Source organism: Humulus lupulus, chromosome 4 (genome assembly GCF_963169125.1).
Source record: "Humulus lupulus chromosome 4, drHumLupu1.1, whole genome shotgun sequence".
NCBI lineage: Eukaryota > Viridiplantae > Streptophyta > Magnoliopsida > Rosales > Cannabaceae > Humulus > Humulus lupulus.
Window position 1 is genome coordinate 7,098,675 of NC_084796.1, and position 137,929 is coordinate 7,236,603.

At 32.4% G+C, this 137,929-nt stretch overlaps 14 protein-coding genes and 2 pseudogenes across 17 annotated transcripts; 7 read left to right on the forward strand and 9 right to left on the reverse strand.

Annotated features, from left to right (window-relative positions):
• Positions 1–8,482: 8,482 nt before the first annotated feature.
• LOC133831818 (1-aminocyclopropane-1-carboxylate oxidase homolog 3-like) lies at positions 8,483–9,657 on the reverse strand. Its single transcript, XM_062262231.1, has 2 exons — positions 9,310–9,657; positions 8,483–8,794 (listed from the first exon to the last, which is right to left on the reverse strand). The coding sequence occupies exons 1-2, from the start codon at positions 9,655–9,657 to the stop codon at positions 8,534–8,536; spliced, it is 609 nt and encodes a 202-aa protein (XP_062118215.1). The 3' UTR covers positions 8,483–8,533.
• Positions 9,658–18,263: 8,606 nt separating this feature from the next.
• On the forward strand, positions 18,264–19,354 carry LOC133831819 (uncharacterized). The gene is made up of 2 exons (XM_062262232.1): positions 18,264–18,350; positions 18,434–19,354. The coding sequence occupies exons 1-2, from the start codon at positions 18,264–18,266 to the stop codon at positions 19,352–19,354; spliced, it is 1,008 nt and encodes a 335-aa protein (XP_062118216.1).
• An 11,931-nt stretch (positions 19,355–31,285) lies between these two features.
• On the forward strand, positions 31,286–34,651 carry LOC133829825 (receptor-like protein 43; annotated as a pseudogene).
• Positions 34,652–39,774: 5,123 nt separating this feature from the next.
• LOC133831820 (uncharacterized) lies at positions 39,775–40,182 on the forward strand. Its single transcript, XM_062262233.1, has one exon. The coding sequence runs from the start codon at positions 39,775–39,777 to the stop codon at positions 40,180–40,182; it is 408 nt and encodes a 135-aa protein (XP_062118217.1).
• A 676-nt stretch (positions 40,183–40,858) lies between these two features.
• Positions 40,859–42,587, forward strand: LOC133829826 (MDIS1-interacting receptor like kinase 2-like). 2 transcript variants are annotated; one of them, XM_062259636.1, is made up of 2 exons: positions 40,861–41,185; positions 41,287–42,587. In XM_062259636.1, exons 1-2 carry the CDS (start codon positions 40,979–40,981, stop codon positions 42,346–42,348), a joined length of 1,269 nt encoding a protein of 422 aa, XP_062115620.1. In that variant the 5' UTR covers positions 40,861–40,978; the 3' UTR covers positions 42,349–42,587. The 2 variants fall into 2 exon arrangements, with proteins under 2 accessions (XP_062115619.1, XP_062115620.1); XM_062259635.1 differs by having other exon boundaries at positions 40,859–42,587.
• Positions 42,588–47,853: 5,266 nt separating this feature from the next.
• Positions 47,854–49,644, forward strand: LOC133829827 (MDIS1-interacting receptor like kinase 2-like). Its single transcript, XM_062259637.1, has one exon. It carries the CDS (start codon positions 48,028–48,030, stop codon positions 49,459–49,461), a length of 1,434 nt encoding a protein of 477 aa, XP_062115621.1. The 5' UTR covers positions 47,854–48,027; the 3' UTR covers positions 49,462–49,644.
• Positions 49,645–54,987: 5,343 nt separating this feature from the next.
• LOC133831821 (uncharacterized) lies at positions 54,988–55,542 on the reverse strand. Its single transcript, XM_062262234.1, has 2 exons — positions 55,285–55,542; positions 54,988–55,164 (listed from the first exon to the last, which is right to left on the reverse strand). The coding sequence occupies exons 1-2, from the start codon at positions 55,540–55,542 to the stop codon at positions 54,988–54,990; spliced, it is 435 nt and encodes a 144-aa protein (XP_062118218.1).
• A 9,084-nt stretch (positions 55,543–64,626) lies between these two features.
• On the reverse strand, positions 64,627–67,040 carry LOC133829828 (protein EIN6 ENHANCER). The gene is made up of 4 exons (XM_062259638.1): positions 66,684–67,040; positions 66,313–66,530; positions 65,682–65,749; positions 64,627–65,042 (listed from the first exon to the last, which is right to left on the reverse strand). The coding sequence occupies exons 2-4, from the start codon at positions 66,485–66,487 to the stop codon at positions 64,911–64,913; spliced, it is 375 nt and encodes a 124-aa protein (XP_062115622.1). The 5' UTR covers positions 66,488–66,530; positions 66,684–67,040; the 3' UTR covers positions 64,627–64,910.
• A 1,617-nt stretch (positions 67,041–68,657) lies between these two features.
• LOC133829830 (ubiquitin carboxyl-terminal hydrolase 24) lies at positions 68,658–72,640 on the forward strand. Its single transcript, XM_062259639.1, has 8 exons — positions 68,658–68,814; positions 68,913–69,057; positions 69,253–69,912; positions 70,063–70,247; positions 70,968–71,209; positions 71,443–71,588; positions 71,925–72,104; positions 72,228–72,640. Exons 2-8 carry the CDS (start codon positions 69,043–69,045, stop codon positions 72,414–72,416), a joined length of 1,617 nt encoding a protein of 538 aa, XP_062115623.1. The 5' UTR covers positions 68,658–68,814; positions 68,913–69,042; the 3' UTR covers positions 72,417–72,640.
• A 4,687-nt stretch (positions 72,641–77,327) lies between these two features.
• Positions 77,328–79,354, reverse strand: LOC133829831 (protein JINGUBANG). Its single transcript, XM_062259640.1, has one exon. It carries the CDS (start codon positions 79,006–79,008, stop codon positions 77,731–77,733), a length of 1,278 nt encoding a protein of 425 aa, XP_062115624.1. The 5' UTR covers positions 79,009–79,354; the 3' UTR covers positions 77,328–77,730.
• A 6,340-nt stretch (positions 79,355–85,694) lies between these two features.
• On the reverse strand, positions 85,695–87,506 carry LOC133829832 (protein EARLY RESPONSIVE TO DEHYDRATION 15-like). Of its 3 annotated transcripts, none has more exons than XM_062259641.1 (3): positions 87,350–87,506; positions 86,359–86,776; positions 85,695–86,180 (listed from the first exon to the last, which is right to left on the reverse strand). In XM_062259641.1, the coding sequence occupies exons 2-3, from the start codon at positions 86,711–86,713 to the stop codon at positions 86,035–86,037; spliced, it is 501 nt and encodes a 166-aa protein (XP_062115625.1). In that variant the 5' UTR covers positions 86,714–86,776; positions 87,350–87,506; the 3' UTR covers positions 85,695–86,034. The 3 variants fall into 3 exon arrangements, with proteins under 3 accessions (XP_062115625.1, XP_062115626.1, XP_062115627.1); XM_062259642.1 differs by having other exon boundaries at positions 86,359–86,784; positions 87,350–87,501; XM_062259643.1 differs by having other exon boundaries at positions 87,345–87,479.
• A 4,223-nt stretch (positions 87,507–91,729) lies between these two features.
• Positions 91,730–92,337, reverse strand: LOC133828800 (uncharacterized). The gene is made up of 2 exons (XM_062258899.1): positions 91,978–92,337; positions 91,730–91,875 (listed from the first exon to the last, which is right to left on the reverse strand). Exons 1-2 carry the CDS (start codon positions 92,288–92,290, stop codon positions 91,859–91,861), a joined length of 330 nt encoding a protein of 109 aa, XP_062114883.1. The 5' UTR covers positions 92,291–92,337; the 3' UTR covers positions 91,730–91,858.
• A 2,303-nt stretch (positions 92,338–94,640) lies between these two features.
• LOC133828801 (uncharacterized) lies at positions 94,641–95,584 on the reverse strand. Its single transcript, XM_062258900.1, has 2 exons — positions 95,255–95,584; positions 94,641–94,864 (listed from the first exon to the last, which is right to left on the reverse strand). The coding sequence occupies exons 1-2, from the start codon at positions 95,565–95,567 to the stop codon at positions 94,848–94,850; spliced, it is 330 nt and encodes a 109-aa protein (XP_062114884.1). The 5' UTR covers positions 95,568–95,584; the 3' UTR covers positions 94,641–94,847.
• Positions 95,585–106,339: 10,755 nt separating this feature from the next.
• Positions 106,340–111,919, forward strand: LOC133829833 (crossover junction endonuclease MUS81). The gene is made up of 15 exons (XM_062259644.1): positions 106,340–106,669; positions 107,046–107,134; positions 107,227–107,305; positions 107,395–107,481; positions 107,586–107,711; positions 107,839–108,070; positions 108,352–108,553; positions 108,648–108,748; positions 109,152–109,300; positions 109,862–109,919; positions 110,065–110,223; positions 110,707–110,786; positions 110,930–111,167; positions 111,474–111,560; positions 111,673–111,919. The coding sequence occupies exons 1-15, from the start codon at positions 106,470–106,472 to the stop codon at positions 111,775–111,777; spliced, it is 1,992 nt and encodes a 663-aa protein (XP_062115628.1). The 5' UTR covers positions 106,340–106,469; the 3' UTR covers positions 111,778–111,919.
• A 150-nt stretch (positions 111,920–112,069) lies between these two features.
• LOC133831822 (probable inactive purple acid phosphatase 27) lies at positions 112,070–118,878 on the reverse strand (annotated as a pseudogene).
• Positions 118,879–119,551: 673 nt separating this feature from the next.
• LOC133829834 (probable inactive purple acid phosphatase 27) lies at positions 119,552–125,597 on the reverse strand. Its single transcript, XM_062259645.1, has 13 exons — positions 125,095–125,597; positions 124,897–124,984; positions 122,495–122,764; positions 122,303–122,411; positions 122,086–122,203; positions 121,877–122,009; positions 121,584–121,771; positions 121,305–121,491; positions 121,136–121,203; positions 120,960–121,050; positions 120,668–120,856; positions 120,173–120,253; positions 119,552–119,896 (listed from the first exon to the last, which is right to left on the reverse strand). The coding sequence occupies exons 1-13, from the start codon at positions 125,454–125,456 to the stop codon at positions 119,801–119,803; spliced, it is 1,980 nt and encodes a 659-aa protein (XP_062115629.1). The 5' UTR covers positions 125,457–125,597; the 3' UTR covers positions 119,552–119,800.
• Between the last annotated feature and the right edge of the window lie 12,332 nt (positions 125,598–137,929).

The window sequence follows — 137,929 nt, forward strand, 5'->3', positions numbered from 1 at the left end:
AATTATTTAAATTAGACTAAAGTATCATTTTGTTTAATTTTGCAAAAGCCATGATACAAATTTTCATTTAACGCAACAAATGTTCGATCACTAATTTTTCCACAACATAAGGTCAAAAATGATATATAATCATGAATAAGTAACGAATCCATTTGATCAAAATAGTAATAATAATAAATAACAAATTCTTAACATGATAATTTTTTTTAATTTGGTTGTTAAGTGATTCTTCTTTTCTTGTATTCATGATGAAGGGTTGGATGATATTGTCTTCTTTAGAACTTGAGTTACAATTGTTAGATTTTATTTTATTTTTTAAATAATGGATCTTTTCCAAAACTAAGTAATAACGGGTTTGTGTTAGGCATTTGTGGTCCTCTTTTAAGATGTTAACATCTTCAATTAATATCTCCCATGATCTTTTTGTGAAGTCAACTTCTATTGTTGCCATAGCTTTCGCCAATGGTAGTTGATTTACTAAAATGCCACAATTAATAATCTTTCTTAAAGTTATATATAAACCTCACCTCACTGCTGCACCGTCCAACATGCATTATCTTAACTACATTTTCTAATCCATTTTGTGTGTCACTCATCAGGAAACCACTTCTATGAATCTATGTTTTATTTTTCAACAATTGCATAAGCCTCAAAAAACCAACCATCTACACCTATTGAATTTGAAGGAATGTAGTAGTCTTTATTAAACTTTTCATTGCGTTGCAAGAAACCAACCATCTATACCTATTGACTTTAATATATTAAATCAATTTAAATAAATTAGTTGTAACAAATTGATTTTATAAATCATATAAATAAATATTCTAACATCGATCAAGCCTTAGAAACATTCAAAACATGGAAAAGGATCACTGAAAATCAGATGGGAAGGAAGATTAAGAAGTTGAGAACTGATAATGGTCTCGAATACTGCTCTAAAGAGTTCGATCAATTCTGTAACAGTGAAGGAATAGCCACGCACCGTACAGTTTGAAATACTCCTCAACAGAATGGCTTGGCAGAAGGAATGAATAGGACATTCTTGGAAAGAGTAAGGTGTATGCTAAAAGGTGCTGGACTTGAAAAACATTTCTGGGGTGAAGTTGTAACAACAGCAGGATATTTGATTAAAAGGTGTCCCTCAACTGCTCTTGATTTTAAGACTCCCCAAGAAATTTGGACAGGAAAGAAGTCAAGTTTTGAGCATTTAAAGGAGTTTGGGTGTACTGCATTTGCACATATTAATCAGAATAAACTTGAGCTTAGAGCAATAAATTGCATGTTTATTGGATATTCAAATGGTGTTAAAGGTTACAAACTTTGGTGTTTGGAACAAGGGTTTAAAAGATGTATCATTAGCAGAGATGTTACATTTAGAGAAGATGAAATGCCACTAAAAAGAGGTCAGGAACCTGTTCAGTATTTAAGCAGCAACAAGGCCAGTTTTGAGGTGGAAAATGATACCAGGGATCCAACTTTCGAGTCACAAACAAGGCAGGAAGAAACAGAGGAAGTGACAAATACTTAATCAGATTTAGCTTCTTATTAGCTGGCTAGAGATAGGGAAAGGAGAGAATCAAAAGCACTAGATAGATTTGGCTATGCTGATTTCATAGCATTTGCTTTAGCAGCTGCAGAAGAAATTGAAAGTGAAGAACCAACTTCTTACAAAGAAACAATGGAAAGTAAAGATAGTAACCATTGGAAATTTTCCATGGAAGAAGAAATGAAATCATTGGCTAAGAATAATACTTGGATTCTAGTTGACAAATCTGAGAAACAAAAGATAGTTGGATGTAAGTGGATTTTTAAGAAAAAGGAAGGGATACCAGGGATTGAGAAAGAAAGGCACAAAGCAAGGTTAGTTGCAAAGGGATTTACATAAAGGGAGGGTGTTGATTACAATGACATCTTCTCACCTGTGGTGAAACAGACCTCAATCCGAGTGTCTCAAAAGAATTAGTTTTTGCCACGAAAATCAGCAGAAGAAAATCCAGCTGATATGTTGACTAAAAGTGTCCCTTCTGTCAAGTTTAGACACTGTCTCAACTTGATTAACTTTGGCAACTGACTGAGAGATGGCTCTGATCTGAATAGCTAGAACTTGTGAAACCTCTTAAGTGACTCAATCAAGGTGGATATTTGGTTGTTAGAGTTATTATTTGAGGGTATTTTAGTCTTTTCTTAATTATTGTTATTTTATATCTTTTGCCTTATATAAAAGGCTTGGCTTATAAGTTTTGTAACCTAGAATACATTCTCTCTATTTTTTTGCAATACACTCTAGCCTCCCTTTTCTCTCTTCATCTTTTTGCTATCTCTTATTTGGGTTTTATGGATTGTGTCTTTGCATAATTATCATGGTATCAGAGCAGGGTTTATGGAATTGAATTTCTTAAGCGTAACCATAGTTTAAGGGTTTATGGAATTTTTTTTTGGCTTGGGTCTCCTTCGTATTGCAGCAAATTGGGTCGAAGCATCTTTGCAGTAACTCGGTATGTGATTTTCGTGTTCATTCTGAAATTTTAGGGTTTCGTCATATTGCAGAATTTGGGAACTTTTGTCTGAGATAGCATTTGGAAATTTGTTTCTGAAATGGAAAGTAATAGAGATGATTCCCTTCAATCCATTAGTGTGAGGTTAGATGGAAAGAATTATTCTTATTGGAACTATGTGATGAAAAAAATTTTGAAAGGGAAAAAGATGTCGGGTTATGTTTCTGGAACTTTGGTTAAACCAACAAATGACAAAGCGGATTATGCAACTTTGCTAGAAAATTGGGAAGTGGATAATTCAAAAATTATTACTTGGATAAACAACTCTGTAGAACACTCCATAGGTACCCAACTAGCCAAGTATGAAACAGCGAAGGAAGTTTGGGACCATCTTGCAAGGCTGTATACTCAGTCTAACTTTGCAAAGCAATATCAATTAGAATCAGATATTAGAGCTCTTGAACAGAAAGATATGAGTATTCAAGAGTTCTATTCAGTTATGACAGATCTATGGGATCAATTGGCCCTTACTGAATCTGCAGAATTACGAGCTTTTGCACCATATATTGCTCGTAGGGAGGAACAACGATTGGTTCAGTTTTTGATGGCACTTCGTGATGACTTTGAGGGACTCCGTGGCTCTATTTTGCATCGTTCTCCACTTCCTTCGGTTGATTCAGTAGTTAGTGAACTATTGGCAGATGAAATTCGTCTTAAGTCTCAAGCAGGAAAAGGCATCCTCCCAGCACCCAGTCCCTCTGTTTTGGTAGTTCCTCCTCGACACTTTACTCACCATGAGAATAAACCTCACACAAAGGTTGGAGTTGATGAATGCAGCTTTTGCAAACAAAAAGGTCACTGGAAGGCTCAGTGTCTTAAATTAGTAAATCGTGCACCTCAGCAACAAAGACATCAACTCAGACCTCCTCAATTCGGTAATCAACCGCCTCATTATGGTAGCCAACCACAGTTTGGCAACCACTCACAACCTCGACCATACCGTCCTCCGCAATTTAATGCCGCTGCTACTGTACCTCCATCTGACTCGTATGATTTTGGGGCCTCATCTTCCAATCCTGCTCTTGCTGCCCTCTCAGAACAGTTTCAGAAGTTTCTTACCATGCAGCCACATGCCATGTCCGCCTCTTCTTCGGTAGGTCAGTCCCCTACTAGCTCTTCAGGTATGACATCCTCTACATGGATTTTAGATTCTGGAGCCTCGCACCATATGTCTCCACATTCGACATCTTTTGTTTCCTTGTGTCCTGCATCATCTGTGCCTGTCATGACTGCTGATGGTACTCCTATGCCATTAGCAGGTGTTGGTTCTGTTGTCAGTCATCATTTATCGCTTCCTAATGTTTACCATATTCCTAAGCTTTCACTAAACCTTGTATCTGTTGGTCAATTGTGTGATTCTGGTTACTCAGTGTCTTTTTCTTCTACTTCTTGTCATGTGCAGGATCCGCAGTCTCAGAAGCTGATTGGGACCGGCCGTAGGCGGGGGGGTTTATATGTTTTGGATGAGCTGAAATTACCAGTATTTGCAGCTCCTAGTGTTGATCTGTCTTCCTTTCGATTGTCTCCATCATCGTCTAGTTTTTATTTATGGCACTCTCGCCTTGGTCATGTTTCAGCTTCCCGTTTAAGATTCTTAGCTTCTACAGGAACCTTAGGAGATTTGCAAGTTCATGATATTTCTGATTGTAGTGGTTGTAAACTTGCAAAATTTTCTGCTTTACCTTTCAGTAAAAGTACTTCATGTTCTGTTGCACCTTTTGACTTAGTTCATTCTGATGTGTGGGGACCCTCTCCTATTGCTACAAAAGGAGGGTCTAGATATTATGTCTCTTTTGTTGATGATCACACTCGATTTTGTTGGGTTTTTCTAATGAAATGTCGTTCTGATTTCTATGATATTTATGATCGTTTTCGAGCTTATGTAAAAACTCAACATGCTTCTGTTATTAAATGTTTTAGATGTGATCAAGGTGGTGAATATACTTCAAATAAATTCTGTAATTTGCTTGCTTTAGATGGAACTGCGTATCAAACTTCTTGTACAGATACCCCTGAACAAAATGGTGTTGCTGAAAGAAAGCATAGACACATTATTGAAACTGCTCGTTCTCTTTTGTTGTCCTCATCTGTGCCTAGTCAGTTTTGGGGAGAAGCAGTTCTCACTGCAGTCAATCTTATTAATAAGATTCCATCTTCAATCACTTCAGGTTTGTCCCCTTTTGAAAAACTATATGGACATATTCCTGATTATTCTTCTTTGAGAGTCTTTGGTTCTACTTGCTTTGTTCTTCGTCCTAGTGTAGAGCGTACAAAACTGTCATCACGCTCTGCACTTTGTGTGTTCCTTGGTTATGGTGATGGCCAAAAAGGATATCGTTGTTTTGATCCAACTTCTCAAAAATTATATGTATCTCGCCATGTTGTTTTTCTTGAGCATATACCCTTCTTTTCTATTCCTGGCACTACTCACAACTTGACCAAATCAGATCTTATTCATATTGATCCTTTTTGTGAGCATACAAGTACCTCTTCTCCTCAAGTTCCTCAAATTGTAGAGTCTGAATCTTCTCCTGCTCCTATAGTCCCTTTTCCACGTCATTACTCTCGCAGGTCTCGAGCTATTGATACTGGTATTTCGCAGGTTGACATTTCTGAAACACATCCGCCTACAGCTGTTCTAGATCCTTATGATACTGTAGATCCTCCTCGCTATCCTCAGCGCACTCGTAAGTCTACTAAACTACCACATTTTGTTTATTCGTCTTATTCTATCCCTTTCACTTCGTTTTTAGCGTCTATTCATTGTCTCTCTGAGCCTTTATCTTATAAAGAAGCAGTTACTGACCCTCTTTGGCAGCATGCTATGAATGAGGAACTTTCAGCTTTGCACAAGACAGATACTTGGGATTTGGTATCTTTACCTCCTGGTAAACATACAATTGGTTCTCGTTGGGTTTATAAAATCAAGACCAAGTCTGATGGGTCTGTTGAACGCTACAAAGCTAGATTGGTAGCTAAGGGATTTTCTCAACAGTATGGTATGGATTTTGAGGAAACTTTTGCTCCTGTTGCAAAAATGACTACTGTCCGTGCTCTTATAGCAGTTGCATCTGCTCGTCAGTGGAATATATCTCAGTTGGATGTTAAGAATGCTTTCTTGAATGGCGATTTACATGAAGAGGTCTACATGGTTCCTCCTCCTGGGGTCCCTCACAATCATGGAGAAGTTTGTAAGCTTAAGAAAGCTCTGTATGGTCTCAAACAGGCTCCTCGAGCATGGTTTGAGAAGTTCTCCAATGTTGTTACTTCTCTTGGGTTTCTCTCAAGTAATCATGACTCAGCACTATTTGTTAAGTGTACCAATGCAGGTCGTATTCTCCTTTCCTTATATGTTGATGATATGATCATTACTGGTGATGATTTAGATAGAATTGCAGTGTTAAAGTCTCAATTAGCTTCTCAGTTTGAGATGAAGGATTTGGGGCCTCTTCGGTATTTTCTGGGTATTGAAGTTGCCTTCTCCCCAAAAGGCTATCTTCTTTCTCAGTCAAAATACACTTCCGACATTATTGACCGTGCTCGTCTTACAGATACAAAAGTAGTTGCCACTCCTTTTGAGCTCAATGTTCAGTATTCTCCTTCTGATGGCACTCCCTTGCATGATCCTACTTTGTATCGCACTATTGTTGGCAGTTTGGTTTATCTCACTATCACTCGCCCCGATATTGCATATGCTGTTCACATTGTTAGTCAATTTGTTGCCTCTCCTACTACTGTTCACTGGGCAGCTGTTCTTCGCATTTTGAGGTATCTTCGGGGTACTATCTTTCAAAGCCTTTTGTTTCCCTCCACTTCTTCCTTGGAGCTGCGTGCATACTCTGATGCTGATCATGGTCGTGATCCCACGGATCGGAAGTCTGTTACTGGTTTCTGTATCTTTTTGGGTGATTCTCTTATTTCTTAGAAAAGTAAGAAACAAACTGTTGTCTCCCAATCTTCCACTGAAGCAGAGTACCGCGCTATGTCATCTACTACCAAAGAAATTGTTTGGTTAAGATGGCTGCTTGTAGATATGGGTGTATGTCATTCTCAACCCACTCCTATGTATTGTGACAATCAGAGTGCCATCTAGATTGCTCACAACTCAGTTTTTCATGAACGCACCAAGCACATTGAGATTGATTGTCACTTCACTCGTCACCACCTGAAGCTTGGCACTATCACTTTGCCTTTTGTTCCTTCTTCTTTACAGATTGCTGACTTTTTTACTAAGTCTCATTCTATTTCTCGTTTTCAATTTCTAGTTGGCAAACTCTCGATGCTTATTGTTGCTGCATCGTGAGTTTGAGGGGGGGTGTTAGAGTTATTATTTGAGGGTATTTTAGTCTTTTCTTAATTATTGTTATTTTATATCTTTTGCCTTATATAAAAGGCTTGGCTTATAAGTTTTGTAACCTAGAATACATTCTCTCTATTTTTTTGCAATACACTCTAGCCTCCCTTTTCTCTCTTCATCTTTTTGCTATCTCTTATTTGGGTTTTATGGATTGTGTCTTTGCATAATTATCATTGGTAACTTGTGAAACCTCTTAAGTGACTCAATCACCAAAAAGTTTGTTTATCTGTTTCATACTTCAGCTGCTAACTGGAGGGACTCCTTTTTCAGCTATATGGCTCCTAATCCTCCAAAGCCAGAAGATTTGCCTGAGGCATGCTGATGCTGGTACACACACAGATATATCTATCTATATATTTTTATTTATATAGATCTTATTCATTAATTCAAGTTCCATTTGTATGATTCAATTCATTGATATTCTTTTAGGAATGAGACGATATTGTACACAAAAGAAACTACAGTGCTATTGTTACCTTGCCACACATGGCATCGATAGCCCACTTCAATGTTTTAGGCTTTAAGCTTGGATATGCTGCTTTGATATGCTGCTTTGATGAAGCTTCTCCACTTCAACAATTTTAGCTGCAACTAATAATTTGGCCATGTTTTGGAGGATAATAAATGGACTTTTCTTGTTGTTCAGTGCTGCAAACACTCTAGCTAACACCATTTTCAGCATTATGCAAGATGGATTTTAGTGTGGGAAAGTTTGTAGACTGAACAAATTGCTGTTATTACTTGTTACAACCATATACAAGTGAATGATAGTTAGGATGGTCTAATGTAATGGTGATTTAGATCTTTCCATTCACGTATTTAAAAGACTAGTAGAATCTAAGTCTACAACTTTGATCTGTTTTTTATAGTTATAAAATGCATAAATGAAGCATATATATTTATGCATACAATTATAGCCAATTTAGATAGTAGCCTCAACTATTATCTTTACTTATTTCTGGACCTTGAACTATTGGTATTTATCTGTAATGGGCAGATACAATCTTGGCCACAATTGCTACCAAGCTAGCCTTTTCTTTCTTCATTTTTTTTTATGGAGAAAGGCAGCCACATGGAGAATTTTCTGATTGGTTGCATTCAAATATAAAAACAAATAAATAGATATATTCTACTACTAATTCAGACATGCATTTTCAATAATAAAATTTGGTTTTGTGGACCAAGGTTTTGAATAGTGAAACATCAAAGCAAAGGACCATTTAATTGTGTATCATAACTACTACTACTGACATCATTTTCATGACAGTTCAACTCATTTATTCTCTCAAATCCAAAACTAATTTGGAAAATATATAGGAGTGCCAAACTCTAAGGGTTCTATGTATCACAGACCATCCCAACTCTAAGGGTTCTATGTATCACAACCAAGTTAGTCTGCCACGTCACTGTGTGTAATGTTTAGGTGCATATTTGAGTGCACATATCATTACTCTATGTTTATTTATAAAAGTGATAGCGGTTATGACAGGGCATATCATCATCAAAGTACACAATAATTTCATCAAAAATAAGACAGCACAATTCAGGACATAATCATATCATTGATTATTCGATTTTTTTTAGTCTAGAAGCCATTTGTAACACTAAGTCTCAACCTTCATCATTCTGTTTTGGTGAGCTTGAAGTGATCCAAGAGCCTAGTCCCATCAAGGCCTTTTGTACCAAAATAAGCAATATAGTCCTTCACAATAGTTTCTCTGTACTTTGGGGGGTTATTTTCTGATAACTCTTTAATGGGTCCATACAGTTTTGAGGTTGGAATTACACCTGTGCAAAAAAAGCTTGCAATAGATATTCTGGGACCCAAATGGCTCGCCAAAACTCGATGCTCAACACTTTTGAATCTATCATTCGTTATAAGCTGAACAAAATGAAAAACAAATCAAAAAACTGATTTGAGAACACATCGGTAAAGAAAGAAACTTTTGCATTAAAAACTCTTTTGTGAGAGTGCTAAATAGATATCTGATTCATTGATATGCAAACTTGTAGGAATTGGTTCAGTCAGCTATGCTGACCTGTTCATTTCAGTTACTAACAGCTTAACTGTTTTACTCTTCTTAGTAATGTTAGTTAAGTATAGCTGTCTATAAATAGACATTACATTGCACAAGTTATTTTTAATGTCAATTTACATTGTATTAGCTCTGTAATCTTGTAAACAAACTGACATAGAAGGCTTTCAAGATTGTAATGTGGATTGATATTCAGCAATAAAGAAAGTGGCTATTTCATTAAAATTCTCTTCTTCTTCGTCTTCTCACCTCTGTTCTTTAATTTTCTCTGTCTAAAGTTCTATCAGATTGATCTTAAGCTATTTGATTAAGGATTTACAACAAAACTACTATGCTATAACAGATAATTAAGAGTAGTTACCTGAAGAAGATCTCCAATATTTACCACCAGAGCTCCAGGTTGATGGGGAACATCAATCCATTTATTGTCAATGAGAACTTGTAGACCACCAATGTCATCTTGAAGCAGCACAGTAAGGAAGTCCATACCAGCATGCTTGGTTGCTCCCATAGTTAGTTCTGGCTGCGGGCATGGTGGATAGTAATGGCAAAAGAATAGTTGACCTTCTGCGCAATCTATGTCGTTCAAGTGATTTGGATTCAGCCCGAGAGCCTCAGAGATCAACTCGAACAGAAAAAATCCTACTTTCATTACTTGCTTCGAGTACTCCACAAGTATGTCTCTACAAAGCCACCACAGTGAGTACATTTTATTTAAATTTCTAAATAAATTATAAATTTTAAAAAACTAATATTCACATTAAAACTAATATATTTAAATAAATTTTAAGTGCTAGGGCATATGTGCAACTAGAAGATGATACTGGAAAGCTTGATGCTGTTATGTTCGGAGAAGTAGTAGAAAAGATATTTGGTAGTTCTGCAGTCCAGTTGATGGAAAATTCTATACAGGTAAGAATAAATATTACTACATTTCAAAATAATACATATAAAAAATACCATAATTTATATAAATTAACTCTAAATTGTTCTTGTAGGAAATTCCTCAACACATTGAAATTGTTGAAAATAAATTAGCAACAAAAAAATGGACAATCAAATTGTCCGGAGATGAAAAAATGAATAATGTGAAATACAAACATTTCATTATTCTCTCAATTGAAGCCAAACAAGATAACAACGAGGATGAATCATCATCCTAAACTACAAAGACAAATTAATCTCTTTCTTCATTTTTTTTAATTATTTATTTATTCAGACAAAATCACATTCTTTATTAAACTATATGCAATTTTATTTTTATTTTTTTATCTACAATGTTATTATTTGAATTCCAACAATATTTTTAGTAATATTTTTATGTCATACATTATATTAAATATTGTCTTTTAAAATATATGACACTAATTATAGGAAATTTATTCACTTGGAATCCGTATTTTTACAAAATATCATTTTGGTACATTTTTTTAATAATCAATCATATGGTACTATTTATTTCAAAATCATAGATATTTAGTATTTAAACTCAAATTTCATAAATACAATTTTTATCAATTTGACCAAACTGTCATCAATTATATGTAATTAAGTAATTAAATTTATATTTGGAACTCATATAATTGAGAGAAGTTTTATTAAATTGGTAAAATTATATCAATGAAATACATAGTACCAAATGACTATTAATGTAAATATAGGGTAGCAAAACGACACTTCACAAAAATATACCGTACCAAATGCTTACCTACCCTTGATTAAATAATAAAATTTAATACGAAAGCTATAAAATAAAACTAAATTCACACATTTTTTTAATATAACTAAGCAAATGTGCATTGCACGTTGCTTTCTGCTAGTATTATATATAAAGATATACGATCGGTGAATATTAAGATTTTTTTTCTTAAAAAACTCTTTAGTTAGTAACACTTTCAAACTTGTTTTTAAATGAGAAATATATATAGTAATGATTATAATGCATCACTTTTTTTTTACAACACTAATACATTTTTTTTATTTTTATAACTAGATAGATATAATTTCAAAAAAAATTATAAGACAGTCTACGTTGTAGTTATCTAAAACATCTTATACATTTTTAAGAAATTTCGAATAAATTATGGTACTGAAAACATGGTTTAAATAGCATCTTGCACTCGTGCTTATTTTTTTTTGTATACGCGTGTAAAAGTCAATTATTTAAAACTTGTTTTCGGCTGTGTAAATTATTTGGAATTTCTTGAAAATTTACAAAATATCTTAAATAATAACAATGTACACTGTCAAATAAAAAAAATTAACGAAATGTAAAAAACACAAATTAATTGCACCGATATTATCAAATTACTGAAAGCTTGTTGGAAAAAATATACAATCACAATTAGACTGTATTGAATTTGAAAAATTAGATACTAGTTGGATAGAATCAACCTAGATATTAATTGGATTTATGAAAATTAGATTAGTACAACTAGTTATTATTGTTGTTATTATTGTTTTTGTTTTAATGTTATATTAGCACTTTAGGTATGTTACTGTTACACACTTTGTGTCATTTGGATATAAATTTTTAATCATTATTATTAATATACAAAGATACTATTTTCAAGCTTTGAAATACTATTTATAGGTTGATTGCAAAGAGTAGAAACTTATATGGGACAAGAAATTCTACTTCATTATCTGGTATGGTATGGGCTTAAAGTGTATGGATTTCAAAACATGCTCTCACTGTGTATAACAAATTATATATATATATATATATATAGAGAGAGGAGAATTTTTTTATAAGGATTTCATTTTAAGCCTTATCGGTAGGACTCTCAGTGTTTACAACCCGTGAACAGTTTTTGGCGCGATTTTTTTTATAACCGTGTATATTGTAGCTATTTAGAGCATCCTGCAAATTTTCAGAAAATTCCGAATAGTTTACAGTACCAAAAACTAGGTTCAAACAAGTTGTTGTGCGCGTGACTAATTTTTTTTATGCGCGTGGAAAACAACATATCTGAACCTAGTTTTCGGTACTATAAACTATTCGAAAATTTCTGAAAATTTGCAGGATGCTCTAAATAGCGACAATATACACGGTCATAAAAAAAAGTCACGCCGAAAACTGTTCACGGGTCAAGAAATACTGAAAGCCCTACCGGTAGGGCTTAAAGTGAAGCCCCTATAGAAGAATTGTCCTATATATATACTAAATAAAAATAACGTGTAATGCATATTTGTTTAGTTTTAAAGTTATAAATATGGTTATTCAAATATGTATTTATTTTTATTATTTTTTAATTATCATATAAATTTTAAATAAATAAACAATATCATAAAAATAAATAAAATATGTTTAATATAGGTTCTCTTTGGTAAAAAATTTGGTAGCGTTCGGTAACATTTAATAAAACAGTTTTCTATTTATTTGATTAAAAATATGAAAACCAAATCCAAAATCATGTTCGGTAATATTAATTGCATTTTCTATTTTTTAAAATTTTAATTAAAATTTATTAAATTTTGAAAATATAATTTTTTTTACTTTCAAATTTTTTTTAAACAGTTTTTCAATTTTTCCTTTCTTTTTTTTCTTCTCTTCTTCAAATCAACACTTCATATTGTTAAACAAAAAATAAAAATAAAAGTTATCAAACGAGTTTATTATTTTTTGTTTTTAAAAACAAAAAACAAAAATAGTTACCAAACATATTTTTATTTTTTAAAAATAAAAAATAAAAATAAAATAATATTTCTATTTTTGTATTTAAAAAATTCAAAAACAAAAATTTTACCAAACAAACTCTTTGTTTTTGAATTTTTTAAATACAAAAATGGAAATATTATTTTATTTTGTTTCTTTATTTTTAAAGAATAAAAATATGTTTGGTAACTATTTTTGTTTTTTTTTTAAAACAAAAAATAATAAACGCGTTTGATAATTTTTATTTTTATTTTTTGTTTAACAATATGAGGTGTTGATTTGAAGAAGAGAAGAAAAAAAAGTCGAAAACGGTTTAAAAAAAATTTGAAATTGAAAAAATTTTATTTTCAAAATTTAATAAATTTTAATTAAAATTTAAAAAAATAATAAATAAATATAGAGTTATCGAATATATTTTATGTTAAATTGTCAAATTTTTAATTAATTAAATAAAAAATTATTTTTTTAAGTGTTAACAAATAACACCATAATGTATGACATAAATGTATTAAAAAATTAGGGCAAAATATTGTCTAAATTTTAATAAAAATCGATTCACTTTTTTAGTATATATAAATATTTATATCAATAATCTCTACATATATGACATCTAAACACAACATTAACATAAATATATATATATGTTTATATGGCTACATGACATATATATAAATTAGAACAATATTTAAAAATAAATTAATAATAGAAAAAGTCATAGTGTAGAGTAGTATACATGCATCAATTATTTTTAGTTTAGAATGTAACTCGCATGTCTTTTGGTGAATTTGATGAAAAAAAAGAGCTGCAATCACTTGATAAAAAATAAATTATCATATAAATTTATAAGATAAAAAAAATAATATGTATAACTTTATTATTTTTAAATATAGATTTAATTATTTAACTTATCATAAAATATCCTAACAATATCCTATTTTAATTAATTAATTAATTAATTTTTCTTGAAGTTTATTTATTCTAGTTTTTTAATTTGACAGTGAAAACAAGAGATTATATATTATATAAGTTCAATATAATATTAATATTATACATGGATTTTAAATTTAAGTTTATCGCTGGTTTTTTTAAAAAAAAAAAAGAAGTTTGATTCTAGTTGATAGTAGAATATTCTAGTACGTGAGTTTAAGTTTAAGTTTAATTAAATTTTATTTAAGTTATAAAACGTATGGTTTTATTATTTTTAAATAATTGTCATTGTAAAATGATCTATTAAAATTTAGCACGCAAGTATACGCGGGCCAATCAAGTAATATATGATAAGTAAAGTGTCGAACCCACGAAGACTGATATTAATTACCAATAATTAACATCTAATTCTAATTGATTTAAATAATAATTTCAGAATTATAAATAAAATAATTATTACTAAAAATTAAGAAACTATTAAGCACTAGAGAAATGCAGAGATAAAACAAAATTTGATTTAATTCAATGGATGTAAAAGTTAGGGTTTAGTTTCATCAACCATCCACTTATGATTTCTAACCAATTCTCAATATTTCTTAATTCTATTGTGATAGCAGATTACAATTATATATTATAGTCTTGCTAGGATCTATAATTCTCTACAATATATTATTTCCTATATCTCTGTGGTAAATCAATATATTGCAGGCTTTAAACACATAATCCTTAAACTACACAATTCATAGAAGTACTTTCGTCTAATATAAAATTATGATTATTTACCTATAGCATAATTAGCCTTCTCTTTTTAGAGCATAGGTTAAAATCATATAAACATGTAAATGATGATCAAACATTCACAAGCATTAAACATAAGATAAATAATCCACAGCAGAAGAAAAAAATTCAGGAAAATTTCATTAAGAAATCAAAAGTTTCAAGAATAATCCACTAATACCTTAATAACAAGATTAGTTCAAAGCAAATATAATGGAATCAATCAAATTAAATATAAACATAAACATAAACACCAGAAAAGAGAAATACAGAAGAAATCAAGAAGTCAAACTCTCAGGTCTTCAATATTCTTCCAAGTCTCTAATAATTTCTCCACACATCAAAAATATCAATCAATACCCTAATTAACTCTTAAAAACGTATTTAAATAGAAACCCTAAAAATGTTTAACAATTTTTCCCTTCTGATAGCCACACACACACACACGCCACGGCCTTGGCATTCAAGCGCCGCGGCGCGCCTCTTTGAATTTGCGCAACCCGCTTTCTATTTTCAGCAAGCGCTGCGGCCCTTCTCCCATGCAGCGCGGCCCTTCGAAACTCCAGAAAATGGCCCTATCTGCTTTTTCCTTGCGTTGCAGCTCTTCATTCAAGCGCCACAGCCCTTCGTAATGACCCCAAAAACTTGTTCCAAAACTCCAAAACGAACATTTATCTCTGCAAATGAATCCTCGACTTTCTTCTCGTCAACTTTTAGCATAAATTTCCAAAATTAAGCTGATTTTCCAGTCATTTTCCAAACTTCACGTTTCCTTCTCCTATTTCCTGCAAACATACCAAAACAAGCATAATACCGCATAACACTCCACCAAAATGACTCAAACTTACCCTAAACACATGTTAAAAACTATGCTAAAAACAAACTCATCATAAAATATCTCAAAAATATCATATTTTAATCTGTTTAATTATTTATTTATTTAATTTGATTTAAATTTAAAATGTATGTGTTGACCCTCGATTTAGTCAATGACATAGAGTCAAGTAAAACGATAGAAATGAGATATAATCAAGACAAAAAGATAAGTGACATAAAAGATTTATAGTGGTTCAGCCCCAGCAGATGGTAATAACCTACGTCCACTTAGTGTTCTTATTCATGTAGAATCCCAAGAGTGTGATCAATGAACTAGGGTTCACGAGTTTCACAAGCCTCAGGATGAGTACAAATATGGTGATAAAAACACTATATTTCTCTCTTAGAATTCCGAAGTTCAAAAGTCCAAAAAAAAAGTCCCATCTCTTGAGCCATTTGATTCTTATTTATAGGATCAAGGAGTTCTACATGGGCCGATGGACCTTAATTACATTTAATACAAGTGTATCTAAATAATAATAGAAATTGCAATTATTACATAAATGCAAAATTATATATTTAAAGGAAATATATGAAATGATGCGACTGGACTGGTCGCCCATAAATATGATGTGTGACGAGTGAATTCTCTTCTGATAGATGGTCGAACAGATCATACTCACTTAAATAGTCACGTGTATCTCACGTATAGGCTAATTCTGTTGCGTCATCAGGTTGTCATTTTTTTGGTAAATAGTATGATTTTATTATTTTTAAATGATTGTTATAGTAAAATGTCTCAAAAATATCTTATTTTAATTTGTTTATTTATTTATTTTGATTTAATTTTAAATCATGTTTACAATCTACTATTAAATATAATAATATTTTGTTATATATAAAAATATTTCGTTAAAGTTAACGAAAAAAATAAAAAACCGTTAAAACCAAGAATTTCTGTTATCTACACACTTATTATATAGAAGAGATATATTATATTCCATAGAAATAAAGAAAATAAAATACAACTCTAAGCAAAATAATACAAAAGACAATATGATAGATAAACAAGTGTTACAACGTTATTGCTCAAAATACAAGTAAATAAAAAGATGTAGAAGAAAAATATCACAAACTCAAAACAATAATAATACAAGTAAATAAGAACAAGAAGAACAAAATAATGAAAAGAACAATAATAAGAACACAAACTCTCACACAACTAAAGTATAGAGTAGTGGGGATCACCAGCTTGAACAACGTTCAAAACCTTTATCCAAAAGTTTATTTCCCTTATTCTCTAAGCACTAAGGGGTCTCTCAAAGAAATAATTCTCTGGAATTATCAAGCCTCTATGGTGTATGTTATCCCTGTTTCCTGCCGTGGGCCCAGGACCGCGTTACAGGCCCACTAACTGCCCCAATTGAGGTTGGGCCCAGTCCGGGCCCGTTTGGCAAGGAGCAGAATGGATATCGACAGCCCAATTCTGGGCGAGGCCTGGAAGGCGTCCAGGAAATATTGTCCGGGGCGGTCATCCGGGAGACGGTTCAGCTGGCTGGGGACAACAGTCGGGATTGGTACGAACGGTCCCGAAGCCTAGTAAACGATCCGGACTCCTGGTGGATGATCTAGGCGTATGGTAAACGGAGAGGGACAGAGGTAAACGGACCCGGGTCGAGTCCCCAAGGTTGGCAGGATAAAGCATCCATGACCCTGACTCCGCCTTATGAAGCGTGGGAGTTGTCCCCACGTTTCACCTATGGCAAATGCCACATCGGGATTGTACGCCGTTGGTTCAGACCTGTACCGCCACTGCTCTGACCGATCTTGTCCCCTGAATCTGTCTAGTAATTCGAGATGCCCAAACCAAAAGCTCCAATTTTTCGGATGATAGTTACAGTTTGGGCTGGCCCAATGGGCCCAAGTTAGCATTTTTCTTTGATGTTTTAATTCTTCTGTATTGGGCTTCCGATAGAGAAGCCAGCAATATTTATACCTTTGTTGGGCCCGGGTCAGCCCGACCCACACCCAGTGCTCCTGTGAACCTATAAATACATGTAACAGAGCACTGGAGAAGGGACTCTTAGGAGCATGCATACTGTTACTCTGCTAAAACTAAGAGAAAACTCCATTGTTGTAGACTCTCTAAGTTTTAATACAACTGTCTCGTGGACTAAGGCTCGTTAACGCCCCAACCCCCATGGTTGTTACCAATGTTTAATTGGATGTTTATGGAATTAAAATGGAGTTTTGGGAGTTACTTAGGATGTTAAAACCGTTCAAATTGGAAAAAACTAGAAAGTGGTATCGGCTATTAGTCTCACTAGCCGCGACCAGGAGTATTAGTGGCTGCAGCCACTGGTCTATGGCCGCGACTAGCATCTGTTCCCCAAGCCGCGGCCACAGGCCATTTTCAGTTTTTCCAAAACATCACAAACATTTTCCCACATGATTTTGTAACCTCCATACACCTAATGGGGGTTAAAAACATGTCTCCAACAGCCATATTTTATTATGATTTTGTGAAATCCAAACTCAAATGTGTAACACACAATCTACACATTATTGGGTAATATTTGAGAGTTACAAATTTGTAGCTGATTTTGTAACTCCAAAATATGTCACATTTGGACACACACATGTGTCCAATTTTGTGACTCTCAATAATATGTTACAAGGTATGACAAATCATATTTGTGTGACAAATCACATTATTTAATCTAACATTATATTATTTAAAATATTATAACATAATTCATTGTCCAAGAATGACTTAGAGAGTTTTAAAGTGAGTAAATTATTTAGTTTTATAGGCACCAAAAAGGTTAAGCTAACCTACTCTAAAGAGCAAAAAACAAAACTATTTTGAAGCCTCTCCTTTGCTTCGCTCGCGAGAAAAACTTGTTCTTACAAGCACGCATGGTGAGAATATGCAAGAACAAATGATATGATACCATAAGCATAAGAATGAGGATGATAATGGTGAGTGCTAAGTAAACTCTCTTTATTCAAAAAAAAAAAATTGAAAGTTTTTTCTTCCCTTCTTCTCTCTCGGTGACTCTCGCCGGAGCTATGGTAAGAGTAATGGCAAGAAGCGAGGACCATCTTCTTCGGATAGAACCATTAAAACGCGGTCTATGGATGCAATTCTGGGGATACAAGAGTTGGAAATTATCGAGGATGCAGATATAGAGTCTACGAAGTTGAACACGGATCTGTCACAAGTAATGCCTGATTCCACTCCACAACAGACTGCAATTCGCACGGATCTTGGGAGTTGGCTGACTGCATTGAGCAAGCTATGCAGGATGTGTTGTTTGGTAAGCATGCTTCTACTCCAATTTTGAGATCTCCTATAATTGAACAACCTATTGTACGATCTAGTGGAGAATCGCCAAAAGGAGTAAATCCTAATTTGAACCAGGGGAGGAAAGTTGGTGTCAAGATTGAACCTGAGGATATCGCTGAGGAGATTAACTTTTGGCAGCCTTCTATTGTTTGCTATGTTGTGGGAGCTAATCCTCTGGTTAGTATTTTGGATGGATTTGTAAGGAGGCTTTGGAAGGAAAATGTGGACAAAGTAGGAGTACTCTCACGAGGTGTTTTCATCATTCGATTCCACAATTTGGACTTCCGTGATCGAGTTCTTAATGGTGGGTATTTGTTTCTTGGCAAGAAGCCACTAGTAATGAAGCCATGGAACTCGGTTGATGATTTTACAAAGGAGGATATTACTGTAGTTCCTACTTGGATTCAACTGGGAGGATTGAACATTAAGTATTGGGGTGAGAAATCTATTTTCAAGATTGTGGGGCAAGTAGGGCGGCCAATTCAAGTAGATAACATCACCAAATATAGAGATAGACTCTATTATCCTCGCATTCTTATTGAGATCAGTATGGATCAACAATTTCCAGCAATAATCAGTTTCTTGAATGAGTTTGACCAGGAAATTGATTTGCAAGTAGAGTATGAATGGATTCCAATTATCTGTAAGAGCTGTTCTGGGATTGGGCATGAGGCTCAAGTATGTAGAAGGAGGAATCAAGGGAAACAAGTATATGTTCCTAAACAATTGAAGTCTGATCCGAATTTGGTGCAGCCAGTAGTAGACGAGGAAGGTTTTCAGCGAGCAAACAAGGGAGTCAGGGTGCCAGTTGTTTCTGCACCAGCAACGGTTATGACAAACCAGTATGCTATCCTGACAGAGGAACAAGAGGAAGAATGAGTAAGCAGGTTGAATACTGGAGAGGGGAGAGATCCCTCTGCAGGACATGGATAAGATTTTATGTTGGAATGTAAGAGGGATTAACAGCCAACTTAAGCATCGAGAGATTAAGCAATTAATCATTTCCAAGAAAGTTGGGCTGGTTAGTCTTCTTGAAACAAAGGTTAAGAATAAAAATATGGGCGAGATTAGTAGGCCGGGAGGGCCATACTTGCTTAATTACGCCATTAATCGATAATATGCATGTATATGTGAATTATATTATGATATGATGTTATATACGTGCATGTGGGTCCACATTTGAATATTATGATATTTTGGTAATTTGGCCGTTGAGGGCATATGTGTGTATTCTGGGTGCATGATTGTGATTAATTAATATAGCCACATTATATGGTGGATTAGTTCGAGCTATTCGGCATGAGACGATCTTGAGTATAAACTAGCGATTTAGCCATAACAGGTTTAAGTTCGGGGCTCGGGATGAGTCTCGGGGTGATTTTAATGATTGGAGCGTTACCGGGAATAAAATGGTAACGGGATGTGAATTATTGGTGTTTGATAGTTTTGAGAATAACGGGAATTGGAGAGCGTTAATTATGATTAACGAGATAGGTGGAAGATACCAATTTTGCCCTTGGGAGCCCTTAGAAAGCTTTATTTGACCTAGGGGTATTTTGGCCTTTTCACCCCTAGGATAGATATAAGCCATTTTAGGTTGTGAAAGAAAGGGGAAAACAAAGTATACTTTAAGCTTCTCCCGTACTATCTTTTCCTTCCTTTTCCTTTGTGATTTTTGAACCATTCTTGAGGATTCAAGCTTGGGAAGTAAGCCTTGTGAGCTTAGGGGTGTGTTTCATCATTGAAGAGCATCACAAGCTGAGCTTTGGGTAAGTTTTTAGCCATGGAATCCCTTGGTTTGCCCTGTTTTAGTTCTGTTTTATAGTTTTGATTTCTAAGTTGAAACTTTGGTTTTGTTGGGAATTTTGGCTAGGGTTATGTTTGTTGTGATGTTTGGGGAATGTTAGGATGGTTTTTGGGTTCATTCGGCACCAAAAATGGGATTTGGAAGCATTGGAAACAGGCTAGAATCGAAGGAGATGAAGAAGGCGGTTTCAGGGGGTTGCTGGTCTGGGGGTAGCACTGTAGCGCCCACCCTAGGGCGCTACAGCGCTACCCAGAGGGCATTTGGGCGTGTAGGAGGTTCTGAGAATAGCGCTGGGGCGCTAGGGAATAGTGTTGTAGCGCTGCTCTGTTTCATCAAAGTCCCGTTTTGAGTATTTTTAAGGGTTTTTGGCTCGGGGTTTCAATCCTTAAGGCTCGGGATCGAATCTACTCACCATTTGAGTACCATTCGAGGTCCCGAGAGTGTGGTCTAGGTCAAGACCCTTTCATTGTTGATTTTCATTAATGGAGGTTATATTGGTTATGGTTAGGTAATCACTAAGGTATCAAAAGGGTCGATCGTTCTCACGAGTCGTTCTCGTTTTATTCTCGCTCGAACTTGAGGTAAGAAAACGGAGTAAGAATACAACTGCACCCTCTGTATATATATGACATGCGTGATTTTTATTGAGGCATGTTGCTTGATTAATGTGGACATTGATTGCATATTATATGCTAGTGAATACTGTGTACTTGTATATGGCACTGACTAGTCAGGGATACTGACCTAAGAGTCAGAACCGGCATAAGCGTCCTGAATGCAGGACTGTATGAACATTGAATCTAATCGATATCAGCATTGAATGGCTCTATGGCGTTAATGCTGGACCGACCCTAAGGTCGATGAAACTTATAAGCGCTTGGCTAGTCTAAGACTAGTTACTGAAAGCCAGGGCTTAAAGCCCAGGGGACTATTTGTCACGTGGCTAGGGAACGATGTTCCAGGGTTATGACTCTATGGTCATGAGGAAGGTTATGTTGATGACTATTCATTATGCACCTATCATGTTTAAGCTAGTGAAAGGTTCACTTATCCATTAAGCCCGAGTGACCCTATCGTCACATGGCTAGAGGAAGATGTACCCACTTTAGTGACTTTTGCAACTGTCACCTATCAGTTTTGGACTGAAAGTCCTGAATGATTATTATGATCATTGTTGATATTATATCATGCTATATTGTGTTTTCTTGCTAGGCTTTGGCTCATGGGTGCTATGTGGTGCAGGTAAAGGGAAAGAAAAGCTCACCCAGCCCTGAGTGGAGAGCTTAGGTGGTGATGTGTACATATGCGGCCACTTGACCACCACGGCCAAGGAGTTCTCAGAGGAACTAGGGGGTTTACCCTATTTTTCCGCTTAGGTCGGCGGGATTGTAAATTTGAAACAGTAATGACCATTTTGTACTGAGAACAACTTGTAAATGTTTTGATTAGCTCTGCAGAGCAGTTTATAATGAAAAATATCCTTTCCTTTTATTGATTTTCCACCTTAACCTATTAATCACATTTAGAACATGTTTTTAACTAAAGGACTCGAGTAGCGGGTCAAATTTCCGGTTCACCGATCACCGTAGCGGTTCCGGGGTAACCGGGGCGTTACATTAGCTTCGGCTATCATGACATTCAAAAGGTTGAAGCTCAAGCCAAGCATTTTCTGCTGGAAATTCAAGAAAGCTTGCACCAAGATCCTCTCAATGAGTCTTTAATCCAACATGAGATATTGGCTAGGGAAGAATTCACTCGATTAAATAGAGCATATCTGTTGTTTTTAGCACAGAAAGCAAAAGCAAGCTGGGTGATGAATGGTGATGAAAATACTGCTATTTTCATGCTTCATTGAAAGCTAGAAGGATTCAGAATCGCATTTTCTCTATACACACTGAAGATGGTACCTGAGTGGATATAGTGGAAGGTGTACAAAGAGCTTTTTTAGAATACTATCAAAATTTATTGGGGACTCAATTGCATAGTAGGAGGAAGGTTTCACAGGTTGTTGTTGACTTAGGTCAGGTCATTTTTGAGGTGCATTCTAGGCTGCTATTAGAAGCTTTTACAGCCCAGGAAGTTAAAGATGCCCTCTTCTCCATTCCAGGTCTGAAGGCCCCTGGTCCTGATGGCTATAGTAGTTTTTTTTATCAAGATAATTGGAATTTAGTAGGTGCTGAGGTTTGTTCAGCTGTCTTAAACTTCCTATCCATGGGGAAACTTCTTAAAGAGATTAATCTACAACCATCACCCTCATTCCTAAAACCAAATGTCTGATCAAAGTAAGTGATTTCCGTCCCATCTCCTGTTGTAATGTGCTATATAAAATTGCATCCAAAATGATCTGTGCACGGTTGAGAAGGGTTCTTCCTGATTTGATTGCAGAGAACCAGGGGGGTTTTGTTCATGGGAGGTACATAGCACACAATATCATGATTTGTCAAGACTTAGTTCAGCATTATGGAAGGAAACACTGTAAGCTGAGTTGTATGATTAAGGTTGATTTGCAGAAGGCATATGACACAATAGAATGAGATTTCATAGAGGAAATGCTAACTGCTTTTAATTTTCCGAGGAAGATTATTCAGTTAATTATGATCTGTGTTAGATTACCTAAATTCTCCTTATTGCTCAATGGCTCTATGCATGGTTTCTTTGCAGCTAAAAGGGGATTAAGGCAAGGGGATCCAATGTCTCCATTATTGTTTGTGTTAGGTATGGAGTATCTGTTTAGAATCATGATTAAAGTGGGATATCTATCTGATTATAAGTATCATGCTAAATGCAACTCCCTTAGATTAAATCACTTGTGCTTTGCGCGATGACTTATTATTATTTTGTCATGGAGATTTTATCTCTATTCTATGGATGCTTAGAAGACTCAAACTGTTTTCGGGGACATCAGGTTTGGTACCAAATCAGAACAAATCTGCTCTATTTTGTAGTGGTATGGTAGAGGCTAAGGTAAATAGAGTGCTGGAAGCTTCAGGATTTGCTCGAAGCTATTTACCTTTCCGATATCTTGGTATTCCAATATGTTCTAAGAAAATTTCTTCGGTAGAATGTGGAATTATTTTAGAGAAAATGGTGCATAGAATCAGGCAATGGAGCTCTCGAAATTTATCTTATATGGGAAGAGTTACATTAGTTAATGCAATACTTATTTCCATACATTCTTATTGGGCCCAAATCATGATATTGCCGAAGAAGATACTGAAGGAAATTGATGCCATTTGTAGAGCCTTTCTTTGGAGAGGAATGAGTGATCACTCAGGGCCTGGTCTTGTTGCTTGGCATACCATTTGTAACTCTAAGACAGCTGGAGGATTGGGTTTTAAGAGGGTTGTGGACTGGAATGTTGCAGCTATAGGGAAATATATATGGGCTATTGCTTCCAAAAAAGATAATTTGTGGGTTAAATGGATTCACAGTATATATTTGAAGCAATTGGATTGGTGGGAATACAAAGCTCCCTCGGCTTGCAGCTGGTATTGGAGGAAAATTGTAACGACCCGAATTTACTAATAGGACTTAGGGCCTTGATTAGTGTGCCTGGAGGGCAATAAATGGATTATTATGTTAATATATGAATTAATGTGAATACATGATAATGATGCATGTTTAGTTGAGTTAAATGTGCATGTGGGCCCTGATTGGATATTAGGGGCATAAATGTGACAGATGTGATAAATGCTATATATATATGTGATATGTCTGTGCAGCACGATCCGAGACAGTCCTGGGGAGCGGTTAGCCAGAAAGTCACAACGGGGTTGAGAATCTGACTCGGGGCGAGTCGAGGGGTAATTTGGGTATTGGATATATTATTGTAATGCCCTGGATAGCTAAGACCGCTACACTGTGTACTTATAAAGGTGCAGGACTCGCTAGTCAAGTCATTGATTTGAAAACGTGTCACTAGACATGTAAGATCTATGGTTAAAAAGGTTTCGGTCTCAAAAGACTCATTTCATATATTTAAACTGTAATAAACAAGGGATCCCGTAAACACAAAGTTAAAATAAGTTTACAGACTTCCAAAAAGTACATAAGTATCCACTAGCCATACTAAGGCAAAACAGACAGTCTTTAGGTTCCATGTCCTTGCCTAGATCTCAACCGTGGCAGCCGAGCACCTGGCTATGTACATTCCGCTCGCCGAGCTCTCCAGTCAGGGCTGATCTAACTTGCCCTTGCCTTTACCTGCACCACGTAGCACCCGTGAGCCAAGGCCCAGCAAGAAAACATCACAGATAACTCAAACAATAATAACAGACAAATAGCTCAATATGCATGTATACTCACTAGATAGTCCACAACAGATAATCAGTATATACAATCCAATATAAGATACATTCTACCACATATACTGCTCATATCACATAATGATCAGGGTCGACGACTTAGGCTGCGCCCTATGTTTTACCCACTGACTCTGGCCCGCTTAAACCAAGCTCAGTGCATAATAAGTTGTCCTCGGCTACCAGTGGCCGAGCCGCGCCCTGTTCGCTAGTGAGACCCTTGGCACCCTTAGGCCGTTGGTTCACTAAATGGCTTGCATGGCATAATACCATCCTTTCAAGCTTTTACAATAGGGTAGTCCCGTCTCATATAATCAACCAGGTGCAGTTTTCTTACCTTTAGCTTTCAGATGGGTTAGTTACGGGTGATACTCCTTGAGCGCGATCCGATCCTCGAGCCCTAGCTTAACACCTAGTCACAACCATGAAGAAAGACACCATTAACAACCTTAAATGAGCTTCCAAGCCAAGTTCTAGTACTCGGAACATTGAACTTCACCAAATATGGTAAAAGACTCAACCCCGAGCACCCTAGGTTAAATTCCCAAGCCTAAAATCTTAAAATCCCAAAATCCCTTAAGCGCCGCGGCATAGGCCACCCATGCCGCGGCATGGCCCCCAAACAGAGCCATCCAAGGCACAAAAACAGGTAAGGGCCACGGCATTGCTTGGACCATGCCGCGGCCCGCCCTCCTTCCTCAGCATGCAACAACCTTGAAGGGCCGCGGCTCACCAAGAACCATGCCGCGACCCGACCCTTTGAACCCAGAAAAAACCACCATTTTCAATCTCTAAACCTCACCTTAAGATATCCCAACGCCCCCAACTCAAAACCAATTAACTCCCAACTTCTTTAACATGATCTAAGCAACATAATTCCCAAGAAAACACAGTCTATCACACTCTAATCCTCTCCTTTCCATTTCTGAAACTCAAGTGCTACAAACACCCAAACCAGCCACTCAAACACAATCTAGAACCTCTAAACTTGGAGTTAGAACTCACCTTTGCTGTAGAATCACTTCACCAAGCTGTGGCCAAGCTAGGTCCCCAAGTTCCCTTCTTAATTCTGCCTTAGAACATCACAACTAAACTTGCTTCAGCACTTAACTAAAACCCAGCTAAAACTCATAATTCAACCACAGAATACAGAGTTAGATGCTTACCTTAAATCTTGCTCCAGTTCCTTGATTAAACCCCTGAGCTAGACTCCCAAATCTACTCTACAAATCTTAGAATTCCAACTTGCTTCTCCCTTAAATTTTCTGTGTTTTTCTCTCCTTGGTTTCCTTTGAGCGTGTAAGTGAGCTGAGAGAAAATGCTTGGTCGGTTTGTGTTTTTCTTCTAAAGGCTTCCTTAAGTCTAACTTATCCATTAAGTTAATCCCGAGGCTCGAGGTACCGGAACCGTCCCCGAGGCCAAAATGATAAAATCCCCCAATATTCCCGCCTAGACACCCTAACCTCAAATATATCTCCAATTATTTATTTTCATCACCCGATAGTCTAAATCACTACCTGATACCTAAAATACCCCTGACTTGCCCAAAGTCAATTATAATACCCCGTTGTGACTTTTCCCGCTATCTAGCCCTAGGATCGCCTCGAGTCGCCGGCTGCAGATTTATCCACATCATAATATGGTTCTCGCATATATCACATATCATATTACCACATAATATAATAAATTATCATATAAGCATCATTAAACATATAATTACTTATTAAATCACAATTATTCCAGTAATGCCCTCCTGACACACTAATCAAGACCCTTAAGCCTTATTAGTGAATTTGGGTCGTTACAATTATGGGGTTATCGGGTTGTGAAAATAAATATTTGGATATATATTTGAGGATAGAATGTATATGAGAGAATATTGGGGAAATTTACCATTTTGCCCTCGGTGACGTTTTGGTACCCCGAGCCTTGAGGTAACCACATAGATTAAGTTAAATAAAACAAAAAAGGAAGAACCATTTAGGGGCTTGTAGAAACCGACACCTATTCTTTCCTTCCAGCTGAAGATAGGTTCCTCTTCTTTTCTCTCTTCACTCTCTAAGGAAAACTCAAGGAAAACTTTGGGGAAACCAACTTAAAGCTAAGGGATTGCAGCTGGGGATTTAAGGGAGCTTGAAGCTTGAAGATTGGAGCATAGGGAACTAGTTCTGAAGTTTAATCCAGCAAGGGTAAGCCTTAATTATAAAGATTATGTTTAGATTTGCTGCTGGTTTGTTAGAGTTTTTATGTTGGTTAAGTTTGATCTATCTTGAGTGTTTTAGTTGAGCTTTGGAGCAGGATTCAATGGGGTTTTGATGTTGATATTGAGCTGGAATGTTTGTGTTAATTATCTGGGATTGTTAGCTAAGTTTTAGGGTGAATTGGCTTGAGGAAAATATAGAAAGTTGGTGAGGAATTCTGGGTTTGGAGGTGAGGGCCACGGCCCTAGGAAGGTTACCCCAGAACAATTACGGTGAACCGGAAATTTGACCCGCTACCCGAGTCCTTTGGTTAAAAACGTGTTCTAAGTGTTATTAACAGGCTAAGGTGAAAATCAATAAAAAGAGAAATGATATATTTCATTAAGTACATAAAACTGTTCATGAGCTCATCAAAACGTTTACAAGTTATTTACAACTCAAAATGGTCATTACAGTTTCAAAAGTATAAACCCGCCGACCTAAGCGGCAAAAATAAGGTAAACCCCCTAGTTCCTCTAAGAACTCCTTGGCCGTAGTGGTCAAGCGGCCGCATATGTACACATCACCACCTAAGCTCTCCACTTAAGGCTGGGTGAGCTTTTCTTTCCCTTTACCTGCACCACATAGCATCCATAAGCCAAGGCCCAGCAAGAAAACACAATAAAGCATGATATAATATCAACAATGATCATAATAATCATTCAGGACTATCAGTCCAAAACAGATAGGTGACAGTAGCAAAAGTCACAAAAGTGGGTACAGCTCCCTCTAGCCATGTGACGATAGGGTCACCAGGACTTAATTGATAAGTGATTCTTTCATAAGTTTTGCAAGGATAAGTGAAAGGTGAATAGTCACTAACATAACCTTCCTCATGACCATAGAGTCATAACCCTGGAACATCGTTCCTTAGCCATGTGACAACAGTCACCGGGGCCTTATGCCCTGGCTCTGAGTACTAGTCTTAGACTAGTCAAGCGCTTATAAGTTCATCGACCTTAGGGTCGGTCCAGCATCAATGCCATGGGATCATTCAATGCTGATATCGATTAGATCTAATCTTCATTTGGCTCGACATTCATGACGCTCTGCCATTTCTGACTCTTAGGTCAGTGTCCCTGACTAGTCAATGCCATATACAGATAAACAATATTTGCTAGCATTCAATATGCAATCCATGTCCACGTTTATCAATCAACATGCATCAATACAAACACGCATGTCACATATACTCAGGGTGCAGTTTTCTTACCTCTGATTCGAGCTAGAATGAACAAAAGAACGACCCTTGAGAACGATCAACCTTTAGATTCCTTAGCGGTTACCTAATCATAACCAATTATAATCCATTAATAAAGTAAGTTAATAAATGGTTCACAATCTAAAACCACACTCCCGGGATCAATCCCCCACTCTCGGGAATCTTAATATACTCAAACGGGGCAAAGGAACCAAACCCCGAGCCTTAAAGATCATTCCAAGCCCTAAAATAGGTTTGCTGAAAAATGGACCAGCGCTGCAGCCCTATTAAATGGCGCTGCTGCGCCATTTCCAAGTCAGAGAGCCCTGCTCTCTGCCCTGCCTAGCGCTGCTGCGCCCTAAATGGCGCTGCTGAACCAATTACAAACCAGAAACTTTCTGGTTCTTCTTCCTTGCGATTTCTCTTAAAACCAACCCTCCAAATCAATCCCAAACATCACCTAAACATCCAATTCAACCCCTAAACTTCATCTACATCACACCCTCATCAAAACCCAATCCATTTTATACAAAAACATCCCTTAATTCCCAACTATCCACATCAAAACTATAAGCTGAAAACTATAAAGAAAAACAGAGTATGACTTGTTTTCATGGATGAATTCTTACCTCAAATGGGATTTAAGTCCTTTTCAATGGATGAACCAAGTCTACAACTTCTAAGCTTTGATTTCCTAGCTTGATACTTTAATTTGGGACCAAAAACCTCAAAGAAAGATAGGGAGGAAATGATGTACGGGAAGGAGAAGCTTGCTCTGTTTTTGTTCTATAACCTTCTACAGCCACTTAAAACATATATAACCCAAGCCAAATGACCTTAATGCCCCTAGGTCATTTGAAGCTTCTAAAGTCATCCCAAGGGTAAAATCATCATCCTTCACCTATTTCGTTAATCATAATTAACGCTCCCCAATTCCCGTTATTCTCAAAATTCCCAAACACCAATAATTCATATCCCGTTACCCTATAATGCCCGGTAACGCTCTAATCATTAAAATCACCTCGAGACTCACCCCGAGCCCCGAGCTTAAGATTGTTGTGACCAAACCGATAATTTATATTAAAAGATCGTCTCATACCGAATAACTCGTAACAATCCACATTATAATGTGGCCTCACAATATATCATTAACATGCAAGCAAATATACAGTTATGCCCTCAACGGGCCAAATTACCAAAATACCCCTGTAAATAAATGTGGACCCACGTGTATGCAATTAACATCATATTATAATATAATTCTCATAAACATGCATACATTCATTTAATGGCATAATTAAACAAGTATGGCCCTCCCGGCCTACTATTCCCGCCATTAAGCACATCAGAGAATTCAGGGTATTACAGATCCATTCTGTCTATTCTGTGGAGAACATAATGAAGATATTCATCATCTCTTTTTTCAGTGTAAATATAGCAAGACATGTCTATTACAAGTGAAGAAGTGGCTGGGTTGGAAAGTAAAAACAGAGGATTATGAGAACTTGCTGCAATGGATTTTCAAAACAAGGAGATGGAGTAGATTTCGAAAAAGTATCTTGACAGCTATTGTTGCTTCCTTGGTTTATCACATTTGGAGAGTGAGGAATGATATACTATGGTCCCAAAAGGTTTGGTCAACAACTCATACGGTGCAAGCAATACAAAGAGATATTAGCTTGCAGATATACACTATAATACCAAACAAAACAAATCATTTAGATAAAGATTGGTTTCATTCTATTTGTAAAAATATCTAGCTGATGTATAGAAGATAGGTATATTGGCGATTTATAGAGTTAGAATCATATATGGAAAATGTACATGAATTGGTTTTGAGCAATACAATGATCTTATTCACACAAAAAAAACTCTCTTTATTGTACTATCTTTTACAATCTTTTTCATCTATGCACGACATGTGAATATTATTTAATTTTTTATATTTTAATATTTTTTCAAATCATTAGTGGAATCCACGTGTCAATTATTAATTTAAGAGAGGAAAAAAAAAGTGTAATATAGAGTGTATTTAGCATTTCTCTAAACATAAATGTGATCGATATCGATGTGCTTAGTGAGGATTATGCTTAATTGATTAAAAAAAAAACTCCTTGTTACCTGTAGTTGTACCAAATTAAGAGATTGATAGATATCATTAATTCATTCACTTGGTTTACGTACATCCAACGATAATATTCATTATTAATGAAAACCAGGAAAGTAAGAAAGAAAAAAGTAAAAGTAACAATCATTAAAAATAAGTTTATGTTCACAATCACAAGGGACAAGAACAATGTATATATATATAGAGAGAGATCAGACTCAGACTTGCTTAATCGAGTAAGTTCTAACTACTAATCAACAACTAACTTTCTTTTAAAGGAAAGTGCTCTTGATCTGTCTTTCTTGATTCAGTTCTTCTAACCCTCTTGATTGAAACTTGTAATCCATTATTACCCCACCACTATTGGCAAGTAAGATCAGAAACCATTTTTTCTCTTCTTTCTGCTATAGTGATCTATGTCCACATACAAATCTAATCACTTCTAAAAGAAAAAAAGCAGCAAATTAGAAAAGTCTAAACATGTCAAGTAAACAAGACACTAAACATTAACAAATGTAAATTCTTTGCTCTATACTTAGATTTGTAGTTCTGCTTTTTGCCAAGTAGACTTAACTATACTTTTCTTAACCTCTGGAAGTAGGGTTGAGCATAAAATCCGAAAAACTGAGTACATTGACTTTTTGAACACCGAAAAAACTAAAACTAATTAAACCGAACACCGAAAAAATCGTTAACGACGTAAACCGCCACTATTCGGTCGGTTTGAAAAATTCGTATGGATCGACCAGTTTGAACCGAAACCGACCAAAATTATAAATATATGTAGGTTATGTTATGCTAATGGACTTTTAATTAGGTTTTTAAACTTTTAAGTTTGTGAATGTATTTATGTTCTATATATTTATGTTTTAAAAAAGCACAAAAATGAATTCCAACAATCTAATTTTTAAAATTTTTTAACTAAATCTTTCTAAAAAATTATGAAAATTATTTATTTTTTTTAAAATGAACTTCGATTTAGTCGGTTTTAACCGATCAAACCGCGGTCCAAAACAATCAATTTTTTCTTCGATTTTTAGATTGCACTAATTCAACCAAAAACTAAATTTAATAATATGAAAAAATCGCTCGAACACACCGATGTTAGGCATGATGTTAGGCATGGAAGACCAAGCATACGGCTTTAGAATGAAAATTAAGAAAAGACTATTAACATTGGTATTCCACAGCAGCCAATGAATTTGGGAACAAATTTGAGAACCAAAAGTTTTCATTTTTCTGATACCTGAGCTCAGTACTAAATTTCAAGGACTAGTGAAAACAAGAAAAGATACCTGATAGAGAGGAAAAGTACTAAACCGGCTGTCGGAGAAGAGTTGGCCGTAGGACCCAACTGAAGCGGCGGCGCAGAAGAAAGGCTTGGTGCGAATTTGTTCGAAGACTAAACTCATGGACAACGATCCGCCACCTCCAAAATCTCTCGACGTGATCATTTATTTTGGTCCCAACATAATCAATATCCACTCACCTACTCACATCCCACTTGAACAACACACTCAACATCTTCAATAAAATCTATCTTCGAAGACTTCAAATCACATCATCACTTTTCTTTATCCAAAACCCAAAAATGAACAAGCTTTATCTCGTCTTCCTCTTCATCACTATTCTCACCCTCCGGTGTGTCAAAGATGCCTCGGCCGCCTGCCACGTGGTGTTGACTATATTTTAATACACGCAAGTGCACGTATCATACAAGTAGTACTCACACAGGTGAGGTCGAACCCAAGGGAATTGTAGCTAAGTACTAACAAAATTGGATCTATATTTCTATTTGGCTACAATAAAATTTGGTGTTTAAATAATAATGCAGAAACAAAATAAGCAAAATCAACAATTAAGAAATTAAGGGTTTAACAATGGATGCGAAGATAGGGATATGATTTCAATTGCTTCGATTACCCAATTGTTAACGCTAGTTGACTATTCTTCTTCTTTCACTGAAATGACAGATTATAAAATTACCTAAACTCTTTTCAGATCATTTAGGTTCTAAATTGCATTGTCAACTATTGCATTTATGAGATAGCACAACAATCAATTAGCTTTAAGTAATAATCTATAAGTCACATAAGCTATGCAAATACTTTCGTTTCGCATCAAAACCTATGTTCATTCACTTAGAGCATTCCTAATATTCACTTTTCAGATTTCACATTAGGATCATGAATCATGCTCGAGGTGATCAATCTCAAACATACATTAAGCATAAATATGAACAAATTTCATAGACAAGCGAGAAGAAATAATCAAATAGCATTAACCATGGGATAATTTCAGTCAATATCCATCAAATCCCTAATAAGAGTTTAGTTCATCATCTCACAATTCAAATCCATAATCAAACTAAACAATAGCATAGGAAAATCAAAGAAAAAGAGGATGAAACTAGATGGGGAGTTGTCGGCGATTGCCCACGCTTGCTCCAAAACCCGTCTTCTCTTGTCTTTTCTCTCCTCTTTGTCTGTTTTTTCCGTCAAAAATCGCGATCCCCTTTTCAGAATGAAGACCTCATTCTATATTCTCCCCATAATGACGAAATTGCCCTTAAAATTCTGAAGTGTACGGCCGATAGCGCCGCGGCGCCAATTCCTGCGCCGCGGCCCTACCAGGCAAAGGCAGAATCTCGAGTCTCTGGAAAGGGGCTCGCCGCGGCTCTAATACGCACGAGCGCCGCGGCGCCAATTCCTGCGCCGCGGCCCTAAATGAAATTTCAGCATAATCCATTCCAAATGCCTGATTTCTACACAATCCACTCCAAATGTCCAAAACATAAGCTTAACCTGAAATCAAGCAAAAACAAGCATAATTCCGCTCCAAAAACACAAGAACCATTCAAAAGACACTGATAAAGACACTTGAAAAGATAGGCTAAAATTAGCCTAACACGTGGACGACGAATCAGGTCTGCTGGGCTTCAAGTCCGCCATCACTGCTGACCCTTCCGGCAAGCTCAGCTCTTGGAAAAAGGGTACGGACTGCTGCGCTTGGCAGGGCATCGAGTGTCAGGACGGCAACCGGGTCACTAGGCATTGGGTTTCCGGTGATCCCGATCAACCCAACAGCTTCTTATCTGGTACAATCTCACCATCTCTCGCAAAGCTCAAATTTTTAAGTGGTCTTTACCTCCAAGATCTCCGAAACCTCACGGGTCCCTTTCCGGGTCTACTTTTTCAGCTACCCAACATCGTCATCGTCTACATTGACAACAACCGGCTATCGGGTCGGATACCCGAGAACGTTGGGGAGCTATCTCGTTTAATTGTGCTTAGCTTATCTGGGAATCGATTCACTGGGTCGATTCCGAGTTCCATTTCAAAGTTGACTCAGTTAAGTGACCTCAAACTCGGTGGGAATCTTCTCACTGGGTACTTCCCAACTGCGATCCAAAACCTCAAGAATCTCACTTTTCTGAGTTTGGATCAAAACCAGTTGTCCGGTCCTTTACCAGAGATTTTTGGGTCGTTTTCTGATCTTATAATACTTAATCTTTCTCACAACAAGTTTTCTGGGAAAATCCCAGATTCAATCTCGACCTTGGCTCCAAATCTACGCTACCTGGAGTTAAACCATAACCTTTTCACCGGGAAAATCCCAGATTTTCTAGGAAAATTCAAGGCACTGGACACTCTTTCTCTCGGGCACAACAGATTATCGGGCACTGTTCCAAAAAGCTTTAGCAATCTCACAAAGATATTCAACCTCGACCTGTCTCACAATAATCTCACCGACCCATTTCCTGAATTGAAAGTTAAAGGCATCGAGTCTCTAGATTTGTCGTACAACAACTTCCATTTGAAGACGATTCCCAAATGGGTCACCTCTTCGCCGATCATATATTCTCTGAAGCTTTCCAAGTGTGGAATCAAGATGAGGCTCGATGATTGGAAGCCAGCGGGGACGTATTTCTACGACTTCATCGATCTTTCGGAGAACGAGATATTGGGTAGTCCAATTGGGCTGTTGAACAGGACCGAATTATTGGTGGGTTTTTGGGCATCGGGGAACAAGCTGAAGTTCAATTTGGAGAGCTTGAAGATAGTGAAGACATTGAAGCATTTGGATTTGTCAAAAAATTTGGTTTTTGGGAAAGTTTCTAAGGCTGTTTCGGGGCTAGTGAAACTGAATTTGAGTCATAACCATTTGTGCGGAGCTCTTCCGGCGACTAAGTTCCCGGCGAGTGCGTTTTTGGGGAATGACTGTCTCTGTGGTGCTCCATTGTCGCCATGTAAAGCCTAATCGAGCTTCTTTAATATTGAAAGTTTCTCTCTGTTTAGTTAAATAGATGTTCTGGGAGATTCTGCTGTCTTTTCCTAGTCTAATAAATAGTTATTTAATTCATTAGCAAACAAATTTTGTCTTTTTATTATCTTCTCATGTCCAAAACATTCTTATTCATGGCCATGGAAATTTTTATTTGAAAAGGATGGTCATGGAATTCTAATAGAGTTATAAATTATTATTATTATTTTCAATATAGTTTGGGTGTCATGTTTTGATATGATGTGCATTTTTTAGTTGTGAAAAAGATATTTATTAACAAGCAGACCAAAAAAATTGGTGTATTTTAAATGAAAGAAGAAGAAAGTAATGATAAGGCAGATGAAAAATAAATAGATAAAGAAATTCAATTTAACAAAATATGAGCTCCAAATGAATAATCAAATAAAACAAAAGGGTTAAAGTGGTATTTTTCTCATTGTATAGATTAAAAGAAAGGGAATTTACTTATTTGGTACCTTAGGTTTTTGCAAAGTATTATTTTGGTACCATCTGTTTTCAATAATACTTATATGGTGCTTTGTATTTTAAAATTATACATATTTGATACCCTAGACTCAGATTTGATAGATAAAATGTTGTCAATATGATCAAACTGTCATCAGTTATATGTAATTAAGTAATTAAATTTAAATTTTGAACTTATATAATTGACAACAGTTTGATTAAATTGGTAAAATTTTATAATTAAATTTGAGTTTAGGGTACCAAATATGTACAATTTTAAAATACAGGGTACCATATGAGCATTATTGAAAATAGAGGGTACCAAAATAATACTTTGCAAAAATACAGGGTACCAAATAGTTACCTACCCTTAAAAAAAATCTCAAATGGGGATGGAGATGGACGAGGATGTCACCCTAGTTTCCACTCAGTCTCCATATTAGAGTTGGGAAATAAATTTCGTCTCCACCCTATTTACATTTATTGACGATTTTTTTTCAGTAAGAGTAAATTAAGAAATTTGAAATAGAGAATTAGGTTTTTTATGAAACTGTAAATAAATAATGAGTCTATGTTATTTTGTTTGGAAAAAAAATTGTTGAGTTTTTGCATACAAAATTCTATCACTTTTTTATTTTATTCTCACTCTATTTATAGGGGTTCAATAGATAATTTCAGGTAATATTTAATATTTGGAAACTTACGATAATAGGTAAGTTCCCAAATATAAATAAATTCCTTAAATACATTGATTGTCTTGATATTGCAAAAGCAAAGATTACAACACATTAATTCTGGATATAAAGTTTTGATTCTGTTGACATTCGCTCTTATGCGCTTTATGAGACTACTGCGAGCTGAATGCATTCCTCGAATTGGAAGTTGTAAGTTATGGCAGTCTGACCCGAGAGAGATGTTCGCAGCCCGATGAATGTGATCTAGGAATGATGTCATTCGACCTCTGTTACACCTATTTGACGCAATCTCTAGGGAACCTCTTGATAGCTAACCTCAGTCCCGAGCTATTCAGTTTGGAGCTAATATAACGTCCCCAAGATTCAACAACCTTCGTTAATTTTTTGCTAGTTGTACCTCGAATAAGACGATTGAACTCGTATTTTTTAGGTACAACACCATCCTTGTGTAGAAAGATTACTGTTGTATGTATTTTTAACAAGTTTAGAATACAGGCTCTATGAGCAGTACAAAGACGACTAGGGTTCAACCAGGGAAAGTGCTCGAGCATGTGTTGTCATCGAACATGATCACAAAATAAAAATTGAAGGGTATTGATTAGCAATTAATTGAGAGATAATTTTATGGTCAATATTATATATTATATAATGTTACATAAATTATATTTTTTAAAATTAAAAAGTATCAATAAATTAATAATATAATATTTTTAAGTTTGAAAGATGTATCCTATATTTTTAATTTATTAAATTTGATTATTTAAAAACAAAACAAAAACATTAAAAGAGCTAACCCAACCAAATTGCCAAAATTATGGAACGGGTTAAACTTCTTTTTTTTTCTTATTTGACCCAGCTACAATTTTGCAACCAATATATACTTACCATAACTTGGCTAAACCAACCAATTTACACCCCTACTAATAACATTATTTTTTAGTTTCAAAATATTATATATAAAATTGATTGCAGAGAGTAGGGACTTATATATGCTGTATGGGGCAGGAAATTCTTCATAATTTTATGTTATGGTATGGGCTTATATGTATGGATTTCAAAACATGTGACTATGAGTATAATTCATCACCCAAGGGTGGCTTAGAGAGTTTTGAAGCCAGTAAATTAATTAGTGTTAAAGGCACCAAAATGGTTAGCCTAACTTACTCTCAAGAGCACAAAAACAAAGCCATTTTGAAGGCTAACTCATCTCAGAAATTTGTCCTTGCTTAAGCATAAGCACAAACTCTTCTCAAAAAAAAAAATAATAAAAAGAAAAGAAAAGAATTCATAAGCAGAAACTATCTTCATTTAATTTTCTGCTGTGGCATAGACATTAAACCTGGTTTCATCTTTTCTTAATTGTTTTCAATTTTGTATTTTTTTGGCTACTTAAGTAATATGGCAGTACATATTAATCAATTTTCATATCAGAGTGAGATCAGACTTACCTAGTCCAGTAACTCCTAACTACTAACTAACAACTAACTTTGTTTAAAAGGAGATCAATTTTCAGTTGATTGAAGCTTGTGATCCAATATCACCCCAACACCAGTATTGCCAAGTCTTCTCTTTTTACAACATGAGAAACCTTCTTCTGCTCTCTCTTGCTTAACTTAACTTAACCTTTCTAATTCTAAGTATCTCATATGAATACTCAAATCTATCAAAGACTAATAATAAGCATCCAAAGTGATGTCCTTTACTGTCATATAGATCATCTGTATAAAGCCAAATTAATAATAAGAAAAAGAATTAAGCACCTTGTATGCCCTAATTCTCCATGGGCTATTAGCAGGCTGAGGTATGACATAATTGTGTATCAGCCACGTGGATGGCATGTACCCGGAGCTGCTACTCTCAGGTCCCACCTCTTTAGCTCGAGGTAACCACAGGTTCATTGAGGTTACTAAGGAGTCGGGTCAGAGGTATGGACACCGCGGACTAAGAAGACATCCAGCTCGAGGTACGAGCTTGAGTTGGCGTCTGTGAACCCTTATAAAGTCAACCACGCAATGTAAACGTATATATATCAGACATCAAATGTTTGATATATCCCTGAATTCTCGGACACGCAGCCTAAACGTGCGTGTTCAGGCGCCCACGACTGGGTTGGGCCGTGCAGTCCATTATCCCCCTTACCTATTGATTAGACCACACTTCATTTGTCAGGTTTTAGGAATTAATCATGAATGTCACAGAGATGACATGATGGGTAAGGAGGTCACGGGATGACCCCCCTTGCCAACCCCCAGGTGCCCTCTCCTATAAATATGGAGACCCTGGGAGTTGCAAGGGGTTGGACTCTATTATGTAAAGAAATACCCTGTAAAGAATACCAGAAAACTAACAATAATATTGGCTGGTGGAGTAGAAGGATTTTAACATTTGAACCACCTAAAAAAAGTATTCATATCACCATTTTATTTTAAGATCATTCATTTGTTACAGTTCATTACTTAGCACTAATCTCACTCTCTTATTCTATTAATTACCTGTTGGCGAAGAACCGCATCAACAAACCCTTTTTCAGAACAAGAAAAAACACAAGTATCCTCTTACCTTAACTATAATTTTCTTAACCTCTAAACTTTAAAATGAAAATTAAGAAAAATATTATTAACTTTGCTGGGTGCAGAGCTATGAAGGCTCTTTACATTACAATATACATATATAAATTTGCAAACAAGAAAATAAAAATCAAATCTTGGAAGCAAATATCAACTTGTTCTACAGCAGCCAATGAATTGTGAGCAAATTGAATTGATAATGTTTTCTCATTCCTTTGGGAAATGAACTTTACCAAATTTCACTAACAATGATCTAAGGCCATCTCCAACCACAACACCATATTTGTCCTTGCACCATCACCAAATATAATAAAATTTCAACATCTTATTTTTTCACATTCCAACCACAACACCAAAAGTTACACCAAAAAATATATTATTCATTATTATATTATTATTCTTTTACATAATTGAATACTTTTTATTATTATATTATTTTACTAAAACTATCACAATTATTATATCAAACTAATTATTTTAATAAGATGAAATTATTAATAATTTGATAAGAATATTTAAATTATTTAAACTCCACTAATTTAAAAAAAAATCATATTAAATTTACTGAAATACATATTACATTACTAGAGGTAAGAAAAAAACTGTTACATTTAATTAACCGTTGCATTTGAAGATATGATATCTTATCTTATCTTATCTCTTGGCAGTGTGTTGTCAAATCAGATTTTAAAATTTAAAGATAAGAATCTTGACGAATTGATTTGGACCGTGGATTACTTTGACTATGATCTCAACCGTTGCATTCGAAGATATGATATCTTATCTTATCTTATCTCTTGGTAGTGTGTTGTCAAATAAGATCTTTATCCAATTTTTACATCCCTATATAAGTGCATATTACTCTTTGAAGAAGACCACACACCTTCAACATATTTCTGAAACACTTATATTTTGCTCCAAAATGACTTCAATTCGTACTGCGTCATACTCGATTGAGGAAGATATGAATTTATGCCATGTGTATCTTGACGTGTCTCAAGATCCTGTCATAGGCAGATACCAATCAAAAGAGAAGTTTTGGTCAAGAGTTGAAGCGGAGTATCACTCGTCTGAAAAGTTTCTTCTTCGACCTAGACCTGTAAGATCTTTGCAAACTCGAATGACTACCATTCTTACCGCGGTTGGAAAATTAAAAGGGATGCGTTAACCAAATTCAAAATAAAAATCTCAGTGGTGCTTCACAAGAAGATATTGTGAGTATATATTAGTATACTTTATTTATAGTCACTAACTTTTTTTCAATTTTTATTCACTTCATTCTCTTATTTATATTTGAACAGATAAATCAAGCGAAGATGTTACTAGCACAAGATCCAAAATACAACAGAGGATTCAAATTTGATCATGTGTGGCCGATCCTTAAAGATATTGAGAAATTTACAAATGACAACACTAGTGCACCAATTAGAATCCAATAAGAAGATCGTAATTTTACTTCGCCCCAATCATATTCTCATGGTGTCCAGTCATCGGCATCAGCATCCACTGGTATGAATTCATTTGATCTTAATGTGAATGACGATGAAATTACTACTAATTTAAGTAAACGACCTATCGGTGTGAAAAAGGCAAAAAAAAAAACAAAAAAGTGATGATCAATTTAAAAAATTAATGGAGCAAAATCAAAAGTTTGTCGAAGTTATAGAAAATAGTAACTCAGAAAGGAATGAAATTCGACGACAGAAGGTTGAATTGGCTAAAATGAAAGAAGAGAATAAAATACTATTTACGGATTTGAATTCTATATCCGATCCAGAATTTCGCCAGTTTATTCAAAATGAAAAGAGACAAATTTACAAAAGAAGAGCACAAACATCTAAATATGGTGAACAAAGAGAAGGTTCTCAATCTCAAGGATCCCAATATCGAGCATCTCAGAATGAAGGATCTCGATTTAATGAAGCTCATGGTGAAGGAGCTACAGATGAAGGCCAAGGATCTGAGACGAACCTCCCAGGAAATTTTAGTCAATACTTTGATTATCTTGACGGAACGAAAAATGATTTCCCAAATTATTAAATTATTATCGTAGTTTCTTTTTTTTTTTAAGATCTATGTCATTACTTCCGATTTATGTTTGGTGTATTTTATTTTACCTATGTTTTTTTTAATGAATGTATGTTTAAATTTGTAATGTTTTAATTGTATTTTGTTAAGTATTTCTTTAATTATATGTCAATGTTAATTATTATTTTTTATGAGTGTATTATAAAAATTAATTAAAATTGTGTAAAAAATATATATAATTATGATATATCTAAATTGTAATTAAAACTTTAAAAAAAATTAAAAAAATAATTAATCTGAACATTTATAATTTAACTTAATCAAAATAAATTAATTTTAAATTTAAATAATATATATAAGATTATTAAAAAGAAAAACATATGCTTTAACTACAATACTTGGCATATATGCTGAGGTACTATAATTCAGCATATACAACTGCCATTGCCGTGAGTTGGAGGAGTAAATTGCCGTGGGTTGGAGAAGTAAAAAACAGCAAGGATGCTGTAGTATATACCGTGGGTTGGACTTGCCCAAGGGAACTCAGCATTTAGTACACAAAGGGTTGGTGTGAATTGAAGGCAATTAGGTAATGCCCTCCAAAATTGACTCACCGACATACACAACCCCACTTGACCACACTAAAAATCTAATCTTTAACAAGATCTCCTCACATAACATCATTTCATCTAAAATGTTAATACTTTCTCTACTTGGGTCATCTTAGTCTTCTCCCAAAACCCGAAAATGAACAAGCTTTATCTCATCTTCCTCTTCACCACCATCCTCACCCTCCGGTGTCTCAAAGATGCCTCAGCCGCCTGCCACGCGGACGACGAATCAGCTCTGCTGGGCTTCAAGTCCACCATCACAGCTGACCCCTCCGGCATACTCAGCGATTGGAAAAAGGGTACGGACTGCTGCGCTTGGCATGGCATTGAGTGTCAGGGCAGCAACCGGGTCACTACGCTTTGGGTTTCCGGTGATCCCGATCAACCCAACAGCTTCTTATCTGGTACAATCTCACCATCTCTCGCAAAGCTCAAATTTTTAATTGGTCTTTATCTGCTAAACCTCCGAAACCTCACGGGTCCCTTTCCGGCTCTGCTTTTTCAGCTGCCCAACATCGACTACGTATACATTGAGAACAGCAGGCTTTCGGGTCGGATACCCGAAAACATTGGGAAGTTGAGTCGTTTAGGTGCGCTTAGCTTATCTGGGAATCGTTTCACTGGAACGATTCCGAGTTCCATTTCAAAGCTGACTCAATTATTTCAGCTCAAACTCGGTGGGAATCTGCTCACTGGGTACTTCCCAACTGCGATCCAAAACCTCAAGAACCTCACTTTTCTGAGTTTGGATCAAAACCGGTTCTCCGGTCCTTTACCAGAGATTTTTGGTTCGTTTTCTAATATTCGGATACTTAATCTTTCTCACAACAAGTTTTCCGGGAAAATCCCAGGTTCAATCTCGACCTTGGCTCCAAAACTAGCCTACCTGGAGCTAAATCATAACCTTCTCACCGGGAAAATCCCCGATTTTCTAGGAAAATTCAAGGCACTGGACACTCTTTCTCTCGGGCACAACAGATTATCGGGCACTGTTCCAAAAAGCTTTAGCAATCTCACAAAGATATTCAACCTCGACCTGTCACACAACAATCTCACCGACCCATTTCCAGAAATGAAAGTTAAAGGCATCGAGTCTCTAGATTTATCGCATAACAACTTCCATTTGATGACGATTCCCAAATGGGTCACCTCTTCGCCGATCATATATTCCCTGAAGCTTGCCAAGTGTGGAATCAAGATGAGGCTCGATGATTGGAAGCCAGTGGAGACGTATTTCTACGACTTCATCGATCTTTCGGAGAACGAGATATCGGGTAGTCCAATTGGGCTGTTGAACAGGACCGAATTATTGGTGGGTTTTTGGGCATCGGCGAACAAGCTGAAGTTCAATTTGGAGAGCTTGAAGATAGTGAAGACATTGAAGTATTTGGATTTGTCAAAGAATTTGGTTTTTGGGAAAGTTCCTAAGGCTGTTTCGGGGCTTGTGAAACTGAATTTGAGTCATAACCATTTGTGCGGAGCTCTTCCGGCGACTAAGTTCCCGGCGAGTGCTTTTTTGGGGAATGACTGCCTCTGTGGTGCTCCATTGTCGCCATGTAAAGCCTAATCGAGCTTCTTTAATATTGAAAGTGAATCTCTCTTGGGAGATTCGGTTGTCTTTTTCTAATCTAATAAATAGTTATTTAATTATTAGCAAACAAATTTTGTCTTTTTTAATTGGCGTTTACATTATCTTGTGAAATATTGTCCAAAACGTTTCTATTTATGGTAATAGAAATTTTTTATTTGAAAAGGATGGTCATGGATTTCTCTATGTATATTATTAAGAAATGGTTGAAAATAACTTTTTTTTTTAATTAATTTTGAATTTGACTTATTTTTAATAATTTTTTTTAAATGTCATTAGTCTAAAATTTGACTAATATAAATTTTTGCGCGACAGTTTGAATTATTCTACTTCCCGTTAAATTTTTTTACTAATTATTTAAATTATGAGTTATTATTTTATAAATAATTATTAAAATTATGTTAGAGTACAAAATAACTTTACAAAATATGTCAATTTACCAAAAAAAATCTTTACTATTATTATTAATTGTTGGGTTTATATATTTTTTATCATTCTTATTAATTGTTTATTTTGAAAAATTAATTTTTTAATATGTATTTTATAAAATAGTTCAAACCGATCTCTAATTTTAATTTTGGTCCAATTTTTTGAATTAAAATAAAAAATAATTTATAAAATTAATAATTTATAACAAAAATATAATCATTTTGTCTAATAACAGTGATGTCATGTTCAAATTTTTTTCGTTAAAATTGGGTTTAGGGATTTATTTGAATTTTTTTTACAAAATATAAACTCTAAAAAATAATTTATCAAAACACATAGTTTAAATAAGTAATTTTACAAAATCTAGGGTAAAAAAAATATAAATCCTTATTTATTTTTATTAGTTTGGGTGTCATGTTTTCATATGATGGGCCTTTTTTAGTTGGAAAAAAGATATTTATTAACAAGGGGAAATTTTTTTTTGGTGTTTTTTAAGTGAAAGATGAAGAAAATGATGAAAAGGCATTTAAAATAAAGGAGGATTCTAAAAGGGGCACACCGGTGTACTTTTGGTGTTTTTGGCTCAAAAAGTATTTTCGGTGAATTTTTTTTTATGATCGTATACATTGTAGTTATTTAGAGCATCCTGCAAATTTTTCAGAAAATTCCGAATAATTTACAGTGCCGAAAATAAGATTCAAACATGTTATATTCCATGCCCATAAAAAAGCAGTCACGCGTGCAACAAACTATTTGAACTTTGTATTCTACATTGTAAATTATTAAGAATTTCCCAAAAAATTTCAGGATGCTCTAAATAGCTACAATATACACGACCATAAAAAACATTTGCGCAGAAAATACTTCTTGAGTCCAAAACTAGAGGGTGCTACACCGGAGAACTACCCAAAAATAAATTAGTGTTGTGTCCAAAAATTGACCTGCCTTGGTGGTGTTGCGTTGCCACCTTGAAGGTGTTACATTGCCTAAAACCTTAGGGTTTAGGCGATGCCCAACAGGCTATGCATCGTCTGACGTGTCTATACACACATGGTTTTAAGCCCCAAATATTGTGCTTAAAATCTCTAATCTTATTGATTGGACTTAATGACGGTGTTTACACTATAAAAGGGTTCTCTAAGAGTTTTGATAGACTTGATCACTCTCTCAAATCTCTCTCTAGCTCTAAAGATCATAAGTTTTCTCCGATAAATTCCTAAAGAAAGTGTCTGTCTTTGTGAATTTTAAGGCTTGTTCAATATTCAATCCCAATTTTCATTTCCATCTAGAGAAAGCCCCAAGCATCTATTAGTGGCTATAGAATAGAGAATTTGGACATTGATATACTCCTCGTGTATAAGTATTGATTTTGATTCTCATCAAAGAAGAAAAAGTTTCAAGTAGTGTTCTAACAAGAGTTTGAAGAACCAAGAGCATGATTGTAGGGTTTGCATTATCTATCTCATTCTTTTATTAGTCTATGACAAGAATAATTGTGTAAATTCTTATTATTGTGGTAGTGTAATCTTACTATTTCCCCACATTATGTTGGTTGCAAATCCTATTCTACAAGCTCGAACTAAGCATATAAAACTTGATCTTTACTTTGTGCGAGAGAAAATTCTGAATAGCACACTTGAGATACGACTGTTAGATTGTAGACATAATGTAAGCATCATTTAACACTCAAAACAGATTTCACAATCAATTAATGTTTACAACCAATTCAAGAACACATTTTATTTAGAGCATTGATTGTGAATATAGAGAGCATACCTCCCATATTGCCAATCCCTTCTCTTGAGCCATTTCCTCCCTTAGCAATCTTCCAATTCACCTACAAAAACAAGTGCAAAATACAAGAGGGACCTAATGGATAGCAAACTCTTACCACAATACCACACTACCCTCAACACCCACCCATACAACATATATATTATGCTCTTATACCTTAAGAAGTATTAGTGAGCTAATTGGAGCTCATTATATTATGAAGTGGTGAACTATAGTTTAATAGGCCAATACATAGTCATTAAGGTGCCACCATGTGCCTCTAATGCAATTAGTAAGTAGGAACCATCCCATTATGGTTATTGGTAATTAGTAGGCACTTTAGTTAATGGTTGTGATTATAGAATAATGTCTATGTTTATATTAGTCCATAACAATAATTCTAACAACGACATGAACAAATTGCAAATTGTCTCACTAAAGCTAATTCCACCACCAGATTTCCTGTGCTACGAGACAAACTAAGAGTTCAAAGTCTTTCTACTCTGAGTTTGGTGGCTGTTGAAGCAGTTACTTAGTTCTGTTCTATTCTGTATTTCTGTTTTGGGTTAATTGTACAGTTAGTCAGTTAGTTGTTTTGTTCTGAATCAGTTAGGCTCTTCTTTCAGTTCTGCATATATATTAGCTCTGTACACTTCTCATATACAATTCAATACACAAAAAAAGCTTTCGTACCTTTTTCTCTCTCGTTCTAGTTCGTTGACAATACGTATGGATTTCGAAACATGTTGTGACTATGAGTATAATTCATTGCCTTAGGATGGCTCAGAGAGTTTTGAAGACAGTAGATTAATTAGATTTAAAGGCACCAAAAAGGTTAAGCTAACTTACTCTCAAGAGCAAAAACAAAAGTATTTTGAAGGTGTTAGCAAGTTACCAGGTGGACAATGATGGTTTCTTTGATAACAAAGTGAACCAGATGCCTAGAGTTTACTTCGTTTGACATTATTGTATTAGCACATTTTATATAATAAAAGTCAGTATTTTCATTTGCTGCTTAAAACGATTCAAGAAAAAGATGAAGTAAGGTCTTTGAAACTTATTTGTTATGTCATCACTCATCTCAGAACAAACTCTACTAAAAAAAAATATGCCATTTGACTAGACAAAAATGTGTAGATATTAAGGTCTAATGATATTCTAAGAATAAATATTTGGATTCTCAAAGCTAATATTTGTATTTGTATATTTAGTGTCAATAAACTCAATATTTGTGATTTTACCTACATCATCAAAATTGTCTAAAATGAATGTAATGTTTGCAATGATTACTATTATTTACCCTTTAATGAATTAGTAAAAACATGTAAATAATAAGACAAGAAAACTAGTAAAAACATGTCAAGATCTAGGCAAGAAAGAAGATATCTATTAGACATGAAAAATAGTGAACCACAGAAATGTCAAAAAGGTTAGGTGTGAATTTTTTTTTTTGGTCGGGAAGGCTTGGTGTGTGTTGATTGATTTTTTTTTTATCAACTACAAATAAAATAAGAATCTTAAAGAAAATAAATATTAAATACAAGATTTTATGTGGTTCAAATTATTAATTAGTCATAGTTCACAAGTTAATTGTATTGAGAATAAAGAACTTGTAAAGTTCAAGTTGTCTATATATTTAGGCAACATTTTTGCATGCACTAAAGTCGAAATCCTTATACAAGTGATACTCCAGCCCTATTTTTAGGCGTTTGATGAGACTAAGCTCATTAATGAGAACTTATTCCAATAATAAGGTTCCTATAATGATATTAGTTATACATAAATGATGATTTGCTTCCCATAAAATAGGCATGTGAGTCTTATTAGTTATTTAGCAGGCCTAATACGAGGATGTCAAGGTCACTGCTTTATTGTGAAAGGTGATTTATGATATTTGTCAATGTGGTAGCTACATGCATTTCCATGTCAGACAGCGTCTTGGGACATACCCTTTGCCACTTGTACGAAACCAACAACACGATCTTTGCAACCACTAGATGTGTTGCTTAGGTGTATGTGGTCCCGAGTACCTCTTTGATTGACACTTTGCAATAACAGGCCCGACTCAAGGGTGGGGCGAGCGGGGCATAGGCTTAAGGACCCTCGATTTGAGAAGGCCCCCAAAATTTTAAAAAATAGTATATATATGCACAAAAAAATATATATAATATATATAAATGTAGTAAATAACATGTCACATAACTAGATTAGCACAATTGGTGAGAGACAAATTGTATTTTGCAGAGGTCAGGTATTCGATCATTCTTCATGTCACTTAATTTGGGCAATACTGTTCTCCTTTCCCGAGGAAAGGTTCATGGGGTTTAATAAGTTGAACATGGCTCGAGGAGCTCTAGAAGGCCACTCCCTGCCTAGGTTTTCAAGGGTGACTCTTATTGATTACCAGCCAAGCATGTTCTTCAGTAGTAAGAGGAACGACACCCACAAATTAGGTTCTAACTTCCAAGGAGGGTTAAACGACATAATCTATTTAGGCCATACTGTCGTATGCAGAAAATAAGGACAATTGTGTGAATTGAAGACTATTAAGTAATAACTTCTAATTGTTATTTAGAGGAATTTTGCGATGTATCCTTTTTATATTAATTTTTTTAAGATAGTATATATTATAATTATTTATAATATTTTGTAAATTTTCAAAAACATTTAAATAATTTAAAGCATGGAAAATAAAGGTAAAAAAAATTTGTTGCACATCTCATTGTCATAGTTAAAAAAGTAGCCTATTTATTTTTAATTAAAAATATGTAAAATTTAATATTGATTTGCACACTCAAACAACAATGCTTTTCCTAAAAAAATAAAGAATAAATAACTATTTTGTACTATGTAGTTTATTAAAACATAAACTTAGTACCATATATTTTTAATAATTTTTATTTAATAATTTATAATTTAAAATTGTATATATTTAGTATTATAGACTCAAATTTAATAAATATATTATATCAAAATAATTAAATTACTCTAAATTATATGTAATTAAGTAAGAAATTTGAATTTGAAATATATAATTAGGGACAAAATTATTATATTAATTAAATTTGAGTCTAAATTATTCGATTTCAAATTATAGATTAGCGGATTTCAAATTATAGATTCAGAGATAAGCATTATTATATACATAAACTACTAACTCTATATATCGATAAAACACACTACAAAATAATTATTTAGCCAAAAATAAATAAAATAATAATAATAATAATATCTTCCAATTATTATTTACAATAAACAATTGGATAACGATCCGCCGCCTCCACTATATCTTTCTGTGATCATTTATTTTGGTCCCCACTCTGCTCCCCAATCCCACAAACACACAACATTTTCAATAAAATCTGCTCACATCACATCATTTCATTTAAATATAACGACTTTCTCTACTTGGGTCACCTTAGTCTTCTCCCAAACCCAAAACCCAAAACCCAAAAAATGAACAACCTTTGTTTTCTACCTCTCCTCTTCATCACTATCCTCACCCTCCGGTGTCTCAAAGATGCCTCTGCCGCCTGCCACGCGGACGACGAATCAGCTCTGCTGGGCTTCAAGTCCGCCATCACTGCTGACCCCTCCGGCATACTCAGCGATTGGAAAAAGGGTACGGACTGCTGCGCTTGGCCGAGCGTTAACTGTCGGATCAACAACCGGGTCACGGAGCTTTCGCTATACGGTCAAACCGACAAACCCAACAGCTTCTTATCTGGTACTATCTCACCATCTCTCGCAAAGCTCAAATTTTTAAGTGGTCTTTATCTCCAAGATCTCCGAAACCTCACGGGTCCCTTTCCGGCTCTGCTTTTTCAGCTGCCCAACATCGACTTCGTATACATTGAGAACAGCAGGCTTTCGGGTCGGATACCCGAAAACATTGGGAGGTTGAGTCGTTTAGGTGCGCTTAGCTTATCTGGGAATCGTTTCACTGGAACGATTCCGAGTTCCATTTCAGAGCTGACTCAATTATCTCAGCTCAAACTCGGTGGGAATCTCCTCACTGGGTACTTCCCAACTGCGATCCAAAACCTCAAGAACCTGACTTATCTGAGTTTGGATCAAAACCGGTTCTCCGGTCCTTTGCCAGAGATTTTTGGTTCGTTTTCTAATATTCGGATACTTAATCTTTCTCACAACAAGTTTTCCGGGGAAATCCCAGGTTCAATCTCGACCTTGGCTCCAAAACTAGCCTACCTGGAGCTAAACCATAACCTTTTCACCGGGAAAATCCCAGATTTTCTAGGAAAATTCAAGGCACTGGACACTCTTTCTCTTGGGCACAACAGATTATCGGGCACTGTTCCAAAAAGCTTTAGCAATCTCACCAAGATATTCAACCTCGACCTTTCACACAATTATCTCACCGACCCATTTCCTGAATTGAAAGTTAAAGGCATCGAGTCTCTAGATTTGTCGTACAACAACTTCCATTTGAAGACGATTCCCAAATGGGTCACCTCTTCGCCGATCATATATTCTCTGAAGCTTGCCAAGTGTGGAATCAAGATGAGGCTCGATGATTGGAAGCCAGCGGAGACGTATTTCTACGACTTCATCGATCTTTCGGAGAACGAGATATCGGGTAGTCCAATTGGGCTGTTGAACAGGACCGAATTGTTGGTGGGTTTTTGGGCATCAATGAACAAGCTGAAGTTCAATTTGGAGAGCTTGAAGATAGTGAAGACATTAAAGTATTTGGATTTGTCAAAGAATTTGGTTTTTGGGAAAGTTCCTAAGGCTGTTTCGGGGCTTGTGAAACTGAATTTGAGTCATAACCATTTGTGCGGAGCTCTTCCGGCGACTAAGTTCCCGGCGAGTGCGTCTTTGGGGAATGACTGTCTCTGTGGACCTCCATTGTCGCCATGTAAAGCCTAATCGAGCTTTTGAAAGTTAAATCAGTGTTTACTGTTTAAATAAGAGCCACTGGTTTTGTTCTTTTTGTCTTTTTCTAATATAATAAATAGTCAAATAAATTTTGGCCCTTTTTCGGTGTGTTTTATTATGTTGTCAAAGGCTTCTATTTGTGGTGATTGAATTCTAATTATTTGTTTTTCTTTTTTCTTATGTGCCTTTTTTGGTTGTAAAAAAAATATTTTTTAACGGGTAAATAAAAAAAAATGGTGTCTTATTAGTGAAAGAAGAATATGATGACAAGGAATATAAAATATTAAACCTAATGATTTATGATAAATTATTAATAATTCTTAATTTCAAAGTCCAATAAATGACAAAAATCAATAATAAGTTAGTGATATGTTTTTTTTCTTTTCTATATAAGGTAATTTGTAGTAAATTCATAATTCTCAGATTTTGATATTTAAACAATTGTGTACTAAATTGTCATTTAAATAGACTCAACCATTAATTTTGTTCTTTATAGATAGAATTACTTCTAACTTGATTTCTGCAATGGTGATAAATTGTAGAGCATCATCTTGGTCAGCTTAAAGCAAAGATTGCAAAACTGAGGACTCAATCACTACAACTAGACCCCCAAAAGTATGCGACTCCTCCATCGCCTTGCTATAATTGCACACTAAAATATATATATATATATATATGATATTTTTGTGTGTGTCAGTGTGTGTGAGAGAATTAAGGTTCAAATCCTTGCAAAATGTAGCCTATTACTTGCAATTGTTTAGTAGTGTGGAAAAGTCAGCAATTCTCAGAGTGTAGTGGCATTATATGCACTACAATTATACAAAGAAAAAGTTCAAAATCTTCCTGGAATCATTATTGAAGATGGTTTTTAAGATGAAGGAGAAGAAGATCTAGGTAAACTAAACTTAAGGGGAAGAAGAACTTGGCAATTGCTTCTTTTTTTTTTTGCTACTAAGGGCATCTTCATTGTAAGAGTATTTTGTTGTATTTGGTGCGGAGATCTCTCCAATGTAGCATTATTATCCACTGTATTTTGCTGTGTTTGTTACAGTACACAGCATATATGTCGTGTAATGTAGCACACGGTATTTTTTTATTTATTTATTTATATATAATTATTATGATATATATTTATATTATTATATATATAATTTAGAATTTAGTTGATTATGTGGAGATTAAATTGTATATATCACAAATTATTATTTTTTAATTATAATTTAAATCAAACATTATTAAATATTTGTATTTTTTTTAATATTACACAATACAAATATTACAAATTTAAAGACACATTAAAAAAATTAAAATTGAACACATTAAACATCACATTCTCATTATAATCAATAGTACACATTCTCAACATTCACAATCACATTACAATTTTTTTTAATATTAATCATAGTAATGCATACGAAACATACTCAAAATTATACAATAAAACATTATAAACTTAAATCATAGTCAATGTTACACAATAAAAACATTACAAACTTAAACATACATTGAAAAATTAAAATTAAACACGCCAAAATCAAACGGAAAGCAATAACATAGAAATGAACCTTGTGAGATACAAAGACAACATTTCAATAATGTGGAAAATTATTCCCTGTTCCGCCAACTATTATTCTTGAAGTTGTAGCTGACTATGATCTCTGGATATGACATGCATATTTTGGTAAACCGGTATCTAATAATGACATTAATGTGCTAGAGTCATCCCATCTTTTTGCTAATCTTGCTGAAGGTATTGCTCCACCTGCTAATTATGTTATTAAAGGAAAAGAGTATAATATGGGTTATTATTTAGCTGATGATATACATCCAAAATGGTCTACTCTTGTTCAAAGTATTCATGATCCACGTGGTCCAAAAAAGAAATTATTTGCAATGAAACAAGAAGCATGTAGAAAAGATGTGGAACGTGCATTTGGAGTATTGCAGTCTAGATTTGCAATTATTGCTGAACTGACACGTCTTTGGAATAAAAAAGTATTACATGATATAATGACTTCATGTATTATTATGCATAATATGATAATTGAAGATGAACGTGATATTAATGCATCAATTGAAGAGGAGTCGAAGTGTCAAGTTCAGAAGTTCAGATGGTAGAAGATGATAATACTCGGTTTCAAGAATTTCTTACTAGACATAGAAAAATCAAGGATAAGGAAGCTCACATTGAGCTTTGAAATGCATTAATTGAGCACTTGTGGGACGAATATGGTAACTCACAAAATTAAAATATATATTTTCAAGTGTGTCTTTTAGGTTTAATTTAATCTAATGTAATGTAATATTTTTTTTTTCCATGAATGTAATATTTTTTCTTTAGTGATGTAATCTTTATGTTACTACATGCAATATGATCTTTTAATTTATCGAGTTTTAATTATTTATATAGTATTATTGTCATGTAATTAATGAGTAGTTTTATTTAAAGCATTAATTAGATATAATAATTGTGATGATTTTGATAAATTAATATAATAATAAAAAGAATATTCAATTTATTTTAAACAATAATATAATAATAAAAAATATTTTTTTTGTGTAGTTTTTAATGTTGTGGTTGGAGTGAAAATAGTTTTTGACACCAAATTTAATGTTAGTGTGACACCAAATTTGGTGTCAAGATTGGAGATGCTCTAATAGTGGTGCTTCTGCTTCATCCGTGGCTTTTTCTACTGCTTCTTTTTCAACTTTTGTTGCCGCTCCTTCTACTTCATCCAATGCTCTTCGAGCATCCACAATAGGAGCAACTATAATAGTGGCTTAAGTGGCGCCATTATAATTTTTTAATAAATCTAATTAATAAAATATATATATATATGAAAGAAACGTTGTCTTTGCTGGACAACGTTGCCAATCTTCTTCTAATAAAACCTCCTCCAACTGACAAGTCACTCTCCAAGCAACTTCCATCGGAGTTGCTCTTATTGCTGATTCTACTGCTGCTATGGCTTTTTCTGCTGCCTTTGCAGCTGCTTCTGCTTCCTTCTTTTTATTCTAAGAATTACAACATTAAAACAAAAGGAGTAACAACAATATTAAGGTGATCAATAAAACAGGAAATCAAATCACGATCGTAGCTAAAAATTGCAATAATTCACTAACTCTAGCAAGACCAGAATCGATCTTCCTCACTTGGCATCGAGTTCAGAATGTCTACGCAGCTGCTCATCAAAAGTTTTCTAGCCTTGTCATCCTTGAGTATGTCATATGAAGAGACTTGAGTCTCATTGGCTTTTGGATCATCTTGATCTTTGTATGGGTGCAACAACAGAGCCTTTGCTTTAACGCAGGTCCGGAATAATTTTGGGCCTCAAGAAAAATTGGAGATTAGTGGTCTTTTCCTAAAAAACTTTCTAAAATTCTATGTTATATTTTTAAAAAAATAAAATAAAATGGGCCCTTGGCTAAGGGAGCCCTAGGCGTAGTCAAGCCCGCCTTAGCCTAGAGCCGACCCTGTCTGTAAACTTGGCACCATCCTTGCCAGTTGGTAACCCAAACACCCATATCTAATTATTCTTGCTCTACAAGTGAAAATGCACCAAATTATTAGAATGTTCAAACATAGACACCAGAAATAAAAACTTATAATAAGCAAGAATAATGATATATTAACATATATTACAGTGAAAGGGGCTCATCAATTTAGGTTTTTTTTTCAAGATCAGTAAGTTGCTGTTTTGGTTTAAAAACAATCTTATTAGTTGGGGATCTTATAGATATTATATGTAGTTGTATTCCTAAACTAGTCATTATATTCAGACTTTTATATATTCAGTAGTATTTTTTTGTTTAATATATATTCATACATAGTTTTAAAAATAAAAAATAAAAAAGTTTGAGAAAATCAGCATAACGAATACAAAGAAAGAAAATAAATCACTAATCAATAATTTAATTCACTAATAACAGCTATATAGGAAGTTAAAAAATAATTAACTTTTTCCAGCTCTAGTTTATCGAAAATATATTATAGAACTAAATAATAGGTCATTTATATTATCTGCATAAAAGAAAAATGAACTAAGTGTAAAATTCTGTTAACCTATTAATTGATATGATTAAATCTAATTGGCTCCATCCCAATGTTGTCTTAAAGTGAAAATTAGTATAAAAATGAATTTTTTTTTTAATCTTACAAAACAATAAAAAAAAAATCATATCATTCCTCTGGGAAATGAAGTCCACCAAAAGTTTTAATTTTTTCTATACAGAGAGAGTGCTAACCAGTAAATCATTTTCACTGTCAATAATCTAAGCTCAGTACTATTACATCTCTAAACTTGTTTACAAAACCCACATATATAAATACATATCAAAGAAAAAATAAAAATGCATGCAATGTTTACGTGATTCAATATTATTTTTGGCAAGAGTTTGGTGAATAAAAATAAACTAATATTATGTAATTATTAAGATTTGAAATTGACAATATTTAATAAAAAAATACTTAAAATAAATTTTTTTCTTCTTAAAAAAGAATAATAGTGAATATTTTAAGTTTTTTTTTAAGATAATAATTATGCACCAACTTGAGGGGTGAGAGCAGTTAAAGAATAATTATAAGAATCAGAAGTTACCAATTTAGTTTTATTTGATTGTAAATAATCATCCCAAATTGCATGTAGTGTGATTAGTTTTTTTCCAAATTAGCTCCTTGAACAAATTATATTAATTAATCCTCCTCTGCTGTATCTTTGACATGTCAACGAGAAATACATTTTTCTTCTCACGTGATTATGTACATCAGCTTCTCTTTGATAATTTTACACAACTGATCGAATTTTAAACATATATTTTTTTTTTTTTAAAAATGTCATTTTCATCAATTTTTTCATAAATCAATGAATCATGAACTGTTTTCTATAGAAGAAATGAATGAATCAACGCATGCATGCAGTCCTATATAAGACTTAACGTGTATTAATTATTATACCATGCACAATTCGTTTGCCTTGAATGATACCCTATTCTATGTCTTATTCTATACTTTGTTCTCTCCTCTCTCTCTCTCTCTTAGCTCTGAGCCCTAAACTCTTTCACTATCACAGTATGTCATGTCTCTATCAACTTCAAGCTCCATGGTGAGTTACCTTATGTATGATTATCTATCAACTTCACCAACTCTCTCTTCCTATATTACAACATTCCAATCAATAGGCAAAGATTGGAAAGCTGAGGACTCAAATTACTACTGGACCCTCCAAAGGTATGGAATGCAACTCCTCCATCGAGTGGAGAAGAAGATGGTTTTCAAGTAACAGAATTGTCAATTGGTCCAAATCCTTGCAAAATGTAGCCTATTAATTGCAATTGTTTAGTAGTGTGGAAAAGTATACAATTCTGACAATGTTAGCTGGCATTATATACACTACAATTTTACTTACCAAAAACCAGGATCTTCCTGGGATCATTCATTGAAGGTGCTTTTGAAGGCCAAGGCAGGCACGTGGAATGCTTTTTAGGATTAAGGAGCAGAAGAAGAACTGGGAAAACTACTCAGTTCTGCTTTTCAGAAGTATGGAAATGGAGATGGAGAAGGAGAAGCTTAAGCTGAAGCTGGAGAAGCTGAATCTCAAGCAGGAGAAGCTGAAGCTGAAATAGGAGAACTTGGGAACTGGGTGCTTCTGCTGCTGCTTTAGCTTTTGCTTCTGCTGCTTTTGCTTCTTCTTCCTTCTTTTTATTATAAGAGAATTACAACATTAAAACAAAAAGAGTTACAATAACATTAAGGTAATCAAATAAAACCGAAAAACAAATCATAAACATTGCTGAAAATTTCATTAAATCTCTAACTCTTGCAAGCTCAGAATCCATCTTCCTACGTAGCTGTTCATCATACAGTTTTCTGGCCTTGTCATCCTTGAGTATGTCAAATGAAGACTTGAGTCTCTGGAATTTAGCATTGGCTTTTGGATCATCTGGATTTTTATCTGGGTGCAACAACAGGGCCTTAACTTTATATGCCTTTGTTATCTCTTTCTCTGTGAGCTTGGCACCATACTGGCCAGTTGGTAACCCAAGAATGATATAGTGATCTACATCAACATCCATATCTAATGCTACTAATAAAAACATGTCAAAACATAGAAACTAATAAAAACTCATAATAAGCAAGAAAAATGATTAACATATTCATATAGGTTTGAATTGATCGACCGATGCAGCCCAAATCAGTAAGTTTCTATTTTGGTTTAAAAAACAATTTTATTGGTTAGGGACTTATAACAGTTTACAAAGTTTTGAGAGAGATTTGATAAATTCTTTCTACAATTTTTGTATTTTGCTTGACAGAAAAAGTGATTTTGTGTGAGATTTATTTTCTGGTTTGAGAGAGATCTTGTACATTGGAGTTTTGAGTGAATTAGAGAGATTTGAGGGCGTAATCTCTTGATTGTTTCTAGTGGATTTGATACTAGAGTTCCATCCCTATCTTGGGTGTAGAATCACTTATGATCCAAACCTTATTGTGTGTTTGATATTGTTTGTGCTTGTGTGTTTGATTTGGTTCTTGCTGGTTTTGGGTTCTTGTTTTCTCAACAATTACACATATGAATTCTTTGTTCTTTCATTTGATTATTTACATAAAAAAAAAGATAATAAGAATAAGAAGCATTTTTTAACAGGGAAAAAACATACATAAGCACCCTTTTAGCTTAGCTATAATTGTCTCAACATCTGGGCATCCAAATATGGTCTTAATATGAAAATTGAGAAAAGATTATTAACATTATTTAAGAGGGAAAAGCATAACAAGCACCCTTTACATCACAGTATGCATATATAAAAACGAAATTTTTATTTTTCAAAACAATTTGAAAAAAAAATCAAAATAATTCAATGAACTCTACCAAAAAAAGTATTAATTTTCCAATATAGAGTGCTGATCAGCATATCATTTTCACTATCGATAATCTAAGCACAGTACTATAACATTTCTAAAATTCTTTCGAAAACCCACACATATATAAAAATATATAAAAAGAGTAATAAAAACATGTAAGGAAATGAAACGTGAAGAAGAAGATACCTGATAGAGATGAAAAGCAGAGCACTGGCGGAGAAGGGTTCGCCGGAGGACCCAACTGGAGCGGCGCAAAAAGGGAATTGAGGGGTTTGTGTGTGGCTTTGAGAAAAAAGCACAGTGACTTTGATCAGAGAAATATGGAGAGTGAAGCACTGTTTTCAAGTCTAATGGGCGTGTGTTTGGCGGTTAATGTAATTACTCTAATAATTAAAATTATATTTCTTTATGAGAGGGAAAGATAATGAAAAGATGTTCTAATTATATATTTATCAATCATTGGAACATAGTTTGAACTAACTTAATAAGAAGCAACATTAGAATTATGTTAAAACTAGTGCTGCACACGAGTCGGGGAATTGGCGGGAAGTGCTCCCCGTCTCCGTTCCCATTTATATTTCTAATCCCTGTCTCCGTCTCCGTCCTATCCCCATTTATTCCCGTTGGGGATGGGATGGAGAATCGCCACGGGAAACCTATTTATTTAAAAAATAAATTTTAAATTAAAATTTTAAAATAAAAATAATAAATTATATGTAAATAAAAATATTGTACAATATTTATTATTTAAAATATTAAACACTATCCTAAATAAAATATAAAATATTAAAAAATTTACTATTATACTACAAAAACACATAAAGAAAGATATAAAATATTACAAAATATATAAAAAATTAAACGGAGCCCCATCGGAGCCAGGAGTGCTATTCACGTCCCCGCCCATTCCCCATTTAGACAGGAATTCCCCGCCCCATTAGGGGCGGATCCCCACAGGGCCCTGGCCCTAAGGGAAAAAATGTGCATCCCTAGTTAAAACCAAATTCTTTTACCAATTTTTAGTTCTAATTACACCAGTTAATTCTTTAAAACAATTTTAGTAACATGGTAACAATTTTTCATTTCTACCTACAAATAAAGTTGTTTTTTAGTCACAATATATATTTTGTGTGACTAAATGTCACTTTTAGTCCCAACAAAAAATTACCTGTGACTTAAAAGTCATACTTAATCACAAGTTGTCACTAATGTAGTATTAGTCACAACCTATTATTTTTAGTGATAAAGTTTGTCGTGGCTAAAATACATTTAGTGACAAAAAATTAAGATTTTTATGACTAATACTTTTAGTCACAAACGTTTTAGTAATAACAAAGCTAAGATGATTTTTATTTAATCACAATTTTATTTTTTGGATTACTAGCTGTAGATTCGTACTTTTTTTTTTCTTTCCATTTTGTTGTTACGAGTGATGCTAGAAACACACTATTTATAGTACACAATAATCATGTAAGTTATGGTTAATAATATTGACATTATTCTGTGTACATTTTATTGTTCTCTTTTTCTATCAGCTCTGAAATCGTTACATCATGCTACAACCATCGTTCTCTACCAACTTCAAGCTCCATGGATCATCGGCAACTTAGTAACTGCAGTATCAATTTTACCAAATTCACTTACCAAATATTACATTCCAATCAATTGTATCAAATTTGGACTCAATATAGTCAGACTTCTATAAGCAAAGCAACATTTATGGATACATGTTATAATTGTAATAATTGTAGAGTATAATCTTGGTCAGCTCAAGGCAAAGATGGTTTAGGTTTGCTAGTTTCATTGTTATTGACCCTCCAAGCTAGATTAGTTATGTGTCTGAATTATTATTGGATTATATGTTTTGTCAAATTTGGCAATTTGAGGGGACATGATGTTAAAAGTCATTACCGTATCTAAAATGCTTTAGAGTTCTAGAATGTTCTAGAATATACTGGGAAGAATATAAAACATTCTAGAAAGTTCTTGAAGAAACTTAGAACTAATTAAACAATATACATAGAGTTTTAGAATCATTAGAACAATGTAGAAAGTAGTTAAATAAATTATAAAGTTAAAATTCTAGAAAGATTTTGATGTTTTATTTGTAGCCTATATATATAAATGTAATGTGTGTCCAAGTTAGTAGCAAAATGTGTTTAAAAGAGTGTTCTAAAAGTGTGAGTCTAAGTAAGTATTATATAAGTGTGTCTAAAAAGAGTGTGAGAGAAATTATTAAGTGAGTGCTCCAAAACAAAATGTGTAAGTGTTTAGAGTGTGTTGTGATAAAATATTGTATTCAAATCTTGGTGTGTGTGATTACTTTTATAATAATAAAGTAATTACGTTTTCAGTGTTCATATGATATCTGTGTGTATGGGAGGAAGATTCAAATTCTTGAAAAATGTAGCCTATTTCAATTCTGACAATGTTAATTGGCATTATATACACTACAACGATGCCTAAAAGGGCATGCAGGCAAGCAGAGGAAGAGCTGGTCAGTTCTGGTGACGGAGGCGATAAAGGAGAAGCACAAGCTCAACAAGCTGAAACTCAAGCCGAAGGAGAAGGGAAACTTCGGAACTTGGAGATGAAAAAGAAGAGCTGGCCGGTGCTTCTGTTGCTTCTGTTGCTCCTTCAGCTTTGGCTTTGGCTTCTGCTGCTTCTTTGGCTTTCACTGTTGCTCTTGCTGCAGCAGTTGCTGCTGCTTTTGCTTCTTCTTTTGCTTTTGCTAATGCTCTTGCTGCTGCTTCTGCTGCTACTATTGCTTCTTCTTTGGCTTTTGCTGCTACTTCTGCTGCTGCTCTTGCTTCTTCTTTGGCTTTTGCTTCTGCTGCTGCTCTTACTCTTGCTTCTTCTTTGGCTTTCGCTGCTACTATTGCTTCTTCTTTGGCTTCTGCTGCTGCTCTTGCTCTTGCTTCTTCTTTGACTTTTGCTTCTGCTGCTGCTCTTGCTCTTGCTTCTTCCATGGCTTTTGCTGCTGCTCTTGCTTCTTCTTTAGCTTTTTTTGCTCTTGCTCTTGCTTTTGCTCTTGCTTCTTTGGCTTTTGCTTCTGCTCTTGCTCTTGCTCTTGCTCTTGCTTCTTCTTTGGCTTCTGCTTCTGCTCTTGCTTCTTCTCTGGCTTTTGCTGCTGCTGCTCTTGCTTCTTCTTGCCTCTTTTTATCCTAAGAATTTCAACATTAGAACAAAAAGAATCATACATTAACAAGGTAATCAATACAATAGGGAAACAAATCATGAACAGTTGAGATATTCTCTTAATGACATATTTTGAGATCATGTATTCTTGGCATATATCTTATATCTTGTTGTATAATATATATGTTTATTAGGCGTGAGTTTAGGAACCGATCTTGTTGAAAATACATGATCTCAAAATACATGTCATTAAGAGAATATCTCAATATGAACATTGCTGAAAATTGCAACTAACTCTAGCAAAATCAGAACCCATCTTCCTTCTCTTAGCATCACGCTCAGAATGTCTACGCAGCTGATCATCAAACAGTCTTCTGGCCTTGTCATCCTTGAGTACATCATATGAAGACTTGAGCCTCTGGAACTTAGCAGTGGCTTTTGGATCATCTGGATTTTTATCTGGGTGCAACAACAGGGCCTTCACTTTATATGCCCTTGTTATCTCTTTCTCTGTAAGCTTGGCACCATTCTGGCCAGTTGGTAACCCTAGAATGATATAGTGATCTTCGTAAACACCCATATCTAATGCTTCTTGCTCTACAAGCAACAGTATAGAAAGTCTTTTATATTCAGTGAGCTTGTCAAAACAGACACTAGCAATAAAAACTCATAATAAGCAAGAAAAATGGGTAGCACATATCACTGTGCATAAGTCCCAGATCAGTAAGTTGCTGTTTTGGCTTAAAAACAATCTTATTAGTTGGATGAATACTCAAATTTGGTATTTTTGAGTTATTAAAACATAGTTTACAGCTGTGAGAAAGACTTGTGAAAATTCCCACTTTCTGTGAGATTTATCATCTGGTTTGAGAGTGACAATTAGAGAGGTTTAACAGTGTAAACTCTCCATTGTTTCTAGTGGATTTGACTATGGTTCCATCCCTACCTTGGATATAGATTCACTTATGATCCGTACCAAGTATATTATGTATTTGATATTGTTTTGATTTGGTTCTTGCAGGTTTTAGGGTCTTGTTTTCTCAACAATTGTTCTTTCCTTTCATTTGTTTTTCTGCTTTTTTTTATTATTTGTCATCTTTGTATAGATTATTTATATATAAAAAAAAAAAAGAAGAAGCATTTTTTAACAGGAAAAAACATAACAAAGCACCCTTTACATTACAGTATGCATAAATATAAAAATGATATTTTTATTTATCAATTCATATCATTCCTTTGGGAAATGAAGTCTACCAAATCCAAAAGTTTTAATTTTTACTATACAGAGAGAGAGAGAGGTAATCAGTATATCACTATCACTATCAATAATCTAAGCTCAGTACCATTACATTTGTAAGATTCCTTAGAAACCCCTCATAAAAAAAACAAAAAACATGTGAGGAAATGAGACGTGAGGAAGAAGGTACCGGATAGAGATGAAAAGCAGAGAAATGGGGGAGAAGGGTTCGCCGGAAAACCCAACCGGAGCGGCACCAAAATGAGAAGTGGGGGGTTTGGTTTGTGTGTGACTTTGAGAATAAAAGAAAAAAAACACAACTTTGATCAGAGAAATGTGAATGAGGGAAGCCTTGTTTTCAGGTTTGAGGGGCGTGTGTTTGACGGTTAATAGCTTATAATTATATTTCACTATTACACTATTTTGGAAAATATGCTATGTTTATGTGTTTCATGTTTCAATATTTATTATTTTTGGCAAGAGTTGTTGATTGAAGATATATTAATATTATGTAATAATTAAGATTTAAAATTGATAATATTTAATAAAAAAATTAAAATTTTCTTACTAAATATAATTATAATTAAACAAAAATGAAGTGAAGATTTTAAGTTTTTAAAGACAATTATATTAATTCTCATGCTCTTTTGTGAATTGGAGTGTGTAGGTGTGATACCTCTAGGCCAACCCAAACTTTTTGGAAGTCTTAGAAGAAATTTCAAATTAATAATACAAATTAATACTTATTTTTTATTCAAAATGTGTGGTGGTTAGGGTTTTCTGCCCGGCTTGAGGTAAGAAAACTGATATGTGCACGTAAAGGATATTGGTTGTCATTAGGGGTGAACATTTAACTCGAAAAACCTGCAAATCCGCCCGACTCGCAACCCGAAAACTCATTTTTTGGGAAAACCCATCAGATTCGGGCGACAAAAGTCGGGTCGGGTTTGAAATTTGTTAAAACTCGGGTTCGGTTTCAAAACCGAAATTCGAAAAAATGGTATTTTTGCAAAATTTAGCTTTTTGGCCCAAAACCCAATTGGCCTAGCCCAACTCAAAATCTGAAAAAATGGTATTTTTGAAAAAAGTGTAAAAAAATAATATTTTCGCAAAATTTGACTTTTTAGCCCAAAACACAAATGGTCCAACCCAACCCGAATCAAACTTGAATCCGAACCCGAACAAAGCCCGAATAAAACTCGAAAATTTCGGATCAGTTTCGGTACCATTTTTCTCAACCCAAAACCCGTAAAACCCGAACCTGATGAACCTGAAACCCGAAAACCTGACCCGTGTGCACCCCTAGTTGCCATGCATACTAGCATGACATTATATGTAGATGTGGTTAATACATTTGTTGTAGTGCATCTATATGTGAATGTTGGGTATGAATACGATTAATATTCGATCATCGTGATTGAACGTGGGGCTGGTCGGCAAGTGTGTGTAACGTAGGCCGTGAAAGCGAGCTTATCTTGAGGGTGCGGTTCCTACTCGCTCGACAAAACTGTCTTTCCTGAGTCGTGTAAATGATTCAAATGATTGAGAAAAATATACTTGTAATTGTGGAATGTGTTTATGATGTATTCAGCAACGTACAATTTGTAACACTAAGATCATCTGAATATAATAGTTTGAATTTTGAACAAGCTTAATCAAAATAAAGTTGTAGTACTTTATTAGACCAAAGATTAGAATAGAATTTTGTTACAACCAAAGTCTTTTACTAATTCTTAGTTCTAATTACACTTCTTAATTCTTTAAAACAATTTTAGTAAAATGATACTGATTTTTCAGTACCAAAGTGGTAGATTCGTACCTTTTTTTTTCTTTTCTTTCTTCCTTCTAATGTTTGTATTTTGTATAATTGGGAATTTTACTACTTACCTTAAAAAAGCAAATCACTAAGATATTATTGATTTTTGTCATTATTTGCACTTTGAAATTCAAGATTATAACAAATTCATTTCGAAGTCACATTTAATCAAATTATTGAAAATTAATTAAAAATATGTTGATACGAGTGATAAATTCGAATCAATTGAAATTGCTTTAGTACAATTATTTTTTCAATTTTGTTACTTTTTATTTAGTATATGTAAGAGTTGACATGTGAAATATTAATACTATCAATAATAATATGTGTTATGTTATATCTATATGGTTATTTTTGTTATATTGTCTTTCAATACACATGTTTAAAGTGAAACAATTTTTAAGAAAATAATCAAAAGTAATTGCTAATTAAAATGGATACATGCTGAAAAGCTTTTCTTTGGTCGGAATAAACACTCTTCATCATAATCTATAACATATTTAAAAAGCTCAACAAGTTTTTTTTTTTCACTTTGGTTCATCAATTTTGTCATCTTTGTACTGTTTATTGGTTTATCTATTTTGTCCTTTTTTATTTTATCTTAATTTTAAAACAAAAATGTAAAATAATTTAATACAATATTTGTTTAGTGTGTTTGATCAAATTTTTTCTATTTAAACAAAAATAGTTTGTATAATTAAATTATATTATATTGTAGTGTAGAATATATTTTAATTATATTTTTTTAATATTACACTTAATTTAATTAATCATTTAATCAACTATTATTCTATACTCTATCATTTATATTTTACGTTTAGGTATCAATTCTCACTTTTTTATTTTATGTTTACTCTATGCTTATGGTATTTTTTGAAGAGATTTATTTGCTTTTTTTTTTAATTATTTAATCAATTATTACTTTATACTCTATCATTTATATTTTATTTCTATTGTATCAATTCTCACTTTTTTATTTTATATTTTCTCTATACTTTTGATATTTTTTAAAGAGATCTATTGCTTTTTTTTTTTAAGAAAAAAATGTATTTTTTTCATTCTTTTTTATTTTGTTTAAAGTTTCAAATTTAAAAGTTAAATTTTTGTTGTTGAAGTTATTAAGATGATCTGATTTGAATAATTTTATCAATTTTCATTCAATATTGTACTGTGCTAAAATAGCACTTTCACCTAATTTAATATTTTATATTTCAAAATCTAAATTATAAATATTTTTAAATTTGTTTAGTTTTACTTGTAATATTGATAGATATTTGCTTTATTGGGTAAGTAATTATTTGGTACCCTGTATGTTTGCAAAATATGATTTTAGTACCATGTGTTTACAATAATGTTTATTTGGTACCCTGTATTTTGAAATTGTACATATTTAGTATTGTGTATTTTAAAATAATTCATTTTTGGTACCCTAAACTCAAACTTAATTTATAAAATTTTATCAATTTAATCAAACTGCTCTTAATTATATAAGTTCCAAATTTAAATTTTATTACTTAATTACATATAAATGAAAACAGTTAGTTATATTAACAAAATTTTATCTATCAAATCTAAGTCTAGAGTATCAAATATATATAATTTAAAAATGCATGGTACCATATAAGTATTATTGAAAATAAAGAGTACCAAAATAATAATTTACAAAAATATAAAGTACCAAATAAGTAAATTCCCTATTTTATTTAATTCTTTGCTCAACCTTATTATATGATTTTTTTAAGTTATTTAAGTTTTATATTAATTTTATTTGTATTAAAAAATGCAACCCTTCTTCATTAAATGATATTTTAATTAAAAGTTTAACTAATTAAAATTATTATAATTAAATTTTAGATTTTAATCTAAGAAAACCTAATTTTTTTATAATTAAAAGTCCCACATTCTATACACAACCCAACTTTTATTTTATTTTATTTTCTATACATAAAATAATTGTATCTTAAAAGAATTTGCAATAAGGAAAAATTATATTCCATCTTTAATTTAAAAAAATTAATTAATTAAATGTATCAGTTTTGAAAATTTTTTAAATATTGAAATTTGATATATTATTTTTAATATAAAAAAATCACAATTATAAAATTCAGCATTAAAAATATATATAATAAAAAGCAAAAACAAAATCCCATCTATATTTTCTTCTCCCTCCATTTACATTAATATTCAAGGTACTTGGAATTCATTCTCATTCACTCACATCATATCATCCTCAATTCTCACTTTCCTTTCAACTCAAATTTTCTCCCTAATATCTAAAGTGCCCAAATCCCCTAATCTCCAAATCACCCCACTTAAAAGGTCTGGTAATGATTTTGCAAGAGGAAAAAGAATAAAAGTTTTGGCAGAAAAATTAGAGAAGCCAAATTTTACTTCAAAACTACAGCTGCATTCCTCTGAGCCAGATATCTCTGCACATATTCATTAGGCAAAGATCTAATGAGCTTGAAGACCTCAACATTCGCATAACGGAGATTGGTCCTAGGATCGGAATAAGGTGCCTGTGTGGTGTGTAAAAGGTATTAGTAAACATCATTTAGTAAAGTAAATGTATTGTTAGAAGTATCAATTACAATATGTGTGCAAACACAACACCAATTGGAGAATTTTTAGTTGTGTTAGTACCACAATAAGCAAGCAAGAGTTGCTTACAAATTAGAAGTTAAACTAATAACTTTTTTCCTAGTAAAAGAGTATATATAAAGCATCTAATTCACTCATTGATCTAACAAAAGATTCAGCAAGTCATACGAAACCAGTCGACATAGCCTAGGCTCAAGAAAGTTGAATTAGCAAGAGGTAATGTAATGGCATTCAAACATAGTAAAATACATCATTGTGAACATTCACACATTTCTTATTTGAAAGAAATACAAAACTTAAATTTTTGAGATTACCTTCACATCCCATTAAGGAAAAAAAAAATTCAATCTCGGGGAGAAAATTAGAATCTTTAACTCTAAGTAGGTTTTCCATATAAAAAAAAAAATGTATATCCAAACAATTGACTTTTGTCCTCAAATCTATTCATATGATAAGTGAAACTAGAACCAATAACTCCGGAAAATTTTCGGATGCTGGATATAATGGCAAACGACACAATCAGTAGCCAATCAGTGTGTAAAGAGAGAGAGACATACCTCATATCCTGTTATGTCGCAAATTTTTTTGCAAGGATGCATAGAGGGAGGTGACTCAATGTTGACATCTGAAAATAGATAACATCAAGAACTCAAAACTTAAAACAGCTTTACAGAATACAAAAGATAGCATAATATTGATAAGTTCCTAACAACAATTGTCAACCACATTTACCTTAAACAGTACAAAGACATACCAAAAGGAGACACGGAATTCACAATACGAATGTATCACAGAGTACCAATCATGCAATCTTGATAAGCATTTCAAGAAAACTATTAAACCTTGCATTGCATAGGCTCTTTTTACTCTCTGGTGAATCTTACAAAACCTCATTATATTAATGTGTTCCTCTGAAACTCTAGCATATTATTAAATGAGTCCTTCGAATGAAACTTAAAACTTCCGTATCAGAGAACCAGGGAGCTAAGGCAAAGTCACAACTCATCCTCATTAATATAATTCCAAACATATAAGGCATTGCCAAGCAAATTCAATGTACTAAACAAAAAATACCAAATTTCTGAAATATTAACTTATTCAATCATTGTTATGCTCTCCATGGATTTTCTTCATAAGTATTTGTTAATAAAAAATCATGGGAAAAAAAATAGAAAGAAAATTACTAACAATTGGGTTCATCTGTTGGAAAATTCTGGTAATTTTCAGCTTGAATGATCTGCCTGAGGTGTTTCCAGTGTCTGCCTCTTGATTGACCTTTTGGGTACTTCTCGTACATTTGAACGCGCTTGAAACTCAGGTGAGTCGGCAATACCAACTCGGCTTCAATCACCTCTGGTTCCATTTTTTCTAATTCTAATACGTTTGTGTATGTAAACCCAAAAATACTGTTCAAACGAGGGAAAAAAAAAATATATCTTTAATATCTTCGCAAAGGAAATAAAAAGAGGGGTAAATTTAAGCATATACAAACCCTAACAATGGTGATAGTGAAGCATTGAAGGTGAAAGCACATTAATCAACAATACCCCTTTACTTACCTAACTCGACAAAGCAATTCTTTCACTTCAATTTTTTCAGATTTTTTTTTGCGGAGAGAAGAGGAACTGATTCTTTCCTTCTTTCAAAATTAAAACCCAATGAAATCTCACAACCAATTGAATCAATTTGATAGCCGAGTTGGATCGGTTCGGCAGTGGCTACTTTCGCGTGAGAGAGGGCAGCGAGCGTTAGCGACGAACGGCGGTGGAGGGCTTGGAGTGGCGGTCGTCGGAGATGGCCGGGCGTGTCCACAGAGAAAGGAACGGAGTGACCAGTGAGGGCCGAGGGGGAAGGAGTGACGTCTAAAAGAGTGAAGATGAGTTAGTGTTTGGCAGCAGGGATGGAGGGAGCCACGGTTGGAATAGCATGACCATATTTTGTGTTTGGGAAATTGAGGAGAGAAAGAAATATAATAACGTAAATTGTTTGTCGTGATTTGTTTTAAGGGAAATTCATATCATAGATATTGATATGAATCATAAATTAAAAAATTTATAGTACAAGATGGAATTACTTTTAATTATAATATTCTTATCATTTATTATGTTTGACCAGTTACAACTTACAATACATGTATCAAAGATACACTTAAATTAAATTTTTAATATAAAGCCTCCAAGGTGAAAAAATATTTGTTATTTGTTGTATGTTTTGTTTGTGTATTTCTACCGTAAACGTCAACAAATTTCAGTTATGGGTTTGGTGGCTTCAGTGATAGTTATTTTCTGTTCGTGATTCAATTTTTTCTATATCTAAATAAGTAGGTTATTTGTTTCTTGGTTTGTAGTGATTCATCGTTTTTTGTCAATCTTTACAGATTTGGTAGATCATTTAGTTTCTAATAATAAAGTATTTTAAGTGTTATTTCATTACTAGAATTGATATCTCCACTAAGAAATGAAGCTTAGTTAAAAAGAAATATAATAAGGTAAATTTTTTAATATAAAAACTCCAACTCGAAAAAATATTTGAACCTAAAAACAAGAGGTAAGTGAAGATTGAAAAAGATAGAGAAAAAGGCTTGACATCTCATCAAGTGGAGTAGTAGTAGGTATATTTTTCACATATTATTCTTTTGAAAAACTATCAAAAGCACTCACTAATAGCCATTTTAATGATTTTAAGATATAAAAAAAGATAATCACCCATCATAATACACCTATTTATTTCATATAAATGTTTTCAAAATTTAATTTTATATACATAATAATAAATTTGAAAATAAACTTTATTTTTTTCATAATGTTTATATTATTTATTAGAATAACCAAACAAATAAAAAAAAATCTCTATTTTGACCTATCTACTATACTTTCTAGATCGTTAGTGATAAAGTTTAAAAGTTGAATATCTAAGTTGAACAATTAGTAAATTATATATATATATATTTATCCAATTTGATTTTTTTTAATTTCTAAATAACATTTTTAAATCATAAAATCTAATAAAACAAAAATATTAAACGCAAATATTAATCTGATTTAACCATATCCTATTTTTCATCATATACATGTTATGTGACTCCTAAAAAAAAATCTTAAAAATAACTCCAAAATTTAAAATACCAAAAGAATTAAAATAAATTGTTTTTTAAATGAGTTGACTATTGAATTCAAATAATTGTAAGTTTGAGACCGACCATCTCAAATACCTTTTTTATTAAAGAAAAACACGCTTTTTATTTTTTTATTTTTGGAAGAATTTACACATTTTTAAAATGGAACATTGTTTGAATTTGAAGTTATCATTTTATTTTGAAAGAAATATATTTTAAAAAAAATCATCTTCTAATTTTGGAGCTTCTAACTTAATTTTTGTTTTTGACAAATATCTTCTAACTTAATTGATATATTTAAAAATAAATAAATATAACAAAAAAACAGTTTTATTTTAATTTTTAAAAACAAAAAAATTTGTTATTTTTATTTTTGAAAGGTGTTATTTTTATATTTATAGATAGTAGAGAGTATACATCAGAGACGAGAATGGCGGCAGCCAACCAAGTTTCCTAATCGGAATACAGAAGAAAAACCTAACCCTAATCCTAATTCAATTCCAACTCCAAAATCACAAACTACTTCAAATTCTGCTTACTCTGATACATTGGGACTGTTCGATGCTAAAGAGAAGGTTTTTTTATTAAATGCTCTCTCTTTTCAACTTTCTCTCACTTCAATTTCGTTTCATGTCTTCATTCCAAGCCTTTCTCTTCTTTTTTGCTCCAATAGGTTACCAGGAAACCATAATAAGTTTTCTTACTTCTTCCGTTATTACTTCTTCTAAGCCTGAAACTCAACATACTCAACTCACTCCATTGCTTCTGGGTTCCTAAGTTGGTTGGGTTTCTTTGCGGTAAACATGAGTAATTCCAAGGTGGGTTTTCCTTACTTTTGATTCCAAGAGAGAATTTTTATGAATTTGTGATTAGAAGGTTGAATTTTTTTTTGTTGGTTTGATATTGGGTTTGTTTGTTTGATTGTATACATCAATTGATTATTGGTTATATTATTAGTCTCATTCTTGTTGTCTTAGAACAAGTGTTTAGAATGTTTGATGCTTCTTTTGCAGGTATTTATTTTTGGCTCTTTTAGTGAAGATGAGACTAAGTCCTTGATGCAGACTCAGCCATCTAAGAATAAGAAGGCTGAAAAGGATGTGGAGAAGAAAGTATTCCAATTTGGATCTGTAGATTTTGTCCCTGAAAATACTTCTGGTGGTTTCAATGGCACATCAAGTACTACTGATAAACATCCTTCTAAAGGAACAATACAATGTGAGCCATTGGATTTGAAACTTGGGAAAGCAGCAGGTGGCATTGATAGTCTACCAAGAAACAAACCAACTCCAACTGAGAATGGACGTGCTCTTGATGTTGTTAACCATAGTTCCCTTCATAGTAATGGAGTAAAAGATGTGAAAACGAACAACTATGTTGGAACTTCTACACTTAAGTTGGAGAATGCAGATGGATTTACAAATGAATTTTCGTGTTTGAATTTGAACAATGGAGTGCCGAATGGTAGTGTGTCAAAATTTTCAGTACCTTTGGCCAAGGGAGAACCTAAGAAGGCTGCCAATGGACAACTTATTGCTGCTAAAATCTTACTGTGCCGGGGATTAGTCAATTTAGGAAACTTATGTTTTCTCAATGCAACTGTGCAAGCTCTCTTGTCTTGTTCCCCTTTTGTGCAGCTTCTGGAGGAATTAAGACATTGCAACATCTCCAAGGTGATTATTTAGAATATCTGTGTTATAATGGAACTGATATTTCATTGATTGACAAGCTTAATAAATTCAAGTGTACTTTTATAACCTTATCAGCTTACTTCCTGTTTTCACTTATCTGTTGCTCTTCTGGAATTATTTGTAACTTATCAGGTTGACTACCCAACCTTGACTGCGTTTACTGAATTTGTCGCTGAATTTGATATGCCGATTTGTTCAAACACAAAGAAGAAAGATACCGATGTTATTGTTGGTAGGCCCTTTAAGCCTGCCATGTTTGAAGAAGTACTAAAGAACTTCACTCCAGATATTCCAAGTGGCATATCAGGCAGGCCAAGGTATGTGAGTGATTTGTGTAGTGATTTTTTTTCTTTTATCTTCAATTGTTTTTGTTTCTAGCGGGTTGCTTGTTGGATATAGAATAGTGATAGAACTCGTTCCTTTGGTGCATGTATGTGCTGCAACGTGTGCTTGCACTAATTCATACTAATGTATAAATCTTACAATAAACAAAACACAAGAAAAAGAAAATGGTATATTCGAGAATTTTCATGTTTGACTCTGCCTGTTATTGCTTGACTGTAGTGCCTGTTATAGATTTATATTTGCCTTAGAGCATGTAATATCTTTTTTAAATAATGGGAAAGGAGAAAAAAAAAAAGAAAGCTTTTTCCTTAATTGTTGAATAGTGGTTGATCTTTGAAGTTTGATGTTCGAGTCCCTCTTGGTACGACATAGCAATTGCTATAGTTTTCTGGTCCCCACATGTTGTAGAATTAGGTGGGAAGCCAAGTTTCAATCAAATAAATAAAGCAGTTGATCTTCTACTTGTCAAATTTGATTTGTTAATTTATTTATAAAAAATATTATGACCCCTTGAGTTAGCCGGCATTAATTGATTTTTGAGAGCTTCTGCCAATCTCCCTTTTTTTGAGGAAAGGTTGGAAGTTGTTAAAATAGGCTTGCACTGGTATCTATTTCCATTGTATTCCATTTTATTTAGTGATTATCATGGGCTTTGTTAGAACTAACCTTTTGACACTGTTTACCATTTCCAGACAGGAAGATGCTCAGGAGTTTCTGAGCTTTGTGATGGACCGAATGCATGATGAACTGCTTAAGCTTGAAGGACAATCCTCTGCTGGGAGCAAGTCTTCTCTTGTGTCGTCTGTAGAAGATGATGAATGGGAGACAGTTGGTCCAAAGAACAGGTCTGCAGTGACAAGAACGCAGAGCTTTGTTCCTTCAAAACTGAGTGATATATTTGGAGGAGAATTGAAAAGTGTCGTGAAGGCAAAAGGTAATTTCGCATAATGTACACAAATTTGATATTTTTTTTCTCCCTAATGAAACTTGGCCAATTCACTAATTATCTTATCATAACCTTTAGAAGTTAATTGAACTCCATCTTCTGATATGTTTATACTTTCTTTTTTTGCTGCACATTATCTGCTCATCCTGCTAAATTATTCATTGTGGTATCTTTGTAGTTCTGATGACTTTTATGCCTTTGTTCTGGTATGCATTGTGCAGGAAATAGGGCCTCTGCTACTGTGCAGCCGTTTTTACTACTCCATCTAGACATTCACCCTGAAGCTGTAAATACCATTGAGGATGCATTAAAACTGTTCTCTGCACCAGAAACTCTCGAGGGTTATCGAGCATCGACAGCTGGGAAGGTATTATAGTCTCCTCCTCACCTCTCTCTTTCTCTCTCACATACACCAGCAACTGGGTGGGGCTATTATAGCATGTCCAGCATGCCAAAAAAAAAAAAGAAAATCATTGCACATGTGGCAGACTGCACAACACGCTTTTTGTTTTTTCATTGATTTAACGGCATTATATTGTTTTGATTTTCATGATTCTCATCTTTCACAGTTTAGGATGTGAGTGTTTGCTCGGATAGTTGTTTTTGGAGATTTTTTTGTACTTTCCATAAAATTAGTGTGGATACTCATTACATATGTGGATAATACGCTTTGCCTTACTCTATTTAACTTATGGTTTCTCAGGGTGGTGTTGTGACTGCTAGTAAATCAACCAAAATCCAATCGCTCTCGAAAATATTGATACTGCACCTGATGCGATTCGGTTATGGAAGCCAAGGAAGCACCAAGTTACTCAAGCCTGTGCGCTTTCCTCTCGAGCTGGTATTAGGCCGTGAACTGCTTGTTTCTTCAACATCTACAGAGGTAGTTGGCTTTGTACTCTACTCCTCCACAATCGAAACTTTTATGTTTCTAACTCCTCTTTCATTGTTCTACTCGAGCTTTAGCTGCGTTGGCTTATCTTTTTTCTCATGTTCATATTCTTAGGGCCGAAAATACGAGCTTGTTGCTACAATAACTCACCATGGAAGAGAGCCATCAAAAGGGCATTACACAGCCGATGCATGCCATGGTAGTGGCCAGTGGCTGAGGTTTGATGATGCATCTGTTACAACCATTGGCACAAGTAAGGTGTTACACGATCAAGCTTATGTTCTTGTCTACAAACAGTTATAGAAAAAGGTTACAGTGGAGTTTTGTCATTAACTTCCCTCTAAGAGGGGCTTTTGTCCCATTCATGTATTTATGGAGAAGAAGAATATGTTAAACACTAATTAAATAGAAGCCAAAATTTTGGCTATAGTGAATGGCGTTTAACTGTTCTTGAGTGCCAACGGTTTTGTAACTTTTGTAATATAAATTGTTGATCTGTTAATTAAGTTTATGAATACTTTCTTTTTTGTTTTTGGTACCTCTTTAAAGCTTATATAACATTGATTTGTCATATTATTGCAACTCTCCTTTTCACTTGGTTCCTCTTTGAAACCCAACATTGATTATGATATTATTGCAACTTTTTCTGTAGTCTCTCACTGATAATTAAATTTAATTATATTCATCATGCCCCTTAAATCCTAATGTTTGAAAATATGACCCCGTGGGCAAATTTATATTAAGGGGAAAACAAAAATAATTTTCATTTAGGGAGTATTTGAAGATCAATTAAAAAAATAATGGCATAATTATACTACTACATTCAAATAATTGTATTGTAAAATAATAATAATAAGGAAAAATATGAGGTGTTTTTCCAAATATGCGATCAGCCACTGTATTTTGTTCAATGACAATTTAGACTCTGTGTGTTTACAAAATAGATAAAAATGGTACCCTAGACCTGATCAATTATTGAGTCTTTAATAATGTGATGAGTTTAGAGAAGTGAATAAAGTGGTCAAGAAGCTGAGAATGAAAAATTATATTTGAATTTTTTTTACTAAAATTGGGTATACGGTACTATTTTGACCAATTTTGTAAAACACAGGATCCTTGCTATTTAATAAACACAATGGCCGATTGTATATTTATAAAAAATACAAGACCAAACTAGTATTTTTACTAATAATAATAATAAAATAAATATATTATAGCTACCGTATAAGACATAATTTGAAAATTGAAAGGCAAAAGGTTAATTTCATATTATTGGTACAAGTGTAGGGATTATATAGCTTAACGGCTAAAGTAATTTAATAGCTAACTAGTTTATTATAAAAGAACAAAAAAAATATAGTAGTTTAAATCGAAATAAGTGGAGAACATCAAATAATTACAATAAGAGTTAATTAATTATTATTGAGTATTGATCAATCGGCGCTTAAATTAAAGTATAATTAAATGCAATTATTTATTTATAGACCTCTAGCTAGTACCACTATAGTGTCACCATCTAACACACCAAATGATTACTAATTAGGCAATTCTAAGACGGAAATAAACATATAAGATTAATATTTTCATGAGTTAGACATCCGGTTTTATGTTATAGGTTAGTTCTTCAGTGCATCCCAAAATAGGTGCTACTTTTTTACTAAGGAAGTATTTTGGGTGTAATTTTGTTAATGGACATGTATATTGTAATTATTTAGAACATCTTGTAATTTTTCGTGAAATTCTGAATAATTTACAGTATAGAAAACAAAGTTTAAATAGTTTGTTACAAGCGTGACTGTTTTTTTTTTTGCGTGTAAAATGTAACATGTTTGAACCTTAGTTTCGGCGCTATAATTTATTCGGAATTTTCTGAAAATTTACAGAATGCTCTAAATAACTACAATGTGCATGGTTATAAAAAAAATTCACTGAAAATACTTCTCAAGCCAAAAATACCAAGGAAGTGCACCGATGTGCCCCTTTTGGGGAGGTGCACCGGAGAATCCTTTGATCTTACAAACTCTCATACTCAAATTTCTTTAATCTTTATGTATAATAAATTATGGTAATTCTCAGTAGTCTCCTTTAAAAATAGATTGTTGGTGCATTTTTTTATGTTTCCAGCATCAGGATAGTTATAATCTTAATTAGTGTATATGACATTGTACATTGTAGTTACAATAGGCTTCCCACCAGTTTTCAAAAAATTCTAAATATTTTATATAGTGTCACAATTAGGATTCAAATATTCTACTACACTTGCGTGTAAAAAAGCAATCACTAGTGCAACAAAATTGTTTGAACCATATTTGGACACCTTAAATTATTAAGAAGTTTACATAAAAATGGGAAAAATAAATATAGTTTCTATATTTATGGGAAAAAATAATTATACAAAATATGGTAAATAGCACTTGGGGTCCCCAAGCTTTACCACTTGTATCATTAAAGTCCCCAACTTTTATTTTGAAACAATTAGATCCACACTTTTACTTTTAGCTCACATAGATTCCCAAAATTATATTTTATTAGATGAATTATAATTTATAAGGATAAAATAGAACTTTAACAAAAAAAAAATAAAGAAACATAGCACCTTTTTTTTCTTTCTCTTTAAAGCATTCTTAATTAATTAATTATTACCAAATATATTATTTTGGTAATTTACTTAAATATTCTCTTGAAATATTAAGAAATAATAATAATTTTTGTTTACATATCTTAAATTTTAGAAGCATGAAATTTATTAAGGGTGTTGTTATATATAACATCATTTTCTTCTCACTACAAACATTTCTATTTAAATTCCTCATAAATTGTTAAAAAAAAAATTCCACTTTAAATAGAAATGTGTGTAGTAAGAAAAATGATGTTTTAGATAAAAACACCCTCAATAAATTTAATGCTTCTAAAATTTATAGTATGTAATTTTTTTTAATTAAAGATAATAAACTAATTAATATATAAGTAGTATTAAATATTTTAGAGGTATAATATATAAAAAAAAATATTTATGTGAATTTACCAAAATAATATATTTGTCTATAATTAATTAATAAAAATGGTTAAAAATAAAAAATGCAACATTTTTTTGTTTTGTTAAGAATCTCACTTTACTCTTATAAATTAGGTTTTATTTAATCAAATATAGCATTGGGGACCTATGTGAGCCAAAATATAAAAATTAGGATCTAATTGCTACAAAAAAGGTCGGAGACCTAAGTGATACAAGTAGTAAAGCTTGGGATCCCAAGTGCTATTTACCTTACAAAATATGGTAAGTTTTGAAAGAAAAAAAAGTTTAAAGTATAGTAGTTCCATAAAATATAAAAAATAAATTACCATATACTTAATTACACAACTCTCTCACTCTCTCTTCTCTCCCTCACCACATCTCTATTTCTTTTCTCATTTCTTCCTCTCTCCTCCCTCATTTAATTCCCTCATCTTAGAACTTCGCTGGAGATGCCACCTCCGCTGCTGCCCCAACGGCGACACCTCGCTCCTTTGGTTCTTCTTCTTATTTTTCTTTCTTCAAATCTTGTTTTATTCCTCTTCTTCTTCACATTTGATTTTGTCATTTCAAATCTGATTTTGCACTTCATATTTGATTTTTCTGGTTTTTTTTCTTTCAAATATGTTTAAGTAACCAAGTACTATGTCGTCTTATTCATTTTATTTATATCTGATTTTTTTAAAACCTGACTGTAACCAATTACGATAACGATTAATTTAAATTCCTTTGTTTATATTTGATTTTGTTTTCACACCTAACTAAGTAACCATATACAATGTGACTGGTTCTTTTTTGTTTAAATTTGATTTTTTTTTCTTCAAACATAGCTGTAACTAGTTACGATTATGATCACTTTGGATTTTTTGTTTGGATCTTATTTTTTTCTAGGTCTAGCTAATTAACCGGTTACCATCGCAATTAGTTCTAGTTTTTTTTTTCAAAGAATTATGTAAAAAAATATTTTATAAAATATGAATGATAAAATATAATACAAATAAATTAAAATTATAAAAATAATCTCAAAACATATCAAAACTAGCTACTAAAATGTATAAAAGATAAAATATAGTATACAAATATATGGAAAAACCCCCATAAAAATGTAAACTAAAAAAAATGCCATAAAAAACTTAAGGAAAAAAAACTGCCATATTTTTCCAAGTTCAAAAAAAATTTCATATTTGGTATAATTTCTCCTAAACTATTTGAAATTTCACGAAAATTATTAAAATATTTGTTACAACTACAATATATACAATCATATTAAATGTTAGAATTTTAACTATCCACAAACCAAAATCACAAAAAGGTACACCAGCAATTCCCAATAAATTATTAGAGTTTTCTAAAAAAAGAAAAGAAAAGAATTTTAAAAAAAAAAAAAACTTTCATTTGTTAACAGTTTTATAACAGGCAGGTTCCCACACACAAGCTGTCCATGGATTGTTTTTTCTTTTTCTTTTCACCTAGAAGATTGTTTAGCTTTGAAGCACTTGTTCTTTATGGATTTTTAATGCCTGAATTTTCTTTACCACCATAGCTCTTTCTAGTTTTGTAGACCCTTTGTGGTCCAATACTTGGGGGAGGGGTCTCAATACTATGCAACATAAAAGAAGAAGATAAAAGCAGTGGTTTAGAAGTTGTTGGCCCAAGAAATTTGGTAGTGTTCAACAAGCAGAGAAGTTGCTTTAAAATGTCTCAAGGAACTATTCTTTGAAGACTTTATACATGACTTTCTTTCTGTGGTCCTCTCCTCATCCCAATAAAATTTGTTTGTTTTAGAGGAATAGATTGGTCATTAAGGCAAACCGTTTGAAAGTTTGGACTTGATATCTAAATACAAAAAACACTACTAGATACAATAATCATGTACTATTAAGTACTAATTATCACTTTGGACTATTGGGTACATGACACGTGGCATTTTCCCGTTACTTTACAAAACATTATATTTGAAGACAAATAGAACAGCTGTCTAAACATTATATTCTTGAAGAAAAGATTCCTTGCCTCATATCTATACATCTATTGTTTAAGTTGCTTTAACTTTTTAATTAGTGAGAACATTAGTGGGGTAGTAATGCTATGTTATGAGGAAGCAATGCCATGTTCTTAGCTTTTCCTTACATGTTTCCTTTGATTAGCATATTAATGAGAGAATTTTGCTTATATTTTAACAATTGAGGAAGTTGTTGGAATAATTATTAAACTAATAAATAATGTTATTTCATTTCATTGATTAAGTACTTTGGAATCTTGATTACAATTGACAAGAAACTATGTAAAGACTATAGGTAACCAAAACAAAAAGAAAAATAAAAATCACACCAATTCCCCCCTGACATTATCCTAAATTTAACACTCAACTCTTTGAAAATCAAGTTGAGTATTTCACAAGAAAAACAAGAAGAAAAAAAACTCAAGAACTCAAAGTTGCCCTTTTCTGCACTTGTATACCTGCAACTATATCAATCCTCACACAAACTATGAACAGAAAAAACAAAAACAAAAAAAAGTCTTTAAACAAAACAAAAAGTTGTGTACTTCTTTACTCATGAACCCTTGAAAACTTTGTCAACACAAGACCATAGATTTCTCTTGTCAACTTCTTCTTGTAGAGATATCTTCTTCTTCTTCTTCTTCTTCTTCTTCTTTAGATGAGTGCTTTGGAACCCACCAAACTCTTAAACTCTTATCTAAGCTTCCACTATACAACAAGAACCCACCACCAACATTATTTGGTGATGCTTGTAAGCACTTGACCGGTCCTTCATGGCCACTAATGACCCCAACTTTACAAACCTTACCATAAGCTTGTCTCTTCCAAATCCCTATACTCTTATCAGCTGAGCCACTACACACAAACTCTCCTACTAAACACATACTCAACACAGCCATTTGATGAGCTTTCACCTCACAAACAACCTTCCAACTAGTCAAATCACCACTTCCTTCCCACCCCATTAAAAAACCATCTGACCCACCTGAGTAAACCCACTTCCCATCCTCAGAAACCACAACTGAATTAACTGACACATCCTTATGACCCTCCAAAATACCCTTTAGAGAATGACAAGTTGTAGTACTAGTAGTTTTCCCTTCTTTACCCCAAGCTTTGATCTTTCCATCAGCTGAAGCTGAGTACACTATCCCTTTACCTGCCACAAGGCCATTTATAGCATCATCATGGGCCTTAATTGACTCTAAACACTTCAAATCAGATACCCTCCAAACTTTCAAGGTCTTATCCCATGAACCTGAATAAATCAACCCATTACAGATTGTCAAACAAGATATACTATCAGCATGTTCAATCCATAATTTCTTATGGTGTCTTCTAGTTTGGACATAGTTCCTCTGTCTCATGAACTTCCCCAAATAGTCTTTTGTTGTTGGAAGTGTGTCCACGAGCCGAAAAACATTCTCTGACCTCCGAGAGACCTTCCATACTCGTATCCTACTATCTTGGTGAGCAGTAAACACCTTGTTCCCCGTTGTTACAAGAGCTTTAACAGAGCCATCTCCATGTCCAAACTTGGTGAAAAGCCTTAAATCAGGCTGCTGCCATACTATGATATCTTTCCCTTGAGAAGCACTGAGAATAAACTCACCACACAAGGCCAAGCAAGAAACCGAACCAATATGGCCCGAGAGTACAGCTAACGACTTGTACGAGAAAAACTCGCAAAAGGGTATGTTTTGAAGTTGACATTTGATATCAAGAAGCTCAAAACGACCAACTCTTTGTGGGTTTTCGATATCATCACCTTCACTGCTTGCGCTGCTGCTGCGGCGGCTACTGCTGGTGCTACTGCTCGTTATTGATGAAGATAGTAAAGGGGTCAGAGCCATTTTGGCTTCCAAAACGGTCGAATTCATTGCAACGAAAGTGTTTGTTAAGTGTTTGATGAAATGATCGAATGGGTCCAAGAGAAGAAAAAGTAAAAAAAGATGATCTGGGGATGGGAGGAGCGTAGTTGTAAAGAAGAAGGAGCTAAAGAGCACGGATTTCTGGTTGAGAAAAGACTCTCTTTTTAGGCTGAGAGAGAAAGAAGGTGAGGTGCAACGGCTACTTTGACAAATACTCTCACACACTTATGTAGGAGAGTTGTTTGTTATTGGGGACCACCACTTTCACACACATAGTTTTTTTATGTGGAAGATTTAGAAGTTAGAGACTTTTTTTATATTGTTATTACATTATTTCCTATTTGGAACTTTTGTCTGTTGACCAATCATAACAAGCCATGCTTTGGAGCTTGACACGTGTGTAATGTATCATCATTGATTCTCATGTGTCATGTGATCCTAGTATGGCAGAGCAGCCTTAGTTATCTGCAACAACAGAGAAAATGTAGAAAAAATTCTAGGTAATATTGTTGTCTTTTCTTTGCTGGTTTTGCACGCAATACTATTTAGTTGTAACACTTGTTGGAAGCTTATTTAGAGAAAAACAATGAATAATAATAAATAGAAAATCTTGGGTGATCTAATTATGATACTTGACTTCAAATTTGTTATTATAAATGACAAATCTTGGGTCATGAGATTATTGTGAAGATACTTCAAATTTTTGTGTTTATGGAGATAGTGTAAAGTTCATGTAACTCTTGAACTTAAAACTCTATAATAATGTAACTTATTTATTAAATAATATAAGTTGTGTTTGGTAAAAAATTTTAATGTAAATATTATTTTATTTTTGTTTCTTTATTTTAAAAAAATAAAAATATGTTTGGTATTTTTTGTTACAAAAAACAATAAATGCGTTTGATAACTTTTAATTTTATTTTTTGTTTAACAATATAAAATGAGGTATTGATTTGAAGAAGATTAGAAAAAAAAGAAATGAAAAGTCGAAAACAGTTTAAAAAATTTTAAAAGTGAAAAAATTCTATTTTCAAAATTTAATACATTTTAATTAAAATTTTAAAAAATGATAAATAAAAATAGAGTTACCAAACACTATTTTATGTTTAATTGCTAACTTTTTAATTAATTAAATAAAAATATATTTTTTTAGGTGTTATTGAACAACACCGTAATTTATATTTTTTTTTTACTCCCAACTTATTATACTTAAATATCAAAAATTGAATTTTATTAGAAATAAAAATAAAATGGTTAGGAATGAATTAGATGTAAATGTACAAAACAAAAGGTGAAAGAAAAAGATAATGTAAAAATTATGTATAATAGTATTGCACCAAATATAACACAACATTGGAATAGAGCAAATTAATCTAGAATTTGTTATGATGAATGAAAAATCTTGGGTCTTGAACTTTTATGATACTTTAAATTTGTTTTATGGAAAGAGTGTAAAGCTCTTCTAACTCTCTTTAACTCAAAACTCTTTAATAATATAACCTTTTACTAAATAATATACTTTTTTAACTCAACTTATTATACCAAATATCATGGTGAAAAGTATTTTTTTTTTAAAATAAAAATAAATTAGTTGAGAATGAATTTGATGTAAAAGTAAAAAAAAAAACGTAAAACATAATATAATGTAATGTAAAATTCTATATAATATTATTGCACCAAATAAAACACAACATTAGAATAGTGCAAAATTTAGAGTTTGGTTGAAAAGTACACTATAATAGAGATTTAGAATATGCTTGGAGATAGTCTAATAATAACTTTACTTTTATGTGAAAATGAAGTAAAGATTACATTTTTAGCTTGTTTTGGTATTTAATTTGGCCCATGTTTCTGGCCATTTGGTTTGGACAACATTAATGGACTTATGAAGTTGACCACATACCAAGATTATGATTCTTCATTAATTATCAAACCATATAGAATGTCAAACAAACATTGGCAACTTCAATGAGGGAGCAATGAAATCTTTGCTTCCACTTGAACTCCACTATACATTTTTTATTTATTCATTTTGTTAGAATACTTTAGTTTTTATTTTATTCCTAATTAACCCCTCATTTATGCCTTTACAAACACATAAAACTTGTTTATTGACGACAACAAATAATAAAAGGGTTTATATAGCACATAGTTGTTGAAAAAGCTTAGGAGATGTTTGTTTTGAGTAGTTGATGTGGCAGATTATATGTACACTCAAAATATACACCCAAACATTACACACAGTGATGTGACAGTTTAGTCTAGTCAATCACATTTATTAAAACTGCGACCTACTATTTTAAAAAACAGTAACACGTTACTGTGTGTAATGTTTGAGTGCATATTTTGGGTGCACATATCATTACTCTAATATTAAACTCTTGTGTACAAAATGTTTCACTTTGCCCTTAAAATACATGTGGGGCTCACACAAATTATTAACTTTACCTCCTTAAAATTTGAACCAAACATAGTAAGGGATTTATATTCTCATTCCTACATTTACTTTAACCCCATACCAAACACCCCATTAATATCATTATTTAGATCACACATGAATCACATTCCCACACCAATTAATCAATCAAGACAATCAAACTTTCATTTAATTTTGTTCTATGTCTAAGTGGACCTTACAAAAGCAAAAAAAAGGGGGAGAAATCTTTGAAAAGTTGTATAAATCTAATGTTTTAGGTTAGTATTTAAATCTAGACCTTTAGGTTAAATGTATTTGTCTATAAAAATAAATATAGATGGAGTACATTATAGACCACCACTAGTGTTACCAATTTTCTTCAATATTAATTAGTATTTTTAATCTTTGGTTAATTATTGGCACCTAATAATATTAAAAAAAATGAAATCAATCAAGGTCGGCTACAAGTAATTAGAAAAACATCAACTCATGAAACCTCATATTGTATAGCTTATTTCATTATAACTTTTCTTAGCCTCTCTCACATGGAGCAATGTGTTTCCCAATAAATGGGGTACATCATCATAATAAGAAAAGTTACCAAAATAAATATACACTACAAAATAAAAAGGAGAAAGTACATGTTATTTTAATACATATAAAAACACACTCATTTCTTTTCCTTTTTAAATAAAAAAAGAGGGTGTTTGTTGTTAATGCTATTTTTTTAAGTTTCAATTAGTGAAATTGTTGTTGTTGTTATTATTTTAAGGACTAGGAAAGTGACTACAAGCATTATAAATAATCTCACAAGTGACACGTTTAATGATCATTGAACTTGGTACGCAATTAACCCAAAATTAATGCTCTTTATGATTGATCAAAGAAGAACAAATAAGAATAAGTGTAAGTGTAAGTGACAATGTATATATTTATATGGAGAGTTCTTCTTAATGAACTTCACTTTGGTAGGACTCTCAGTGTTCTCGACTTTTGAATAGTTTTCGGCGCAATTTTTTTTATGACCGTATATATTGTAGCTATTTAGAGCATCGACACGATTTTTAGAAAATTCTGAATAGTTTACAGTACCGAAAACTATAGGTTCAAACATGTTGTTGTAAGCGTGACTACTTTTTTTATGCGCGTGGAAAATAACATGTTTGAACCTAGTTTTCGGTACTGTAAATTATTCAGAATTTTTTGAAAATTTGCAGGATATTCTGAACAACTACAATATACACAGTCATAAAAAAAAAATTATGCCGAAAAACTGTTTACGAGTCGAGAACAGTAAAAAACCCCACCGGTAAGATTTAAAGTGAAAAACCTCACCAGTAAGATTTAAAGTGAAAGTACTAGAATTGTCTTAATGCCTTGGAATTTTTTATTTGCAGATTCCGTGATCTTATAATAAATTGAGTTTATATATATATGGCACATTAATTAGTAGCTCTTCTCTTAGGGCATCTTGTTTGCATGTGATATGGACTAAAAAGTAAGACAAAGGTCAAAACACATGTAGCTCCCTTGAAAGCAATGTAAAAGGCCTAGAAAAATAAAGACAAGAACTGTTAGTTGGGTTAATTTTTGAAATGTAAAATAGCTCTTTTTAGTCACTCATGCACAATATATATATATATATATATATATTATATAATTTACTTTGAAAAATGTTCCTTCTTGCCTGTTTGACACCTTGTTTGATACACTCAACATCATGTTGAAAATTATTTTAAAAAAATTGTCATTTTGTAAAAAGATATTAAAAAAGAGCTTATTTTAATAAATACTCATTTTTTTTTTGGTAATAAATAAAATGATTCTGTTAAGTGATAAAGATGTTAAAAAAGCAATATTTGGACTGGATTTGAAAGAAAGAAAAAAAAAGGTCGGTGGGTTTGGTCAGATGGCTTAGTTTACATAACAAAGCATGCATATTATGGCTTGAATAAATCAAAGGCTCATGATCTTGAGTTTGGCCAAGTAATTTCTGGGATATGCAAGATTAGTCAGTCTAACTTCATAAAGGCATGGCTTTTAAATAACTGGTATAATATAAAAATCATCACTTTTCATGTGTGTTATGTCTTGAAGCAAGCTCCTTCACAACCTTGCCGACCAATTCTGATGAGAAAGACATAGTTATATATATATATATATATATGTATATATTGGACAATTTTTATATATTGGGTTTCACTTTAAGCTCTATCGGTAGGGCTCTCAGTGTTCTCGACTTGTGAACATTTTTTAGCTCGATTTTTTTTTTATTATGATCACTATTTAGAGCATCCTGCAAATTTTCAGAAAACTATTTGGAAATTAGTCACGTGTACAACAACATATTTGATCTTAATTTTCGATACTGTAAACTATTCGGAATTTTCTGAAAATTTGCAGTATGCTCTAAATAGCTATAATATACACGGTCTTAAAAAAAATTGCGCTAAAAAATATTCACAGATAAAAAACACTGAGAGTTCTACTGGTAGGATTTAAAGTGAAGTTAGGATAAGAAAATTGTGCTATATTTATATATGTCGGTAGACAAAGTCGGATGTTATTTATTTATCTGTATATTTTTGAACACACTACGTCTACCCCAAACATGACCAGGATCATGCAGAGAAAACTGAATGATGATATAGAAATTAAAGTAAGCGTGTGTTTGTCGTAATAGTGTTTATATAGATATTTATATGAGTCTGTAATCAAGTCTTTATCATATGATATATGATATTTGTCTTACTGTCTTACTCTTACCTAATTCAATATATATATAAGCCAATATTGATCTGTGTTCATGATCATTGATATCTTTTCGTGATTTTGTTCGATCATGTTCAAGATTACTTGTTTCAAAGTATAGTCAGTAGTGAGATTTCATTGGATCCATTTCTAAGGATTCACGTGAAGAGAGTTATTTTTTAGTCTGTGTTAGAAGCTTTTCAATTGGCTTAGTGGTTAGTTATTTGAATCCTTTAAATGCTATTTTGAGAAAAGAGAGTTATCAAAGTTATATTAAATTCAAAGAATGTTACTACCACCTGACTCGAGGGCAAGCTCATCTCGAACTAGGTGGCTTCTTTTTATTGGATCATCTTCTTAAAAAAAATGACTAATTAACAAGTTAAATCTAAAATTGTAGTTAAGGTGGTTAAATGGTTAGAGATTAAAATTCTTTAAGAAGATGTTTGGTATGTGGTAAAGTAAATGTGAGAATGAGAATCTAAATTTCTTACTATATTTGATTTAAATTTTAAGATTTTAAAAGATAAAATTAATAATTTGTGCAGATCCCACATGTATTTTAAGGATAAAGTAAATATTTTTGTACCAAAGAGTTTAATATTACTTCCATTCTAGGTTCCTCTGTACTTTCCAAAACAACTCAACTACTCAAAACAAACTCCCTAATACCATTTTGAAAAAAGAGTACTCATTCAAAGAGTACTAGTACTACATGGCTCGGTCACTTCTTATTGGGTCGTTTGTCCAAAAAAAAAGTTTTATGTTACTTTTGGAGCAGAAGAACCAATAAGAAATGTCACCTGATGCGAGTCAGACCTGCCCTCGGACTAGGAAGTTTTATTGAAGTTCAAATGATGAATTTGAGAACAAAAAACTGAAAGACACCACTTGTACGGGTCACCACAACTAATGTTGATGTAAAATCTACTTGTCCAATGAAGTGGTCCTCTGAAGTGAGGTGTCCCATAACAATGCTTGTTTCAAAATGCAACAAGTACTTTAAGTGGATAAATGACAAGACAATTTTTTCCACAAAAATGCTGTGAGCCTTTAACTGACTTCTTAAAAAGCTTTATTCATAGTGAATTAGTAATTGGATTTATGACACATTTTCTTTCTTAGACAAGCTCGTTGAGGAGTCTAGTTCTGTGTTCTACAATATAAAATGCAATGTCTGTTGAAAGACATTGCTAAGCTTAATAACAACACAATCACAATATAAAACAAAGTCTAATATAACCAACTCTTGTTGTTATCTTCTGTTTGAACTTGTCCACTGATTTTCATGTCCAAAGTCAAGTTTGAGGAAGAAAAAATAATGAATCACCATGGCTAGTTTGCTACTCAGTATCTAATGAATCAAAATGCAGTTTTTTTAGCTTAATCTTTCTGATCCTATGATATTTAGGAAATAAAAAGTTATAATAATTTAGGACCACGTGGAAGCAAACCACATGCCTGATCATATGAACTTGCACTCTCCAAGTTCAATTTTTAGAATAATAAACAAGAGAATAATACATAGTTACATCAAAAGATGTCATCCATTTTCTATTTCAACTAGGCAAAGTTCAACTACAATAGTTATTTCAAGTGAGCAAAGATCAAGACCACCCTGCAAACACTTTATCCCATGGTAAAAGAGCTGAGAAATGAAACAGTTACAGACTCTTCCACATAAGGACCATTCATTTAAGCAATTAACTTTGACTCTAAGCAGAAAAACACACACTGATAATATAACAACATGAAGTAGTTGCCACCTTGTTATGTACAAATCCCGACTCAAGTTGAGTAAATCTCAATCTTTGGAGAACGCAGCATTGTATTATTTTAAGTTCTCTGTTCCGAAGAATTCCTTGCCTTCAACGGGGTTGCTGGATGCGCCAGTGAGCGAATTTTGGGCTCGTCTTCTGAATTGGTTTCTCGCGGTGGTTTATAGGCATTGGTTCCCACTTAACCTCACTTTCTTTCATTGATTTTAACAAGATTGCTTTGAGATCCTTTTGACCTATTATAGGAACAAAATGTTCATAAAAGTTTGGGGGATAACACTATAGAGATGCCATTTAGAGAAAACATTCAAACAGTTCTCAATCTAATTTGCACAGAAAAGCAAAGAAACATAAGACATAACAAAGATAGTAAAGTTGATTTTATAACATTCAAAACCAGAATTCAAAGCTCACCATCACTACGCCTGCTTCCATTTTTGTTAGCAGAGGACTTTAGTTCCGCTTCTCCTCTAGCTTCGTTCGAATTGTCGGTCTTCTCTATGTCGAACCCTACATCAAAACCAAGATCGAATGCATCTTGTGCCATATCATCGATGTCAAAAGCATCATCATCATCATCATAGGCATTGGCACCACCATCAAAATCCTCTTCCTGGTTCTGGCTAAGCCAATAGTCTCGAAACCATGGTGAAGTTTTCACCAACTCCCACCATTGAGGGGAGAAATCTTCCACTTGTTTCAATGCAGCTGGAACAAAGAGAGGTGCATTTGGATTCAACGAAGACCTTCCTCCTGAGACTAATGCCATTTCCTACAACTTCCTCAATTGGATCTCTCTTCTTTTCAGCTACAGTCACTTCACTATATCTGTCTATCAATCTCAAAGCACAAAGGTTCATTATTAACAGAACATACCTTCAATTTCACTATGAAAATGTCTCTACTAATCATTGCTCTAAAACAGTACAAGTGTGTCAAAGATTGCATAGGAAATATAGATTGTCAATAACCTCATTGATTTTATTTTAGACTGAGCACCACCATGATGCTCATTTTGCAAATATCTTCTTTTTTTTTTCTTTCCTTTAAGTTATTTTTACAAGCACTTAGTATTCACTTTTTTATAAAGAGCGAGAATCATCAGATCACTGTACGGATTTAGATAAATAAAACCAAAAGAGGGCATAGATCACAAGTCAACTGACCGATCTCTAAGATCTTTGATCAAGAAAATAAAAAATCAAACTTTAGAACTAGTCAAAGCTTTATTTGAATTATTTTAGAATACCCATAATTATATTTCACATGATCTTCACCAACCGATCAACTTTAACAACTTTACTAAAGCAAACAATCAATATCATACATGAACAGAGAACTGAACAAAACCTTAAAAAAACAACCTTAAAATAATGCTCCAAGGAATAATGTACTGGTACCTTACCTTAACCACTGTTACTTGGATCTTGGACAAAAAGAGTAGTAGTACTGGACTGGTTGGTTTTCTGAGTGATCTGAGTTTTTCTTTTTAGGTACAAAGATCCAAATAATATACTAATATGGATAAGGATGCGGTGTCTGACACAGGGTGGACTACTGAAGAAGATCTAAAAGCATAAGTTAGTTGAATCTATATCAAGGGTCAGGAATGATTTGGATTTTCATCAAACGGCTATGATGGAGGCAAGTGTTGCAATGTTTGGTTCGGTGTGACTAGTTACAGTGTTGCACTGTTAAAGTTAAAGATATTTTTTCCAAGAAGTGTATGTAAACGACACTGTCGTTTATGCTAAATAACGACATGTTGTTTTGTTATGTTTGTATATAATAATAGGTAAACTATTGTTTATAAATAATATAATAACTTTTATTTTTAATTGTAAAGTATGTGCGTATTCAGAAAAGAAAAAAACAAGAAATTGAATAAGCTCAAATGTCACTATTGTTGGAAATTATTCCTTACTTTTTTTTTTTAACATAAAATTTAGAAAACATGTTTTTTTTTTGTCACGAGAAAACATGTTGTTTAAAAGATGATAATCAACAAAAAAAGAAAAAGTTATTTTTTCTTTAGATCATGAATTGGTGTGGAAATTTTTTTTTATACATTTTTAGACATTGTATTTTGCCTCATTATCTGTTTGGACCATGTGTTTTGACAAATTATTTTTTGGACCCTGTGTTTTGTAAAATAGTTCAAATAGGTCTCTAAACCTGATTTTGATGAACAAAAAATTGAGTATAACAACATAATATTTAGGCAGAATGACTGTATTTTTGTTCTGAGTTGTTAGTTTGATGAATTATTTGTGATTTTAGTTCAAAAAACTTTGATCAAAATCGGGTTTAAGAGTTTATTTGAACTATTTTAGAAAACACAGAGTCCAAAAAGTACTTTGTCAAAACACAGGGACCAAACAGGTAATGAGACAAAACACAGGGTCTAAAAATGTATAAACTCAAAACAAAAAAAAACAATATAGTACAGTTTGTAGAATTTAGACATTGTACCAGTTTTCTCTTCTAATTTTTTAATTTAATTTAGATATAAGGCTGGCAGTATAGGTCATGATTCGAAAACAACACAAAATTAACGGGTTTGAGTTTAGCACAAACAAGTACGGATCAAAATAGATTAGACACGATTAAATTTAAGGTAAAAACCAAGTTAACCTTTGACCTATCTAACACTATTAAATATAGATTACTAAACAGTTCATAAATATGTTAACCTAAATTTAACCTATTTATTAATATATTATTATGATATGTTTACTACATTTTATTTAAACGTTAAAAGAATAAAATAATACTTTATTTTGGAGATTTTATAATTATATAATATTGTATTTTAGTATATGATATGTTATATTTTGAATAATAGATTTATGTTTTAATTTTGAGTTGATTACATAGGTTAAATTATAAATAAGTGTTATATGGGTTAAAATGACTTGTTTGAACTTGTTTATCATTTTTATTTTATCTATGTGAGTTAAATAGGTTATAAATATGTCCAAAATATAAATGTGTCATGTAAGATTAACACGACATGAATATGACATGTTTAAATATACCGTGTTAAATGTGTTGTGACACATGTTAACTTATTTATAAACGTGTCGTGTTTGAATTTACATTATATGATACGTTATTTAATCGTGTTATGTTCGTGTTGAGTATAATCATGTCTTGTCGAAATCGTATTAACTCGAAACACGACACGATAACACGAATTGACAATCCTAGATAAAACACGAACTTTGATATTATAAGATTGGTTTGGTGATTTAACAGCATGGAATAATATCAAAGTAATTTACAATCTTCCATTTCTTTTTTTTTTCTTTTTTCTTAAAACAAAAATTCATTGGTATTGTATTATTTTTTACAATTATTTTGAAAAAAAATTGGTTTACATTTTACTCTCTTATTTATGTATTTCTATCCACTAACTATTAAAATCAAAATAATAATAATAATAACAACGTGGAGATACGATTAGAGTGCAAAAGCACTAGTTTTATTGATTCATATATATAATATTTTCCAATATTAGTTACATTTCACACGTGCGCGCACACACACACATATATATATATATGTAAAATTATTTATTGGCATATTTGACAATATTGACAAAATTAATTAAATGAGTATTTTCGAAATAGGTAGTTTCCTGTTTTGTAATATTGAGTGATAATTTTCGAAAATGGGTAGTTTCCTGTTTTGTTGAAATGTGTCTTTTTATAATCAAATTATTATATCTATGATAATAAAATAAATATATAATTTCCTATAAAAGAATATCATTTCTTGAAATGGAAATTATTGATATTTATTTTTATTATTTGATCTGATTTATTTGCCCAGAAATCGTGTACAGCTTGCAATTATAAAGGATATATTGTTTCCTTATTTATTTAAGGAAACTGGGTTGAAAAACTGTCCAGGTTCAATGAATCTGTTTGAACGGATTGCCTGTCTGTTTGAACAGATTCTGACTTTCCTGTTTTGGAAGATTTTCCATTTATGGGCTGTTTGATTTCTGACTTATTTTCCACGACCTTAAGGGATTCTAAACAGTATATAATCATCCTTAGGTCGTTGGTTTTTTATTATCTCTCTTGGTGTATTATTTTCTAAATATTTCTCAAGTTTTAGAGAGACTTTTTGTTATGTGAAGAACTTGAGTCCAGCAAGTTCTTAGTGGTTTATTACAGTGTACTTCTGTATTGTTTTCTTTGTGTTAATTGTGCAGGTTGAACACACTTGGACCTTTGTCATCAAGCTTCGGGAGAAGTCTTGTTCGTGAGTCACTTTTCGGGAGGAAAAGTGCAAGTGTTATGATTTGAAGGGAGTTCAAGATCTTAGCACTTCAGAAATTTGATTAGAAGTTTAGATTACAACAGTTGCGACAAATTCAAGAGGGAGTCTTTATTTGTATAAGTCAATTTGGTTTTGTAATCATTTAGATATTCTTCTAATAAATTTCATTCTCTGGGCGTGGCCTCGTGGACTAGTAGCAATCTGCAAAGATTGCTGATACCACGTAAAAATTCGTGTGTTCTTTACTTTATGTTCGTTTTTATCTTCTGGTCACAAACTGTTTAAACATATATGGTTTCTGTTCAAACAGTCTTTGTATCTGTTTAAACATTTCTGTAACAGTTCAACAATTAATTATTTAATTTGAATAATTAAGTTGGTAATCATAAAAAAATGGAATTTCAATATATACTAGATACAAACAACGTGCAATATGATGTCGGTTAGTTTTATTTATAGAATTTATTAATTATTTTTATTAAATTTATATTAATGTCATATAAATTTTGAAATAAATATCATATTTTATTTAAATAATTTATTTATTTTTGTTTAAGTTTATATTGGTTCTAGTTTTTGAATTTGGAGTGACAATAAGAGATAATATATTATATATTTAATGTAATAGTAAATATTATACGTGAATTTTAAATTTATGTTTCTTGCTAGTTTTAAAAAGAAAAGTAATTTGTTGCTAATTCACAACAGATTATATTATATGTTTAATATGATATTATTCTAATAAGTGAGTTTAAGTTTTATTAAAGTTTATTTAAGTTATAAAAAGTATGATTTTATTATTTAAAAATAATTATCATTGTAAAATATCTCAAAAATATCATATTTTAATTTATTTAATTATTTATTATTTTAAAATAATTATCATTGTAAAATATCTGAAAAATATCCTATTTTAATTTAATTTGTTTAATTATTTATTATTTTTAAATAATTATCATTGTAAAATATCTCAAAAATATTTTATTTAAATTATTTTAATTAATTATTTTATTTTATTTAAAAATAATAATAATTTATTGCTAATTCACAACAGATTATATGATATATTTAATATGATATTATTCTAATAAGTGGGTTTAAATTTTATTTAAGTTATAAAAAGTATGATTTTATTATTTTAAAATAATTATCATTGTAAAATATCTCAAAAATATCATATTTTAATTTATTTAATTATTTATTATTTTAAAATAATTATCATTGTAAAATATCTGAAAAATATCTTATTTTAATTTAATTTATTTAATTATTTATTATTTTTAAATAATTATCATTGTAAAATATCTCAAAAATATTTTATTTAATTTTTTTAATTATTTATTTTATTTTATTTAAGTTTTAGTGTTTACAAACTATACTTAGATATAAGAATATTCTGTTAAAAATAAAAATATTCCATTAAAGTTAACATTAAAAAAAATAAAAAATGGTAAAACCAAAGAAATAGTAGTAGCAACAATATATATACATATAAATAAAAGAACATATAAAGAGCTTTATATATCTCCATTATTATCCAACTTTATTCTTTATATAAAGAACCATAGTGCAAAGCTTGCAACTTTGACCCTCATACGATAATCAGAATTTCTTCATCAAACTTTCATGGAACCGTAGAACCTGCACATTATATAATCACACACATCAAAATCAACTAACCCTTTATGTAATAATACACACACACACACACATATATATATATATATATATCAGTATACTTACTTCCACACTTGGTTCCATGGGGAAGAGGACGACCACAAGAGGAAGCAAGATTAAAGACCTTGTTCATGTCCACCAGCTTCTCAATCTCCTTAGTTATCTTCTGGCAAGCACAAGGAATATCCACCGTCCTCACCGCCTCGCAGCACGCCGCCGATGGTTTCATCGCCGGCGTCCCTTTCTGGACGTAAACTGCGCAATGTGTTATCAGCCCCTGAATGTCTCCCTCGCACCCCACTGTCGTTTTGCTCAAAAACGACATTGTTGTCACCACCCAGATCGCCAAAATCATCAAACCCCAGCTCAACCTTGCCATTATTTTTTAAAAATAAAAAAGAGAAGATCAAAATATAATTCTCTCTATATATTTATGTACCTTTTGATCGAATATTGTTTGTGTGTATATGTATGTGTGTTTGTTTAAGGGCGTTTATATAGCAGGAAAAGAAATGGCGTTTTGGGTCACTGATTTGGGTTTGTTTGTTTTTTTTTACAGAGTTTTACGTTACGGTTCTGATTTTTGATTTGGATTGCATGATCTTCCATGTGAGCACTTCACCATCTTTTTACTCCTGCAAAAAAAAAAAAGCATGATCTTCCATGGTAAGAGTAAGCTGTTGTAACCAATAGAAGGATTCCAAATGACAATTGGTTTCCAAGAACTTAAGAACTTTGTCTTTTCCCAAGAATAATGTCGTTTTCATAATTGTTGTCGTTTTTCAATAATGTTATCGTTTATTAGGTACTATGTCGTATATAAAAAATATTGTTGTTTATTAGATATTATGTCGTTCAAAAGAATATTATCGGTGGTTATAGGGATGGCAATATAGCTCATGGATATGGCTACCTATTGTTATTCGATTTGATTCGGGTAGAGAAAAACCATTCAAATAGAGAAAATGATGCGGATATATACAGTTATGGTGCGGGTACGGTAATAGCATTCTTCGCCCCATACCCATCCCGATATATATAATAATTAATTTATTCATTTTATTTAAATTTTTTATTTATATAATTTTATTGTACATATATATTGTTAAATATATAAAAATATTTCTAGAAATATTAATATTAACTACAATAATCTTTTGATGTTTTACTATATTTTACTTAATAAATTGTGAATATATCATATCCTTAATATTATTAGATTTTAAGATAAAGAAATTACATGTAGTACCCAATCTTAGTTTGTCCTTTTATTTTTACCCAAAATTTTAAAATTGTTAATTATTACTTACTTTTCCAATCATACTACCTATTTTATTATTTCTAGACTTTGAAATGTAAACCACGATCTTTTGGAATGTAAACTACAAGGTTTTGAAATGTAAAGTACAAGCTAAAAATGCAAACCACGTGTTTATAAATGTAAACCACAGGCTTAAAAATGTAAATCAAGAGTATTTTAGTTACTTTGTCTCTAATTGTGGGTATTAATTATAAAAATAAAATATGTCATACACCAAGAGTATTCTAGGTATTCTAGTCACTCTGTCTCTAATTGTGAGTATAAATTATAAAAATAAAATATGTGACTATTTATAATTAATAAATAATAAAAGTGGGTAGCTTTCAAAAAATCCTTTTCAAAATTGATACTATCTAGGATATTTTTTTTCTTTTCATATCAAAATTATAATAATATAAAATTAAATCGATTGATCATTTTATCTAAGGGAAAATTCAATTTTGGCCCATGTATTTTTCCCGAATACGCAATCAGTCCTTGTGTTTTGTTAAATGAAAATTCAAACTATGTGTTTTACAAAATAGATCAAAATAGTACCCAAGACCCGATTTTAGTCAAAATACTTTCAATTATAAAATAATTTCTCAGGTCGTTAGTGATGCGATGAGTTCAGAGAACTGGAGAAAGTGGTCGATGAGCTGAGAATGAAATATTATATTTGAATTTTTTTTACTATAATTGGGTATAAAATACTATTTTAATTCATGTTGTAAAACATAAAGTCTCGATTGTCATTTAACAAAACATAAGGATTGATTGTGTATTTGAGAAATCACATGGGTCAAATTGATATTTTCTTTTTATTTAATTATGAATTTTTTTTCTTTCCATTTTGTTAATATCAATAGATGCGGGTAACCATTGTTATTCTCCATTATTTGTTTGTTAATACTCACATTGTCCTCAACAATTTATGGAACGGGTATGGTTATATAATTAACCTACGGGAATGTGGATGGTAATTAAAAACCGTCCACGCACCATTGCCAAGTTTCTTACAAAAGTTGTTGTTTTTGAGTAATTATATCGTTTTAAAAATATATTGTTGTATTTTTTTGAATGAGTGTTGCTATTTGGCACGTTAAGATATTCGACACCAAATAAAATGATTGTTCACAATTGTTAGTCATATCCAATATTAATTATAAAATTGCATTATGACACTAATAAATATAAGTCACTTTCAATGTATTGTGTGCCCATTGCCATTTCTCTTTTTGAATACATATACATATTAATTTACATGCCCAAGAAGTTATAGTGATGTGCAATGCTTTTTTTTTTTCATTTTTGAAATATATATTTTTATTTTATTTTTAAATATAGTTTGCATTTGGTGGATATCTCAATAACATGATATACAGGTTTCAATAACATAATAGATCAAATATAATAAAACGTACAGAGATCTACGATTAAATGCAAAAGCTTATTTAGTTCGCTGCTTCATCATAATCATTTTCCAATATTAGTGACATTTCACATACATATATATACTAGCCACAATATACATAAATAAAGATCATCCAAATTTATTCTTCTATATATATAATCAGTCCAAAGCTTGCAACTTTGACCCTGCAGATATGATAATCAGAATTTCTTCACCAAACTTTCATGGAACTGTAGCACCTGCATAATATTATATACACACATACATCAAAATCAACCGACTCTAGTTTTATTTATAAAAATTATATAATTCTTTTAAATTTTAAATAAATAAACAATATTATATATAAAATAATTACATAAATATATTAAAACACAAATTAAATTAAAATATTGTTTATAATTTTTTAAAATATATATATATATAATATAATAATATTTTACCTGGCAAATTACTCCTATTTAAATATTATTCAAATTGTAGCTTAATAATTGGAGAATGAATTTGTTTATTCTTGATAAAAATAAATGTTTTTGATATGTAATTACACGTTAAAAAAAAACCAATAAAACAAAAAAAATTATATAATCTACAAAATTTTTATATTGAAGAGATATAGGAATACTTACTTCCACACTTGGTTCCATGGGGAAGAGGTCGACCACAAGAGGCAGCGACATTGAAGACCTTGTTCATGTCCACAAGCCCCTCAATCTCCTTAGTTATTTTCTGGCAAGCACAAGGGATATCCACCGTCCTCACCGCCTCGCAGCACGCCGCCGATGGTTTCATCGCTGGCGTCCCTTTCTGGACGTAAACCGCGCAATGTGTTATCAGCCCCTGAATGTCTCCCTCGCACCCCACTGTCGTTTTGCTCAAAAACGACATTGTTGTCACCACCCAGATCGCCAAAATCATCAAACTCCAGCTCAACCTTGCCATTTTTGAAAGAAGAAGAAGAAGAAGAAGAATATGTTTTGATCGATCGAGTAGTGTTGGTGTGTTCGTATATGTGTTTGTTAGGGGGGTTTATATAGGAATGAAAATGGCGTTTTGGGTGTTTGTTTTTGGGTTCCATTTTACGTTACAGTTCTGAATTTGGATTTTTTTTTTTTGTTTGCATGATCAGATCTTCCATGTGAGGTCTTCACCATCTGTCTCCTCATGCAAAAACGAGTTCTTTCACTTCCTCCTGAGACTAAAGCCAGGAAACAGGGAAAGCTGAAAATGGACTTGGGCTTGGGCTAATAGGATTGTGAAATGGGCTTTAGCATTTACATCGGCCCTTTTTTCAAACTAATTTTCATTTTACCACTCCTGAAAGTATTTTTGAAAAGTATACTATTGGATTTAAACATACAAGTTTTATATTTTTTTAGGAGATTTTTAAAAAATATGAGGGTTATATTTTTTCTAATTTGTATGAGAAAAATTTATTAAAGAAAAAAAACAAAGTATGAGAAATACAATTGCTAAGTAACTGAATACAGAAAACTTGATTAAGAGTAAATTATGACATAAACTAACTTTTATACAAAAAAAAATAGGAAACTAATCTCATAAAAGTGAAAATAGAATAACTTTTTTTTGAAAAAAAAACTATATTTTTGCAAACTTTATTCAAAAATCTATATAAAATGTAATTTCCTTTTGTTTTTTTTAAAAAAAGGAAAATATTATAGTTGGACCCTCAGTTTTAAATAAATACCCATTTGGACACTCCGTTTTAAAAATCTTATGGACCCGTGTTTTGTAGATTGGTTAAAAATATTCCTCTAACTTCAATTTTGGTCAAAATATACGATAAAGATCGACGCACTTAATAGCACAAAGTGCACATTTATAACAAAACAGTAACATTAGGGAGTTTTTTTACCAAATATTTTATTTGGGAGTATATGTGCAACAAATTCATAAGAATAGAGGGTTATGCCTCAAATATAAAATGAAGAAATAAATTTTACATAGAAAAAATACAAACACTTGAAACTATAAATAAATTGAGGGTATAATAGGAATGTTAAACTAAATGGTTTATACTTTTTTGTAATTTGTATTTTGTTTCATTACTTATTTAGATTTTGTATTTTGACAAATTATTTTTGGATCATGTGTTTTATAAAAGAATTCAAATAGACTCGTAGTTATGATAAAAAAAATACAATATATAAACATAGGTTGTGTTTGGTAAAAAATTTGGGCACGTTGTAATTATTTTTTAATTAATTTTCTGTTTAATTAATTAAAAATATGAAAATAAAGTGGGAAAATATGTTCGGTAAGTATATTTTTACTTTTTATTTTATAAAATTTTAATTAAAATTTATGAATTTTTGAAAACTGAATTTTGTTACTTTTACTTTTTTTTAAATCACTTTTTAATTTCTCTCTCTCATCTTCCTCACGTTGCACAACAATGGCGATTTCTTCCCCTCTCCAAGCCCAGTCCTCTCCCGGAAGTAGTAGTGTTGGTCATGTCGTCTCCAATGATGATAAGCTCTTGTTCTTAGCGCTTATTTTCTATGTGATTATCGAGAAAATGATATTTGTGTAAGTATATAAAATCATCTCCCTATATATGTATGTATATATATATATATATATATTTAAATGTAGTTTGTAGCTTAGACGTGTTCAAAATGTGAGTCAGAGAAACTAATGAAGAATCACTTTCCTCCTAAACAGTAGTAGCTTTCACTTTTGAATCTTTCTCTTGGAAGCATCTATGAAGTTTCTCAGGTAAAGCATCTTTCTTAATGCGTCTCTCTCTTTAATATTGCATCATAGTTGAGAAAAATGACAAAAGTAAACGCAACTAATGTCCCTTCTTTAAAATCCCATTCCTCTAAAAAAAATGGAATATGACGTTTTTTAACATAATTTCAGTGAGGCTAGGGACTCGTTTGAGAAAGTTTTCACTAGATATTTGGTTTTCCAATATATTTTTGTGGTATATGTAACTGTTATGCTTGTTTTCTAATTTGAATACTGTAAAGATTTGTGAAATGGTCGTTGGCTTTACTTTATTGAATTTTCTCACTTTACATTTCTAATGCCCATAACATGTTTGAGAGAATGTCTCAAAGAGTGACATATACATATATATATATATATTTATTCAATTGGTGTTTGATCTTCAAGAACTTGTTTATTTCTACACATAGCAAGTGAGTTTACTATCTCTCTCTCTATATGTATATTTATAGTTAAGCTATGATTAATAAAGTTGGTTCTGTATAGACCTGAAATGTTCTTTGTATTAGATTTGGTATTTTTTATATAGCAAATGATGATATTTTAAAGGCACCGTGATGCGGCAGGCATAATCCGGAAAGGGAAAATGTGTTATGTTCATTAACAATCTTCACACAGGAGTTGGTAGGCTTGGAGGAACAACACATGTTACAATCAACAACTACTCTCATGAATTAATTTAACAACATTTTCATGGTAATCCAATCTTTGTGAATCAAAAGTCAACTTGATGTATTATTGTTGTAGTTTGATTCCTTGACCTCAACTTAGTAATGTACTGGAATGTAAAATTGATTGTTGTTCATTTCTTAAATCTTAAGATTTTTGGGGTGAGTAATAATCTAACATAGTACCTTAATAAGAAGTTACAAGTCCAAACTTCTAGCATTACACTCCTGAATTTTAATGTGAGTCATAGTTGTTATATATGTCAGTATAGTGAACATAAATTATTTGTGCTATTGTGTCTATAGAAAACTTTGGTGCCCTAAGAGACAAAGTTTATGATGATGAAGTGAGGAAATGGATCTCCCGAATTGGTGTGGAGAACATCGGAAAGACACTTGTAAACTCAAAAGAAGGACCCCCAACATTTGAACAGCCAAAGATGACTCTTGAAAAGCTTTTTGAGTATGGAAACATGCTTGTAGAAGGGCAAAAAAATGAAAAGAGAGTTCAGTTTTCAGCTAAGTACTTGAAAGAAGCAGCTCTTGGAGATGCAAATGAAGATGCCATCAGCTAAGCTAATGATGCACGAATTCTTCTAGAATGTGCCACAAACTCAGATTATAGATTTTCAATGCCGCCCAAAGATAAGTATTTATCAAACTTATTATGTTGATTGACATTATTTTATATTAAATATCTATGAGTAAAAACTAACATGAATTATCATTGGATCAGAAAAATATTATCTTGTTGATTCTGGCTATACAAACATGTCTGGTTTTCTTTCACCATATCGAGGGGAAATGTATCATTTGGGCCAGTACACAGATCTTAATCCCATACGAAAAAAAGAGCTTTTCAATTATCGACACTCTTCCTTGAGAAATGTCATTGAGCGGTGTTGCGGCGTGTTGAAGGCTCGCTTTCCAATCCTAAAGCAAATGCATTCATATGATCTAATAATACAAAAGTACATTGTCATTGCTTGTTGTGAGATTCACAATTTTATAAGGACAAATGCAGAAGCAGATGTATATTTTGATGGAGGTGAATGAAATTTTGAAGTATAGGCCACTACTTTACAAAGCACGGATAGAACTTTGACTAATAGTGTAAGTATTTCTAAAACTCATATACGTGAAATGACTCATGTTCGTGATGAAATTGCTGATCATATATGGAGAGCTAGTCAATGATAGTGAGATTGAGTAAATACATTAGTTGATTGTTATGACTCGTTTAATACTTTACTTTAAGTTTAGACAATTATCAGTTCATACGTTTTTATTTTACTATGTAGACTTTATTGATTTTGTGTTATCTCATGGATAAATATTAAGTTTTGAAATTTGAGATTACTTGGATATTATTAATATGATATTTTTTTACTATAATTTTCTTATTTTTTATTTTAAAATAATAAATAGTGGTCACAAAAAATATTTTTATTTTTTAGTTTAGAAAATGAAAATAAAAAATAAAATTTTAAAAAAATGTTTACCAAACATATTTTTTATTTTTGAAACAAAAAATAAAATAAAAGTTACCAAACACATTTTTATTTTTATTTTAAAAAATAGAAAACAAAAATAGTTACCAAACGCATTTTTATTTTATAAAAATAAAAAAAAATAAAACAAAAATATATTTTTATTTTTGAGTTTAAAAAATTTAAAAACAAAAATAGAAATATTATTTTTATTTTTGTTTTTTTAGTTTTAAAAAATAAGAATATGTTTGGTAACTATTTTTGTTTTTTGTTTTTAAAACTTAAAAACTGTTTTCTAGAAACAAGTAGGAGTGTTTGATATTGTTTTCAGAAAACACTTTTTAAAAACAAAGTTACAAAAAACAAAAAATTTTGAGAACAACAAAAATTTGTTTTTAGTTGTTCTCAATTTTTTTTCTCACAACATTTTTAATTACTATTATCTCACATCACTTTTTCTAACATAATTTTCTCTCTCATTACTTATTATCTCATTATCTTCTCTCTCATCACTTCCTATATCCTTATTTTCTCTCTCCTCATTTTTTCTATCTTGTCATTTTCTATCTCATCACTTTCTCTCTCATTTTTTTTCTTGCATTTATTTATCTCTTCTCAATTTTTATTCCTCAAAATTTCTCTCCTTATTTTTCGCCACTTTTTCTTTCACATTACTCTATCTCATTATTTTATTTTATTTTATTTTTATCAAGAAAAGAGAATTTTATTGATCACAACACAAATCAACCAAGCTACAACAAACAAAAACCCACTGGAACTAAACCAGCCCTCAATACAAACACTAGAAGCTCACAGATTTACAACATCTGCAGAGAAAAAATAACTAAGTCTACACTTAATGTCTTTTTTAATCAACTCAACTACAACCATAACACTAAGAGAGTAATTATGGACATAACAAATGTTTTTATTATGCCACAAATAGTAGACCGTAGAAGAGAACACAGTCGCCACTTTAGAGGCTCTAACCCCCTTGCTCATGCCACTAATCCATCAGCACCAGTCCGAGTAGATAAGAGGCCAAGAACAGCCAAACCAGTCATGAACCTTGTGAACAACCTGCTGAGAGAAACAACAGCCAAAAAACAGATGACTGTGACTCTCCACATCTTGATCACAGACCGGACAAAGAGAAGATTCAAGAAGCTGCATCGCTCGTTGTAAATGGTCCCTTGTTAACAACTTAGAATTGACCGCAAGCCAAGTGATGAACCTATGCTTAGGAACACTCACTCTGTTCCAAAAAAACTGCTTGTAATTGACAGGGATATGATGAATAAGACCAGTATACATCTGTCTAACTTTAAACCTTCCATTACTACCAGCCTTTTCGATCTCCTCTTGAGAAAACAACTCACGTAATTGACAGATTTTGCGCCAATACCAACTAGTATCGGCTTTAAGTTGGTATTGCCAAAAGTTTTGGCCCTTTAAATACACTGCATGAACCCACTTCACCCATAATGCTTCCTGCTGATGGCTGATAGCCCATATATATTTACCAAGCATTGCCTTGTTCCACTTAGACCCTTCACCAAACCCCAATCCACCAAAAGCTTTAGGCAAACAAACCATAGACCAGGATGTAAGTTGAAAGTTGCTCCTTGTACCATTATTACCCCAAAGAAACCACATGCATAGCTTGTCCACTTCTTTGATTATACTTTGAGGCAGTAAAAAAATATTCATCCAGTAATTTCTCAACCCCAAAAGAACAGAAGTAATGAGCTGAACCCTCCCTGCATAGGATAAATGTCTACTTGACCAAGTGTGAAGTCTGAGCTTTATCTTTTTAAGAATTTCTCCGCAGTCAGCCTCTTTCCATTTTGTGGGTCTCATAGGGACTCCAAGATACTTCAGGGGGAAGGTGCCCTCTTCTAACTGTAACAGTTGGTGTAATTGGCGTTTGTCTTTAGCTAAAATACCACTAAAGAAGACTTGAGACTTGCTTAAATTAACCTTCATTCCAGTACTATGGCAAAAGTCTTCAAATACATGCTGAATAATCTGAACTGAACCTCTATTAGCTTTGCAAAAAATCACTAAATCATCAGCAAAACATAAGTTGATGATTTTGAGATTTTTACACAAAGGGTGAAACCGAAAATCATGATGCAATGCACCAAATTGAAGCAGTCGAGAGAGATATTCCATAACTATGACAAAAAGTAAAGGGGAGATAGGGTCTCCTTGTCGAAGACCCTTAACTCCTTGAAACCCCCCCTGCAAACGACCATTCATCATAACAGTATAGGACGTACCTCTGAGACAGACCATCACCCAATGAATGAATCTAGAAGGAAATCTCAATCTGATTAATAATCTCTCTAAAAAATCCCAGTCAATAGTATCATAGGCTTTACTAAGATCTATCTTCAAAGTACATCTCGGGGAAGCATTCCTTCTGTTGTAGTTCCTAATCAAATCCTGGAAAATAAGGATATTATGAGCAAGAGATCTCCCTCTAATAAAAGCTCCTTGATTGAGACTAATAATAGAGGGTAACACTTCCGAAAGTCTACTGCAAAGCATTTTAGAAATGCACTTATACAGAGTATTACAGCACGCTATAGGCCTATAATCAACTGCTCTGTTAGGGGAATCAATTTTAGGAATTAGAGCCAAAACTGTTTTGTTCAGCTCAGCCGGGATCCTCCCTGTATTAAAAAAATCTAAAACAGCCATAGAAATGTCATCACCAATATACTTCCACATAGCCTTGTAAAAATCTGAATTGTATCCATCTAAGCCTGGACTTTTAGTACCCGTAATACTAAACAAAGCTTTTTTTACATAAGCTTTAGTAAACTTCCTGATTAAGCTCAGTTGCATATCAATATCTAAACAAGGGCCCAAATCAATGCATTCAGTGTTAATCAACCCAGAACTTGAACTGTTGCTTCCCATATACTTCCTGAAATGATCAAGAAAATGATTCACTACTGCATTATAATCAGTAATAACCTCCCCATGGTCATTCAGAAAATACACTATTCGATTCTCCTCTCTTCTCTTTTTGATACATGCATGAAAATAAGAATTCATCCCCCTTCTGAATCCAAGTTACTTTGCTACGCTGAATTAAGTAGCTCCTGCACCGAGTATAATGCTCATTATAGCAGACCGCAGCTAATCTTTCAGCCTCCTGAGCAGAAGCATCTGAAGGATGTTCCTGAGCTTTAGTTAAAGCTAATTGATAAGCACCCTTAGCCTGATGATAGCCCTGCTCAATGTCCCCTATTTCCTTCCTGTTGAACACTTTCAAAATATGCTTCAGCCTAAGAAATTTCTTAGTCACTCCTAATAACCCTTTAGCTGTCAAAGGCTTGAACCAGTTTTCTATAACAGTATCTTTAAATATGCTGTGTGCAATCCAGCAATTAAAGAATCTAAAAGGTTTAATTCCAAGATGTCCCACCTTAAGAGTCTTAATGAGAAGGAAACAGTGATCCGAATGCACATCCCACTGAATCTCTGCAATAGTATTCGGAATAAAGTCAGTCCATTCTTCATTGATAAACCCATGATCAATCTTAGAATACACTCTATCACCTCCCTCCTGTTTATTTGACCAGGTAAACTTGGATCCTATGCATTTGATTGTAGCTAGCTGAGAAAAGGCTAGCCAAGCTGCAGAGTCCATTATCTCATTGGCATTAACCCTCTTACCCCCTGATCTGTCATCATAGTTAAACAATGCATTAAAATCTCCCACTACCAGCCAAGGCTTATTCGAAACTTGAATTGAAGATAATCCCCTCCACAAATCCAACCTCTCAATCACAGTGTTAAAACCATACACAAAAGAGACAACAAATTCTAGCTGTAGGCTAGAAAAAGTAACCAAACAATGAAGGAATTGCTTGTGTTCCATTAACACCTGAACTTTAACAAAAGTCTTCCTCCATAAAACCAGAATTCTGCCCTCAACAACTGGACTATTATAGTGATCCCAGCCAACAAACACTTTGGACATCATATCCTTAGTTTTATCCATCTTCAATTTATTCTCTAACAAAGCACCAATACCTACTTTATTTAACATTAAGAGACTTAGAATTGCTTGTTGTTTGTCTCTCTTATTCAACCCCCTTACATTCCAACTAAGTACATTTGAGCAATCCATCAGCTTTTGAGTCAAGTAAAAACTCAGCTTTCTCCCCTGTTTCCTGTTCTTGGAGCACCTTGAACACATTCTGCTTGCTACCAATATGAGTGTTCACAGACTTGCCTTTGCTCTTAGAATTCCCAACCTTCTTAGGGACCTCCCAGTTTTCTTTATTGGCATGATTTCGTGTCACTTGTTGGACCTGTAATTGTAATGCCCCGAAATCACTGATGTGTTTAACGGCATGAATAGTAGGCCGGGAGGGACATACTTGCTTAATTATGTTATTAATTGATTAAATGCATGTATATGTTGATTATATTATGATATGATGTGAAATGCATGCATATGAGTCCATATTTACAACTACAGGGGTGTGATGATAATTTGGCCCGTTGAGGGTAATTTGTGTATTTTGGTGCATGATATGATTTCTGAATGAGATTCCATTATTGTGGAGATATATTCGAGCTATTCGGCATGAGACGATTATTTTTAGTGGATTAGCAGTTTTGTCATAACGGGGTCAATTTTGGGGTAATAGAAATGTTCATTTGATGATAGATTGGGAATATCTGAGATCAGGGTGAAATTTTGGAGGTTTTGACTATAATGTCCCCGGGGGTGTTTTCGGGACCCCGAGTATTAGGTTTTATTTGAGGTTACTTAAGGTTGAAGTAGCTTATCAGATAGAACATACGATAGAAAACCTCTCGTTTCCCTTCGTTAGTTCATTTTCGCCACCCGGAGCGTATTTGACGAAATCTTGAGTTCTAGGAGTCGGAATCGAGTGAGGATCGAGGCATAGCGATCCTAGGGAAGATTAGAAGCTTCTTGACCGAAGGATTCAGGCAACGAGTCAAATTTTTGGTCCACCGTTCACCGTAACTGTTCTGGGGTAGCCAGGGCGTTACAGTAATCTACTCTTAGGTTCACTAGTATCATCACTTAACTCAGTTGCTACCTGCTGAGATATTACAACTTTAGGGGCCTCAGTACCTGCAACTTTTCCCTCTGTGTTATTCTCGGCTTCAACAGCTTCAGAATCAAACCTGATAATCACCTTATCAGACTTATCCTTGGTCACCCAAACTTTGGTATCTGATTTCTTGCACTCAGCTGAATTATGCCCAAATCCCTTACAGTTCTGGCATTTTATAGGGAGCCATTCATATTCCACAAATTGTTCCTGAATTTGGCCCAGCTCATTAACAAAATGAATGACAAAAGGAGGATCATCAGTAATCTCCATTTCAACAAGAACCCTTGCAAATCTGATCATAGACCTATCATTTGTGAACTTATCTACCATAATTGGCTTCCCAATTGTGCTAACCAAAGCACTGAGACATTTTTTCCCCCAATATTGCAGACCTAAATTTGGAAGCCGAATCCACAGAGGAACAGATCGCACTAACCTGATAGTGTCAAGATCTTGGGTCCAAGGTCTCACTATGACTGGTTTCTGATCAAACTGCACAATGCCATTCTGCAAAACAAAATCTCTAGTAGCCTCATCATTGAACTTGACAATGGTGAGACCCATATGCATCCTCACTACCCGTTCAATACCTAGGTGACCCCAAATTCTTTTCACAAACCCTTCAAACACTGCAAAAGGGGGATTGGCTCCCAAAACCATGCATATCACAGCTGAACTCCAATTCTGAGCTTGTTCAACAACCTCCTCCAAATCAATTTGGGCTGCTTTCTTCCCATTTTTCAGCAATGGCTCCTCATAATGTAGTTTAGTCGACTCATTGATAATCAATTTACCTCTGAGATTCGCCCAATGCGATTGAGCAGAAGATTGGAAGTTCTCATTCTCCTCAACCGGAACTGTATCCCTAACCTTATCTTCTTCCACCTGGTGAGTCAATTCATCATCGCTAGTCAGACCCAACGAATGTAACCTTTGCGTACTTTCCGTCAAACTTGAAGGCAAAACTTCCTCTGTCTGCAGATTTGGTTGAACCTTCAACGATGATTCCGTTAATGGCAAAGATCTAGTGGCCTCCTCAGACCTTGTTCTTGATGCAGGCTTTCGAGCAACCTTCTTCTTCTTCATCATGGAGAGAAGAGAGGAACCTATCTCATTATTTATTACAAAATTTTAAAAGATTTTTCTTTTTATAAATATATTTATTAATTTTTTATTTAAGATTTAAAAAAAATCTAAAAAATTATTTTTAGAAAACATTAACCAAACACATGTTGTTTTATAAAAACTGTTTTCTGTTCTCATTTCTAAAAACACATTTTTTTAAATAAAAAAAATAGAAAATAATGCCAAACAGACCGATAGTTATTAGAAAAAATGATTATGTTTTTGTTTTTAATTGTTAGTTTGATGAATTACTTGTTATTTTAGTTAAAAAATATTTGACCAAAATTGAGTTTAAAGATCTATTATAACTATTTTACAAAACACATGGTTCAAAAACTAATTTATCAAAATATAGGATCCAAACAGGTACTGGACATAACATAAGGTCCAAAAAAGTATAAACCATAAACTAATTAATAGTTATTTTTGTAATATTTTTAGAAAGTAGGTATTCTTCAACTATAAACTCAAAAAAATGGGTATGGCATCTAACTTCCACTAGTTTGAGAGCCTGCTTAGACTATGTGGGCCCTTTTATTCGGTCCATTAACTTCAAACTCTCAAGTTCCGAAGCTGGGGCGGGACTTTGAACTTCGTTCTCTGTTCTTCAGTTTCTTCTGCGACTGCAAAATTATATCTTTCCATTCTTCCCTCAAAGATCATGAATTGAAGAAACCCTAGAGACAAATTAGGACAATGGAAAGGCCGAGGCTTGTGGTAAAATGCTCCGAGAACGAAGAGCTGGTGGAGTACTTCCTGAACAAGTGGAAGGAAATGGCGGATCAACGGCCCGAAGGGTTATTCGAAAACGTTGAGAAGACTCTCTCCAAGGCTTATTCCAATCTCTGTGGCGCCAAAACCCCCGTTTCCACCATCAAAGAGTTCTCCCAAATCAAGTAACTTTATTATTTATTAAAATTTAAATTAAGCTCTTTTTGTTCTTCTGGATGATTCCCATTTTCTTTGTCATATTGAATTGTTGTCATTGAGGTGTAGTGTTGGGTTTTAAATAATCTTTGAAAAAGGATAAAAATTGGGAAGCAAATCATGAAAAAGCATTGGAATTTCCTGTTCTGGTTTCTTTGCGACCCAGATGATAATGTGGGCAATAGGCATTGGAATTTAAGTCAGTTAAAAGTTTTACTTTCTGCTAAGGTATTTCATAGAAACAATGCATCATTCATACTCGAGTTCAGATATGGTTTTTTGTCATTGTTATTATTTTTGTTTTCTTGTATGTTTTGGGAATGATTTGGTGCGAGTTTGATTCAGGGGTGTGGGAAAGTGGATTCTGAAGTTTATGCAAGGGTTTTTCAAGACTGATTCAAGCAGTTGTGAGCCAGACGACGTGACCAAAAAGGGTACCCTCTCTCTCTCTCTCTCTCAGTATAGATACATGGTAATTTTCGATTGCTTTTGTGGTGTTACTTATCGTTATTAACATATGATATAGGCAAGAAGACGAAAGGAGCCAAGCGCTATTTGCCTCAGAAGAATTCTGTAGCATATACATTGCTGGTTACCCTCCACAGGTACACAATCAATATTTGCTAAGCAACCATTCATTTACGGGTTTACATTGTCAAACTTCATAGCCGATATAAGTTGGAGTTTTCTTCAGGGGAACGACAGAAGGGAACGAATTTATGCGAAAACAGGAGCTTATTGATGCGGCTGAAGCTAGCGGTCTTTCTCGTGTGCCAATAGCGTATGTGGATTGATCATATATTTTGGTCACCTGACGTTTGGTTTGTTGATATTGTTGAGTTTGGATATCTTGCTGCTTTTTTGAGTTTGTTTTTTGGTCCATAGGCCTGAAAAGGGAAAAGGAAAGCCTGGTCCATATGGAGGTTCAGCAAGGGACTGGTATAGTGGATGGACCTGTATGAAGACATTAATAACCAAGGGGCTTGTTGTTAAATCAAGTTGCCCTGCGAAGTATGACTATCTCTCTTTCTTTGTTTTCTTTCTATAGAAGCATAATTTCATTTGAAGGATATGTGAGACAACATTCTAGACAATCACAAAAGTATCAGTGGGCATGTGATGCTTGAACAACCTGCAGGTATATGCTTACTCAAGAAGGTAAAGAAGCAGCTCGTGAATGTATCATGAGATCTGGTATGCCAGAATCCTCCAATGATACTAGATCTTCTGAAAGGCATTATGATGTGGACATTGAAAACTTGTCAGATCCCGAGCCTTCACAGCTAGATTCAGCCAAAGAAGTAGCAGTGCCTTCTGTTGATTCGAGAAGGCAGAAATCAACAGATATACCTGTCGAATACATGGATCGGGTACACTAGCACCAAGCCTCGAAATTTGCTACCCCCACCCCCACAATCCTATTTGCACTTTTTAAGTTTATGGTTATCTTAATGTGGACACCCACTCTCTAACTTGAATTTTTTCATAAGATGGTCAACTTTGGGTCTTATATGGAACATTCTGTTTATTCTTATGTTGTTTATTCCATATGGTAGATATTTCTCCTTCTGAATAAATTATTTCTCATTAATTAATCAAATTGCTGTTGTTATTCAAATTCTGATCTTTCTTCTTCCTCCTTATCTTGTAGCTTACAAAAATGGGCTATCCTAAGGAACGAATCCTCTGGGCTTTTAGTGAAGTTTTAAAAACTTCCAATAACGAGGAGTCATATTCACTCTGGCTACCTGTCTTATGTCATCTTCGTGAATCAGAAGTTTATGGGCATTCAGAATCTCAGACTGCCAGAGAGGAATGTCCTCGTAGAACATCAACCCCTATTGATACAAATTGTAAAAATCTTAACCTTTTGCTATATGATGCTTGTACATTCCTAAAGAAAAAATCTGAATCCCTTGTGAACTAGATTACCTTGTCATTGGCTAGGTCAAGCATCGGGTTCATCTGGTCAGAGTGGACATGAGCCAAAGATTAGTTCTGCTGATTCCATGCCAAACTCTTTTGTTATGAGAGCTTGCTCATCATCGGTATGCTCCCATTTAGATTAATACAATAATTTGACCTTTTACTTGGTACTCCTTGCATCTGTTCTTTGATTCCTTTAGGGAGTGGGTACTTTTAGGATTTCAGTGGGATACCATGAACTACCTTATGTAAATAATGACCATGGTGCAGAATCCTCTTCAAACAAAACAAATTGCCAGAGGATTGTTATCACTTTTTTGAAGTGCAATGTTAAAACATGGAAAACATAAAATGTCCAATTCCCTTTATGTTTGATACTTAATTGTCCAATATGTTTCTAGCATTTATAGCTTAGAAACCTATGTAACCTTGTGCATCAGCTTTCACCGTTGGCTGTTATTTTTAAAAGAATGTAAAGTTGGAGTAGTTCCAGTTCATGCTAAGTTTTCTTGTTGAATTCTATAGGATCATAGTGTACAAAAGTCAAGTTCAGATAACATGGAAGCAGGTTTTAATATCTTATCAGTGCCACCTCTGAACTTTGGGGAAAGATTTGAAGATGTGTATGAAGTAATCTTGATACTGGACAATCGAGAGCAATTCGCCAATAAGGGGTTAGTAACTTCTGATTGAATTTCACCCACCTTTGTTGCTGAAGGTTCTTCAAGATTTTGGTTACTCTCTCTTGAAATGAGACATGTTTTATGCTTTACCGTTTCCCTTTTTATTCAGAAAAAAATTGTAGCTATTGCTTCCATGGTCACATTTGAATATCTGGGATATGATATTTATAAGTTGATTGTGAATTAGATGCTAATTTAAGAATTATGAAACAACTTCTGAAGTAAATAGTAGATGATTGTTGTGATAACATAGGAAGATGGTCATCTTACTGCTTCTTTGTTAGGTCTTTAGCTAAAGCATTTGTTGGAAATATTTCAAGTGGTTTTGGCAACAAGAAGACAACACCATGCCTCCCTGTTAATGAACTTGTATTTCCACGTTTTATTTGTTGGAATTCAATCAGGCCTACTGTCTACCCCTACCCCAATATTATGATTGACCTGAGCTTTTCTGTTCTTGTGTGGTCTGCTTACTGGTTATGTTATATTTTACTGTGGCATGTTCAATCCTCACTTTTCTTTGTTATCCTTGCCGTTGATCCTTTGGTTCAGTTCTCGGTCTAGCAGAATCATTGAGAGCATCTGTAATCAATTCAAAATCCAAATAAAGGTGAATCTTTAAATGTCCCTTCTATATGCTCTTGTTTTTCATTGTCAAAAGGCATTTGAACTGATATTTTATCGTATACTTGCTGATAAATATCTTATCTTCTCACCTATAATTAAGAGAGATTCACACATTATATTTTTTATAGGTTAGGCGTCTACCAGTTGGAGATGGAATTTGGATAGCTCGCCATAAAGATCTTGGCAGTGAGTATGTACTTGATTTCATTGTTGAGAGGAAGAAAGTTGATGACTTACGCTCTTCAATCAGAGATAATCGCTACAGGGATCAGAAATTGAGGCTTTTGGTATTCACTATCTTAGTGACCTAAAGATATATATTCCTTCTTGAAGTGGCAGGCTTTTTAAAACGTGTTCTTGTATTTTGCGTACGATGTTTTGGAAGTATCGTCTCGTATTTTTTGTGTGAGTTTTATATTCTAGAAAAGAAAGAAGAACTGGAACTTCAGAGTTTTAGGAGAAAACATTTTGTAATGTTTTCTCTCGTTCGTATTGACTAAAGAAGATATGCTACCATCTTTCAGATAATTGAAAGCTTAAATAGCTCTGCATCATTTATTAAAATTATAGTATAAGTTGGGGTGGCTTAGACTTTTTTCGTGAGGAAGAACTAACTCTTGCATTTTATCCTCTAAGAAATAATGTATAAAGTTTATTAATGCAGACCTATATAAATATATTGCACATGTTGTTCTCATCATTAGCTTATGTTTGTGTTTTGTAATATATTATCCTGACATTATTTTGTCATTTTAATTGCATATTGGAAGAGATGCGGACTTAAGAAACTGATATATCTTGTGGAAGGGGACCCAAACTCATCTGAAGCCGCAGAGAGTATTAAAACAGCGTAAGTAGTTGTTATAACATTATTGCTGCTACAGTATAACCCTCTCATCTCTGAGATTTCTATGATTCCATAAAACAGCGTTGATGTGGCAAACCATTACTCATTTTTTTTTTTTAATTCTCTTATCTATTTTATTTATGCAGCTGTTATACCACAGAGATCCTGGAGGGTTTTGATGTGCAGAGAACCACTGGCTTGAGTGACACACTGAAGAAGTATGGTCATATAACCCAAGCAATAACTCAATACTACAAATCACAAGTTTCTGAAGAGCTCCATAAACACAATAGGATCTGCCCACCATATAATCAATTCATTGCAAAGTGTGAAGACCTGGATAAAATGACTGTAAATGATGTATTTGCCATTCAGCTTATGCAGGTATTTTTCTATAAATTGCTGATGCATGAGAACTGAACTCACTGTACTTGTGTAGTTTAAGACATCAATAATTTGGCCAAGTTAATATAGTTGGCTCTGCTTTTAGTAAAATGAGATGTTGATTCGGTTTTATCATTACACCATGCTAATGCTTTTGGTGTGTCTATTAAAAATAGTGTGTAGTCTTTGTTATTTCTTTCATGTTTTTTGAATAACATTTATGTATTCCTTCAAAATGGTTGTTTATCTGAAAAAACAAAAATACAAAGTTCCCATGACAATGAAGCAAACATTTGATGAATGCAGGTCCCTCAGGTGACAGAGGAGGTTGCCATGGCTGTTGTGGATTTGTACCCAACTGTTCTCTCTCTTGCAAATGCTTACTCTCTCCTTGTAAATCCTGATTCCCTTGATGGTTTCTAAATTTCTTACAACTTTGTGCTCAGCTTTTCTTTGATCATTGTTAAATATGTTTACTCATTGCAAATTACAATTTTTCGACCAGGAGGGTGATATTACCGCACAACAGGAGATGCTTAGGAAGCAAAGTAGCAATGTAGTGAGTCGGGTTGCTAGTAGGAATATCTTTCAGTTCATTTGGGGTAGTTGAGCTTCATACTTGGATGTTCTAATCCAATTAAGTTTTTGCACATAAAGCATTGATATTTTTAAAAGGTAAAGTATCATATTTCAGTTTTGATCCTTGACACATTTTTGTTGCGCAAATGAAAATAATATGTAAAGTTATGGCTTACAGTTGAATGTAGGTATGGCCAAATATATGATTTAGACTAACCAATCTCAGTTAGCACTCTTTTATAGAAAACTGCCCCTAAATGTTTTAGGTTTGAGATTAATTGGTGAATATAAGATTATCACAGTAAAGTAAACATAAACATCTGTTTTGATTGATCGTTTCATATTTGCTATATGTATAGGAGACTAAGGAGAGATTGTTCAAGCATCTAACATAAATTTATGTGTGAATGGTAAAAAGATTTACATTGTGTAAAGAAATCAACTGTGTTGATGTTATTCATGGGGAAGATTCCTTTAAGCTTCTTTTAGTCTCAATTTATTTCTTCTCTTCCGTGTGCAGAGATCAGTATTCTCTACTGACCCATCTTTATCTTTCTGCTGGATGAATCTTGTTTCTTGATAATGCGAAAGCTATCCTTAACCTTCTTAGATACATTAACAAACTACCAAAACAGCAAGACAAAGCCAGAAAAACTTAGAAATAAGCAAATAGAGTAAAGAATAAAAAGTACATAGTCAAGCATGTCTAGTATAGGTTCATACTAACTATATAGATTACTCAAATAAGCCTGTATTTGTTTTTATACTAACCTCCAATTTTAGCTCTTCTTTTGTTGCCTGTGCTCTAAGGTAACCAAACTCTGAAAACCTTTTTAAACTCCAGCTGCTCACCTGTAAATATCCATAACAATCAAATTACAAGCTTGTTACTTGTGCTATTATTTGAATCATTCGGATAAGAGAAAGGGAGTTACGTCGATAGGGAACTGGTCAAGAGAGAAGCCCGCCATGCCAATTACTGCATGTACTGGTGCACTATAGTTGCTATGATCGTATGTGTCAATCCCACTTTGATCTTTTTCAGGCATTGCCAAACACTCATTTCTGTAAACAGAACAGGTCCTCTCATAATTGTGGACATGTCCAAATAGAACCAAGTCAACCTGTATCAAGTGTCCAACTGTTACAAACTTTGAAAGGAGATACAAAGCCCTGAAACCAAATCAATCTACAGACCGAACAAGAAAAACGATAGAGGGAAGGAAAAAGGCTTTTACTTTGTTCGCCACTAATAATGGCTCAACTTCATTAGTGAAATTTTGATCAAAACTAAAGAGTCCAGTTGAGGAAGTATACATGGGTCTGTGCCTGAAAATTACTTGAAGATTAGGTTGAGCTTAATTACAATAATACATGTGTACAATTTTTTTTTTTATGATTCTTTTATGGACAACTGGTTGAAAAGAAAGAGAAAATTATATCGAATGAAGAATTGATGATTAAAGACCAACTTACCCTGTGAATATTAGCCAAGGAGTTTTGGATCTATCAACAGAAGCCATATCATTTTTCATCCATTCGTACTGCATATGCATCAATCCATTATGAACATCAGATCAACAATAGACAGCTAGAACATTATCTTTTCTTTTGACTAATTACCTGTTCAGAATCTTTTTCCCAAACATGCTCAGTGGATATCACAGTGAAGTGAACACTTCCCTGTTCAATGGAATACCAAGGCTTATCCTTGGCTGGGATTGGCATTGGAAAGTAGGTCTCATAAGGAACACCACATTCTCCTCCTGAATCTGCAGTATCATACACTGGTGACAACTCTAGATAATCCCTGGAAATCACCATAAAACTTGTGATCAATATATATGTATAATATATGGTTTTGCATGTTCAACTTGAACATGAACATTCTGTATTGGGTACCTCTCATGGTTTCCAATAGCGGTCATGTATGAAACCCGAGAAGCAACAGGGGAGATTTGATGGAGGAAGAAATCCCATTCAACAAGAAAGCCAGTGGCATAGCTTATGTCTCCAATGTGGAAGATTGAGTCCACATTTCCAGACTCAACTTCTTTGGCCATGGCTTCTATCACTGAAATTGATCCTGGCTGTACGATTTCCGTATCACTATACAAGTTTAGTTTCTACGAACCCTTTTTGATAATCATAACAAAGAATGATTTGTCATATGAATTAATGTATGTACCTGAATATAATGCTCAGCAGAGGCATCTTTAGGAGCTTTTCCCATATCACCAAAGGCAAGAAATTTGAGTTCATCTGATCCTCCTGCTGGTGGAGTCTTGAACTGAATTTGTTCACTCCACCCAACTGAATCACTGCATTTTGAATTTCAACAATTTCCCACTGGTGCATTATTTCGACATGAAAATAAAGTATGAGCACTGAACAGTGTTCATATATATATATGTATATACCTTCCATATCTATAGGTGTAGGTGGTTAAAGGCTGAAGACCAGTCATTACTGCTGAATGAATGAACCCCGGATCATGCCACCCAAAATCCTTTGCTGGGCTAGCTAGAAATTTTGATTCTATTTGGTTCACATAATAAAAACACACAAACATTTATATTCAGGTCAACATCATGATAAAACACAACAAAGAAGATCATATTCATAGGTTAAGTAATAATAATAACAACTCACCACACATATCTTTCTGTGTAAATGTGGTAACTTCTGATACTTGTGTTTTCCCACCTCCATATTGTACCTGCTGAGGCTCACTATCCCCACTAACCCATGTCACTCTCATCTGCAAAGCAACCATATATATACACAAGTCTATATCTAATGGTTTTTCAAAACTTTACGTTCATGCATGCATGCATGGATACGTATATATATATATATAATGAAAGTTGCTTACTGATGTTGCTGATGAATCTGTGCTGGAGAGATGTCCGTACAGTGGCATGCTGGGGTTGAGAAAGGTCAGAGGGTTGGTGGTTCTGGCACGAATGCAGGGTGTGTCGAAGCCACCTCCGAAGAAGACGAACTCAATGTCTGTTCTTATGTTTATAACATGAAACGACACTGAAGCACTGCATGTCGTAACCTCACATTTGCCTTGCTTTCCATATTTCTTGCATTCTTTCTTCTTGCATCTCAGGTAGTCTGGATCTTGGCTTAAGTAAATTGACTGCAAAATAATATCATCATTGATTTTGTCTAACTACATATTTTTATTGTTATGTTCATGACTAGTAACTTGTTATTATTATTACGACACACCCCACTAACTATGTCATTTTATTAGGAAGAACTTGTTATTAGTACTTTTGCCAACTAATTTATTAGTAAGACACACACATACCTCATTATAGTAGCAATTATTAGTTAAAGAGTGTTGTTATTTGACACCATAAGGTGTCCAACACCACGTGAGTTGACTTCTCATGATTGGTAAGCAATACTCTATATTTATTATTACACTAAATTGTGTAGGTCCTGATATTGGATTACACGGTATGCCAACTTCATATAGTGTTGGGCAACACTGGTGTCTCTTAACATTTATGTTTGAGTTTTTTAATTTTTCTTTATTACTGCTGTAAATTTGTAATTATTCACATACAATGTGAGATTATTGGCCGCCATATTTTTGTAACTATAGGTATTCACTAATCGAAGGAACACTCTGATTCATTGAATAGTAACTTAATTAGCTAATAATTGGCTTTTATTTAATTCTACTTGATTAATAATGAGCCTAAATATGGGATGACGTTTTATATTTGTAAATCTTAAATATTAGGGGCATCGGTTATAAGAAAAAATTGACATTTTATGCTATAAATAAAATGAATAATGTTAAACACGTATTTTACACACTTTAAATAATGTGACATACATTTTAAACTATACTAAGAGCAGTCCAATGGCTGTTTTAAAGTAGTCAAAATGTAAAATAAATTAGCTAAATGATTTAATATCTACTCCTTCAGCTCCTCTAATATATATATATATATAATATCTTACTAAACCCAATAAATTCTATTATAAATGTAACTAAGCTTAAATTAGCTAATGTAAACATTTTTTAAAATATTTTTGTCCTTTTTTTCCAGTTTCTCTCCCATAAGCAAATTTTTTTATTATTATTTTCTTTTTTACTATGTATTTTTTACTTTAATTATTAAAAATATAATATTTAAATGATGTAAAAGATAATATAGAGTATTTAATGTATGATATAATGTAAAAATGTGAGGTAAAATAGAAAAAATTGGGTTTCAATGATGTATTTTGATAAGTAGAGTAGAATACTTATTGGGAGTGCTCTATGAGCATCTCCAATGCTGATGCTAGAGGTGTTGCTGTAGCCAAATGTGAGTCTCCATGTCAGAAAGTGGGTCCTCAAGTCAAAAAGTGGCCAAGAGAGATTGCCAAATTTTGGAAACATTGCTTTTTATTTTTTATTTTTATAAAATTATTTTTTGTTTAGGTGAATGAAAGAGAATATAAAAATATTAATATTTTAATATTTTTGTCAATTTTGGAGAGTGCCTGCATTGTCGATGTTCTTCGAATTTGAATTTTTAATTGTAACCACTTATAAAAGCACTTTTTATGTTATAAAAAATTTAAAAGTTCTTCTAGAGTAGCTTTGTCTAAAAGTGATTTTCATAAGCAAAAACCCAAAGTTACAACTGGAGCCAAACCAGGCCCTGATTATATGAAATATCGACTTAATTATAGAAATTGTTGTCCTATGTAAACCTTATTCATTTATACATTAGTTCTTCCACCGATGTTTATTTGGTTTGGTCATGTCTCAATAGCAATAGCTAGCAGTCAGTTATGTGCGTATATTATGTTAATTAGTGTATAATCTAAATACATATAATACATGTAAAATAATATAATAATTAGGAGACTGTAAAATGATAAATAAACTTAACACGAGAGGAATTAATATAAAAATGGCATAATATATTATTATTATTATGTGGTGCTTATGTATAAGGATCAGCATCTTCATAGGTTATTACGTAGACGTTGTGAGTTTCTTGATGTGGACTTTGTTTCTAACGGATTTAATTAATCATCCACTTTTATCATATCTCTATAGAAATATTTATATAGAATGTATATATATATAAGAGTTTTTTGGTAGGGCTTTCAAAAAGAGCTTTACCGTAGGGCTTTTTTGTGTTTCTCCACCTTTAAATAGTTTTCGGCGCGATTTTTTTTTATGACCGTGTATATTGTAGTTATTTAGAGCATCCTGCAAATTTTCAGAAAATTCTGAATAATTTACAGTGCCGAAACACAAAAGAGCCTTACGGTAGGGCTCTTTTGTGTTTCGGCATGCAATAATCTGTTTTCGGCACTGTAAATTATTCGGAATTTTCTGAAAATTTGCAGGATGCTCTAAATAACTACAATATACATGATCATAAAAAAAAATCGCGCCGAAAACTGTTCACGGGTTGAAAAATACAAAAAATCCCTACGGTAGAGCTCTTTTTGAAAACCCTACTAAAAAATTACCTTATATATATATTGGTCACATGACACATCAAATCATATAATAACATCGACGCATGCACGTGCGTTTGTATATTAGTTTGATGTGTGTACACATCCAAAAACTATAACAAATTATAGGTTAGTCATTCGCAATACATGTCACATAGCTAGCTACATACATCATTATTATTATCCCATACGTATGATATTGATTTCATATATCGCAACAAATAAGAATTAATCAATATATATATTTATAGGGAATTATGCTATAGGGGCGGTGGAACCCTTTTGTGTTTCCGACCCATTTTTGGATGACAAGATATTTTATTTATGACCGTGTATATCGTAGTTATTTAAAGTTTCCTGCAAATTTTTTGAATAATTTACAATGCAAAAAATTAGGTTTAAATATGATATTTTCCACTTACATAAAAAAAATTAATCACGCGTGTAACAATCTGTTTTAAACCTAATTTTCGGCACTGTAAATTATTCGGAATTTTTTGAAAATTTGCAGGATGCTCTAAATAATTACAATATGCACGGTCATAAAAAAATCACGTCAAAAACTATTTACGGGTTGGAAATACACAAAAACCCCCACTAATGAGACTCTTCTTGAAGCCCCGACAACAGATTTTCCCTTATATAACACAATATGTTGAGAACTTTATTAATTAATATATACATATATAAATATATATTACCTTGACAGGATAATGACAGAGAAGAGGAAGGTCTGTAAAAATCTCACCAGTCTGGGCATAATATATTTTACTCGTAGGACATGCATTCACACTTGAAACACATCCATAACAACAAATTAATTCCATAATAATAAATAACATTTTCATACACAATTTTATATATGTGTCATAAAATATGTAATTATATCATTAATTTTAGGCTCATAATACAGTATACTTTATGTTTTTGTATGTTTGATTTGAACAATATATATCATATATGTATAAGCGTATTAATTCTTAAATTAATTCATCAAATCTCACAGTTATAATGATAAGCTAAAAAAAATTAGAAGTTATTTACAAAATGATAATCTTATAACAATATTCATAAAAACAAAATACTTTCTTCTGTATATTATTTATTAATAATGAATATATACCTACGGTAGACAAAAAAATAATTATATTGAATATAGAAAATATATATTAGTAAAAATTATTAAGAATTAATGTAGTATAATATAAATATATAAATAATTATTATTAATTAAAAAAATTAAGCAGTGGCATAACAGTGAAGATTCAGACACGAAGGACTAAAAATGAAAAATAATAATAACATCTTACTCAACATGAGAAGGGGATATCATGGCAACCCAATCATTTTGAGAAGGTTTCATAACACCACTAACAGTCACAGTAACATATTCTTCATTCCCAAGCTTAACATTTGATGAGCTCACATTGATTTTTTGGTAAGGGCTCACATCTGAACAATCACTGAGAAATCTCCTATTTATTACTCGAAAATCTGATATGGCAGTGTAGTTATGGTGTTCTTCTCTTGATTTGGCAATCCAAGGGTGCAAAGAAGATGATGATGAACCAAGAAAAAATACTATGATTATTTGTAGATCAATGAATAAAATCTTGGAAACCCAGATGTGAGAAAGTCCCATTTCTTTTTTTTTTTCTTAAGGACTAAAATAATTTGATGACAACTTTATTTGAGACTTTGATTATTATTGTAAATAGGATCGATCAGCTTTGGTGATGATAAAGAGAAAAAAGAATAACATTGAGTTGTTTTAAAACTAATAATTTAATGTGTTGTGTTGTTTTTATGTATCGTACTTGTATTGATTTTGTTGATACTATGCCGAGTTAGATGTTAACTGTAAATTTCTGTCGTTTTTGAATCTTTTGTGAAGATTTTTCTTTCACTACTCTTATATATATGTAATGTTTTTAAGTTTTGACTTTTTTTTCCTGCAAGTTTTAGATGAGTTGTGTTTTGTAAAATGGTTCGAATAGAACTATAAATTCGATTTTAGTCAAAGTTTTCTAATATAAAATTACAAATAATTCGTCAAACTAATAATTTAAAACAAAAATAAAATCGTTTTGTCTAACAACTGTGATGTTATATTCAATTTTTCTTTATTAAAATTGAGTTTAGGCATCTATTTGAACAATTTTACCAAATACAGAGTCCAAACAGTTAATAAGACAAAACACATGATCCAAAAAAGTATAAACCGTTTGTAGATTATAACTTCGTGTTGATTACTAGAATACTTATTTTTATGTATACCTTATCAAAGATAAAATAAGAATGGAGACAAGATGAGATGAGAAGGCAAATGCAATCTAATACATAAAAGAGAAGAAAAACCACAATGTTGACTTGTGCAAAATGGCAGTTCCAAAAATGTCTATACATAATATAAGATTAGTTACATTCTGTAAAGATATTTGATCGAAGCTGCTATGTATATTCATGAGAGTGAGAGAGAGAGAAGACCCTCTTAGGCTCCTTATGTCTTTGTCCTCCATATATGTCTCTATTTCTTCTCTTACGTGTACAAAAATCAATATTACCTACGAACCAATCTCTACTTTTCTACTATTCAACTGATCTTGTTTCTTGATAATGCGAAAGCTATCCTCAATTTTCCTACTAACTGTGTTTACAAACTGATCACCAAAGAAAAAACAACAAAAAACTTGTAAATACACAGATTTTGATTAATTTGTGAAGTTTATATCTTAACCAAACTATATATATAGTAATGATATGTGCACAAAAATCATCTACTAAAATATTACACCAACTAACATGACAGTTTCTTTCAACCAAGCACATTTATTTCGGACAGATCATATCAGTTGGTGTAATGTTTTAGTATATACTTTTAGAGCACATATCATTTTTCATATATATATATATATATATATATATGTAAAACTAACCTCTAATTTTATATCTTCCTTAGTTGCATGCGCTCTAAGGTAACCAAACTCTGAAGCCCTTCTTAAACTCCAGCTCTTCACCTGTAAAACAATGATTATCAAATTAGAAGCTTGTAAATTATGCTATTAATTATTTTTTGAAACTAGGATTTCTCGCCTAACTCTACAATTATTTTTAGTATGGAACGAGTCAATCATCCACTTTGGCATCTTATCGAGAAAAAATAGTGACGTTCTTCCTCTATTAATCAAGAATTTTTATTTTCGAAAAGTATCATCAACATTCAATAAAAAAGTGTTTCATTTTTTTTAAATGAATGATTTGAAGAGTTATTGTTTCTAACAGCTGATGGAAAATTTGACCATTCAAACCTTTCAATTCATAACTGTGATCTCGAAATAACAAACCTCATTATCTCACCATTTCAGCTACCCCTGTCTTGGGTTTAACTATGCTATTATTTGAATCATTTGGGATAAGAGAAAAGGAATTACCTCACTAGGGAACTTGTCAAGAGAGAAGCCAGCCATGCCAATAACTGCATGCACTGGTGCACTATAGTTGCTATGATCGTATGTGTCAATACCACTTTGATCTTTTTTAGGCATTGCCAAACACGAATTTCTGTAAACAGAACAGGTCCTCTCATAGTTGTGGACATGTCCAAACAGAACCAAGTCAACCTGTATATATTAAGTTTCCAACTGTTACAAACTTATAACAAAATGAGGTAACCCCTTAAACCAAACATGCAAGAACAATAGTAAGAGAAAGAAAGGCTTTTACTTTGCTGGACACCAGTAACGGTTCAACATCTTTAGCAAAATCTGCATCAACACTAAAGAGTCCAGTTGAGGAAGTATACATGGGTCTGTGCCTGAAATGAATTAAAGTACAAGATTTGAACTCAATCAAAGATTGGTTTTCAATGTATCCAAATGACTAAAGACCAACTATTATACCCGGTGAATATTAGCCAAGGAGTTTTAGCTCGATTGATAGAAGCCAGGTCCTTTTTCATCCATAGGTACTGTCATAAAAAATAAAAAATTAAATGCAAATCCATATATGAACATCAAATTAGTTATGAGACATTCAATAATTACGGAATATTATCATCTAACTGATTACCTGTTCAGAATGTCTTTTCCAACTATGCTCAGTTGACATCACAGTGAAGTGAACACTGCCCTGTTCAATGGAATACCAAGGCTTATCCTTGGCTGGGGTTGGCATTGGAAAATAGGTCTCGTAAGGAACCCCACATTCTCCTCCTGAATCTGGAGTAACATACACTGATCCTGAGTCTAAATAATCCCTGGAAATCGCCATGAAACTCGTGATATATATACATACATAGAAGCTCAGATTTTGCATGTTCAATTTTAACAAGAACAATTTTATGTGTACCTCTCATGGTTTCCAATAGCAGTCATGTATGAAACCCGAGAAGCCACAGGGAAGATTTGATGGAGGAAGAAATCCCATTCAACAAGAAAGCCAGTGGCATAGCTTATGTCTCCAATGTGGAAGATTGAGTCCACATTTCCAGACTTAACTTCCTCAGCCATTGCATCTGTCACTGAAATTGATCCTGGCTACATGAATTACATACCACTATACAAGTTTAGTTTCTAGTTTCTAGGAACCCTTTTTAATGTTCATAAGAAAGAATGAACTGTCATATAAATTAATGTATGTACCTGGATATAATGCTCAACAGAGGCATCTTTAGGAGCTTTTCCCATATCACCAAATGCAAGAAATTTGACTTCATCTGATCCTCCTGCTGGTGGAGTCTTGAACTGAATTTGTTCACTCCAACCAACTAAATCACTGCATTTTAAATTTCATCAATTTCCCATTGGGGCATTCTTTCGAATACCAACAAGGCATTTTCGTTTGTACATACCTTCCATATCTATAGGTGTAGGTGGTTAAAGGCTGAAGACCAGTCATTACAGCTGAATGAATGAACCCAGGGTCATGCCAACCAAAATCCTTAGCTGGGCTTACAAGAATATCCGATTCTATTTTGATTTCACAAAGCAAACCACACATAACATATCATTAACTAACAGAAAACTACAGAACCAAAAAAAAAAAAAATCATAAAAGTGGTAACTCACTGCACATATCATCCTGAGTAAAAGTGGTAACTTGTGAAGTTTGTGTTTTCCCAGCTGCATACTGTACTTGCTGAGGTTTACTATCCCCACTAACCCAGGTCACTCTCATCTGCAAAGCAACCATATATATATATATATATACATTATTAGTTGATTCAATATATATGTATGTAATGAAAGGAGAGTACTCACGGATGTAGCCGATGAATCAATGCTGGAAAGGTGTCCGTACAATGGGTTGTTGGGGTTGAGAAAGCTGACAGGGCTGGTCCTGGCAAGGGTGCAGGGCGTATCAAAGCCACCGCTGAAGAAGACGAAGGAAATGTCGGTTCGTATGTTGATGACATGAAAAGAGATGGTGGCGCTGCATGTGGTAACCTCGCATTTCCCTCCCTTTCCATGTTTTTTGCACTCTTTCTTTTTGCAGCCCAGGTAGTCCGGATCTTTGCTTAGAAAAATCGACTGCAAATTTATATTTATATATATTAATTACTCTAACATATATATATATATATATATATATACACGAGAATGGTCATATAATAAAAAAAAATAGCATGATTGGTAATTAATAAAAACAACTCCTATTTCCTGGAGCATAAGATTCCAATTTTCAAAACAGCCATAAATAAAAGGAAATCGGTTTTTATTATTTGGTCAAGAGAACTAAAATATTGCACCTAAACAATACATATTAATATGTTAATTTAGCTTAGGTAATCAAATTTATTAAAATTAATATATATATAAGAATTTTCTTAGGGAGATTAATCATTTTTGTTCTTATTACAGAATATTATAGGAGTGTTTTCTATTTTCGGCACTTGAAAAAATTAAAACTTAATATTTTTTTTTTGCATGATGACGTATATTATAATTATTACAGGCATTCTGCCAATTTTAAAATTTTTTTTGAATAATTTACAGTAAATATTTAGTTGCACGTGTATATGGTTTTTTTATATGCATGAAGAATAAATTATTTTAATTTTTATTTAAATTTATCAAAATTTCTTAAAAATTAGTAAGATTGCTTTTATAATTATCATATACATTCTCTTATCAAAATATTGAGCTACCTAAATTAGAAACTCCCTATACATATTAAAGCAGTATGGTATCCCATCAAAACGTAATAAATAAAGTTTTATTATTATTATTATTACGTAGACGCTATGGGTTTCACGATGTCGACTTTGTTTCTAACCTTATTATTACTTGTTAATATTACTGACACAAACTATCACATATTTTGAATATGGACCCTTATCTTTAATTTCCATCATATTAAATTATACACCCAACTATATTTATATATTAATCATCAAAAATTACCTTTTGAGAGTGATGGTATATCGGCCATCTATATATTATAGCTCCCCATCTCATATAATAAGGATTTTTGGCAAAATACTTTTTTTTTTTTTTTTTAAGTAACTTTGTGTGTTTTACAAAATGGTCTTTCTGACATCTTAATACTTCCTTAAAAAAAATTTATATTATTATCTTATTTGATTTAGAGAGAAAACAAATGTTATTTTGTAAAAAATTATTAAAAAAATAATTATTTTAATCAGTAACGTTATAAAATAGGGAAATTTGCGGCATAAATGCCTATTTTGTTGCTAATAAGTACCTAATTTTTAAAAATTGCGGCATAAATACCCATTTTGTTCATTTTGTTGCTAGACACATTATTGATGGTACTTATTGTATTTTCTTAATTAATTAGGTGAAAAAAAAGAAGAATTATCAGGACAGTACACGTGTCCTTAATAGTAACTCTGTTAAGTGGGTACCAACGGCAGAATCTAAAAAGTGGAATTTTGAGTATTAATGCAGCAATTTTTAAAAATTGGGTACTTATTAGCAACAAAATGAACAAAATGAGTATTTATGCCGCAATTTTTAAAAATTGGGTACTTATTAGCAACAAAATGACAAAATGGGTATTTATGCCGCAAATTTCCCTATAAAATAATATATTTTTACTCCTAATAAAATGCATATTAATTATATAACATGTTATAATTTAAAAATTGTCATGATTGCTATTTGATGCCAAAGTTTTGGGAATAATACTTAATTCATTAACAATCCAAAAAAAAAATCAATACTAAGGTAGAAAAGAAACAAAGGCTTGGACTTTAGTTGCTCAAAAACATAAAATTAAGTAGACTAAATGCAATTAAGGTACATATATAAATATATTATATAACTATAGTTTAAATGTGCCACTCACTCTCATATTCTCATATATATATATATATATATAAGAATATGCATATATATCAACAAACAAAAGATCACTTCTCCAACGCCAATAAAGAAAGTTATCACCAGAAATAAATATTGTGGGCATTTTCTGCTAAAGCCATGCATATTTTAAATGTCATAAATAATTGATAATAACTATTATAACAATTCAATTATACATGCATCTATATATGTACACACATATACCTAAGAGCTTTTATTATTAGGTTACTCATTCACAATGCATGCGTCATATATCCACAATAATTTCAATTAATTAAAATAAATAAAAAAAGAAAATATAATTAATCAGTTTATTAATTAAAACGTTTAATTACCTTAACAGGGTAATGACAGAGAAGAGGAAGGTGGCTAAGATCACCCGTCTCTGCATAATTAATTCCAATGAAAGGACAAGCGTTCACACTGTAAATAATTAATAGCACACATTAATATTAATTCCTAATTAATAATAATAAAACTAAATTAATTAATAATAATTAATGATTTTTATATAAAAAAATATTATTAATTACTCGGCATGGGAAGGAGATATCATGGCGACCCAATCAAGCTCGGAGGGGAACAAGACGCCGGAGACGGTGACGGTGACGAGTTGATCATCGCCAAGCTTGGCATTCCCTACACTAATCCTCTGGTAAGGGTTTAGATCGATACAATCGCTGAGAATTCGCCGATTCACTACTCGAAAATCCGATATGGCCGTGTAGTTACGGTGTTCTTCTCTTGATTTTCCGATCAAAGGGTTCATATAATTAGAAGAAGAAGGAGAAATTGAACCAAACAGAAAGAACAGTACGACGAAGAAAAACTTCAGATCAACCCAACTGTGATGACAACCTCTGATGATAACTGATGATGATAATATAGTTGCCATTTTTGAACGAAAAAACCAATCTTTTTTTATGATAGTGTATGTATATAGATATATATACGTATAGTTTTTATAAATGAGAGAAATTAGGCAGTTTTTTCAGGCAAGATAATGTGGTCTCTGGTCGTATAAGGACCCTATTTATATGGAAAGACATGAAGATGATGAGACCATTTTGGTACATACACATTTATATATAAGAAAAAGAAAATATTATAACTAATTTTTTAGACGTAATGTTTTTTTATAAATATTTATACATATATATATATATGTTATGGGTATAAATACGAGAAGTTTGTGAAAATTGGATTTTTGTCTTAAATTCTATTAGTTATTTAATTTTTTTTTATTATTTATCTAAAATTTCTGTACAGTTTATTTAAATTTTTTGATCATTTATTTAAATTTTTGACTAATTTTCTAAATTATAAAATATTTTTTTACAACAAATAATTAAAAGTAGACTAGTGCAAAAATAATTTTCCTATAAATATTGATGGTATATATATATTTATATACTTGGTAACCCCTAACTATAACTTTCTGTCATTTTTCCCTTTATTGCAGATTTTGCTTTCACGCTCTAATAAGTAATAATGCTGTTCAAATTTGACTTTTTCATATCCATCTCATTAAATTAGGCTGATTTTAATTTAGTTATATATGTAATTTGAGAATATTCGTAGCTTTTTTATATTCTTTAAAAGTATTCGTAGCTTTAAAGAAAGAATTTTTTTTTTTCATAAATACGAAGATATATATATTTTCATTAATTCTTTTTAGTGCTGAAAAAAAAGAGAATTATTAATTAATTATGATATGGTATTCATATCTATTCTAAAAGTAATTAAAAGCAATTTTTAGAAAAATACCACTAATCCCACAGGACATTAATAATTTTGTAATATAGCTCTCAGCTTTTGAAGAAGCAATTATTATTATTTTTATTTTTTTGCTTCGTATTTGAAAAAAGTACTTTAATTCTATGTAGTGGCGTGGAAGCACCACTTCCTTTGTTATAATTTTAAAAAAAAATTGTTATTTTTCAAAAAATAAAATAAAATAAAAATAGTGATGATAGTGATATATGGATGGGCACAAAACGTGGTCACCGCCAAAGTAATAAGAATAATAGTGCTGTGACTTAAAGAAAAACCTCTCTTATATATATATAAGACTTATTAAGAGGAAACAGTTTATAGGTTTCTTATAAGATATATCATCACATTTATAACCGACTTTATTATATATATATATACAAATTAAGTCAAAATAACTTGTTAACTTAAAAATTAGGTTTTTAATTATTAGATAATCTTTTGAAGTTAGTTTGAGAGAGAGCTGTCTCAGGATTTTGGTATGATATATTTAACATGATAGCTAGCCAAACTTAATTTTGGATAAGATATTTGACCATTATTTATAGTTTTAATTGGAAAAAAATTAATATCTATTAATATTACTATATATATTTTTTAATGAGGAATCTGGTTTGTCTTTTTTTTTTTTTAAAAAAAAAATTATTGTAGTACTCAAATTATACGGAAACTTTAATCATTTTTTTCTTTTCCAAAATAAGATTACGTGATGGGTAGTTAACAAAATTGTCATTTTTGTGTGTATTATTAATTAATCATTATTGTTATACCCAAAAATTGGAGAATGCATCCTAGGAGGCTAAAGAGAATGCATCTAGGAGAGTGCCTCCTAGGAGGGCTAAGAGGGTGGTCCTAGGAGACCCCAAGGAGGGTGTGGTCCTAGGAGACCCCAAGGGTGTGTAGGAGGTAAGCCTCCCAAGGTTTTCTAAGTGTTGGCTCGAACGTGCCCAAGGTAAATAGCTAAGGAGGAGGAGTCTCATGCAAGAGAATGGAGACTTAGACTTTCATAAGGAAAGTCTATACAATGTTCGATCGGACATGTTTGGGAGATGCTAAAGGAGGTTGCCTCAATGTTGTCCAAGGTGGGGTTCCCTCAATGTTGTCCAAGGTGAGGTTCCCTCAATGTTGTCCAAGGTGAGGTTGCCTCAATGTTGTCCAAGGTGAGGTTGCCTCAATGTCGTTCAAGGTGAGGTGCCAAGGAAGTTGCCTCGAACCACCTTGGTCCGAGGAGAAGCCAAGGAGATTGGTTCAAGGAGGAACATGGCATGCTAGAGGAGAGTACATGTTCGAGGAGAACCATGCACGTTCAACCCACCCAAAGCATCTCCTACCACCATGCATATCCTACCACCATGCATGTTTAACCAGCACTTGCATGGGTAGTGAGTAGGAGGTGGACCAACTAGCTAGAGGAGACTAAGTCAGACACAACTTCAACAACATGCGCGGGAATCTCTCATTCTTCCCACAAATGGGGAATTTGTTACATTTTGAATTTTGAATGTTTATTTGTAATATAAATGTAATAAATATAGTAAAATATCCCTATTATAAGGGGATATCAGTTGAGGATCCCATCTCTATAAATAGAGAGCTTATGAGATGAGAGAGGGGTCCCTTCTGCTTATTCTTTCTAGAGAGATAAAATTGGGTCTGTCTATTCTAGAGAGAGAAAGTGCTGAAATTAGAGAGAATTCTTGTATTTTCACAATTTATACTGAAGAAACTCAGTTGGCATAGTCCATCTGATCTTGAGTATAGATTTATAAATCACAACTCTAAGTGGATTAGGCTATTACCGACAATCGGGGCTGAACCACTATAAAAATTCTGTGTTATTTACTTTTCTTGTAGATACCGTCTGTTGTCGTTTACATTCTCTTGAAGGTTCGTCGTATTTGACGTTCTCACGTCGTTGGCTAAAAACGCAGTCAACAATTATTATTCTTATTATACATAGAGAGAGATATAGATACATCTTTAGAGCTTAAGATAGTGCAATTCTATTTATATATGATAATTTATAGAATACATAATTAAAAAAAAAGACATTTCTGGTTAGACATAAAAAATGCATGAAACATGCATAGAATTTTAAGTTTAAGCTGGCATGAGTGATTATTAAATAATTATATATATATTTTTTGCTTTTATAATTTTCTTTCTTTCACAAAAAAATTGAGCTAATTATGCAAAGCTTATTATTTCCTATATATGTGAAAAGATAATGAGTTTTTGAAAATTTCTATATATATGCATGTAACCTTTGTTTCCAACTTTTAATTTGTTGAGATCCAAAGCCAAAAGCTCAAGATTTGGCATTTATTAATCTTGTTGTTGACATTTAATATATATATATATATATATGAATTTTGACTACTGTTGCATCAAAATTCAAACATTTCACATGAACACATATATATATATATATGTATATATTGATTGGTTATATATATATATATAAATAACCGTGAACAGCCAACTACATTGATACGTAGATTGATGGTAGATGCCACCCACATGAACCTATCTACGTATACGCATGTTGTTCCAGAGACCTTTAATATGTCCTATGAATATATATATATATATATATATATATATGATATACTTTTATATTTATAGCAGTTTGGAATAATATGACAATTTAATTGTCCATGTTTTTTGTTCTAATTCAGAAAAGGTGTGCTCCAGTTAAACTCCATCAAAATTGAGAGGTGTACGCAAGCACTTGCAAGTTATATATATTTATATTTATATTTAGAAGAAAAAATAAATCGTTAAGATTATTCTCTTTTGCATTCTCTTGATCATTACATGTTATCTTTTAAAGCACCTTCTTATGGTGTCGAAAATATAATTTAAATAATTAGTTGCATATGTGTTTTTTTTGTATATAAGTGTGCAATTGACTATATTTAAATAATGTTTTCAGTATCGTAAATTATTTGAAATTTTTTGAAAATTGGTGGAATGTTTGTTATGGCTACACTAATATATAAAAAAAATTAAATTATAATTTCTGTACGTGAGAACAAAAAAGACATCCCTAATAGATAAAATTAGTGCCCCTATAGAACTAGATCCACTTTTACTTGTATATATTTGTGTAAAAAAATCTTGATCTTTATAACAAAATAAGGTGACAAATATGTAATGATACAATCTGATCCATGCGTATTTAATTTATTCCATGAAATTATGTATTTAATATAATTTGTTATATATATTTTAAATTATAACAGTGTAACCAGTCCAGTTATTGATAGAAAAATAAATATATTCTCCATCTAATTATAATAATACAACAATTTAATTAAAATAACATTTTATTAAAATTTAATATAACTAATAAAATATTGAGTAGTGTTGGAATCATTACGTTATAGTTAGGGTTACCTTGGTTTACATCTAATATGCTATTAATTATCTAGTAGAAAGAAAAGTTATTAATAGCTAGTAACTAAAAATATATGCCATGCAAGAAAATTAGTCACCAAGGAAAATTAGTATTAGAGAAAAGGTTAAACCCTAAAGCCATGCGACAGAAATTAAATAAATAAATTAGTCAACCCTAACCCTACCTGCTTATATTTCATGTAAAAAAAACTTAACCCTAACTCGATCCATCATGGTCACGTATCAACTAGACTTATCTTACACTACATGTTGATCGACATGATTGATATTACATTTTTTATTTATTTTACATTTTCGATTGTATCAATCCATTTAACTCAATTGAATAATACAATACATAAGAATATATAAAGTTTCAAATAAACAAAATTGATGAATTACATAATTTATCATAAAATATCAATACAATAGACAAAATTCTTAATATCAATTAACTATCAAGTATGAATAAATTATTCTATATTCTTTTAAATAATTTTCTTTCTACTTAAGATTTATTTTTTCTAAAAAATAAATAATATTTTAACTATAAATTAATATATAATTTTAATGATATGCTGAATATAAACGTGCCAATTTCGTGTCACACATGTTAACCTTAACCCAGCCTAAGAAATTGTCGTGTCATTAGGGTTTGACCTAATTTCGACTCACACTTATTTTTCATGACACTAGCCCTCAATAATTCATGCCGTATTGTCAAGTCGTGACCTAAATTGTCTAACATCGCATGATGTGTCATTTTATGATTGGTGAGAAATATCCATTATTAGTTATTAAATTAAATTATGCAGGGCCTGGTATTAGATTGCACAAATAACGGTATGTCACTTCATATGGTGTTCGACACTACTTTCGCCCCTTAACAATACTTATTAATAATGATAGAGTACGAATGCAGTACGTATTTATACATATATTTCAAGAAATTTTAAAAATGTAAAACCCACAATTTTTAGTAGTATTTTTATAAATTTAAAACAAAAAATCAATTGGATTAAAAAGAATATTCATAAATAAAAAAGATCCTAATTTTTATTTTTTAACTAACAAAATTTTAAAATATATTAATATATATAATATATAATGATGCCCCAACATTTGGGACTTTAGGTGGTGGCCTCACATGTCTTAAGGTGAGCCCCCTCCCCTCCCCCCATCCCTAATTTACAATCCTAGATCACATAGTTTATAATAGTTTCTCTTGTATGAATATTCAAACTTTACATAGAATTTATCATCACATTAAATTAATCCAACGTGCCTCCTACATAAGATGATTTAGTCTAACTCTAACACAATTAGGTACACCACAATAAAATATAGAAGGATTAATTACAAAATCCACCCGAATGAAAAGAAAAAAAAAATGGAAATATACGGTTCGTCAAAATATTGTACAATCCTTGTTGGAACTTTTTGTTAAAAGTTAAAAGTGAATTGTTAGAATTGAAAAAATACATTTGTGTGTGATATGGGAAAAGTCCCATATGGATTTGGAACTCCTCAAAGAGTGTATATAAGATGCAAGTACCATGCATTGGGGTGTGCCCCAAAGGGTACCCAGTTTCATGTGCATGGGTGAGGAGTCCTACATTTGACCACTATACGTGCTTCACTGCCAACTTGAGCTGGCGGGTGGTGTGGTACTTTATTTTTTGTTGAAAAGTTATTTAATAAAATAAATATTTTTATTTAATAAAAAATCGAATTTTCTCTAAGCTTTTGAAGGTGGCAGAGCCGCGAAATGTCATAAAAAAAACGACATTGTCCACGACTCAGCCAAAAATTTTGTATCAGAAATCCATTTCAATTATTATTTGAATAACACTTATTAACAATCCCCCTCCCCAACCCCTTGTCTTCTTCTTCCATGATCGACCGCCTCTCTTCTTCTTCTTCAACCGTCATGAGAAGCTGGATTGGCTCTAAACTTTAGGGCCCAATACAAATATAGTATTTTTCAAAATTAGAGATCTTTTGTATATAAAAATAATGGTATTTAAAAAAATGGACAATTTTAATTGGGGCCCTGGGAATACGCCTGACTCACCTGTGTCCAAGATCAACCCTGATGAAAAGACTAAAAATCAAATATATTTTGTAAACTTTTGTTATAGATGTAGCTTTAGTTACAAACCTAGTTATTTGATGCAATATAGTGTCTCTGTAAATTTTAGTTGCAAAAATGTTTAATTTAATTTACAAATTAGTTGTATAAAAATTTAGTCACAAACATATATTATTTAGTTACGAAATTAGTTTCATAAATTTTTGTTACAAACAATGTATTTTTTTGTTAGGAATTAGTCTTGTAAATGCAATTCTATAACTGCTTTCGGTAAATGTTTGTTACAAAATTGTTAGCATGTACTTACAATTTCGCCACTCCTTGTTTTTTATAAAAAAAATATACAAGTTTGTTTAAATTATTTTTTCTAACACTGTTAAAAAAATTATAATTATAATTACAATTATTTTTGTAAATTTCCCAATAAAGAACTGACTTTTCTTTCATGCAAATCATTCGACATATAGACCAAGAAAGCTCACAAAATTATTTTAAGCTTTGAAGAAATGAAGTATGAATAGGGTGAAAAAAAGAGTATTCTTGACATAATTTTAATCTGAAAATTAAAAGTTAGTTCTTTAAAACAAACCGTACAAGGCAGCTAAGACTTTGGCCCAAAGTTTGAAAATTGGAATGTTGCTCCAACTTTATTGGGCTTTTCAATTCTATCATTTTTCAGTTTGAGTTCTTTCTAGGAAAATAATTTGGGCTAACTTGAGAAGTACACATTTTTAAGATTAATTAACCAAAATTAGCTACTAAATACATTTAGTTTAATATTACATGTTTTTATAATCACATTTATCATAGTACCGTTTGAGAAGTACTCTTCAGTTGTGAGTGTATGAGCAGAAAAAAGAGCATAACAGGAATAGTAACTAAAATATTAGGTATTAAAAAAAAGTTTCAAAATATAACTACTAATGAGAGATGGTCACTTAAAATAAATACCCTATGTAATTTTTACAAACGATTTTGATTAGAAGTGACTGGGCCCAAAATCATTCTACAAGCATTTTTCAAAATAAATTGTTTAGTAATATTTCATAAAAACACTACTAGAAATGTTATTCCAAAATAAAATACTCATATCATCAATCTTTTTGTTCTTCTTCACAAAAAAAAAAAAATTAAGAAAATATCTAAACATGATCTCTCCAACAAGCCATCTAATGGACTCACAACTTGAGCTTAATTATATAGTATATTTAAGGTGATGATATTGTAATTTTTTTTTTTAAAAGGAAGAAAATGATATAGAAGCCCTAATTAACACTAGAGAAATGCTAAGGGACCAGTGCCCAACACCACAAGGAGATGTTATACCGCTGTTGATACAATCTAATATCGGGTCTCACACATTTGAATTTAATAAATATTATGAAATATAATTAACCAACCAAAATGTGCGACCTCGTGTAGTATTGGACACCTTAAGGTGCCAAATAACAACACTACTAACACTATAAATGCATATATTAAATAAAAGATAGAAGTAGGACCAACAAAATTAATAGGGTTTGAAAGAAAGCACTAGATTTTCTCCCACCACCATGACCCATTATTAATGAATGTACACACACGTAAGCCAGTTGATGCAGCTTCATTAATAAAAACATTAATAAGATCCAAAAATGTGTATGTATTCATATATATATATATATATATACATTTATATACTTATATCAATCCCCAAATATGGAGAAAATAAGTTGGCCATGAATGTGATCTTATCCTATATAAGAGAAAAAAAAGAGTACTATAAATGAAGTAAGAAACAAAAACCCATTTGGGATCAGAATATTTTTACAATAATAATAATAATAATATGTTTTGTGTAAAACAACCAAACCCACCTTGAAATTTGAGTTAGAGAATTGGACTTGTCTTTAATTTCGACAATACCAAGACTGTTTAATTTAATTAAGCCCATAATCATTATTTATATATATATATAATTAAAACATGAATGAAAGACCACTGTTTTGAGTCTTCTAGTGCTTTGTCACCTTCACAAGGTCATATTCCCTTTGTCAAATTCCTGTTTAGAATTAGATTCACCTCAAATTAAATAAATATTATAACTCTTTTTGGTTATGAATGAAAGACAATACATCCATGGTAAGAAACACATATACCAAACATATTTTCTTGGTGGGTTCCTCGTGCTTTTGTCTTAATATATATTTATATTTATATATATATTCTTCAAAGTTCTGAAATCTAGATGATTAATTTTATATTTATACAGAATATTATTATGGTGTAGTATTATAAGTTGATTCTTTTGTTTATCCTAAGCCTCGATCTTTCATCCGTGAAAAGACCAAATTACCCTACTATCATATCATATAATAATATACCATAGTATAATAATTATGTCACGTTATAATATACACCAATATCATTTTATGATATAAATCTAATTTGTGAATACCCAAGAAGTTAATCTTGTTAAGAGATTTGCAATCTTATCTTTAATAACATTTTAAGAAGAAGAAGAAAAAAAATACTATAATCAACTATATCATATTGTTTGTTATAATATTGCTATCTAATAATTTAAGAATAAAATCACAAAAATACACCAAAAGAGCAAATAAGGAAGCAAAATATTGAAAAAAATAATTTGAGCATAAATTTGAATCAATATAATTTTACATAATAAAAATATATTTTTTTACATCACCTATTTATGTTAATCAAAAGCCGAACTGCTTAAATATTTCGCGTCAGCTTAACAAATAAACAACTTTGCAAACTAATTTAGAAACAATATTACAAAGGGCTACACCAAAAAGGGAACTGAAGACCAAGAGTTACTATTTGAGCATAAATTTGAATCAATATAATTTTACATAATGCATTACATTTTCACAATTACAAAAAAAATATTTTTTTCACATCACTTATTTACGTTAATCAAAGACCGAACTGCTTAAATTTTTGGCGTCAATACGAGGCTTAACAAATAAACAACTTTGCAAACTAATTTAGAAACAATATTACAAAGGAGTTACTATTTGAGCATCAATTTTAATTAATTTTATTATGATAAGGTCTTGTATGTAATAGACAAACAAGTTCACCTTTTTCATTTTATTATTTATGATATTATATCAAAAACCCTAGTGCCACTCTTGATGTATCACTTTTTGATTAATTTTGACCAATTTTGTCCACTAAACTACAGTAGTGTGAAGCCATAAAGCTAAACTTTGATCTTTGAGAACACCTACACATCAAACATTGTTAAGACCGATTTTAACCATATTTAAGACAAAGATCAATGTACCTTTCATTATATATCACAATCCTATCTATTTATGTATCTAAAGTCTTAAGTCAAGCCTTATCTTGGCCTAAAAAAAACAAACCTAAAAACACAAAATCTTCTCAATTGAACATTTGTCTTCCAAAGATTTATATATATATATATATAATGGAATATAAATCCATAAATTGTGGCTTTAATTGAAAGCACCCAATTCAAGTTATATGCTTTGTATCTATCAAGGGTTGGTTATATTCTGAGTACTATGACAAATAAAAAAGAAAAAAAAACATTGCATTAAAGTTTGGAAAGTTTATTAAAGTTAAAATTTCCATTTACTAAACCAAAGATTAATTGGTAGTTTCAAGGTTTGAGGACAACTATTCTCTTGGGAATCTACTAAGATGAACAATACTGTTCATTCAGGGATGGAGCCACATATATATAGGAGGGGACCTTGGCCCCTCAAAATTTTGAAAAAAAAAAAATATATTATATAGTATTTTTATACAACAATCCCCAATTTCTTTGAAAATTATATAATTGCCCCTCATAATTTATTTTTTGCACTTTAGCTCCTCTTGAGATAAATTTCTGCCTCCCTCTCTTCATTTTGTAGTGAAAAAGGGTTAGTAATTAAATTATCTTGCTTTTTTTTTGAATAAAATGATATCTTCATTGATAAAGGCTGAAGCCAAACAATACAACTAAGGATCACACCAAGATAGTTACATAAATTATCTTGTTTGTATAAATAGAAAATTACATATATTAATATAGGATTCTGTCTTTTTCTTTTTTCTTTTGTAACATAGGAATGTATCTCATTATGTAATACAAACTTTATTATATGTACTTAAAATGAGATTTAATACCCTCTAAGAGTTTCAATAATTAATAATTGTCTGATCAATCCAACACCTATTAATTTGATAATTTGTAGAATAAACAAAATGCAACACACCTAATATGATAAAATCCTCTCTAGAGATGATTGGTAAAATAACTTTTTTTACACCTAAGCCAAACAATACACCTAAGGATCACACCAAGCTAATTACATAAATTATCTTGTTTGCATATAGAAAATTACATATATTAATATAGGATTTCGATTTTGTCTTTTTTTTTTTTTTAAATGTATCTCATTATGTATTACAAACTTTATTTTATGTACTTAAAACGAGATTTAGTGTACTCTAAGACTTTCAATAATTAATAACTGTCTGATCAATCCAACACTTATAAATCTAATAGTTTGTAGAATAAACATAATGCAACACACTTAAAAAGATATAATCCTGTCTAGAGAAAATTGGTAAAATAACCTTTTTTTTTTAGTTATTTTGTATAATAATATTTTTAGCATCATTTTAAGACACACTCTATCTAACACTACGAGGGAGGGAGAGAATTGAATGAAGAAAAACAAATTTAAAACAAAAAGAAAATTATTGAATGAGATTTAACATACTCTAATACTTTCAATCTTGTCCAGATATGATTGGTAAAATTGTATAATAATATTTTTAGCATCATTTTAAGACACTATCTAACACTATGAGAGAGGGAGAGAATTGAATGAAAAAGAACAAATTTAAAATAAAAAGAAAACCATTGAATGAGATTTAACATTATCTAATACTTTCAATAATTAATAACTGTCCAATCAATCCAACACATATAAATCCGAAAGTTAGTAAAATAAACAAAATGCAACACACATAATAAATAAGATAAAATCTTGTCTAGAGATGATTGGTAAAATTGTATAATAATATTTTTAGCATCATTTTAAGACACACTCTATCTAACACTATGAGATTGGAAGAGAATTGAATGAAGAAGAACAAATTTAAAACAAAAAGAAAAAAACCATTGAATGACTTTATTGATATCATTTATGTTGAGCAAACACATGTATGTAAATGCAAACAAATAAATTAAATGGAAGAAAAGAAAAGAGAAGTGGAGAGACAAGAAGTGAAAGCAGTAAACAGTTATAGTAGTAGTGGAGTGTGGAGTGTGGAGTAGGACCAAAACAGAAGTAGAGAAAATGAGGAGAAAAACAAAGACTGACAGATGCCCTGAGTTGTCTAGTTATGTTTGGCAGAACCACATGGTCTATTGAACTCACTCACTATTATTCACTCTTCAATTCTGAATCAATGAATGAATGAATTTGGGATAAGGCTTGTAAGGTGGACTGGACTGGAGAGGTCAAATACTTGTTGTTGTCTGCTGCTTCTGCTGTTATTGCTTATATATGTATTTATATAAATACAGTAGTAGTTGTACTGCACCAGCCTGTAAACATTTGTTTTTTGCTCTTTTCTTTGAGTAATTTCTTAGGTCCTCAACTACTCAAATAGGAAAAGGTTACAACTTTCATTTCATGAGATGAAAAAAAAAATAAAACAAAACAAAAAACAAGTATCACTATGAGTAATAGGTAGAATGTGATAAATGCTGATTTACAAGTCAGCATTGCACTTTCTGACACACTCTAATAATAATAATAATAATAATTTTAACAATATCTTTACATAGAATATCTTAAGGAATAATTATGGAGAAAGTACCAAAATTATTACGTTTGTAATACTTAAATACCAAAATTATTTTTTTGGCGGCGAAAATATCTTCTGTTCATGTTTTGTTGTAGTTTGGTACAACCGTCAATTTTCACCAGTAAGTTCGTCTATAAGACGTAGGCAAAAATACTCAACTAAAGAGATATTTGCGGCGAAAATACTAAATTTAAGAGAAGTTTGCAGTGAGAGTACCTAAATTATAACAAATTTCATACTATGTAGACAGACTTAACGAC

Excerpts from the sequence above, each read along its gene's own strand:
- LOC133831818 (XM_062262231.1), bottom strand. The coding sequence starts at position 9,657 with ATGTACTCACTGTGGTGGCTTTGTAGAGACATACTTGTGGAGTACTCG. Across the intron at positions 8,795-9,309 it reads ATATTGGAGATCTTCTTCAG|CTTATAACGAATGATAGATT; the intron begins GTAACTACTCTT and ends CATTTTGTTCAG.
- LOC133831819 (XM_062262232.1), top strand. The coding sequence starts at position 18,264 with ATGGATGCAATTCTGGGGATACAAGAGTTGGAAATTATCGAGGATGCA. Across the intron at positions 18,351-18,433 it reads TGAACACGGATCTGTCACAA|GATGTGTTGTTTGGTAAGCA; the intron begins GTAATGCCTGAT and ends CAAGCTATGCAG.
- LOC133831820 (XM_062262233.1), top strand. The coding sequence starts at position 39,775 with ATGGAGCAAAATCAAAAGTTTGTCGAAGTTATAGAAAATAGTAACTCA.
- LOC133829826 (XM_062259635.1), top strand. The coding sequence starts at position 40,918 with ATGAACAAGCTTTATCTCATCTTCCTCTTCACCACCATCCTCACCCTC.
- LOC133829827 (XM_062259637.1), top strand. The coding sequence starts at position 48,028 with ATGAACAACCTTTGTTTTCTACCTCTCCTCTTCATCACTATCCTCACC.
- LOC133831821 (XM_062262234.1), bottom strand. The coding sequence starts at position 55,542 with ATGGATGTTGATGTAGATCACTATATCATTCTTGGGTTACCAACTGGC. Across the intron at positions 55,165-55,284 it reads TGGATTCTGAGCTTGCAAGA|AAGGAAGAAGAAGCAAAAGC; the intron begins GTTAGAGATTTA and ends TATAATAAAAAG.
- LOC133829828 (XM_062259638.1), bottom strand. The coding sequence starts at position 66,487 with ATGGAACCAGAGGTGATTGAAGCCGAGTTGGTATTGCCGACTCACCTG. Across the intron at positions 65,750-66,312 it reads TCCAACAGATGAACCCAATT|ATGTCAACATTGAGTCACCT; the intron begins GTTAGTAATTTT and ends ATCTATTTTCAG. Across the intron at positions 65,043-65,681 it reads GCGACATAACAGGATATGAG|GCACCTTATTCCGATCCTAG; the intron begins GTATGTCTCTCT and ends CACACCACACAG.
- LOC133829830 (XM_062259639.1), top strand. Across the intron at positions 71,589-71,924 it reads GAGCATCGACAGCTGGGAAG|GGTGGTGTTGTGACTGCTAG; the intron begins GTATTATAGTCT and ends ATGGTTTCTCAG. Across the intron at positions 72,105-72,227 it reads TTTCTTCAACATCTACAGAG|GGCCGAAAATACGAGCTTGT; the intron begins GTAGTTGGCTTT and ends TCATATTCTTAG.
- LOC133829831 (XM_062259640.1), bottom strand. The coding sequence starts at position 79,008 with ATGAATTCGACCGTTTTGGAAGCCAAAATGGCTCTGACCCCTTTACTA.
- LOC133829832 (XM_062259641.1), bottom strand. The coding sequence starts at position 86,713 with ATGGCATTAGTCTCAGGAGGAAGGTCTTCGTTGAATCCAAATGCACCT. Across the intron at positions 86,181-86,358 it reads TGGAAGCAGGCGTAGTGATG|GTCAAAAGGATCTCAAAGCA; the intron begins GTGAGCTTTGAA and ends TTCCTATAATAG.
- LOC133828800 (XM_062258899.1), bottom strand. The coding sequence starts at position 92,290 with ATGGCAAGGTTGAGCTGGGGTTTGATGATTTTGGCGATCTGGGTGGTG.
- LOC133828801 (XM_062258900.1), bottom strand. The coding sequence starts at position 95,567 with ATGGCAAGGTTGAGCTGGAGTTTGATGATTTTGGCGATCTGGGTGGTG.
- LOC133829833 (XM_062259644.1), top strand. The coding sequence starts at position 106,470 with ATGGAAAGGCCGAGGCTTGTGGTAAAATGCTCCGAGAACGAAGAGCTG. Across the intron at positions 106,670-107,045 it reads AAAGAGTTCTCCCAAATCAA|GGGTGTGGGAAAGTGGATTC; the intron begins GTAACTTTATTA and ends AGTTTGATTCAG. Across the intron at positions 108,749-109,151 it reads TGAGAGCTTGCTCATCATCG|GATCATAGTGTACAAAAGTC; the intron begins GTATGCTCCCAT and ends TGAATTCTATAG.
- LOC133829834 (XM_062259645.1), bottom strand. The coding sequence starts at position 125,456 with ATGGCAACTATATTATCATCATCAGTTATCATCAGAGGTTGTCATCAC. Across the intron at positions 124,985-125,094 it reads ATATCTCCTTCCCATGCCGA|TGTGAACGCTTGTCCTTTCA; the intron begins GTAATTAATAAT and ends AATTATTTACAG. Across the intron at positions 120,857-120,959 it reads CGTTACTGGTGTCCAGCAAA|GTTGACTTGGTTCTGTTTGG; the intron begins GTAAAAGCCTTT and ends TAATATATACAG.